Source organism: Phoxinus phoxinus (genome assembly GCF_949152265.1).
Source record: "Phoxinus phoxinus genome assembly, chromosome: 15".
NCBI classification, from domain to species: Eukaryota; Metazoa; Chordata; class Actinopteri; order Cypriniformes; family Leuciscidae; genus Phoxinus; species Phoxinus phoxinus.
Window position 1 is genome coordinate 20,929,834 of NC_136890.1, and position 122,937 is coordinate 21,052,770.

The following is a 122,937-nucleotide window of genomic DNA, read 5'->3' on the forward strand; positions in this document are numbered from 1 at the left end:
GGGATTTTTTAGCAGATGTATAAAGAATGTTCCCATCATATTAACTATGAAGATGATACACTGATGTTTGAAGAAAATGACCAAATGTTCATTATTGTTATTTTTACAGCATATTTGGTACTTTTTGTAAAATGTTAATGAATATGAAAATGATGACATGACTCATACATGTTTAACTTTGACTTGCATGTCCAATTACTTTTCCGGGCCACTGCACAAGCTAGTTCACATATGTTAGTGAGGGATTCTGGGTAACAGACTTAGATCAGAGGAAGTGCCAAATGCTATTACTGACAGGTTAGTCAGACAATGAGAAGCATCCAAAACCCCAAAAACCAGCAACTACTTCTAATGATGCAGAGGATTTAATCAATCAATGCAGCAGGCTGTGGGAGAGGGCAGGCAGGGTAAGATAGTGAGCCAATGGGATCTCTGTATGGGGATCAGGGGAAGGGACTTACTGGAGTATCCCGTAACAGTAGTTGGGGTTTTGGGGCTGTGGAGCTTTAAACCAGGAGGAACACTGAGAGGAGCTAGAGAGACATAATTATAGAAAGGGAGATAGAAACTGAGAAAGAGAGCACACTGTAGCTCTGTTTTAAAAGCTGCCTCACTGCCTTCATAGGCAGCTTCCTTCTGAGGAAGCATTCTTACTAATTGTTATGGAACCTCGTAAGGGATTGATTTGCATGCATTACAAAGGCTGCAACTCTGCATGCCACACAGCTAGCCTAGCCCTTCACCGGAGACTCGACTAGCAATTGATTCCAGTAGATTTTGATATTACCATGTTGCTAAGATTACAGCATATACAAATAAAATATATTTTAAAAAAATATATAAAAATGTTACACTCACAAAAATAAGTTTATTTATAATTAACTTGTCTCTTGCTTTGTAAGCCATCTTAGATTTGTTCGCAATGCACTATGGAGCTGCAATATCCACAAAATACACTACTGTTCAAAAGTTTGGGGTTGGTAAGATTTTTTTTATATTTTTGAATTAATTCACCTATGGTAACCAAGATTACATTTATTTGATTTAAATAAAATATTGTTAAATTATATATTATAACTTTCCATTTTAAAATGTAATGTATTCCTGATGGCAAAGCTGAATTTTCAGCATCTTTACTCCAGTCTTCTGTCACATGATCCTTCAGAAATCATTATAATATGTTGATTTGCTGCTCAAGAAACATTTCTTATGTTTTATTCATATTGAAAACAGTTGTGCTTCTTAATAGTTTTGTGGAAGCCATGGTACTTTTTTCCAGGATTCTTTGATAAACAGAAAGTTCAAAAGAACAGCCTTTATTTAAAATATAAAACTTTTGTAATATTATCTTTACTGTCACTTTTGATAATGCATCATTGCTGAATAAAAGTATTTATTTATTTTAAAAAACTACTTACTTTTAAACAGTAGTGTACCTCAGAAGGCAGCATAATTATACACCCTACCTTCTGGAACAGTTTTTGCCAAGTTTTGGAACAGAGCTGATAAAAAAAGGGAACTAATGCATAGACAAACGGTCAAAAAAAAAAAAAAAGCTAAATTATGCCATAAACAAACACAGTGGAAAAACTGAGAAAAGCAAGGAAGAGCTTTCACTACCTCCATCATTCAAAGCGACAGAGAATATACAAACAGTAAATGGACAGATGGCCACTTATATAGACATATATATTTTCTCTTAGAAACACACAGGATAATGCAGTAAAAAAAAAAAATTCTCCACAGATGCTAAAACCCCAGAAAAAATGTTGGGAAAAGACAGGAAATGGGGGCAGCGCAGATTGTCTGCCAATAAATCTGCACAATTACCTCACAGACCAAGCCAACTGCAGGGATATTTGGGAAATGGACTACTCTAACAATGTTAACCAGAGGAGGCCCTGGACATTAGGTGCTCCCTATGGAGAAACTGGATATGGAAACACAGCCTGTGATTGGCTGAGGGGCAGGCAGTCAGGTGTGCGATTGGTGGACTGACCTTCTTGTGTGATGCAGATGGAGCCGCTGCCCATTCCCACTCTCAGGGCATCCGCTCCAGCGTCAATCAAATTCTTTGCCTGAGCCGCAGTCACCACTACAACACAGAGACAACTCGGTATGTTAACTGTGTGTTTGTAGATGTCATGTTCAAAAAGTGTGTGTTTAAAACTAACCATTGCCACCAATGACTTGTAGGCTGGGATATTTCTCTTTTATATACTTAATCATATTAATCAGAAAGATGGAATTTCCTTGGGAAGAGTCCTAAAGCAAGGAGAGAGGAATTTTTTTTTTAACCAAATAGGACAAAAATAAACCATCTTTATTCATTTATACACAAAGCATTAAGCCCAAAACAGGCCTCACCAGGACGACCACATCTACGCCAGCCTGCACTAGCAGGTCGAGTCTGTATTTGTCATCATTGTGTGTTCCGATAGCAGCGCCACAAAGCAGCTGTTTACGAGAATCCTTAGAGGCCAGCGGGAAATCCCTGTTCTTCTTCAGATCTGTCCGAGCGATGATGGCCACCAAACAGCCCTCCTCATTTACTATAGGAAGCTTGCCTATAGAAAACAAACACGGAGTAAGAATTTCACATCAGAAAATTATCTTACAGCGTTCATAAACAAATTAATTAACCTTAAAAATTAGATAATAGATAGATAAACACGATAAAGACATTACACAGGTTAAATTTTATTATTTTTTAAATATATTATGAATGCACTTGAGATTAAAAATACTAGAAGTTTTCCTATTGACACTTTACTAAATGCGTTCTTCTGATTTTAAAAAAATGCATTAAATTCTTTGACAGTAAATTGACAAGTAAAGACATTTATAATGTTACAAAAGATTTCTCTTTTAAATAAATGTTGTTTTTGGACTTTCTTCCATCAAAGAATCCTGAAAAAATCAAGTGACACTGAAGACTGATGCTGAAAATTCAGCTTTGCCATCACAGAAATAAATTACATTTTAAAAAGTAACTAAAATATTAAACAGTTATTTTGAATTGTAATAATTTTTCACAATATTATCTCTTTTTTAAATCAAATATCAAATCAAATAAATGCAGATTAATTGACATTTTAAAAAATTTACAATAAAAAAATGTAAAATAAAATCTTACCAATCCTAACCTTTTGAACGATAGTATATGTTGCATGCAGCCAGAAAAAAAAGCAAAGTGATTGTCTTGCAGTTATTTTGTGGCACGCCACTGCTAAGATGGATAGATTGTTTTATTTAATGCTATGTCAGCATCTAAGGCTATTTTCATGGCAAAAATTCAATTACAAACATACAAATATTATATAAATACAATAAACACAAGCAAACAAACATGTCATAAATATATATACCGGTATATATGTTTTTTTTATTTTTTTATTAGCATATGATAAAAAAAAATCCAAAACCTATTCAGGTATAATCTTACTTAAGTCCTTAAGTGAAATAACTTCATAAAAGAGCATTCTATTTGTATTAAACCCAGGACAGTCCAATAAAATATGTTTAACAGAGAGGGGAATCTTACAAAACATGCATAGAGTTGGGTCTTCACCTTTAAGCAAAAAAGCATGAGTCAAACTTGTATGACCTATACGACATCTTGTGAATACCACTTGATCAGATCTAGTTTTAAGAGTCCACTGCCAAGAAGTGGTGCATGAAACACTGCTATATAGGTTAATGAATAGTTAACATTCCTGTGAAAGTTTTATTTGGTTCAAGGATTACTCCAAAACTGTCCTCAGAAAAAGAAAAAAGGGTAAGGATCTCTCATAAACGCTTAAAGTCTACCCAACCTTTCTTGCTTCTCTGGAGGATTTCATTGGCCTCTTTCAGTGTCACTCCTGCTGGAGCTACAACCAGATCCTCCTTCTTAGTCATCACCTAAGTGACAGAAAGATAAGGTGAGTTGAGTTCAGTAAAACTGCTTAGCCCTCGCCCTCTGTGTTAAGTCCCACCCACCTCACTGAGGGGCAGGTCATGCTCCGACTCTTTGAGGAAGTCGATATCTCGTGATGAAATGATGCCGACCAGACGTCCGCCCATCTGTCCATTGTCGGTGATTGGAATCCCACAGAATCCGTGCCGAGCCTTAGCCTGAAAGACGTCTCTTACCCGCTCATTAGGACTCATCACCACTGGATCTGTAATGAAACCCTGTTCGTACCTCTAAGCGGGGGCAAATTTCCAAGTGGAGGGAAAGGAAGGGAGGAGTAAAAAAGGATGTTCTATTAGGCATTTCTACTTGGGTGTCACATCAATACATATCACATAAAACAAAAGGAGGTGTGGATTTTTTATTCAGAAGGACAAGGAAACTGTAGGGTAGGGGTCAGATGAAAAACATATATTACGAATGAGTAGAGAAGAGAAAAATGGTACACAAACACAAAAAGACAAAGACACAGAGATGTAAAGACTCACCTTGACCTTGCGGACTTCATTAGCCTGGAACTCTGGAGTGCAGTTATGATGAATGAAGCCAATCCCACCAGTCAGCTGTGACAACACAACATTACTTGGAACATAATCCCACTACATGCATAAAATATCATTCTTTGTAAATTTAAGTTAAGACTTTTTTGATGAAGTCCCTATTGAGGGATGAGGTGTACCAAAGGGACTTATTAAAAAAAAAAAAAAAAAAAAAGTCATTAGTTTCATGCCCAGCAAAAAAACAAATTTGCTATTGCTAATCAGTGGCATGTGGTTTTGGGGAGACTGGACATAAGGCATAAGTATTTTTAATCAATCAATGTTTTGCTCCCCTTTCCTGGAAGAGAAAGACTGTAAAATGTTTATGGCTGCTAAAGTGATTTTTTAATCATCTTTTAGGACTAAATTTGGTCTAGAAGCTAACAGACAGATTTACAAGGCACAAATGTCATGTCTTAATTCATGGGTCTTTAATTGATTTTATGGAAATCAAAATATGAGGCCGCATGTTTGCAAATTAACTGTTCATGTTCCTTAGTAACGGTATGTACACACATATAGACATTACATTAGTGCTTATTCAAATGTCTATGCAGTAAGACCACTTTATGTGATGAATTCTGTCAATCATCCTCTTACCGCCATAGCAATGGCCATGTCAGACTCTGTGACAGTGTCCATTGGCGATGAGACCAGTGGCGTTTTCATTGTGATCTGTTTGGTCAGCGCTGATGTCAGGTCCTACAAGGAGAGCCAAACAAAATGAAACCACATCATCCATCCAGAAGAGAAAACATTATAAAGAGGAGATTGTTTAACTTACCACCTGGTCAGCTGTGAAGTCAATGTACCCTGGCAGAATCAGGAAATCACTAAATAGAGAACAGAGAAAAGGGGCGTGAGGGTGTGAAAATGTGAGTGATTGTGATTAATCAATTTGAAGCTTTGTGATTTTTAACACAGTGTATCACTAATTGACAGATATAACAGAAAAAAAGGTATCATATAGACAATCCGAAAACTTTTTGACAAACTAATTGCAGGGTTGCTTGGAAAACCTATTTGGAAACAGTGTATTTATAATTAAAGAAGCATTAACATTATATATTTGCAAGTTTATCCTTGCAATTCGGCAGAAATCGCTGTTTGGAGTTTAATGCTGACCAAACAGATCACAATGAAAACACCACTGGTCTCGTCGCCAATGGTCACTGTCACAGAGTCTGACATGGCCATTGCTATGGCGGTAAGAGGATGATTGACAGAATTCATCACATAAAGTGGTCTTACTTTAGACATTAGTGCTTATTCAAATGTCTATATATTCAGGGAGTTGACTCGAGAACCGCTCTAATGATTTGGTTCGATTCGCCAAAATTCAACTCTTGATTATGTGAACAGATGTATTCTTATCTCTTTATCCATGTCACACACCATGCTGTTTACTAGTGTGTAAAGTAACGACCCGTTTTATGATAAAACGTAGTAGACTACGTCAATGCTGCAATCTTATGTCCAACAACGTAAACACAGTTCCTTGGCGTACAATTCTTGTTAGAATGTAAACGCTTTACATGGCACCAGATAATTTGTAGAGAAAACTTCAACATACTTCACAAAGTTCAACCTATTTATAGCACATTTGGAAGACCTAACATAGAACGCAATTGGTTTTGGTAAAGGAAAAGCTGCTTGGGTGGGTTGTCAGTGGTTTAAGAATAGAATACTCTGCTTGTTTGAACTTGACATTATGGAATGGCAGCAGAGGATCTCAGTGCTGAATCACCCACAGTTCATCAGTACTTCCGAGTACCGAAATTATTTCACCTTTTGTAAATCCACATGGGAAGGGTGGCACCGCACTAACCTTCCACGGTTATCTGTTTATGCAGCCTATAACTTACGTGAAATGGAATTGCATAATAGATGAATGAGTGTGCTGTCAGAATATAACATGCTGGATACTAAACCAGATAAACGGCGACACCTGGCTACAGCAGCTCATTTTAGCTCTGTTTTTTCGAAGCTGCATAATGAGAGTACATCTGCAGTGCTGACTGGCAAGCCTGTTTAATAGCAAGCATATGGAGAATGCACAAGTGGGTATGAGGCACAACATGAGGGGTATTTACTTGTAGGTAAGTCCGTCTCCGCAGTTGAAGAGCTGCTGTCCAGTTAGACCGTCGTCGGGCACGTAGCCCGTCTGTCCGCTGATTAAATAGTCCGCCATAGTGCATGAAAAGCGTCAAAGTCCAAATTCTTAAAAGAGTTTTTCAAGACAGTGAATAAGTTCTGTTATTCGCTTAGCTTCAGTCCGACACGGTCTTCAAAGCCCTTAATGACATTAAATATGGCAAAAAGCGTAGTTTTTTTAATGGAGACCCATCTGAATAAAAAAGACCCCAGTGAACTCTTGCTTTTGGGACTGAAGCTGCCCCGTAGTGCCCTCAAGCATCACACGTGTCTGTGTGGAGGACGTCCTTGTCTTCCGCAGATATAAATAAGGTGTCTTCCAACGTCACTTCCGGGCTGTAGCAGGGCGGCGTTTATTCACTAAAACCAAACGGGTTTAATTTTCTTGTTTATAATACGAGGGTCGGAGGGTGAGCTCTCGTTATGTCGCGCGCATGTGTCAACAGCACGAGGGGTACTTCGATTTAATTTTATCTCGCGCACTCTGCACTGCAGCTGACTTTATTTGGCATGAGTGAACTGACCTGAATATCCAGGCCCGGGAGCGCGCGACGACAACTCGAGTCTAGAGCACGCAAACACCATTTATAAAGGTTATTTTTACTGTGAAATCATTTTTTCAACATTTACTTATATTGAACTCATTGGAACATTTAGGTAATGAACAGTTAATCTTCACTGGTTGTTAGTCAAATTAAACATAATTTATATACATTTCTGTATACCCTTTATTCTTCTTGTATGAATATTTTTGTATTGTAATTTTTTCTCGCTCTCTAACAGAAATGGTCTTTGCATCTGTTCCTTGTTGTGTATGTTTGGCTTTTGATAAAAAAAAAAAATTATGAAATAATGTGCCCAGATTATTTAAATCATGAAGTGGTTCATAAAACACTATTGTGTTTATTCTCTTCTATAAAAAACTAAATGTTGTATTTCATGGTCATGGTTTGCCTAGTAATCATTATCTTGTAAGAACAGTGCAAGTATTCAGTTTGTGCCAATATGACACCTCCAATCCTGTCTAAAAAAATATATGTACCGGTATTCAAAAATGGCAGCTCTGATATTCTGGCACCAGAGGCAACTCTGGTTGAAAAAATATGTGGTTACATGCATATGCCATTTCAAATGCACATACTACATGTAAAGCATTTTGAGTACCCAGAAAAGCGCTTTAAAAATGTACCAAATTATTATTACCGTTGAAAAGTCTAGGATCAATGATAAAAAGATGATTTCCATTTCAAATAAGTGTTTAACTTTATATAATAAAAATCCTGAAAAAGATTAATCATATAATCAGTATCCACAACAAATTTAGCAGCACAACCATTTCTATTGTGGTATAATTTATTAAATTAATATTATTAATAACAAAATAATAAATTAAATCATTTAATAATAAAAAAAATCTTCAGTGAGCTGATCCTACCAAATAAGCATATTGGAATGATTCCTGAAAGATCATGTGACACTGAAGACTGGAGTAATAACGCTGAAAACTCAGCTTTGCCATTACAGAAATGAATTACATTTTAAAATATATTAAAATAGAAAAGTTATTTTAAATTGTGATACTATCACAATATTACACTTTTTACTGTTTTTTAATCAAATAAATGTACCCTTGGTAGAATTTTTTTGTTTTTTCCAAAACTGAAGTGTTGCGCAAATACATTTTTAAAAGTGTGTGTACACAAGAAAACACAAGAGTCACTGTCTGGTTTAAAAACTTTCTCTCAGTAACTCTATTTCTGTATTAATGTACAACCGTTGAAAATTACAGCATCATTTGTTTTTCAGATTTTTTTAAATTTTCAGATTTTTTTTAAATGATCTAACTATCAACAGCCATTTTCAAAGAAAAAAAAACACAAGAAAGCAAGAGAGAGAAGTATAGAGGGCAGAAGTTATGGCAGGAGCAATGGAGGAGGAAAAGAAGAGTTAGACCGTTTCAGTGGAGTGTTTTGAGTGTGTGTGGGTGCGCATGTGTCGTGTGTGTAATGTCAGCTGACGTGGGGATGTGAGAATGCAATGTTTGTGTATGCAAATGCTAGGATACAATCGTGCTATTCTCAAACCCTGCAGCCAAGTAAAGATTACAAAGCAAAACAAAACAAAACAGGGGCACTGATGAAGGAAAAAATAAACAAAAAGGGTAAAAATACAGCTTTGAAAAGAGATGCTATAAATGAGAAAAACAGAGATGGACAAAATATTTTGAGATGCAGTGTAGTTTTGACAAAAAAAGTGGAGGGGTATCTTTGGAGAGAAGAGGGCAAGACAGTTGAGAGAAGAGCGAACTTGACGTGGACTCTCTGGACGGATGTTCAGGTGTCGTGGAAATCCTTCAGCAGCGTCCGTCTCTTCTGCTCAGCAATGTGCATCTGATTCTCCAGATCCTGCAGAGAGAGAGAGAGAGGAAAAAAAGAAGAGATGAACTTGTGCTTTTATTTTTTAGTTCCTGTTCACAACTTCCTCCAGTCTTTGTTCCATCTCTCACCCCTCTATCATTAGCACTCGGCTCTCCTCTCTCATAACTGTCTGCTCTCTCCACTTTCCATGACAGGTTCTCGATCTCCGCCTCCAGCTGAGCCTGCTGATACTCAAACTACAGGAAATAAAAATGAAATTTCCCATTACCAACGACAGATCTGAAAGAGATCTTTGATCTTCAATGAGAGATTCACACATTTAACACAGTTGCTTACCAGTTTTTTGAGGTGTCCAGACTCCATGTAGTAGGCATAAGGATAGGTGTACTGCAGTGTATAACGACACTAAGAGAAAACAAAGACAGTGTGAGTGTGTGGAAACACTTATCAAAATCGCAAAGGCTAAGATTTAATTAAATTAATATATGCACGGAATCTTTTAAAGTGAAGAGCGACGGTGTGTTCTTTTACATGTGAGCAGCTCATGATCTGTGTTCAGTTCACTTATAACGGGCATTTGGGAAAGCAACATGTGCCAACCAAACTTGTTATAAATTAAATGTATAACTCAATAACTTATATTAACTCAATTTATATTAAAGGACAAGTTCGGTATTTTACACTTAAAGCCCTGTTTACAGATCGTATCTGATGAAATAGAACGGTTAAGATTAAAATTTGGAGACATGCTCCTGTCCCGAGAATTTTAGGTTTATTCCGTCATGTAATCTTAACCGTTCTATTTCATCAGATACGATCTGAAAACAGGGCTTTAAGTGTAAAATACCGAACTTGTCCTTTAAATATTGAAATATAACTATTTTGTTTAATATTTTTATTTACTAATAATAATAATATCCAAATATATTTTATAGTTAGTAAAGTAACAAGCTCAGCAAACCTGAAGCTTTTTTTTTTTTAAATGGCACTTTAAATCGCAATTTTACTCCGAAAGATAGCAATGAGATTCCCCCCACCCCCACCCAAAGCATGGAGCCCTGGTGTGGAATACAGCTGGATTCAGCCTGTACCTTGGCCAGTAGCTTGGCAGCATTCTGCAGGTACTGCCAGTCGATCCAGGTACCCAGGTTATTCATGACTCGCTCCTGAATCTTCTCCTGGATCCGCTGGTATGTCTGTGCCTCCAGCTGCATGCTCTTATTGTGGTTCTCCCACTGAACACACACAGACAATGCAAGGATTAATGTTTGCATATAAACATTGGAAGCAATTAACTGTCAATACAGTTACGAAGAAATATTGCTTTCTGCAGCAAATTAGTGTGTGTATATATATATACACACACAATATATAAACATAACCTAACTTTTGTTAGATGAGATTAATCGATTTGACAGCACTGATATAAATACAATGATATAATAGCTCAGTTCCAAAATCTAGTGAGCTCTCTTGTTTCCCTCACAGGCAGCTTTCTTTTTGAAACAGAACACTATATAGGCAGGAACTATATGTGCACCACAGAAATGGACTTGACTCGTAATTTCTTTCAACAGGGTTTGCTGTTAGCGTGTTGCTAAGCTAACAGCACGATACTAGCACACATTGGGTAAACGAGTTCATTTCAAATAAGATTTAGAATTAGAACATTTTATTGATACCTTTCTGTAAAGAGTAAACTATAATGTTGCTGCCTACTTTTTGGAACAACCTTTTGTGTCAGGATCACTACTGAAGAGCTTGCTAGGTTTTGGAACAAATATAATGTTTAGCATGTCTACACTATATGTGTAGACCCTGGACCACAAAACAAGCCACATGGGTCTTTTTTTTTTTACTGAGATTTATACATCATCTGAAAGCTGAACAAATAAGCTTTTTATTGGTTTGTTTGGATACAATTATATTTGGCCGAGATACAACTATTTGTAAATCTGGAATCTGAGGGTTCAAATAAACTGAAATATTGGGAAAATCGCCTTTAAAGTTGTCCATTTATGTTCGCGATTGTGCTGCATTCACTCACAAAAATAAATGTTTTATACATTTATGGTTGGAAATGTACAAAATATCTTCATGGAATATGATCTTTACTTAATATCATTAGTATTTTTGGTATGAAAGAAAAATTGATAATTTTGACCCATTCAATGTTTTGTGGCTATTGCATCAAATATACCCATGCGACTTGTGACTGGTTTTGTGATCCAGGGTCACATATGAGTGTGGCCCTTGTTCCATCTTTTTTCTTTTTCTCCCCAAAGAAATTTATCATTTTTGTCTTACCCTCTCAAAGTAGAACAGGTATTTCTTGAGGGCCTCTCTGGCCTGGGCCTGCTGGCTCTGATTCACTATGTCTGGGTTCTCTTTGTAGCGACTGCACTCGTAGTACTCACTCCCATGAGTCTTCCAATCACCCAGACACATCCAGCAGAAATCTACACACAGCCAAAACAATGAAATTATAATCAAGATCTCTTTACTACTCAAAAAAGGATTTCAAGTAACTAAAAATCACTGGGAAAAAACATACCATGTTTACACTTTGAGCATTGCTGGAAAGAGAAAGAGAGATAAGTAAAAAAACATGCCCATTGTATCACCATTCTCAGTCTAAACATACACTGCTGTTCAAAAGTTTGGTGTCAGTAAGTTTTTAAAAAAAGAAATTAATAATTTTGTTCAGCAAGGATGCATTAAATTAAATAAGCGATGGCAAAGACTTTTACATTATTACTAAAAAATTATATAAAATATATTTCTTGAACCTTCTATTCATCAACGAAGTCCAAAAAATGGATTGCAGTTTCTACAAAAATATTGAGCCACACAACTGTTTTCAACATTGATAATACTTAGAAATGTTTCTTGGGCATCAAATCAGATTGATTTCTAAAGGATCATATAACACTGAAGTACACATTTCAGCATTTAAATGTAATTATTTATTTCTTATTCTTATTTTTAAGAAAAGGGATCAAATGATACATTATTTTATATAGGTTATAGTGATTATATGATTATAGGCAGTTTATCTGCTCCATGAATAATTCAAAATACCTCATTCGAATTGTTGAGATTTTTGGAATGCACGTTAGCTTATTTTTCATAAAACTGCATATAAATTAGGTCAGATTGTTACATTGGTCTAAACAAAAAGGGCAGACAGGCTGAATCAAAATGTAAATCCACTCTCACAGCAGAAATTGAGATGTTTCCCTGGTAACCGCTTGCCTGGAAATCCAGACCTAAATCTGAAAGATTAACGGTCCGGCGTCGACTAATGAAAATCGGCCAGCTCGAGGGGCAGCACCAAGCATGCATTTGAAAATCTCACTGCACGCAATTGGATAACACTACAACCAATCACAACAATACACAGTCTAAGCCGCATACGCTTAGCTACCAGCGGAGCTAACTGGTAGATTAGACTCTTGCTGTGTCCGGTCGGCAAAACAGCAAAAACGTCCTTCTTGCAAAGGAACGATTCGGGCGCAGTCTTCGGTTCCTCTATTAGATCAAACTAACGCACTCGTTGTCGTAATAACGCTGTAAAACTTCTCACTGCCTTCCGCCATGTTTTCACATAAACAAAACCTATGCTGCACCAGGAAATCCAAAAGGACAATTCTTATTTTTCGAGGAATATTGCAGTATTTATTATAAATAATTCATCCAAGCATATATTTTTTATTTTATGGATCTGCCCTCCTAATCTTTAATCAAAATAACTTCCCCTCCCTCTTGTAACAACAGCTCTTCTCTGATAAAGTGTTTACTGGTGCGAGGACGGGACAACCTGTCACTCACATGACATCACAGCAATAGCAAACCACAACCATCCAACGATCCAATCAATTCCTGAAAAATCAAGTACCTCCCTACTTCCCCCCCCCCCCCTTGTTCGAGAAGCTGTTTCACAGGGATATAAATTACAGTAGGAAAGAAAAGACTATTACAATTCTATTTCATGCTGACTTTAAATATATTACTATATCACTATTTAAATGGTAATAATATTTCACAATATTTCTGTTTTTTACTGTATTTTATCAAATAAATGCAGCCTTGGTGAGCATAAGAGACCTCTTTCAAAAAAAAAAAAAACATCTAATGAAGTTGAGAAACGAATAAAATAGTACTCTGAGTGCACTACAAAGTGTGCAGGTAATGGAAAAGAATGAATATACTATTCACCATGTGGTTGCAGCCTCCATTCTTCTCAATGCAGATATTGCACTTAGGGCACTGTGGACAAAATCCAAACATTAGGATAAAAGGATATTAATTATAACTTAACTATCGAAAGTACATACTTCATTTGACATGTATCTGTGCGTGCTTTCTTACGTCTTTAGTGTGTGCACTGATGTAGTTGGCCGTCTCAGAGTCATCTGCACATTTCGTCAGCCATTTGCGGATGATAGCACAGTCTGTGGGGGCGTGATACATCTGTCTGCACTTAAAACTGAAGCCAGACGGACAGTCAGTCCAAACACACATGCAATCACGTGCACTCTTTCACATCACATGTATTATGCTAGGAATTGAGGAGTGTGTGCAAGTGTAATGGTGTGTAATACCAGAAGATTTCTTGGCAGCGGCTGCATTGGACTCTACGAGCTCGAGGTTCCTGCACCTGTATAACTATCGGACAGTCGGCACCAGGACACAACTGCAGCTGGAAATGACTCTGCAGACACAAACAAACATGAGTTTGTGATCAGTGACTTCCTAGAATGTGATACAACTGGAGATGTGATCAAAATTCTGTGAAAATTATTTTCATTTTATGGCTAATAACCACTATAAATGGCAAATATAAAAATAAAATAAATACAACTAAATTAAATGTTTTTACATTATAATATTATAAATTTAATACACACTACCGTTCAAAAGTTTGAGATCTGTAATATTTTTTTAATGTTTTTGAAAAAAGTCTTTGAAAATGCTCAACCAAGGCTGAATTTATTTGATCAAAAATAAAGTAAAAACATGTTGTTTCCAGCATCATTACGCCAGTCTTCAGTCACATGATCCTTCAGAAATCATTCTAATATGCGTATTTGGTGCTCAAGATACATTTATTAATATATTTTTATGGAAATCGTGATTCTTTGATGAAGTTCAAAAGACCAGCATTTATTTGAAAATGGAACAATGTAAAAGTTTTACTTTCAGTCTTTGATCAATTTAATTTATCCTTGCTGAATAAAAGTAATAATCTTTAAAAACAAGAACCTATTGACTGGTAGTGTATGATAATTCTATAATATAATATAATGTTTTAAAACCAACTGTTAGATGTAAGCAAAGTAATCTAGATATAATAGCGAAATTAGCATGAACATTGTTATATGAAAATAATCTCTAAAACTGGCAGATAACAGATATGGTACAGACACATTCAGTGCACCCCTAGACTGACACACACCTCCACGTAGTCCCTGAAGAGGTAGCGTCTGTATTTATCTTTCAGTTCCTCGCTGGGCAGCAGAGGAAGAACAAAATCCTCTGGTATGCGAAGAGAGCATTCCTGCGCCATGCAAGAGATCTCTATAGACAAACACAATCCAGAGAGGAGATCAGATAACCAGATCGCTCTAATCAGCAATACATACTGCACACTGTGCTCAATGTGTGTATGTGCACGTGTATACTCACCTACGCCCACACCATCTTTGACAAGTACAGTGCAATGCTGCTCCCAGCATGCCTTGCAGAAGGAGTGCTGACAGGGTAGAGAGAGGAGAGAGTCTCTCCGGACCAGCTGCAGACACACCCCACACTGCAGTGACGTCCCAGCCTGAAAACAGACATGTCAAGAGAAGGAAGTACTTCTAAGATTGAAAACAGTATAATCAACTTTTGTCCCAGACAAAAATATAATAAAATTAATTCAACTTGAATCGATATTTCATGTCCATTTTTGATTTGGCAAGCCTTGTAAGAAACGGGATAAAGTACAGTCAACTGGTCATTATCACTTAAAAAAAAAAAAAACTTTTGACTGTACACTGCGCGTACACACACACCATACTCGATTCAATCTGCAATTTGACAAAGAACAGGTTTCAAGTTGCACATTTTTAAAACGCCTCAACATTGCATTTTAAAGTTTAGAGTGTCTTGGAACTCAAGTTTAAAGGGGTCTTGAAAGAAACCCCCCAAAACGATTTGATCATAGGTTAACAATGTAAAAAAGAGCTTTAAATGGCAGTTGTCATGAGTAAAGACACACATTATGGGAACTCACAGTGAGAGATCTGCAGGTGCTTGTGGGCTGGGTGTGGGCATCACAGAGCAACTGCGAAGAGTTGGACTTATACCTTCAAACACAAGAAAAATATTGAGACAGACTTTATTTTCAACATCAGGATTTCAGGATAAAAAATATTTGAATGTAGTGATTATTTTAGAAGTATTAAGCTGCATTTTCACCATTTTAAATTACGTCTTTTTCCTGTTCACCTAGTCATGCGGTGACATTACATACAAAATACTATTCAAAAGTTTGGGGATTGTAAGATTTTTTTGTAACGCTTTTAAGTCCCATATGCTCACCAAGGCGGCATTTATTTAATCAAAAATACTGTAAAAACAGTAATATAGTAAAATATTACAGTTTGAAATAATTGTTTTCTGTTTTAATATTTTAAAAGGCAATTTATTCCTGTGATGGTAAAGCTGAATTTTTAGCATCATTACTCCAGTGTCACATGATTATTCAGAAATAATTTTAATATGCTGATACATTTTAACAGGATCATTTGATAAATAGAAAGTAAAAAAAAAAACAGCATTTATTTAAAATAGAAACCATTTGTAACAAATGCCTTTACTGTCATTTTTCAATTTCAATGCGTCTTTGCTGATTAAAAGTATTAATTTCTTCAGTTACACTATTTTAAGGTATGGTTGTTACAGTGTAAATTATATATTTAAGTACGGAGTAATATTAATTAACAACATGTATTTACTAGGGATGAGCGAGTACAGCATTATCTGTATTGGTTAACCATATGAATTATCTGTATTTCTACTAACCTAACCCGGAAGTGGACGGGATTTAACAACTACCTTTAGTTGACCGGCAGAGAGAGGGAGAGAGAGAGAGTGTGTGTGTGTAGCTAGCTAATTAATTTGTAATTAGTTTTATACCACTACTTCCTTTATTTATTTTTATGAAAAACAGCAAGAAAGTGTCAGACACTTTGTGTGAAGTAAAAAAAAACTGGTTAGAGCCAGCTGACGATACATTTTTTTTTTTAAAATCTCCAACAGGCAGAGACACAACACAAGTCGCATTCTACCAAGCACCACGTCTGAACAAACCACATGTTTACCAGAACTCTACTTGTTAATAAGTAAGTACTACAAACCGAAGTAAAAAACAAACCTGAAGCTGAAGAAACCCTAAACGTTAACGGAAAAGACCCGCGAACCTGAGTGACTGAAGGAGAGACAGAGAGAGCTGTTCTCTTCTCAGTGTTTTGTGTGTGAGCGGGACACAGCAACACAATAAATCTGTATGTGTAGGGGAGGGGTGCTGTGACTAGCCTATCACAGAACGCAGACAGCTACCCAATGAGGATTTTTATTCAATCCGAGCACAGATATTGACTCGTATTACTCGTATAATACTCGTACTCGGCAAAAGTGCTTTATCCGTACCGGATACTCGTTTCAGCCGAGTATCCGGCTCAACTCTAGTATTTACTATAGGGTTAGGGTACGATTATGTTTAGTTGCATGTAAATGTGAATATTTACTGTTATTACTATGGTAAGTACTGTACATGTAACAAGGACACTGTAAAATAAAGTGTACCATTTCTTCTTCTTCTTAAAAAAAAACAAAAACAAAAAAAAAACAACTCTTACTCCCCCCAAAGATTTGAATGATAGTGTAGTCTCTAAGATGTCATGAAATAGCAAGGATTAGAAAAAAACAATAGAAAAAAATAATTTTTTAGATGAAGTATAGAATACCACCCCTGTTTAACTTTTCATGTCAATTACCCAAGTGTGCATATTTGTGTGTGCATGCTTTGCTGTACTTAATTACCTTTCGAGTATTTGAGTCACTTGCCAGTGAAAATGTACAAGGACCAGTTTGGCTACAGCTGGTGACACCTAAAGGAAGAGAAAGGGAGAGTCTTTATTTATAGTTTGGGAAGATATAAATATACAGCTAAATATTGTCAGTCACAACACTAATCCTACTAAACATTGTCACTCACCTTCAGGGCACTGGCTACATTGCTGACTTCCTCAGTTAGTACCTTTTGACTATCTCTGTATGTCAAGCAATTGAACTGGTACTTTTCCGGGTCGAACGGTTCTTCTACCGCCACGTCGTCATCAAGGTCATCATAATAATCAGGGATGTCGCCCTCTACGATGTCTTCATCATCTTCGAATTCCTCGTTACTGTCTGAGGCTTGGCTACTCATATCCACAGACATAGCCCTCTGGGCCTGACCTTTCCCTGACTGACAGCTGCTCTCCACTAATCAGCAGCTACTGAGCTGCTCCTCTCTGCACCACCAATCCCAGGGGGGCCTGTGGCTTTTAGCAGCACCGAAAAAAGCAAAAGAAATCACACTCCCCGTCACTCATGAGGAACTGGAGAGAGGGATGAGCTCAGACAGAGAAAAAAATACTGAAAGAGAGAACAAAAACACATTATTTGGTAACTATCATTTATATAAAATGTATCACAATCTTATAGTGTCTAAAAGCTTATGCTTAAATGGTCAACGATTCTATAAATTTATATACAAAACTATTATTTTTATATTTTACTTTTTTTTTTTTATTCAGACAGTCTGCCATTGTCCTAAAGGTATTTATTTTGTGAAAATGATCGGTTGACTGTATCTTTCCCCATTTAATACACAGCTACATAAATAAATGAATGGACGTGACATGAAATATTGATTTGAGTTTAAATGATTTCATTAAGTGAGAAGAAAGCATCCAGGAACACTGAACTCAATCTCCAATCCAAATCCTGGTATTTTGGGCATTTGTTTTGCTATAATGACCATCTGACTGGACATTATCTGTGCGATAATAATATAATTGTACAACTGCGTAAATACATGAAATATTGATTAGAGTTATTTTAAAAGCTTGTTTACTTGTTAAATATTTATAAGTATAATTGATATTCAATCCAGCAATCAACTAATCAGAATCAAGTATTCCACTGAGCCGCCCTCTCAGCAGCCTGGGAACAAGATGTATTTTTCCAATAGGGATATTTAAAGCCTTCATTAGAATTATAAGTCATGAACCGAACCAAACCAACCAGTTACAAGGTGAATAACATGTTTTTAAACTTTTTTTGAAGCAATAAATCGGACAAAAAGACAAATGTGAGACTGTGTAACGCTTTAATGAGGAAAAGAACTGCAGTCCCATGAAGCAATGCAAATGACAATCAAATTAAACAATAATATACATAAATATAACAATCCTGATTTAATGATTTCATATTTTGTTCTTTTGGTGCTTGTCGTGATTGAATCTGATTGCTGGATATTTCTCTGCAGAATCATGGGTAAGTTTGTCAGCAGGAATTCCAAGGTTTAACAATTATAAAAAAAAAAATAAGTTTAAATAATGCACACTAACAGCTTCAACAAAAGCATGTACTATCGATTAAAAAGCTTGTAGTACGCATGTCTTTAAAGGTTTTAGTTTTCATTCTAAATGAATGGGTTTCTTTTTTTTTTTTGCACTCTATAATAATGAGTGGGTAGTTGTATCCAAACTTGGATTGGTAGTTACTTCCAAGAGATAATTTAAATGGTAAAAGTGGCCTTGCAAGTGAACTCAATTTCAATGACACTCGCTAAGCTTGAACCACTGGTCAAGGAGCTGTTCCATTATTTACAATCAACACACCTTGGAAACTATCTGAAGGTTGATGTAGATGTTTGTCTCCGTATTAACGGTCACCAAGAATCTCTTTAAACGTAAGACAATCATAAACTCACATGCAGAGCGGCTTAGTGCTTCGTTTTAACGGATTACACGGTGCACTGACACAGTCCAACCGGACAGCAGCAGGAGCAGGGCAGGCCGCGTGCCCGCGCGTCTGCTGATCACAGAGATCAGAGCTCTGCGTGTGCGCGCGCCTGTTAATGTGATGACTGTCACCGATTCCAACTGAATAAACAATCACTGCACATTCGACTCAACGTGAGCACTGGGTCGGTGAGCGGCTGCAGCTGTCCGGACCGGTACCGGATTGGTTGGAACCCCACAGTCATGAGACGACCTGGCCCGGTCCCACACGCGCGGGCACCGTCTATCCCTCACATTCCACCCGGGACTATAAATAGCGTGCGGCGCTGGGTGGCACGCATAATATCACACTCAGCTGGGTTAGGGATCATGGTTTAAGTGCGTAGGTGTCGGGTGGGGGTGAGCAAATACTGCAAACTCACGGTACGGACAGTACGGTTTCTGCTTTGTTTACTCCATATGAATCGGGCCGCACCAGCTGTTGCTACTCTAGATCAGCACTGCACAGCAGCGCGATCGATGCGCAGACTCCTTTATCCAGCTTTATCCTTCTTAATATTTACAGTTTCGATACACATATCCCGCAGTTTGAAGTGCATATAGTCAAATTAAACTTGTTTAAGCGAATGCACAGATCGTTTAATATCGTTTTAAATGCTTTATTCACAATCATCCGCTAGCGCGCACTCCAGCTCGGGGATTCGTATGTAAACAAGGCCATTTTTGTTCGCTCGAAAAAGCCGCTGCTCTGATCGTTTAAAGCCCCCCGTCGTACCCAACATACTGACTTTACTCACCTGCCGGACCGTGTTGGGTCGACACTCGACGCTGGCTGAAGAGAGATATTGGGACAGAGAGCCGATCCGTTCGCTTAGATGAGTCTCAGCAGAGCTGAAGATCGGAAGTACGGGGGGATTCTAGAGCGGCGTCACTTCCGTGTTCAAGTGAGGCTGTTTTCCACAGTGAGCACTGAGCAGACTCCTGTGCCTGTAACTGGGGAGGGGCCACGAGCTCACATACTCAAAACTGACATACATACTGGAAGTCAAACACACACGCGTGCGCTAATGCAAATGTAGGTCAACAAAACAAGAAACCTGATTTATAATGTGCAACGTGCTTGTAAGTGCAAAGGCAAACAGAAAAGCGCCCTCATTAAAAGCACATGCTTTAAGATCTAGCTGCTTTAACATTAACGCTAAAATAAAAAAATCAATAAAAATATGTAGATAACGTGTGTTATCTATTGTACGTATGGTTCTCAAAATTAATTTATATTTAGTGGTCAAGGGGTCTGTCCCAGTACCCACACTTGCAATCTGTGTACAACTTTTCAGTATTTTCCACTTTAAAATGAAGTTTAACATGTCTGTTTAGTAGTCCCTATGTAGCAGACAGCACAATTTAATTTTGAAGTGACATGAAGTGAAGGCCAAGTATGGTAATCCATACTCGGAATTTGTCCTCTGCATTTAACCCATCCAAGTTAGTACACACACATTAGGAGCAGTGAGTAGTGAAGAGACACACACACACACTGCAAAGTGTGGACACACACACCCGGATCAGTGGGCAGCCATTCACTGCGGCTCCCGGGGAGAGATCTGAGGTTAGGTGCCTTGCTCAAGGGCACCTCAGTCATTTCCTGCCAGTACTGAGAATCGTAATTTAATCTAATTAAGTGATTAAAAGCAGTTGCAAACATTCACAAAATACACATCTCATCTCAGCACAGAGAACAAAAAGGCAACACTTTACATTTACTACCAAATAATATGTAATATCTAATGAATTTAACATACATTGGAAATGACGGGATATGCTTGATACTCTTTTGTGGCAATAGAGATAGTTGGGCATGGTTCATAAAGACGTCTTGAAATCACAGGACTTTTCTTTTGTTTTGCTGTATTTCCTATTGAAACAGGAAATCTGACTGAATTCAAATAGCATACTACCATTATACTCAGACTATGTCTGCCATTTAAAGATATTGCAGAAATCAAGTGATATGGTATTGTGCTATTCTGAATTCAGTCAAACTTCCTGTTTCAATTGAAAATACAGCAACACAGGAAAGAAAAGTCCTGTGATTTCAAGACATCTTTAATAATATTATGTATATTCAATAGTATCCACTAAATTAGTCTGAAAGATTCATTTAAAAATGGTAAATAATGTGCCGCTAAAATATTAATTATATAATTAACTGTAACCGTTTGGAAAGATACTTCCAAATGATATTTGTTTTCCCAATTATCAGGCAAAAGTACTATTCTGTACACATTCAAATCAGAGTGAAAGACTCGTCTACTCAATGCCCAGACCTGTTCAGAACTCATCCACAGACACAAAAAGCTGCAACAAACTGTTTATTTGCATGGTTTTGTTTTTCAACAGCATATTCTATAAAAAATATGTATTCTGATAGAAAAAGAAATGTAGAGTCTGAAATGATGACATAAATGCTTGACATCTTTAAAATCCCTTGCATATGCACCTTACTGTGATAATAAAAAGATTGTGGAGAGTAATTGAGAGTGGCTCACAGTTAGAGATAATATATGGTTTTAAATGGAAAAAACATTTAAAAGGAAGACAAGAAAAGTAAGAAAGGGCAGATTTAGTTACACTTTTTCAAAAGGGAAGAGATTTTTCTGCTCCCCGCGTTTCTCTCGTTTAGATACACGCCGTACAATCTTTTCCTCTTGTTCCTCTAGCCTGTTCTGCGGCCATGAACTAGCCAGAGAGGGAGGAGCTTTCTGATCCCTGCCCTCTTCCTCCTCATCGGAGGACAGTCCTTCAGCCAAGCCTTCTTTCCCTTGCATAAGCTCCGTCCTCGATGCGAGCCCCTGTTGCCCATAGCGACGCTTCAGCCTCTCTTTTATCAACAGGCCTTTGACCAGCAGAGTCCAGTTAGCCACTACACGCTTCTCACGTTTCTGTTAAAAGATTCGAACAGTGATGTCAATATAATATTTACAAAACACACATTCTTTACATTAAAATCAGAACTATTTCTGAATCCTAGCCACATTTTTTTTTAGATGTTGGGTGAAGTTGACAATTTTTTTATAACACCTAAAAAAGACCAAGAAATCAACACACCTCTTGATCTTTCTTCTGCTGGATATCTTGCTCATTTTCCCAGGCTGCTTTCAGGATTTCTTGGTGTTCTTCACAGACAATATAGCCATCGTTCCTGAAACACATTAATCCAGTCAAATTACAGATTGTACAGAAAACATGCATACATTTATATGCATTACCGTACATGTTTCACCCAGACAGAAATTGATACACATTATATTCTTATACCATGTATGAAGTGAATGCAACAAGAACGTGCATTCGTTCGTGAGTGGTGCAGGTATGAGTTAGCATTTTAGCACTTCCTGTTCCATCATCCCGAAGGTTTTTTGAATGGGTTTTTGGTTAAATAAGGTCTGTGGTGAACACACGCTTAAGATACTTTCACATTTTATTCTACGACATAAAATACATCAATATTACCCCACTCGTGATTTTTTTAAGCCGTTATGCTTCTTGAAAAAGGCGTTCTGGCGACTGTATTCAGGCTTCAAAATTCATAGAAGTTAAATTATCTTGATGGACAGTCTCATAAAATTGTGTTGATCACAGATCTTGTTTTTTGCGATAATCCAAAAGCCTATTGAAAAATCCATTGGGTTTTTTGTTGAGGGAACCAGTGTGATGCTAGCTGCCGGTTGGCCTATAAAGTTACATTATACCTTCTCCACTCTTTTGTAGTGTAAATCAAATAAACTGAAATGTGACATGTATATATGAAGACCTTAACTGTGAGTGTGACTAGAAGATTGATGGGCCATTTTACAATGTGCATCCTGTACGTAACAACACAACTTTTACAACAAAAAAGATGTAATAATGATGATGTGGTAGTATGTCCCAAAACTTGCCTACTCTTCTGCTACACATTTTACAAGTTTGTACTGTTTCTTTACAAAAAGAGTACATATTTTTAAGGTATAGCTTAAGTAGGCGAATTGTAATGTGATGCATGAGTTTTGACCTATCACATTTCACAGTGGGTGGGGCTACACAGTGTGAATCTGCATAAACAGAAACCAAGCAAGTGACAAAATGTCCACATGTCCTGTCACACAGTTGTGGCTGGATAGGACAAAACATGCATCGCTTTTATCGTATTGCACCTGGTTAGGACATGTTAAACACATAAAAACACACAAACTTACACTGCATGTGCAAATCCACAATGGTAATCAAAACCCGTCACTGCTGTAGCACAGTCTATGTTCAGTTTTCGAGCCACTCTGTGTAGATTTGGCAAATGCACGTGAACACATCCTACTGGTAACATGCACGACTTAAACATGTACACATTCCCGAACTCATTACGTGGTACCTGAAACACACAAATTCAGATTAGAACTCCAGCAAAAGAACAGATCAGTATATCTCATGCAATTGTGTTCTTAAATCTTATTTTAAAAAATGAAATAAGTCAAACTCACTTTGCCATCAACGGCGATCGGAGGCTGGTACTCTTCAGTTTGCCAGACTCCAAAAAGAGGCAGATCTTTGACACCTTTCTGCTCGGCCATCATCCTGGCCTTACGAGAACGATTGGAAAAACCAACCACCATCTGACAGACAGCACTTAATATTAAAAACAAGTCATGGCATATTTATTGTACAGAGGTTAAATACGCATGAAAAAACTCATGATCAAAACAGACCTTGTATGGCTCTTCTCCTAGTCTAACTGTTCTTGCTTCTTTCAACCAGGTATCTCTAGAATGGAGCGTCTGCACACAGTCTCTGAAAATAAATAAACACCATTAACAAATGGCCAGCATTTCTATTTGTTCTAGTGTCTCAGATGTGGGAAACTATCTAAATAAGTCCACAAAAATGGAAATAAAATGTATTTTATAATCACCTTTAAGATCACCTTTGCATCATCTAATGCTCACTTAAAGTGTTGTTGATAACTAAAACTATTAAAGATAGTTTTGTCAATAAAATAAAGCTGAAAGAACATGGAAAATAAATATCAGATGAAAAACAAACTAAAAATGATAAAATACTAAAACTAAAATGTACATGATAACTGAAAATATTAAAATGTAAAATGAAAAATAAAAATGAATAATAAATAAAACAAATAAAAATATCTACTTGAATGGGGAAATCCTGAAATCTCAAAAACTGCTTGTCGAACTCGCATTTAAATAACATATTTCAAATCAGCAACAAAATCTGGCATAAACAGTCCCATAGATGTTGTTCTTATTCTATTGTTAAGAGTTTTTTTACAGGCTTGACCAGCCAACCAGAGCTTCGAACAGCCAACCAGAGCTTCGAACAGCAGCTGCAGTGATGCAATGACTTTACCAATTTAAATCATTTTCAAGGCGAGACTTATTCAGCCATACTGCGCGTTGCATTTCCCTCCATTCATAAGCAATATGAATGGAGGGAATTTGTATATCTAAAGTCTTTGGTTTAATATCAGGTTAATATCTTTGGTTTAAAAAGATATTTGGTTTAATATCTATGGTTAATAATACTGGTTATTGGTCATAACATCAAAATGTTTTTCATAATTCAAACAGTATGCCTTGTTCTAAAGCAGATTTACAAAAGGAATATTCATCCATCTTTCATATCATACATTACAATGTTGTGATACCTACATTCACTTGTAGTACACAAAATATATGTGGTTTACCGTGAATAAACTGGTTCTCCTCTGCAGTACCCCAGAACAGCGGCTGTAAAGGGGTAGAGGGCCTCGTATTTAAGCAGGTGCCTCTTAAGCGCATACAGTGGATGGTTTTTATATTCTGCGATGGATGTTGGCAACGGCTTGTTCAGTATCTTAGCCTGCATCTGATGATGAGGAGCACAGGTAAATCTTAATGCACGTCACATGTGATGTAGGCAAGTTATGGCGCTTTTCCATTACCAGTACCAGCTCGACTCGACTCAGCTCGTCTCAGCTCGGCTCGGCTCGGCTCGCGTTTCGCTCCGTTTTCCATTGCATAGTACTTCCACATTAGTACCTGGTGGTCGTCATAGCGACGCGACACACACCCGCTACCCACACACACAGGACAATGGAGGAAATCGAGTGTATGCTGTTTTACATAATATTAGTAATGGGTATATCACGCAATCTCTGGCAAAACTATTTAAAAATGCCGGGGTTATACAGGATACTCCGTCTGGCGCGTGCAATGATGGCGCAGTGAATAGTGACGATTCTCTCTGACCAATCAGCAGTCACCCGTGTGTCACGTCACGTTTTAGTATCGCCTCAGCTCGCTTAGAACCTCGCCGGAGGTGATACGAAAAAAAGTACCTGGAAGCAGGTACTGGTACAACTTTTACACAGTGGAAAACCAAACAGAGGCGAGTCGAGTCGAGGCGAGGCGAGCCAAGGCGAGCTGGTACTGTGCAGTGGAAAAGCGCCATTAGTGTGTGAAGATTTTGAAGAAGTCTCTTATGCTCACCAAGGCTGCATTTATTTGATCAAAAATACAGTAAAACAGTAATATTATGAAATATTTTCTATTTGAGTATATAGTATTTTAAAATATAATTTATTGATGGTAAAGCTGAATTTTCAGCATCATCACTCTAGTCTTCAGTGTCAAATTTTTCAAAATCATTCTAATATGCTGATTTGCTGCTCAAGAAACATATCTTATTATTATCCGTTGAAAACAGTTGTGCTGCTTAATTTTTTTCTTTTTTTTTTCGGAAACTGATACATTTTTCAGGATTTTTTGATAATTAGAAAGTTCAAAAGAGCAGCATTTATTTGCAATAAAAATCTTTTGTAACATTATAATTGTCTTTACTTTTGATCAATTTAATGAGTCCTAACTGAATAAGACTATTGATAAAATAAAATAAAAGCTTTTGATCACATGTGTAAATGAGAGTGCAAACGTACCTCCTGATCCTCCTTCTGTCCTCGTTCAGCATCTGGAGACTTGTAAAGCTCCATAGTTTCTTCCCACCATTCGGAGTCGACGCGCCGTCGCCGTGATGATGTCAGCCACGTGGGGTCATACCTGCTGCTAAGATCTTTCAGGTAGCCCTCGTCATCCACGCCCACCACATAAGTGATCGGTTGAGTCGCCTGATCGGAGCAGAGCTGCGGTTGGCCAACTCCTTGATCCACATCAACACACACCCACCTCCCGGTACTTTCCAAATAAACCTCCAACCACTCATCCACCCCTTTTCCCTCTTTTCTTTTACGTCTTTGTTTCTTTTGCTCTTTCTCCTCCTCCTCCTCCTCTTCACTTCTCTCCTCCTGTTTGACCTCGCTCGACCTCCGAGGAGCCCCACCTTTTCCTTTCAGCTTTGGCTTTCTGCATACTTTCATGGTCCCGTCGGAGTCTTCACTGTCATCCTCATTGGTTGGCTGAAACTCCTCTTCACTCTGTTCCTCCTCCTCGCTGCTGGCTTCTTTGTATGACACTTTTGAAGCTACACTTCTTCTTCTGCTGTTTTTGGGTTTCAGGCCCCCTGCTGCCTCTTTCGGTCCTCCTTCCTTTTTCTTTTTCTTTCCGCCTCTTTCCTGTTTTACTGCAGCAGTCGCTGATGATGGGCGTTTGGAGCCAGGGGATATCTTAGGCTTTGGGGAGGGTTCCTCTGATTGATCTTTCTCTGGAGAGCTCTTGGTAGGTGTGTTCTTGTTCTTAAAGCAAGAAAAAAAAATTCAGTTCATTAAAAAACAAAGAATTTTCACAAGCAAAAGAAACAGTGAGAATCCAAAAAAATCACCTTGGTAGCAGGTGGTGGCTTCAGAGGAAGAGGTTGCAAAGACAGCACCAAGCGGCAGAAGAGTCGCAATGACCGCAGGACCAATAAGAACAGCTGCAGAAAGTGACATCACAGGTCAGAACCAAACTCAGATAAACATCAATACACTACCACTCAAAGGTCAGCAAGATTTTTTTGAAAGGATTTAAAACTTTTATTCAGCAAAAATATATAGCAGCACACCTGTTTTCAACATTGATAATAATTTTCTTGAGCATCAAATCAGCATATTAGAATTATTTCTGAAAGATAATGTGACTGCCATCACAGGATTAAATTATATCTTAAAATAAATTAAAATAGACAACTGTTATTTTAAATTGTAATATGTTTTTGATCAATTAACTGCAGCCTTGTTAAGCATAACAGACTTCTTTCAAAAACATTTAAAAATTCTAACCAACCCCAAACTTTTGAACAGTAATGTAGCTTGTATCTAATTAAGGTTACATTAAGTTACATTACTTATATACATGATTTATGCATAATTCATCCACTATGAGGTCAAGGAAAGCAATATCTCTCTCACATAGGTCATCTCCTCATGGTCCCTCGCTGATAAACAGCCAATTCGTTTTTCCAGCACAGTCCTCAACTCCACTCCATTCTCCTCAGGTAAGGCGGGGTTTAATGTGAACGTCACTTGAAACCTGGTAGGGGGGGTAACACCACAAAAATGATTAATTTACAAAACACAATAAGAGATTATCAATCCAAATATAGCACAGGAATACTTGATCAAATTTGTATTTTGCAGAGGCACATTTTCGTGGCTAAATGTTAATTGTGTATATCAAATCAGTGCAATCGGATTATTTAAGGGCCTGTGTACACCTGGTTACTTCATAGGTTTTTATTGTTGGGATAGCTATGTTTGTTAAAAAGGGTTCCATTTACACTTGGCCACATAGGCCAAAAGATATGAGTAGCATTTTGTCTATCATCAGCTAGTCTCGCGTAGCCAGACCTTCAGACTGACGGCTGAAGGTCTGGAATTCATAGCAGCTTTCTTTGGCCAAGGCCCGCCCATAAGGCCGTTTGACCGACATGTCAAACAACCAATTACAGTTAGTTTCGTTCAGCGTCACGTTTCGGGGCGTGGAAATGTCCCCACAACAACAGACCGGTGTGCAACAAGTCTCCACTAAGTGCCTCAAACAAAACTCCTGGACATCTCTTGAAGAGTCTATGCCGTGAACCTTGCATACTTTTGAGAATCCTACGTTTAGCTGATCTTGATAAATGCTCATTGTCACTCATGTAAACACAACAGTTTTTCTTCCGCAATCACACGTCTGCGCATTGTTTCCCGGCGGACCGAAAATAAACGCGACACTCGCGCCCCCCGGAAATCGGATAAAATTCAACCAATCAGATGACGACTTCGACATTCCTGAAGGGTTTCCAGTTAAGTGTACCATATGCATCAGACGTTTAGCCAACGTTCCGTGGGCGTGACGTCTGAGGCTGAGACTAATCATCAGCTAATTTCAAGATCAAAGACCGCAACAGGAGAGAGCGGCATAAGATCCTTTAGTCTCACTACTTTTAATGAAGATGATTACCGTATGTGTTAAGCTTCTGCAACTTACTTTTGGTTTCATTTGCAGCAGTTTGCACATTGGCTTGCTGAAGAGATAATCAGCTACTTGTCTGCGGTGATGCGTGTTGCGGTAGTGCTGTCATATCTGGCTATAACATGTCATATATAGCCTATAGCGCTCTTACGCGTTTATTTTTTAACATTTTGGGAGGCGGAAAATTTACATATGTGGCTTCAACAACCAGATGCATTAGCACATGTCCAGTTTCACCTGGAATGTATCTCAAACCACCTCTAGCAGTTTGAGTGATCAGATTTATATCAGTCTCAAAAGCGTTTTGGAGGGTATTTACCGCTACATCTCGTCTTTTCATGATTGGATAGCTATCCAATCAAGTGCCCAGGTGTAAACAGGCACTAAGACGCATTAAATGGATTGTCCAACCCAAAAAGGAAAATTCTGTCATCTTTTACTCACACTCATATAGCTCTAAACCTGTATGATATTCTACTTCGGAGACATTTCTCAAATATTTTCTTTTATGTTGAACAAAAGAAAGAAAGTCAAACAAGTTTGGAGTTAAATGAGGGCGAGTAAATGATGATATTTTAATTTTGGGGTGGAACATGCCTTTAAGTGACCAAGTGTAATACTCCCCCAAGAAGGCAAATCAGGCTTACCATTTGAGAAGCCCCTCCAGGAAGCCAGTGTTTATGCGTTTTATAGCAACTGTGGTAAAGTGGGCAGGCAGTATTGACAAGGCAATAGCCAACAGGTCAGGCTCACAGACGAGTCTGTTTCGAAACAAACCGCCAGCCAATAAGCAAAGCAAATGAACCTGTTAAACAGAGTAAAAAAGAAATCAAATCATATACCAGTACAATTCAAGTAAGTAAAAAAAGTTATGAAAAAGTTCATATTATACATTACAACATATTATTGCTATAAACATGATGTGTTATATATAGGGCTGTCAATTTAACACGTTAATTAAATTAATTACTTTTGGAAAAATAATAATAAATTTAATGCATTTAATGCACCCGCCCCCTCCCCAGACGTAGTTCATCTTACAGTTCACATAGTTGATTGGTGATGAACATGATGGAGACTGCACCTGTTTCTGAATATTGATCAATCACAAGCACGAAACTGCTTGAAAAAAAAAATCAGCTTTTTCAAACTGTTTTGGTCTGTAAAATACATCTAAATACCAATTCAAATGAAGTTTCTGAAAAAAATCATGGCTGTTGTAGCTTAAGAATGCATGTTGATTCAAAGTTATTTCTAAAAACGACTTTTTGTAATGTCTATTTCATGCTTTTCTCATTTATCACAATAATGACTTAAAATTATCTTTTAGGTGTAATTTCTCAGCCAAATTTGATGTGCAATTAATTTTAGATTAATTAGATAAAAAAATGTAATTGCTTGACAGCCCTAATTATATTATTCAAAAAAGTGGGATCAGAACGTTTTTTTCTGAAAGAAATGAATACTTCTGAACGATCATGTGACAATGAAGACTAGAGGAGTGGCTGATTCAGCTTTGCCATCACAGGAATAGATTACATTTTAAAATATATATTAAAACAGAAAACAATTATCTTTGTTTTCACAATATTACTATTTTACTGATTTCTTTGAAATAAATGATGGCCTTGATAAGCATAAAGGGCCCGATATACTTAAAGCGAACTGGTGTGATGTCATTTCGAACAACATCAGCCCAAAAAGAAGTTTGTTTTGTTCTCGTTTCGTGAGTTTGAAACAGTTTGCCAAAGAGAACTTTTCAGAAAAGTCGTTCTGGCTGGTAAACACCATTGAACTACCACTGGTCCGTGGCAATTATGTAATAGGTAGGTGTGTTCTGAGGCTCCACCTTCTTTCACATGGAAATCTTCTCCAGTTCATTTCTTCTGTTCAGTTCGCCGAGGTTAGACATCCGCAAGTAAAAACATGAACACACTGGAGAGCCGATTAGTTTAAAATAGAAAATTAAGTTGTATTTCTAACTGAAACACTGACACTGTTTTTCATGTTTAATACTGTAAAGATGCTTCCTTTTGAACAATCTATTGTATAAAAGGGTATATAAATAAACTTGGCTTGATTTTACTGGAGTGCCGAATTGGAGAGCTTGTGCAAACATCCACATCGCCTATGATCAGATGCTTTCATGCTTTTTGTCATTTTTGTTGTGTTTATTTTGTTATTGAAAGGGAAACGTGCAGCACATTTTAACACATTAATTTAAAGGGTGGCGTTGGATGTTCGCTAACAGTATTACGACTGCTCACGTATTTTGAACTTCTTTTTACCCCAAAACGTAAACGAAGAACAAAAAATAACTTTGCTGTGAGTATATCGGGGCCTCAAGGCTTTCAAAATGTTAGTGTGTGTATGTTTAGTTGAAAAAAAGACAAAAACAGACATAAACACACATACCTTGTGGGTATCCACCAGCAGCTCCTTGTTAAATCGTTTCATCGTTCGACGCAGATAAGTTTCAAACTCTGCTTTCCTTTTCTCCCTGGAAACAGTTGTCATGGTGTTACGATTTTCCTTTTAATCTTTCTGACCATCACAGCTCCTTTTGATTGCAACTATCTTGTGGACATTTAACACACTAAAGAATTTCATCACTTAGCAATCTGCCACTTATTATCTCTCTCTCTCTCTCACACACACACTCACTTCCTCTGCCTCTTGCGAGCCATGTCTGGAGTCTCGATCTCAATCTCCACAGGTTTTGACAGTTCTGCTAGGTCTGTCGAGTCCATAGGACCCAGCGGTTCTGCCATCTCTGCGAAAACACACAGTTCAAAACAGGGTAACATCAGTGTGTATGAGTGCTGAAAAACATGCCTACTTAGAACACTTACTTAATGATATTGAAAAGAATAAACATATACAGTCTAAAACAAATATCATTAATTCACAAAATGAGACTATATACCTTCCACTTCCTCCCAGTCCTCCTCATCTTCACTCTCTTCCTCTTCTTCTTTCACTTGTTTTGATGGGCTCATCTCCTCACTGTTGTCACTCATGTCCTCTGGCTCTTCAGTTTTAACTTTGCTGTCCTGGAAATACTTGCTTGTCCTCTCGTCAGAGGCATCTTTGACCTTTTTGGACACACGGGACGTCACCCTGGAGTTTTTGCGGTTGTTTTTGTCCACAATACCATTTTCTGAAACAGACAAGCAGGACATGGATGACAGCAGAACAAAGATATACGAGAGAGCAGGAAACATTTATTTCCTCATCAGTCAATGCTGGACACACTTGATTGACATTTCAGTCTCCATTTTATTACTTAAATGTGTATTTTAGTCAAAATTGTTGTTGTTGTTTTATACAGAATTCTAAATACTGTCTAAATAAAAATGTCTGAAGATCCCTGGGTCAGAGTATTAAAGGGATAGGCCTACTCCACCCAAAAATGAAAATTCGGTCATCACTCAACCTCAAGTTGTTCCAACCCTGTATGAGTTTCTTTGTTCTGTTGAACACAAACAAAGATATTTTAAAGAATGTTGGTAATCAAACAGTTGATGGTAGCCACTGACTTCCATTGTAGGGAAAAAAAATACTATCCAAGTCAACTGTCTGGTTACCAACATTCTTTAAAATATCTTCTTTTGGGTTAAAAAGAAGAAAGATCTCATACATGTTTGGAACAACATAAGGGTGAGTAAATTATGACAGAATTTTTATTTTTGGATGAACTTTCCCTTTAAAATTGACCCTAAAGCACCCAAAACACACATGATCCCAAATGTGTACGCTGGACACGCCCACACTCATTTATTTGGTGACATTCATTCAATGAACTGACAAGAAGAAGGGCTTCATTTAAAATGCATCCGTTAAAAACAAGCACCGCAAGAGAAGTCGAGCGAGAGTGTCTGCACACCTGCATACTGCAGCTGTCTGCATCAACCGTGCACTAAATTCAAACTATTACTGTTCATATTCATATTATTCTAAGTTTGAGCATCAGAGAAACAAACTACATTTTTATGGAGCGTAGATACCTTTGTTTTTTTGGGTTTTGGATGCCGGTTTTTTCTTTGCAATCTGCTTCGGTTTCTTTGTGTCCGTTTTCTGCTGTGTCTCTTTTCTCTTTGCCATTTGTCGTTTCTGTGAGATCGCGGACTGTTTCAGGACAAATTAACTCTGATGCTTTCAGAGAAAGAGTGATAGACTTGCATTACACGTCAACGTCTTGTGTAATGTAACCTGAAGACCACTGTTACCCAACACAATCCCTTTCCCACCTTTCATAACACCGAAAGCATGCATTGCTTGCAGGAGATCCGAATTTACGTCACATCCGCCTCTACTTACGTTGTATAATTGCAATGTGGTGATTTAAACGCTAGGAGGGGATGTTGCACAGACATCCTTTATTGTTATCAAGGTGTTAAAGGGTAGTTCACCCAAAAATGAAGGTTGTGTCATCATTTACTCACCCTCAAGTTGTTCCAAACCTCTGTGAATTTCTTTCTTCTGCTGAACACAAAAGAAGATATCTTGAAGAATGTCGGTAACCAAGCAGTTGATGGACCCCATTGACTTTTTTCCACAGCTTGAGGGATTTTCATTATGGGGTGAACTATCCTTTTAATCATCATAGCATACATATCTAGCTTGATAATGAGGATGTATATGGTCCTGACGACATTAAACCACTAGTTTTTAACACAATCCCATTTTATGTTTTATAGATCAAATGAACACACAGACAATTGTAGGCTACAGTTATGCTTTTATTACTTGAAGGTTTTCCATTAAGCTTGGGAACATTTGAGCTGTGATAAACACTAATTAATGAGTGCTGTTAAACACAGGTAGGCAGAGATGATCATATTTATGATGCGGTGTGATATTAGCTTGCCATAGAACAGACAAGAAGTGTATGGTATGCAATTATATTCAAAATTGCTGCAGTTTGTATTATATAGGACATTAACCTCATTCAGTCAAGTTCATTAACATTTGGGCCTGACTGTGTGTGTCTGTGTGTGTGTGTGTGTGTGTGTGTACCTGATGCAAATGAACAGCTGTTTTAGCATCACTTGGCAGCAGATGTCCAGCCTCTGTGTGTGTGTGTGTGTGTGTGTGTGTGTGTGTGTGTGTGTGTGTGTGTGTGTGTGTGTGTGTGTGTGTGTGTGTGTGTGTGTGAGAAAGAGACTTCAGAGAACCGTCTGTGTACTTGATTGGCAGGGCAGAATCAGATATTCTCCCTGCAGCCAGCCAGACTCAACGGGCATCTGTGCCGGGACCGATGCCAGGACAGGTGTATGTGTGTCACATGATTGGCATAGAAAGAGTGGTGTTTGGCACCAAGTCTCTATGACGACACAGTCCCCCAGCCCTGCATGGCTTCCATCCCTATATGAGTCCTGAGCACTCTCAGATAGGAATAAAAAGCCATACGGGGCAAAGAGCAACGAGAGAGATCTCTTTCAAACATTTACACACAATAATTCCATCTAATCTTTATGCCAGCACACAGAAAACGTGATTCCTTAGTTTTGTGGTGTAGAGCGACATCCAGTGGACATGTCCGGTATTACAAGTTGGCCGTGCTCTTTAATCGCACTGCAATAGTCGTCACCACTACCGTTGTGACCATTAGAGGACAATCTTTGCGATACAACATTGACAAAAATAACGTCATATCCCTAAACTTAAAAAAAAAAAAATAGCGCTAGATTTTACCCGCTGGAGCTAAAATGTCAACGCCAAAGTGTGAGAAGAAACCGCCTTTTTTGTGAATAGCCTAAAATTCACATTCCCCTTACTGTAGCAAAACCGATGCATTTTAAGGTCGATGGCATCAGTAGACACATTTTTATAACACGGATCTCCGGCACATGCACCTGTTGTCCAGCCATTGCGGTGTCTGAGAGTAAAAACGTGAAAGCGCAAGCGAGTATTTTCTCTCCATCCGTGCACGCGCAACAGGAGTAGTAGGCTACAAACCGACGAGAGTCTCTGCATTAAAAAAAAACTTGTAAAATAGATTTAATACAAGGCAGGTTAAGCAAAACTACACATCGTGGTGAAGGTCGAGCTATGTTCTCCAGCGGCTGACTTACAGTTCGGTGCGTAAAAACTAGCAGCGCAAATCACCACCCGTCATACATGACATTAGGATGACCAACACATGATGATGAAACGACTGGAAACGTCCGTGTGACATCCTTGCAACATTTCTGTTCACTACATACTGGTAGGATAAGTTAACAGTTATTCATGATCTATTTTTTTTACCCTACTTTTACAATTAATTTTTCCTAATTAAATATTATTACTAAAACTAATTGACTTTACATGTAGCCTAATTAATAAAACATTACTAAGACTAAAATGCTACTAGTAATAATTGGAATAGACACTATTGTCTTACAGGTAATAGGCTACTAATGGTGTATTAGGTTCTTGAAAAACTAGAATATATAGGGATAGTAGGCTAAGGCTATATTAACTAAAAAAATAACTAGGCTACAAGAATATAATGAATATAGGTAAAACTATTAAAACTAGAATATGTAGCCTACAATCATTAGTTGAAATACTAGTTGGAAAAGAATAGTTGGCCACAGCTCCTCAGGTTTCAATTGCAATTGACAATGGAATAGTAGCCTATGGATAATGACTAATTCCAAAGGAGTAATTAGAGAAGAGACCAATTTAATAGATTACAGCATCGGAATATGAAGGCTACTAGACCATAATGAAATATGGAATTGGTCGTATTTAATAGAAGACAGTAGCCTACTGACTTTTATGGATTCCTGGTAGGCTATTTGAAATATATATATATTATCAACAATGTAAAAATAAAAATTAGTTACGGCATGAATGTTAAAATTGCGTGCCATAGGCTACTATACCTTCTTTTCTGTTTTAACAGTTCGACGTAGACTCATTTGACTCGAGTTTTGCCCTGTAAGAGATAAGTGAGTCAGACAGAGATAGACAGAATAGCCCTTGATCGATCATATCAGTGACCGGATGAGAGGAGCCATGGCGCAGCAGTCTGACAGGAGAGAGAGGATGAACGGTGAAAGTCTGTCCGGCTGCTCCAGACTCCGGAGGGGAGAAGTCTGCGATATAGCAGCGGCTGAGGTGAAAAGTTAGCGGAACGGCATTCCTCATTCCAAAGCATGGATCGGAACACGTCCTCCCGACCCAAATGCCCGTGTTTCCAGCTCCAGTGCCTCATTCAGATGATCATGAATAGGTATCGGTATTAGCGACTGTGAGCCAGCAGGTGGATGTCGCCTCGCCCAATCAGAGTCCCGGTTTCACGGGGCACAGCAGCGTCAGTCAGTCAGTCAGCCGGTCGGAGTTTGAGCAGGGTTGTGCAGATGTGCGCTCCTCCATTCACTCTCGCGCAGACAGAGGCGAAGGGGCCGCCGCGAGGAGGGGTGGGGGAGCGGACAGACCCCCTCCCCTGTAGCCCCCGGACGACCAATGGCAGGCGAGCAGCGAGAACAGAAAGGACATCATACCTGAGCACGAGACCAACCTCCGTGTGCGCGCGGGGGATTTTCCCCCCTCATCTGTTAGAGAAGCGCGCGTTAATAAAGGGCTGCGGCCGCTGAATAGGGCCTTTTTTAACCCTCTTTTCAAATACCGCCAGAAAGCAGTTTCTTTCTGCCTCTAATAGTACAGGAGAGACATTGGGAGTGTGAGCAGTAAAACGTGTGTATGTGTGTGTGGCTACTCTTCCTTCATCTTGTCCCTTCATTTAACACCTCAACAGGACATCCTGCACTTGCTCTGTCTCTCTTCCTCCCTCTTTGCTCTCTCCAATCTATGTGTGTGTGGTTCCCCTTTTTATACTTTGTCTGGCATGTTGGTTGTCCTAACAACACAGTGTAGACTCAGACCCTTGACACAAAAGACAGCTCCAAGTGTCTAGTGAGAGAAGAAGAAAAAAACCTTCCACAGCCATTTGGAGGGTTGACTGCCCCCTTCTTTTCTCCAGCACATTCCACAGTGTTTCCTCGCGCCCTCTCTCCTCTTGCCCCTCCACTGCTGTCTCCCCTGAGCCGAGCGGGGCACATCACGGTGGAACGAAGATGGAAAGAAGGGGTCGAAGGCATTTTTTGGAGGCAAGAGGGTTTGTTTTCTTCTGGCGATGGCCTGGCCATTCGAGGCAAATGTCAAATGATGTCATTCTTCTTCCATCGGCTGCATGTTGTTTTTGTTTTGCATTGTGCCTGTAGAAAAAAATAATTATGTTGGCACAGAGGCAGGAAGAGGCTGCCTTGTACTTTCACTGCCAATTGGGATAAGCCTGATCCTTTTTTGAAGTGAGTGGTCTTGTGGTCTTAGAGGGCACACAAAACCTGCGCTTGACAAAAAATTTTTTGAAGGAAGTAAAACAAGGTCTTCCTAGCATTAGTAATTTTATGAATCCTAAGGAACTATAACTTTTAAATGTAATTGAATTTATATATTATTTATATGACCAATTAACACCATATTTGTTTTAGTAATAATTGGGCTATTTATATAGCCTGTTTTATATGGTTTATGTTTGAATGAAGTAAATTATGAAGAAAACATACAGAGGGAAAAAAAATCTGTCCTTCTTACCATTTCCTTCTTCTGCAGAACACAAAAGAAGGTTCAGAATGTTGGTAACCAAAACAATTTTGGTGCCCATTGATTTCCACTGTACAGACAGAAAAAAAGATATTTCTCAAAATAGCCTATCTTCTTTTATGCTCCATAAGAAAGAAAAGTCATACAGGTTTGAAACAACATGAGTGTGAGTAAACGACAGAATTTTCATTTTTTCAAATGACGAGTTCCTATAATCACCACACACACACACACAAAAACAAAAATAACAACAGCATAAATAAAGTCTACAAACAGCGAAAATAATTCTAACTGCATAATTTATTCATAATGCAATGCATGCTGGGAGTTCATAAACCCTAAACAAATCAGAAACATTCTCCAATATGAAACTCTTTGTTCAGACAACTCTGTAGGCTATGTTGGATCAACATTAGAGGAACATAGTGTTTTATACAGATCCTCATCATGATCAGTTATTCAAAAAGCCCTGTAATATGTATAAATGTGACTCCTTTATATCATAATAATAATTCTGATGAGGTTAGAACTCGGAGAAGGTGTAGAAAAATAAAACAGGAGAGGTGGTGTAGAAAAATAAAACAGGAGAGGTGGTGTAGAAAAATAAACAGGACTAGTAAATCTAGAACTTGTGCTACTAAATAACAGGTCATTGTGCATTCTGAAATATGAAATAAACACGTTGTAAAGTCAAATGGTGAGATATAAAAAACACAATTACGAGATACTATATCCCAATTGTGAGATATAAAGTCACAATTTCGAGAAAAAAGTTGCACTTTTTTAGACTTTTTTGAAAATAAACAGTAGGTGATCTTTGTGATATATGTGAAATATCACAAGCACTGATCCACACAAGAGACACTCTGCCATCAGTAATAAGAATAAAAGAGCCGAGACAGAATTGTGCATCTCTTCAAGGATAATGGTGAGAATGGTTTAAGAGTTTGCATGCTTGAAGGACCCTGAATTCATTCTGCCAGAGAATGCAGGTGTTTGAAACGTTTGTAAGTGTTCAAACAAACCTGAAGAAATGCAAATGGAAGCAATTGCGTGGAAGGACAAGGCTCGGTAATAGCCGTATTTACAGAGTGCTGATCAGTAATTTGGTAGCCCGTCTGTCGGTTTACCAGGCAGAGGACTGGTTTCTCTTGTGGAAAAACACTACCTGAAACACAGCTGAAAGTTGGACACACCTGCATGTGCGATTAGACGGAGGGATTGTGCGAACAGCAGCGTCGGCCGTTGGAACAAAAAGAGGGACAGGAAAATCATGAGAGTCATCTGGTCTGCAGCGAGGCTCCCCGTCAGAATTCCACGCTCAGCTCTCTGGACGCCGCACCAGCACAACCACACAATGAACTGCATAATCAACTGGGATTTACCTAACAAAGAACAGCCCGCCACACATGGGCACACATGCACGCACACACCAGGGAACAGACACGCATGGCACCTGAAACACACTCGCTCAAGCACAAACACACAAACACACCCACAGCTGAAATAAGCATCTACTAACAGTTTTAGAACCACTGAATCAGCAGCTAGACCAGTGCCAGTAGTAAATGACAACACAACCGCACACGACTACACAACATAGCTAACCACACGCACACGCTTTAATTAGTGACTGATGTGATTTATTTACGTAATTTTAAGTGAAGAGCTATGTGTATACTATAGTGATATGGATGGCTGGGTAAATTGTGTACTGTAGTATGTGTGTGTGTGTGTGTAGTGTGATGTGAATGGCATTTTATGTGTATGTGTGAGCATGAGGTGTGAGTCTGATAGGGGGTCCAACAGCTCTTTGATCATGACAGCCAGCGGAAGAGAAGTTCGGACAGAGCTCTGCAACCCCTACCACATACACACACACACACACACACACATCTAAACACTATTTTCAGGTGCTTTCAATTTTAAATCAGCCTTTTTATGTTTTAGTAATCACCCCCACACTCAAAGTACTATATGGATGAAAGTAATCATCAGTGTGCATTTATTTAATGAGAGAGGAGCATCTCTGCTAGTAACGTCGGCTGTAGATTTCTGTCAGGGGTTTTCTGTCAGGGTTGAGTTCATAAGACCATCCCCTCATTCAGTCAAGAGTGAAATCTCAGTTTCTTATCTTTTTATCCAGAAATGTGGGTAAAGCAGTCTTCTCTAGTCGGACCCTGCAGAAGCTATTGCAATTCCTGTTCAAGGTAGTGGTGAGCTTAGTAGGGTAAGAATTCGATCCAATTGCAAAAGTACGGAGCCCTGAGCTTGGCATGCGGAAGAAAGAACAAAATATTGAAGCCACGATTTGGCCAACAATCACGTACTCTTGTGGAAAATGTTTTTCTAAGATGTATCGTTTTATATATGTACTGTATACATATAGATTTTCAGCAACAGTACAGGGTTAAGTCAACCATAATCATACGTTGGTGATTATACGAGTTGGTTATTTTATAGGAATTTGTACAAAACACAGATTTTAGAAAGGAAAACTAAAACTAACCTTACTAAAACTAAACGTACCCCTCATAGTGTAAACATACGAATGAGATTGCATGAAAAAATACCAGTTCACCACCAATTCGCGAAACTGTAAAATAGTTGTAATTGCCATTATAGTGTATTCATGATTATACTAAAAGTATTAGAACAACTGTACGAAATCTTTCAAATCAAAAACACAGAGATTCTGACCATCAAGAACTCCGCCATCAATATTATGAAGCTCTTATAGTGTAGCCTACAAACAAACTCTAAGAGCAAAAAAGGAAGAGCATACAGAACACTAATTTCATCCAATGGAGAAATCAATAAATACCAACTTTTGGAACAATTGCAGGAAGATTGGGAACATATGGAGGACACACTTTGAAAATCTGTACAAAACAACTGAATAAATCATGCTCAAAATAAAACTGCCCAAACACAGTAAATAAGCTTAAAGATAAACTACATGCATTAAAACCCAACAAGGCATGTGGCATTGATGGAATATTGAATGAAATGATTGAAGTTTTCCCGACACCTGGAATCAAGGCCTAATTACAAACATTTTTAAACAAGGAGACAATTTGAGCCAAACTATTACAGAGGCATATGAGTTAAAAGCAAACTGGGGAAAATATTCTGTTTGATTATTAATATAAGAACTTTCTCAGACCCACAAAATCCTGGAGAAATGTCACATTTACACCCTCCTATCATTGATAACATGTACACCCAAAGAAAAGTCTTTGCTTGCTTTGTTGACTTTGAGAAGGCTTTTGATTCAATCTGGCACAAAAGACGTTTGGAGGGAAAACATTTGAATTAATCAGCACCATGTATAAAAACAATACATGTGCTGTAAAAATGGAGAACAAATAAAAAATGTTTCTCTCAACAATGAGTCAGACAAGGTTGCCCATTGAGCCTCACTCTATTTAACATTTACATAAACAAATTAACCAAAGCATTAACTAATCCGACTGCCTCCGGCCTAACCCTGACTAAATCAGAAATTTAATGTCTCCTCTTTGTGGATGATTTAGTCATTCTGCCAAAAACAAGAGGGACTATCAACAGATCCTTGACCTCATAGAGACTTTCAGTCAAACGTGGGCTATTAAAATGAACCTAGCAAAAACAAAATTAATGATTTTTCAAAATTGATCCAAGTGTAGGGAAATAAATACATATTCAGAGCAAGAAACCAAGTCCTCCAACACACCCACGAACACACCTATCTGGGACTAAAAATAAATTTAAATTTGACGAAACTTTAATCTGGCTCTGAAAGAATTGAAAGCAAAAGCAATGAGAATCTTCAACATGATTAAGAATACAATTCACTATGAAATTCCAATTCAAATCTGGCTAAAAATCGTAAAAGCAATAATCAAATCGGCAGTGAGATATGGAGACCCCTAAAAACCCAAGATTTTTGAACTGGGAAAAAGAGGAAATCGAAACTGCATGCCCAAATTTGTAAACGCATCCTAAAAGTAAACAGAGCAACAACTCGTGCAGAGCTGAATTAGGATTTATTACCCCTAATAAATCAGTATCCAAAAAGAGCTCTGAAATTCTATAAGCACCTAAAACGCAGTGAGCCGAGCTCAGGCTGAAGCCCTGCAGTTCCAGGAGCGCACTTTCACAGCTGCTGCTGAAACTACATCCAAACCAGCACAGCACAATCTGGCCCAAACTAATTATACAATTACAGAAACAAAATTGCATTTCCTATTGGAAAGATGCCACTGAATTAAAAAAGAAGATGGAACTATTTACACCTGAAAAGAGATTACAAACCGGCAGAATATTTGAGCTGTGTGAAAGAACTCAAAGTGAGAAAGACACTAACCAAATACAGGCTGAGTGATCACTGTATAGTATATGTGGCTATAGAGAGAGGACGGAACAGACCGAGATGGCAGCCGCGAGAACTGAGAACATTCGATGTGCCTACTTCACAAAATTTTAACAAATAGTACCAGATTTGACCAAATCAAGAAAAATTCGGACATATTTTGGGAGAAAACCCCAGCTTGATCTCAACAGCAAAACATGTAACAGCTTGCCACTAACTAAGCGAGTCAGCCAGCAGACAAAACTAAAGTATTTTGTTCATTGCTCATGTAATGCCCAATGCTTTGGCATTCTGTGCAAGTCAAACCAATAAAGCTCATTTGAATTGAATTGAGAGAGACAGAGAGAGAGAGAGAGAGAGAGAGAGAGAGAGAGTTTGACTTTTAATCTCTTTATTTGAACAATTAGTTACTTATATTTATGTGAGATAGAGATTATTCATTTATTTACTATACTATGTATACATACATATATGTTTTTATTTTTATTTATGTTAATGCTTTGTCAACATTTTGCTACACAATCATGCTAATAAAGCTAATTTGAAATTGACATTTTTTTATTTATTATTATTTATTATTTTATTATTATTACTTATTTTCACTCTAGAAATTCACCCTATTTTCTAAATGTATCTTATTGTAAATTAACCATGCATATGTTTTGTTAAAATTTTAATCCAATTGTCAATAACTCAATGTTCTATTGAAATGACAGATTTATCTCTGGTGATGTATGCCAGATCATTTAGTCTGCATAAACCCCACCTCTCCACAATCGACTTTTCCAATAATCAGTTTCACTCGGATACATCACAATACAGAAGAAGAAAAAAATCTGCTGCAACTTCTGTAACATTGCGACTAAAGTTTGTCGCTGTCAGTTAATTATTTTCTACACAATGCATTGCAAATTTTCCCCAGCCTTTGAGCTCTGAAAATGGTCATGATCTGTCCCTGTGGAGACTCTTGGTTCCTGGACATACATTAGGAGTCCTTAACGGTCCCCTCCAGGATAATTTCCTTCTTTCTCTCACTCTCCTTCTGTCTCACTCTTCAATTAAAGGAAGCTTCATTGCCAATTCACCTACTGGAAAAAGTGTTGCCAAAGCTTTTTCGACAGCAACAGCAATCTGTTAAAGTGTCCATAGAAACCGTTAATAACATTAACAGGGGCATAAAGCAACAATAAGTACAGAGTGCTAGTTATGCAGCTGGAAAAATAACAGTTGAACGGTGAGAGGTAATCAATACCTTTTTGAGGCCTTAGGCTACTGTCAACTATGTAACATCTCTCTCCCACTCTCTATGTCCAGGTTATGGGGCAGCGTGTGTGTGTGTGGATGTGGGTGTGTTAGTCAGTGCGTGCGTGTGTTTTTGCGTGAGACAGGCAGCTCTTCCCGCTGAGTGGTTGTCATGGCTACAGCAGGGAGATGGAATGCGGTAAATATCTCTATTTCCCAATCAGCCACACACACACACACACACACACACACACACACACACACACACACACACACACACACACACACACACACACACACACACACACACACACACACACACACACACACACACACACACACACACACACACACACACACACACACACACACACACACACAGTATTTGGGGATAAAGGTCAGAACATGCCAGGAGACAGTAAAATACTGTCAGTAGGCAGTAAGTGTGGCAGTGGTGTACGTTAAATGTTTTGGATGTGTTTTTTTTTCCCGTTCATTCGAACACACTGAACTTCGAGGAACTTAAATGAAGGTTGAAATTTTAATAACAGAAAACTGTAGTTTGGCTGAGGGCTGAGGAGAACATCATAAACCTCAACACCTAACCTTCAGCCAGCACTATTGCTCGCTGGAAGAACTATTGGAGCTTTTAGTGCATGGCGCTTATTAAAAAAAATCTAATTATGAAGCCAAACTAAAAACAACACAAAAAGTGCAATGATAAACGCAGGGAAAAACAAACCTGCTCTAAAACATGAACATCCAACCATTTTTATATTTTGATTTGTAATGATCCATAAAACCAGCATTTTGCAAGTCGTAGGTTAAGTATTCAAGTTTAGCTACGGGTGTCCAGGCACTAGAGAGTTATTGATTGGACGAAATGCATCTGTTAACAACCATTGTGGTGATGTTTGCAGGTTGTGTACAATTAAGCAGATGTGTTTGCCTGTGTGTGCATGTTATTAGTCCCTAATAGCTGCTCGGGGGCTGAAATCTAACGCTAGTATCAGCAGAGAAGTTTATGATTCGGTTTATGAAATTTTGCATGCCAATTAAAGACACTCAATCAATGTTAGAGACTTTGCTAATTCTATTCCATGTAATGAACAGAAGACAATTCCTATGTTGATCATACATGAGTTGCTTATTGAATTGTCTATGCTCATCCTACATACAAAATTGTCTTCAATAACATCTGTGATGATGCAACCATGCATGAGTTAGGGTCAGTAAGATTTTTGCATCATGCATTCATTTGATTAAAAGTAAAGACATTTACAATGCTACAAAATATTTATATTTCAAATAAATGCTGTTCTTTTGAACTTTCTATACATTAAAAACCTCATCCTTCCCTCTCACTTTGTAACAAATCCTTCCCTCACGGGTCAAAATGACCCGAAGCCCTAAAACTAAAAAAAATAAGTAAATGTAATTTTAAAAAAATTGTCCAGAAAGCTTATTGCATTTCATTTTGATATTTGTTCAAAATTTTAATGCATTTTTTTGTTAATTTTATTTACCTTTAAATTACTAGATTTTATCAATAAATAATAATTTAAGCACAATCTTTAAAGGGGTGGAGTATGATTTCACTTTTCTAACTTTAGTTAGTGTGTAATGTTAGCCTGGGAAAACCCAGACCACTTCTGGCAAATTTATATTTGCTCTGCAAGTGGGTCTGGCGCATCGGGCTTTACACGATGACGACAGAGCAGAGACGGTGACGCAGATTTTGTACATTACAAAGATGGATGCCGCCGTGGAACATCACAACATCACTCGTTCGAATCAGCTATCGCGTCTGTTTCAAGCGATTTAAAATTGTCTTTTTCGTTAACACAAACAGAGAATTGCTGAGCGAGATGTTTCTCCGTCGCTCTGCATACGTCATGTCATTCATCGCTCTGATTGGTTTTAGATCTATCCGACGTCCGTTGGTGACGCCCCTGTGGAAATTAATTGTCTATGGAGCTTTGCCAGACCCTAACTCAGTAACTGAGAGTGGTCTGGGTTTTCCCAGGCTAGTGTAATGTTGCTGTTTGAGCATAAACAACATCTGCAGTTACAACGCTAAAAGTTCAAATCAAAGGGAGATATTTTATTTGAAAGAAATTGCTTTTTAAGGACTACAACAAACGGCTGGTATGGACTACACGACATTCCTCCCGGGTTAGTGACATCACGAACCCTAAAATTCACATAAACCCCGCCCCCAGAACACGATTTTATCATGACAGAATAAACTAATAAATGACTAGAAGATACATATAAGTTTGAACATAAAAGGCTAAAAGTTTTTAAAATTTTCAGTGCATGTCTGTGTGAGGTGAAAGGACACAAGCTGTTGTAGCTCCGCCCTCTGTGCCGGGAGCAGCAGCTCATTTGCATTTAAAGGGACAGACACAAAAACGGTGCGTTCTATCTCACCCTCAAAAAGTGAAAATTTTAACATGCTATATAAAAATATCTGTGGGGTATTTTGAGCTAAAACTTCACATACACACTCTGGGGACATCAGAGATTTATTTAACATCTTGTGAAAAGGGCATTATAACACCCCTTTAACACTATATGGCCTTATAGCACTATATGGAGCAAATGAGCTAAAGTCAGTTCTCCATTTTTTCTCTTCAGAATTCATTAAGATACAATTAAGATATAATGTAGACATTATAAAATCCTTTTTAGGTAAAGTTTAGTTTTAATTTTGAGCATGTTTTAGGTTTTTCTACGTATACTGAAGCATTCCAATCATTCCTAAGGGGGTAAAATTGACCCGCGAGTGAAGGTTTTTTTCCTCTTTTTTTTTCATTTCAACCACATAAAATCCTTGAATCCAGTCAATTTGTTTTTAATTGTGGTTCAAGTGCGACATAAGTCCTGAGGTCTTGGACCACTTCAATGAACACTCAATTTTTAAAAAACTTTTAAAAATTAATCTAGACTCAAAATGACCCGAGGGAAAGATGAGGTTTAAAAACTCCTGAAAAAGAAACCGTGTCACTGTTTACAAAAAATATGAAGCAGCACAACATTTTTCAACATTGATAATAATAAATGTTACTTGAGCTCTAAATAAGAATGATTCATGAAAGATCATGTGACATCGAAGACTGGAGTAATGATGCTGAAAATTCAGCTTTGCCATCACATGAATGAATAACATTTGAAACATTAAAATAGTTATTCACAATATTAATGTTTTTACTGTATTTTCTGATCAAACAAATACAACTACGCTATTCATACACAGCTCTGAGAGTTTGTTTTTGGTTACTTTGCATATTTTACTATAATTATTCTAATCTGAACAGTTGGCAAAAAGCAGTTACTACCTGTAATCGTGCCACCAAAATCTTGTAAATTTTAATTAAATGTGACAAAAGGAAACATACAAAAGGAAGATGGAAAAAGAGTGAGGGGATAGATGACCAGTGGGGAAAAAAACAGTGGAACAAAAACCCAAAAAGTGAAAACAAATGAAAAGGGAAGAAAAAGAGAAAAAGCGGGACTGGTCACCTGGAGATCCCTGGCCTGGGCTGAGCCATGGGGAGGTGGTAGCAGTCGTCATGGAGAGGGGCTCTGGTTTCCATAGTAACAGCTGGGCCGGGGGTCAGCGGCTAAGGGAATGTGTTTGCACACAGAAGTGCATGCTGGGAGGAGAATCCTGCTGGGTGTGTGTTTAAGTGAGAGAGTTTGAAAGAGAGAGAGAGCATTCTCAGTGGTCCCTTCAGAGTTGAAAAACCCCTGTGTTGCCATAACAAAGAGGAGAAATTAGTTTGGGGCTGTGAGGTAATTGTTGAGGCATTTTGTAAAGTTCTTTTAAGGTGCTACTGCTAGATGAAATAATTTGTTTGATAAAATGTGAAGCACGGTTGTGAAATGCTTCTGTTTTTGAGGTATCGCACAGATTCTCTTTATCACAGCTCAACATCTTCGGTTTAAATCCAAAACCTGTTACATATGGCAAACACACACATTTACATGACCCCAGTAAACACAAGGACATCCTAAAATTGATCTTCCTGAGCGAGACCAGAATCTCCACACACTCCCACTCCACAGACGCAGATGTAGAGAACATATACTGTAGAGACCCTTAAATCGAAAGGCCATTTCTGTACCCACACAAACCTAAACCGAGGTTCATGAGTCACAGAGAGATGTCAGCAAGACAGCACACATGGATGAATTCACGGATGGAGGTTTCTTGATATCTGTGGACGGAAGAATACTGGATCAGATGAACACATTTAGAACATTTAGAATTCAATAGAGTGGAATACAGTGTGCTGTTCTGTTTCACCCTTTAGAACCTGGGACATTCCTGTATGGCTTTAACAGCTTTTGTGGCATAATGTTGATTTAAAAAATCATTTCAATTTCTCCCCTGTAGAGGTTATTGTGAGGACTACAGTTTAACAGTTTGGAGACAGTAAGATTATTATTTTTTTTTTTTAAGAAATAAAACTTTTGATACATTAAATTGATCAAAAAGTGAGAGTAAAGACATGTACAATGTTAAAGAAGATGTCAAGGGATGCACCGAAATTAAGATTTTGTCAGATACCGAAAACAGATAATTCTTTTTATTTGAAAGCTGCAAACTGATATATTGGCTGATAAATCTAAATTCAAATTTTTATATAATTTTTGAGATGTTCTCATTAGAATTTTATGTAGCCTATATGACAGAACATTTCACATTTACCTGTATTTTCATTTTTTGAAGTGATTGGTAACACTTGACAATAAGGTTCATTAGTTAACATTAGTTATTGAACTAACCATGAGCAACACATTTGTTACTGTATTAGTTCATATTTGTTAACGTTAGTTAGTTAATAAATATATAGTCATTTATTGTTTGTTCATGTTAGTTCACATTGAATTAACTAATGTTAACAATATTTTCATAATGTATTAGTGATTGAAATGAACATTAACAAATATTAATAAATGGTGCATAAGTGCAGTTCATTATTAGTTCATGCTAATTAATGTAGTTAACTAATTAACCTTATTGTAAAGTGTTACCCAATCATTTTTTCAAGCAATTCAAAACCATAATGGCAAACAGTGCCCATCTGATGTGTCTTATCTGAAGGAAATAATCCATTATTTATCGGCTTTAATATATCAGCCAAATTTTCTTATATACATCATCTGATACTGAAATGGTGGCCGATATATTGTGCATCCCTAGATTTCTATTTCAAACAAATGCTGTTTGAATTTTCTATTCATCAATTTCTATTTTTAGGATTTTTAGAATCCTAAATTTTTTTTTTATTATGGTTTCCACAAAAATATTAAGCAGGACAAGGATAGTGAAGGATAATAGGATAGAATAGGATAGGATAATGAAATAGATTATGAAAGCACCAAATCAGCATTATTAAAATGATTTCTGAACGATCATGTGACACAAAAAAATTCAGCTTTGCCATCACAGGAATAAATTAAGCTTTAAAATTGGTTAAAATAGGCTGTGTTTTTGATTAAATAAACGCATCCTCGATTTTGTGGTACATTTGCTCACTCACAAACACTTTTCAAACTCCACCCACACTTGTTATATTCAAAGCCACCAAGTTCACAGAGTCAAACACAGAAACACACACAAACTCTGTCACACTCTTGAGGGATGTTGCTCCCAGAGTCGAACTGTCTGCAGGAGATGCAGTGAGATGGAAAACTTTAATCGCATTAAAAGAAAAACCTTCTCCTTTCATTTGGAAATTCCTCAGATTCCCCCTTTCTCTCCCACCCTCTTCCTTGTCCCTCCACTTTCCCAGTTCTCTCTCTCTTTCCGACCTTCCCCCTCCTCCTCCAGCACTTACAGCCACTTCTATTCCCCCCCCCCCCCCCCCCCCCATCTGCTCCACCAGTGGAGGAATTACAATCTGCTCCAGTCTCTCTCCCTGTTTCGCTCCATCTCCCTCACTGTCTCTCTCTCTCGTTCTCTTTCTCGCTTTCTTTTCGTCTTGCTCCTGTGATTCTGTTCCTCCTCTTTCAGAAAGCAGACAGATCAAAGGCTCAGCCCCTCCTCTCTCCTCCAGAAGGTTTTGTCCCCATCTCTCTGTCACTCGCTCTTTGTGGACCTTTCCGGTTTCATGCCATGTTCAAACTCTCCTTTTGTCATCTGGCTCCAAAACACATTTACACACACGAGCACACAAACACACATGGTCACACACAACGGGGATAAACCACCTGAGGAGTGAGAGGGATTTTCAGTGTGGTTCAAAGTCTTAGTGACTGGAGGATTTTTGGACCTTAGGGGTCCTGGGGAAAGTTCACTGTTTTAGACTCTTACACTCACAAACAACTTTGCAAAGTTTCACGATTAAGATGGGGTTCATTTTGGAAATGTAGCATCAGTGATCATCAGAAAGCACATGATTATAGTAATATAACTAAACTCACACACACACAAAAATATACAACAAAACTGGATGACTATGCCACCAGAGCGCCTGTCAACTCAAATAATCACAAGAGGGCAGTGCTGCACAATGTTAAAGTGATATTTCATAATTTACTCACCCTCATGTCGTTCCAAGCCTGTAAGTAAGACTTTCTTCTGTGGAATACAAAGAGAGAAGTTATGAACAAGTTGCTTTTTTCCATGCAATTACAAGAAGCGGGAGCTTTCAGTCCTAAAACGGACATTAAAGGAACAAAGTATCGTGAAATTGATTCATACAGCTTGTGCGTTTTATCCCAATTAGTATTAACGTTTATTCCAGCACAATGCTTGCTCCATCAACTTGCACTGAAAGTGTATTATACTGTAAACATATTTATTTTATTTGAGCAAACTAAAGTCAATTATAATCAAGATTAATTAGTATTACTATAGTCGTGATTTTTTATATACAGTATTAGACATTACTTTGATTCAAAATTATTTCCTGTGGATACTGACAGCATGCTGCCGTCCATAGAGCTTAACTCGTAATGAACCCGGAACATTCCTTTACAAGGGATTTGTGGTTGAGGTTTAAATTAAGTCTGAGGTTTGTTTTGAGGCTGAGTGAAGTCAAGTTTATTTTTATTTGTCATTTGCACAGCTTACACAAGGGTTCTCTGGGCACTGAATGCTTGTGACAAAGGCTCAGACTGCAGTACAGCAGAAGTACCGACAATTGCAAACTACACTGACACGGTATGAAACGACACACTAGAGCTAACTCTTACAAAGTACAAAGTGTCATTCAGAAGTTTGGGATGTTAAGATTTTTTAAATGTTTAATATGTCTGTTGAATAAAAGTTGATATATACAGGGAACATTCAGTATAGATTAGCACAGTATTGTGACAATAATAAAGTGAGCTTGTGCTAACAAAAATACTGTAGTAAAATAACAAGCAAGCAACAATCAGTGACGTGATAGTTCAGGTTGAGACAGAGGTCAAAATTGAGGTTCAAACTAAGGTTCTGAAGGCGGTTTTTATGTTCTGGTTAAGATTGTGGCTGTGGTTAGTTAGGAATGAAGCACGGGTTAAGGGCAAGGCTGATTTTAGCCTTCAGTTTGAAGCTGGGACTGAGAATAAGCTTTGTTGGTATGAAGTTGAAGTTGGGATTCAGTCTTAAGTTAAAGAAATGCTCTTGGTTCTGTCGACAACATTTATGGAATATGTCAATTACTACAGGGAAATTTGTCCATTTGCTTTTGCTTATGAAGTAAGCCATCCAATAAAAAAATCCATAAGTATAATTTATACTTATAATTTGTTTTTATTATTTATACTGTCAACTTCTACTTTTAAAGTAAAACATGAACTATGAGCCTTTCAAACAGTGAGGAGCACTTCAAATGTCCTCACAAGTTAAAACAAAATTGACCCTCAAGTACAGCCAAATCTGTTCTCTCACACTCACTCACACACGTTTACTTAGCTATGTAAATGGGGACATGCGTAATGGTTTGAATACTGTATAGTGTATATTATATCCCCTTACACTAACCCTACCCTTAAACCCATCCCATCACACAAAATTTTCTGCATTTTTACATATGAGATTTTGTCTCACTTTTGGGTACAAATTTGTCCCCAAAATACAATTGAGTACGTGTACACACACACACGTGTATATACACACACAAACACACACACGTATATACACACACACACACACACACGGTCCATCTGCTAATGAAGATGATTGACCTGGTGATCCAGGTGACATTTCAATCAAATAGAGAAGAACATGAGCCTGTTTCAAAAAAGAAGAATGTTTCAAAAGTGGTGAATTCATCACCTAGATACCAGTCACAATTTTTTTTTTCTCAACTACCTTTTTTCTTTTTCTTTTTTTCTTTCAATTGCTATTCAAGTTCTATTGCTCACATTCAGGACATGTTTCTAGTATATATAAGCACATTTGATCAAATACAATAGTCACACCACTCACACATTTTCCTGGTATGACACAAACATCCACATGAAAAACATTTCACGGAAAACAAAAAGCTTCAACCACACCATCAGAATACCGGCTATTTCTAAGAAAGGTGTTATGCATGTTGTTTTGAAGATGATCAACCATTTTTGGTGCTGGTCATATAATTAGAATATCATCAAAAAGTTGATTTATTTCAAGAATTCAACTTAACAGGTGAAACTAATATAGACTCATTACATGCAAAGTGAGATATTTCAAGCCTTATTTTGTTATCATTTTGATGATTATGGCTTACAGCTTATGATACCCACAGAATCAAAATCCCAGAAAATTAGAATATTACATGAAATCACACAGTAATTACACTGTAATACCATAGTCATTGAAGCAGGTTTTGGTTCTTTTGGCAGTGTGGGCAGGTGCAAATCCTGCTGGAAAATGAAGGAAGCATGAAGTGCTCTGAAAATGTCCTGACGGCTGCGTTGACTCTGGATTTAATAAAGCACAGTGGACCAAAGTCCTCTTTTCTGATGAGAGCAAATTTAGCATCTCATTTGGAAATCAAGGTCCCAGAGTCTGGAGGAAGAGAGGAGAGGCACACAATCCACATTGCTTGAAGTCCAGTGTAAAGTTTCCACAGTCAGTGATGGTTTGGGGTGCCATGTCATCTGCTGGTGTTGGTCCACTGTGTTCAAAGGTCAACGCAGCCATTTACCAGGAAGTTTTAGAGCACTTCATGCTTCATGCTGCTGACCAACTTTATGGAGATGCAGATTTAATTTCCCAACAGGACTTGGCACCTGCACACAGTGCCAAAGCTACCAGTACCTGGTTTAAGGACCATGGCATTCCTGTTCTTAATTGGCCAGCAAACTCGCATGACCTTAACCCTATAGAAAATCTATGGGGTATTGTGAAGAGGAAGATGTGAAACGCTAGACCCAACAATGCAGAAGAGCTGAAGGCCACTATCAGAGCAACCTGGGCTATCATAACACCTGAGCTGTGCCACAGACTGATCGACTCCATGCCACGTTTTTCACAACTTTTTCATGATATTCTAATTATATGACCAGCACCTGTATCTACACAAAAGTCATATACATGCTCACATATAAAATAAATGATTGTAAAATACATCATATTTTTTTTAACATGGTTTAATTCTAACTGCCTAGCAAGAAAACAGCAAAAACACATGAGCTGTGAATCGTGATTGTGTAAAAAGCAGGACTTAGAGAATGAATTGGAGTAAAAAGGTGTTTAGGGGACCGAGGTCAAGTCTAAGCCTCCACACCTGTTTCCATCTGCATTAACAGAGAAAGAAAGAAATAACAAGTGAGTTAGATGTTAACTTGAGGGGAGTCTGTGTTCTGATTATCTGTCTTCACTAAATCACTTTTCATATCATCAGTGTTCACTTTAACTGCGCACCAACCATGACGACATAAAGGTCAATCTTCACAAAACCAACACAACACACAATCACTGTCAACCCTGCTACCGTGTACAAACCATCAACAGCACGCACGCACACACACACACCCTTAACCCCCATCCGCCGTCTGGGCCGGACTCATCTGAGCCGTTACCATGGTGACGGGACCTGGAGAGCAGGCATCACCTTAGATACCTCAAACAGATAATCTCAACTAAACATATGCACAGCCAAACACACAAAACCTTGACCAGGTATAGAATCCACGCACACATAACATGAACAATACAACGGACAACAAAATAGCATTCAGTATAGATAAACACAAGTGCATCTGAAATTAGTGGACGGTTTCAGATGATTAAACAGAGAATAGACAAAACCTACATGAAATAAATCAATTAGTGAATCATACAAGATCATATTTCCCCACAAAAACAAACAAACAAACAAACAAATTCCTCATGAAGAAAATGAAAATCTGCTTTCTAACCGTTAGTAACAAAGTAATATAAATCATCCTGTCTGGACACTATACATTTTTGTTAATCAGAATAAATTTAATTCAGTGCAATAAATACTACTTATACAAATGTGTTTAGAATTCTGACTATAATTATTATATAATTATAATTAAAATTTAAATAATGTATAAATGTAAGTATTTACAGTACATTGCAAAAGTTTGGGGTCAGTAATATTTTTTTACGTTTTTGCTCAACAAGGCTGAGATCTATTTGATAAGTATTTTAAAATGTAATTTATTCCTGTGATGGTAAAGCTGAATTTGTCACATGATCCTTCAAAAATCATTCTAATGGTGATTTGCTACTCAAGAAATATTTAATATTCTTATCAATGTTGAAAGCAGAACAAGAAAAATAGAAATAGAAATATTTTGCAACATAGTAAATGTCTTTTTTTGGCCATTTTTAACAATTTAATGCATTATTGCTAAATAAAAGTATAAAAAAGAAAAGGGAAAAAAACTGTTCTGTTCACTTTCAACCCTGTCAAGATAAAACTACTTTTCATTAACTCTTCAAAAATGCTTAGTGTTTAGACAACAAAAAATGTCACATTTCAGTCTAGACCTTAGAAAGACCAAACCATCATCCTAGAATGACAGCAGGCACAAAAAAACAAATCCTTCTCTTCTCATATCTGAAGTAATACAATAGAGACTTTCGGATTATGCCAGATTATGTGTGGATGATATAAGTGTGAGCAATCTTGCCAGTGATCCTCTTCAGGAAATGGGATTAGATTTTGGAAAACAGAGTGAAATGAGGGGAAAAAAGGAACAGAAGAAAGGCAAAAACCAGAGATAAAAAAAGGAGAGATAAGAAAGTCTAAAATACGAGGGCATTCAATGAAATCTTAAATGTTCAGTTTCATGACATGTATGACGTAGAATAAAAAGAAAACCGGAAGAAACTGTCTTTACTTAGTATTTACTTTTTTGAGTAGATGTGTGTGTGTTTGACTCTAGGTGTGTTTGCTGTTTGGGAGGGAGTGATGGATTAAGGGATTACGGTGAGTCTGATCATGTGATTGTCATGGTCCGTGGTGAACCTGCTTACAAACAGATTACCCTGGTGAAGGTGAGGTAGCCTGATTTTCTCTCTATTTCCTCCTTCTGCCACTTCATCCATCCTTTTGTCAGGACCACCTGTCTTCTCATCCCTCATGGTTGGGCTTAAGTTTCTCCCTTCTGTGGCATCCTGTTCTGAGCCACCCTAACACTCAAACCTGCACAGAAACTCTAATTTCTTATTATTACCCATCCAGAGGAGTCCTCTTCATCTTGACCTTTGCTTCTGGATTCTTTGACCTGGAGCTCCAGGCGCACACACACCTGATCTATCAATGCAGAGGTGAGTAACACAATCCCATCTCCTCAAGAACCTGATGAGGGAAACCAAACTAAGAGTCAGTTTAAAATACAAACGGATTGTTTTTCTTTTTTTTTAAAGAAAATAATTTTGCTCAAAATTGTATAAATCAGATGGAAATTGGTAGTACAAAAGCTTAGTCAACTACTTAACGCTTCCTCGAAAGCAGGAACTGCCCTAAAACTATCACACCCAACAACAAAATGTTGCCAAGTTTAACTGGATGAGAAACAACACAACTTCTAAATGTGTGCGAGCGAAGATTTCAGGTCCTTCGGTTTCAATTTCAGACAGCCTATTCAAAGAAGTACACTCATTTGACTCAGAAAGATGTCTTTGCATTCAGTTCATTACACATATATAACTGGCTCTCCTCTGTGTGTGTCACTGTCACGGCTATTATCTGGCATGGTTGTGTGGTCAAAATCACTTCAGAGTGAGCACTCAAGCGTAAAACGGGTGCATGTTAGGCTACATTTAGCATGGAAAGCCACAAATTCCTCTCCCCCAAAATACGTATACTAGTTATAACAGTTATGGTTACTTCTTTTAACCCATAATAAATTAATGCAGAATTAGTAGCATATTATTAGTAGAAATCACAATTGAGTCTGAGGTATAGTATAAAGGGTGTTTAGCACAGATAAATCTCTTTCTCTCTCTTGAGAAGTAAATCATCGCCATGCTGAAAAAGATGGTTTGCAGGTTTTCTCAGCCTGGCTAAGAGCTCAGCTGGTCAGAAAGCTACTCTCTGTATGACCAGCTCAAAAACGCCTCTCAAACAATTCTGTCCAGGATGGGAGACATGCTAAGGCATTTTAGGCTAGTAGCCTATAATATGGTTTTGCAGCAGGGTAGCCTACTGTATTTTCAAGGACTACACGAACATAACTACCGAGTAGGCTACTACTGAAGTAAAAAAAAAGAAAAAAAAAGTATGTTTTCCCAGTATTTACCTCGATAAATATGTCGCGCCAGTTATAGGTTATATGAGAAGCAGCATGTGAGACGCAGATGATGCTTTGCGCTCTGGCGCCCTCTGTTGAGAAGTTTATTAACTGCAGACCCGTATTAGTACACTTTAAAGAGTGATTAGCACGGAATGTGGGCAGCACTAATTAATCCTGTTAGCGATTAATTATCCCAAAGCGTCTTCCTTTGTTTCTCTGACGTAGCGTCGCAGCTCTATGTTTTTAGTTGGTAAATAGGGACTAGTGGTCACACTTTTACAGAAGCTAATTTTTCTGTGACAGTTTTATTATTATTATATTATTATTATTACCGTCTGTATACGCACAAAAGTGGTTAAACATTTCCACAGGAATAATAAATAATACATATAGGGACTATAACACACACACACACACACACACACACACACACACACACACACAGTTTACCTTTTGTGACAACATGCCCCATTATCAACAGCATGCCCTTAAGTCATGAGAACGCAGATCAAATAAAAAATGTTGAGCTAAATTCATTGTTTTCATTAAGGACAAACACATAACAAATCCTCACAAAAGAAATGTCTACATAAAATAAGGCAATAAGCACCTCACCAAAAAGATCTCTCCAACCCTCTGTCTTTCTCTCCAGACATTATCCCTCTCCAAGGCAGCTTTTGTGTGAGTTTTTGGGTGAGGGGCCCTGAAACCTCTTGCTCAGCTCCATGGCTGGAAGAAAACACACGTTCAACCTCCTCTCCTTTTCTCATCTATTCCTCCACCTCTGTCTCTTCACTCCTGCATGTGTCTGCGGTCCTGCCCGGGCCCCTCTCCTCGCCGGCCAGCCTTTCCTGGTGCTGTGGGGGGTTCCAGATAAAGACTGCTTGGGTCGGCCGAACCCAGCGGCATTTGGGATGGAGTGGGAAGGCCGTGTTGCAATATTTTATGAGGACACGCTAGGACTTTACCCGTATTTCACTGTGCAGGATCGTCCTGTCAACGGTGGCCTACCCCAACACAGCAGCCTTGACCTTCACCTCCAGAGGGTTGAGGGCGACCTGACAGCTTCATTACCCCAGACAGGAGCGCCTGGGCTGGGGGTGCTGCGCTGGCAGGAGTGGGCACCTCAGTGGAACAGGAACAAGGGAAATAAAGCAAAGTATCTTGTGGATTCGAGAGCACTTCTCCGGGGATTTTTTCCAGACTGGAGCGCAGAGGAAGTGGAAAAATGGTCTCAGGTGATGACAATCACAACATATAATGATATTACAAAGACTATCATTATGAATTCTGTTGTATTAATCAATTATATTATGTCATTTCCTGTCAGGTTGACTTTGAAGCAGCAGCACAGTCCATAATGATGGAAACGCTGCGGGAGGTGAAGAGACTCCGCCCACAGAGACTATGGGGCATGGCCCCGTATCCTAACTGCTATAACTTTGACTCCACCCAGATAGCATTAGCCAATTATACGGGACGGTGCCCTGCGGCGGAAATGGCCCTTAATGATGAGCTGATGTGGTTGTGGAAGCGTAGCGGTGCCCTTTATCCAGTCCTCTCTCTGGAGAAGCTCCCAGAGGGAACCAAAGGGGCGTGGCTTTATGCAACCAATCAGATCAGAGAGGCTTTACGAGTGGCGGCTCTTGCAGGGACTACCTTTGATCTTCCTGTGTTTCCGATGATCAAGATTGTGTACACATCCTCTAACGCCTTTCTCTCGGAGGTAATAAACATATTCGTTTGCCATATATTAATTGAGCCAGTATGTATATAGTTAATATAATAGTATATAATAGTATATAATATATATATATATATATATATAAACTATATATATAGTTTAACAATTTGTGAGATAGTAAAAACTGAGAAATAACTTGACACTGTGATATATTTAAGTACAATTAAAGAACGGTGATGTATTTACATATATGTACATATGTAGGCCTACATTCTGTATAAGTTGTAACTACAAGCCAAGTCAAAATAGTCAAAGTTCATAGATAACAAGATATATTTATTTGAAAGTAAAGTGTAAACAAAAAAAATAAAGTCACAATTACAGGATATGAAGTCACAAGTGTGATATATAAATTAGCAAATATGATATATAAAGTCAGCTGTGAGATCTCAAGTTGCAATTGTGAGATATTAAAGTTGCATTTACCTTTCTCAGATTTTTACTCTGAGACAGAAACAGCTTCCATAGGGAGGAGACGTAAAAATGTGTGGGAGAAATTATAACAATCAACAGTCCCACATTATATTGAAAATACTATGTTGTATGTTACATTAGGTGAATCAGCCCTCAAAAAAATAATTTTTGCCTCAATTTGGCCTAAAGAAGCACAATTTATGATACTATAGTTGTTTGATTGTATTCCTGATTTGAAATATTATTTAAACATTAAACACTTTTGGAGATTTCAGTCTTGCCCCAAGTAGATTCAAGTTGTATTTGTAATTGTATGACCAAGATGGCTGTCAAGTATACTGACTATGAACTTTGTTGTTACTCTGTATTGTGCATGTATCAGACTGACCTGGTCAATACAATTGGAGAGAGTGCTGCTATGGGAGCATCTGGAGTCGTTATATGGGAAAAATCCTTAGCAGTTAAAACACAGGTAATCATTTGTCAATTTACACTACCGTTCAAAAGTGTGGGATCAGTTCGAAATTAATACTTTTATTCAGAAAGGATGCATTAAATTGATTAAAAGTAACAAAGATGTTACAAAAGATTTCTCTTTCAAAACTTATCAAAGAATTCTTCAAGAAAATAAACATGTTTCCCACAAAAATATTAAGCATCAGAACTGTTTTCAACATCAATCACATTGAGCACCAAATCATCATATTAGAATGATTTCTGAAGGATCATGTGACACTGAATGATGCTTTATTCAGCTTTAGCATCACATAAATACATTTAATTTTCAAACAGATTGCTATAAAAAAAACTGTTATTTTAAATTGTAGCAATATTTCACAATATTACAGTTTTTTTCTGTATTTCTGAAACTCGACCCCAAACTTTTAAATCGTAAAAAAAAAAGTGTATATCCTATCTTAATGCTTTTCATTAGCCATAACAGATTGCTGTATGATTTATGATATTTATTTTATATCTGCATAAATGCCTCCTACAGAAATCCTGCTCAGAGTTTGGCTTGTACGTCCGTCAGGTTCTCGGCCCTTACGCCGTCAATGTGACCACAGCAGCACGTCTCTGTGGAGTCTTGCTGTGTCAGGGCCGTGGACGCTGTGTGCGGAAGAAACCCGAGGACCCCACGTACCTGCATCTTCCATCGGACCACTTTATGCTGCTCCCAAACGGGGCAGAAGGCGTCCGAGCCACGGGAGAGCTTCCCACCGCTTGCGTGGACCTCTGGAGGAAGAACTTCCGCTGCCAGTGGTTCGAAGCCTTGGAGGGTACAGCAGCAGATCAAGAGTCAGGCACGGTGCTAGAAAACAGAGGGAAAATAACATCGCCAACAGTAAAGACAGTGATTGAGATAAGCCAGAGTCAGAGTACAGTGCTTCCAGTGGTTCCAGAGCTTCCAGTGACAGTAGTGCCTACCAAGCAGCCGGTGGACAGTGGAAGTTCTGCTCTTAAAACTCCCGAAATCCTTCTCTCCTCGCTGGTTCTCTTCAGCTTCATTATGTTTGACGTCTTGGGAGCTGGAGTGTGACGGGACTTTCGTGAACCCTGGTTGGCCTTGACTTTGATTGCTCATTGCAAAAAATAATTTTATTATAAAAACCCAAAGGGATATCTTTGTTGAGAGAAGAGCTTCTGTGAAAGACAATCTCAGAGATGGATTTAAATCTGAATATGACTGAATGAACAGATCTGTTCTGAATCACCTGCACTTGAAAATTAACAAAATCTGAGATGCAGTTTTTAAATCTTATTACAAAAGGAATCTGAATGGTTTTTGAATTAGCTACCTTCTATAATGTACTGTATAAAACGAATAGTCCAAACAGACTAGCTAAGTGCCGAATACATTTTTATACAGATAAAGTATATGATATTCTTTTGTTTCTGCTTTTAATCCAAAAGACTTGAAACTAAAGTCAATATCTTATACCTTCTTTATACTGTCTGTTTCCATCATGAACACCATTTACTTTATATCATATACTACCATTCAAAAGTTTGGGGTAAGATTTTTCTTTTCTTTTTTTTTGAAAGAAGATATTCAGAAAAGATGCATTAAATTTATCAAAAGTGACAGTAAAGACTTTCACATCGTTAAAAAAAAAAAATTAAATCAACATTGATAGTAATAAGAAATATTTCTTGACCTCTAAATCAGCATATTAGAATGATTTCTGAAGGGTCATGTGACTGAAGACTGGAGTAATGATGCTAAAAATTCAGCTTAAAATTTGTAAAATATATTAAAATGCAAAACAGATATATTAAATTGTAGTAATATTTCACAATAGCACTGTTTTTTTAAAAACAAATACATGCACCAGTTTCTTGGTGAGCATGAGCATAAGAGTCTTCTTTCAAAACCAAAAAAACCTTGCTGACCCCCAACTCTTGAACGTTAGTGCAGTAGATATTAACCCCTGTAGCACAAAAAATGCTCATCACATGCTACTACGTCAAACCTGTGTAACAGGACAGCGATATCACAATCATGAGATGTCCGGAATGCAGACGGGTCGAGTGTAACTGGCCTCTATCTGCCTAAACTGAAATCTAATCAAATGTTTAGTCTTCATTTTATCTTTGACATTGAAAAAACAGAAACCAGTCAAGTTTACACTTAATCTGAGCCGCCTGTACAAAACAACACTGATCTCCGTCATGAAAACGTTAAGCCTTTTCAAACATTTACTGACAGATATGAATGGCTACAAGGCAAATCTTGGTAGTTTATTAAATAAACAAATATTAATTAGAGGAGGATGATAAGAAAACCTACAATGTCCAACTCAATAATAAACACGTGCGTATCTACGCATTTACGCATCTGTGAATTCATCAGTGATAAGGGCTGACAAACACAACCTTTTCATCCACCAGTGTAAATGTATCCCGCTAAGGCCATATGAGGACACAAACAATCTATCTCTCTGTCACACACACACACACAGAGGAGAAGACTCGCAAAAGAACACAAATGTATGTCAAAGAGCAACAAACTATTTCAACCCTAAAAATGTAGAACAAAGAGGCACACAAAAAAATCAAGTAGATCATTCTAGCAAATTTATTTTGGTTTATATAATAATTTAAAACACACATTAATGACAGATTGTTGGACAAATCAGGGTTATAGTTAGCAAGACAGCAATAAAGAGATAGAGAGAGACGGCTTAAACAGGGCCAAACAGAGAAAGGTAAAGATCATTTTCAAAAATAACCTTTCATCCATCCTGTTTTTTCCCCACACCCACACCTCCGATCTCTCCTCACCTTCCTCTGATTTGTGAGGTTGTTTCTAGTGGTAAACACTTGCAGACAATAAATCAATTAAGGACATCTGTCATGACTCTCAAAATGGAAATCAAGAGTCTAAAATTCATAGACGAGCCTATACGGTGCTTGTGTTAGGCGTAATTCATCCAAAAAATGTAAAATGTTTGCATCATTTAATTATCCTCATATCATTCCAAACCTGTATGACTTTCTTAGAAGAAGATATTTTGAAGAACATCCTTTCCATGCAGTTAATAAATGGAGACTCAAGCTTTCAAGCTTCAAAAAAGAAATGAAAGCGCCATAAAAGTAGTCCATGTGATGTGTGCACAACTCTTCCCAAGCCGTACAATAGCTTTGTGTGAGAAACGGACCAAAATGTAAGTCATTATTCACGTGGTAAGTCAATTATATCAGAAATGAGGGTAAGTAAATGATATCAGAAAATATTTTCAAGTAAACTATCCCTATAACAACGATTTCTGTGAAAAGAGGAACTGATCTGGGATGCATAGCATCCATCCTGCAGAAACACAGACGTCCAAGTGGAACAAATACACACAGAGCATGGCTTCCATACTGGCAAATATTGGTGTTGCACTTCTACTCTATGTCTTAAATTTGAGGCCATTACAAATAGACGCAATCTGTGAAAACACTCACCGATACGTGCATTCACTCACTTCATAAACAGGGGCAATGGTAACACCAATCAGTTGCCCAAAAAGCCACCAAAGACACAGGGTCCTTCCTGTGGTCATGTGGAGGATGTTGGACGGCATGAATCACAAGGAGGAGTCAATGCTGTTTTGCCAGCGATCTTTCTAGCAGGGAGGAGCCACAACAAAAAGAGGTGCTTACAGATGTGGTCTCCGAGGGGAAGGGCAAGAACCAAGCTGTCTCTAAGGGGGCGAGCACTTGCAGAGCCTTGCTAGGAAACATTATAATTAGCTAAATGGTTCCATTGCACAGTATGTAGCAGAATGACTGCAGAGGGCGGGGTCCTCACTCGGTTAGGGGGTGTGGTTTGTTGCCATAGTTACTTGCAGATGGTTTCCAGGGCATCAAGGGTTCGTTTGATGTCTCTGATCTGAGCAGCTAGAGTATGTATAGGTTGCATGGAGCGATCCAGCTCCTCACACCGTGCCATGAGTGTGTACATTCCCTGGAAACACATAAACAAGCACACAGATAAAAAAACTAAATAAAATAAAATGTAAAAACCCCCCTGACTAGATAACTGAAAGTCACGCTCACCTTTATACTCATGTCCACTGACTCTCCCAAACTGTCCACAGAATCTCTATATGTCTGGATATAACCCACACTTAATGCAGTCATCTGAAGAGACAAGAGATTTTCATTCATAACAGTATGTAAACTTCTTAGGTCTGTATAAATGCATAAGTTGGTTGGAATGAGGGTCGGCTACATAAAAAGTGATCCGAAAAAGTATTTGGACACTGAAAAAGCTTGAAAGTTTGAGGATTTCCTGTTTTTCTGCAACAAATTTGACCTACATTGTGATCAGATTCCTATAACTACAGATAACTACCTTAAGTTCAATCGAAATGTTCTTGAGCAGCATTTAAAATTACATTTTAAAATATATTAAAATAGCAAACAGTAATTTTAAATTCTAATATTTCATAGTATACCCGTTTTTACTGTGTGTTTGATGAATATAATATATAGAGTAAATATATATATATATATATATATTTAAACTTATTTAATGACAAAAGTGATAATTTTTAATAAACAGGTGAGTTTTACCGTTTTCGAATCCATTCAGCCGATCTTCGGGTCTGGCGGTAGCACTTTTAGCATAGATCATTGAATCTGATTAGACCGTTAGCATCTCTCTCAAAAAAATGATCAAAGAGTTTTGATATTTTTCCTACTTAAAACTTGACTCTTCTGTAGTTAGATTGTGTACTAAGACTGACAGAAAATGAAAAGTTGCGATTTTCTAGGCCAATATGACTAGGAACTATACTCTCATTCCTGCGTAATAATCAAGGAACTGTGCTGCAGTACCATGGGTGCAGCAGGCGCAATGATATTACGCAGCGCCTGAAAATAGTCCCCAGCTAGGTAACTTCCAATGTGACCGGCACTAAGTTTGTAATATTATTGCGTCTGCTGGTACTGCACAGTTCCTTGGTTATTACACAGAAATGAGAGTATAGTTCCAAGTCATATTGGCCTAGAAAATCACAATTTTTCATTTTCTGCCGGTCTTAGTATATGATGTAACTACAGAAGAGTCAAGTTTTAAATAGGAATAATATCGAAACTCTTAGGTCATTTTTTTGAGAGAGATGCTAATGGTCTAATCAGATTTAATGATCTATGCTAAGCTAAAAGTGTACCGCCAGACCCGGAGATTGGCTGAATGGATTCGAAAACCATAAAACTCAATTGTTTAACTCTAGGGGAGTTGGAAAATGAGCCTATTTGCAAAAAAAGTGGAGTGTTCCTTTAAATGTCCAAGTACTTTCTTGGGTGGCTGTATTTGATACAGAGTAATACTCACATTCTGAATAGTTCCACTGAGGCTTCGCAGCATCAATTCTACACTCTGAGCCACATCCTGTGTGTGTTTATGCAGGTCTTCTAGCACTGATGGGTCGATGGGCGGAATATCAGCCGGACGTCGCAAAGAGCCACGACCACGTACCACAGGCCCAGAACAGTCTGCTGCAGTGGTCATACAAAGTTTAAATATTGCTGATACTGAAGACAAAGGCATTGTAACAGATCAAAACTGTTTTTTGACACCCTCATATACTCACAATCAGTGTCCAGACTCGGCCGCGAGCTCATTTTAATCTTCTGTTCAAGATTTTTGGCGATGAAGTGCGTAAGATCTCCATCATGGCTGACGGTTCCCTCCAATTCTAGGGCGCTGGATATGGTGGCTCTGCGTCCTTCCGGTTGGCCTCCTCTAGCTCCGCCTCCACGTGCCCCGCCCCCACACGCCCCACTGATCTCATCCAGGCTTTTACTGTCCTGCATGCCACGCACGACTCGATCTCGCTCTGGGATAGAGCGCACACGTACCTCCGCCATCACATGAGCTGGGCATGGAGAATCGTCCAGGTCTGGTAGCAGCGGGGGTGTGGCCTGGTCAGGGGGAGGGGCTGGAACAAGGGGAGGGGCCTCATCAGGAGAAATGGAAGTACTTGGTTGGTCTTCATCCGACGAATCGGGATTAGACCATTCTTTAGGTTCAGAGTGAGTGGGAGGGTGTTCAGTTGAGAGTGCTTCAACTGGCTGTGAATGTGGAGATTAGTTTATTTATTAACAAGGTCAAGATAAACAGCAACAGATATTTACATCACAAAAAAGTTTAATTTGTAATTATGAATTAATTAAATTGATAAATTAAATGGAATTATTATTTATTAAATATTATTTAATATAATTAATTAGTATTATTAGATTAGTATTTATTCATTATTATTTAAATAATATATCTAATTAGTATTATTAGGTTAGTATTTATCATATTGTATATTAGTATTTAATTTAATTGAGTAGCAACGCAAATTCATTTAACACCTTAAATTTAGATATAATTTAATTTATAGAAATTATTTATCAATATTAAAGTACTTAATACATTTCATAATATTATAATTATTAATATTAAGTTCGTATTTTATTACATTATATATCAGTATGTAACTGAATGAGTACCAAAAGAACATTCGATTTAACCTCTTACCTGTATAGAAATAAGAGTCTCTTTCCTTTGCTTGATATCTTTCTTGTTGACATTGTTCACCTCTCCGTCACTCTTCTTTCTCTCCTCCTTCTCTACTCTCCACTCTTCCAGTTCTCTTTTAGAGCAGCCGTGTGTTAGTTCGGTCTCACTGGAGAGCGTGTCCTCGTCTGTGCCATCTTCAGTTGGTATATGTGTGTACTGGGAGTGTTGAACCAGTGATTCTGTAGGCTGTGATTCTGAGTGATCTGTGTGTGGTTGGAGTGTGTGTGCGTCTCTACATGAGTCCATGTGGTGAGGTGTATGTTTGAGAGTCTCTGACAGGGCAGGCGTCTCCATGTGAGGCTCAAAATCAGCCCCATCAATGAACTTTATCCCCTGGAGGGTGAAGCCATGAGATCCTGACCAATCAGAGGCCTTAAGTGAATCAGAGGATTCCACCCCATTGCTTGCTTCCTTCGCATCCTGAACGGTCACAGGAGAGCGGCTCATCCCTCCACCTGCAAAAAATAAATAAAAATAATTGAATCATCATCAGTGATGTAAAGCTAAAGTTTTGTGAGGCAAGTCATATATTCTCAATAAAATGTTTAAAAATTACAGTTTATTGGCTCTTTTCTATTATTTCTATCTAATTTCTATAAATGTTTTTCTATTCAAAAACACAAAAGTAGGGGGAAAAAGGCATTACAAATTATTTGTAACAGCATAAATATATATTCAAACTACACCATGGGGAAATTAAAACAACATAGCATATCTGATCCATTTAAGACAGTTTATTTATTATCATTGAGAAAATATTAGTTTTTAATCAATGCCAGGCTTTGCCAGCAAAATATTATGTCAGCAGCCATATCACGCTGTAGCCCAAGACTGGTTGCCCACTGAAGCCAAGCAGGGATGAGCCTGGTTAGTACCTGGATGGGAGACCTCCTTGGAAAACTAGGTTGCTGCTGGAAGAGGTGTTAGTGAGACCAGCAGGGGGTGTTATCCCTGTGGTCTGTGTGGGTCCTAACACCCCAGTATAGTGATGGGGACACTATATTGTCAAAAACCACCATCCATCGGATGAGACATTAAACCGAGGTCCTGACTCTCTGTGGTCACAAAAAAGCCAAATTTGCCCATTGGCCTCTTCCCTTCATGGCCACCTAATAATCCCCATGTATACTTATTGGCTTCATCACTCGGTTTCCTCGCCACCAGTAAGTTGCTGTGTGGAGAGCGTTCTGGCGCACTATGGCTGCCGTCGCATCATCCAGGAGGATGTAAGGACCACCAATGTGGTGGTGGCGGTGGTTGAGGAGATTCCCCCTTATGTAAAGCGCTGAGTGCAGAGAAAAGCGCTAAATATATGTAATGAATTATTATTATTAATCAAAATTTGTATTATAGAATTTTTTTTATTTCAGTTCCCATTAATTTTATGTAAAGTAACATTTTTTTTGTTTTTGTCTTAGTTTCAGTTAACCTTCACATAAAATACGTTTATTCTTCGTTTATTAATTTTGCGAGAATAGCCTAAACTCAAAACCTCATTATCGTGAATGATCTTGCAGGTTCCACGTCACATACGTGGACACTGAGGCATTATGAACGGTCTCAGTTAAAATAAAAAATTAACGGTCTCAGTTTCCTGCGTCTGTTTTGACAGCTGTCAGTTCATTTGTTGTTAATCAATTTAATGGGACATTTACTTAGTGACATAAAAATACAGATTTTAGCTAGTGATAATGTGCGTGTATCTAAAAAAAAAAAAAGGAACTGAAATCATATGACGCTAAAAAACAACAAAAAAAACATAAACACTGATTTGCTTATATAGCGGGTCTTATGACATGGCTTACAGGCGACGACATTTTCTCAATAATTTAGCATCCCTGCCAGACAAACCAGACATAGATCAGCCAAACAATAAATAAAGATAACTAAAGTGTTTAAGGAAGCGACAATGGTCACCTGACGTTAGCATTACGATAAGCTTTAGCTGTAGTGCTGGCCTCTGAATACATAGTTAACTTATTCCGCGAGATACCAGCGAAAACCAGCAGCTTTACGACAATTACTGATTGAGTTTAGGTTGATTTGTCATGTTTCAACAGGATGTAATCCACTGGATGATTTATGAAGTTAAATATTTACCTGCAGCTCTTCGCCCAGGATGAAGGTTGCCAGCTGAGTCCGCACCAAATATTTGTCGTATAGAAACACAACGTTGACGTTATAGTTCCGCATAATTACAAACAGAGATGAATCTCATGACACTGAAGGCGTGTTTTACATCGCATAGAAAAGTATTTTGTGTGTTTATATACTCATACCTTAATATATTATCAGATGACTGCGCTGTACAATTATTAAATAACAAATCTGTATCTATTCATTAATTTGCAGAAAGAGAGATGTCTAGACAGTATGTCCAGACAGACATTAGTACTCACATTTCACCACAAGGGGCGGTAGACTCCGCCGAATCCGATTGATTCAGGTACTGGCGTAGCTAGCGTGGAGTTCTCTCCCACGTCCTGTGCAGAGGGCTGTGTGTGTGTGTGTGTGTGTGTGTGTGTGTGTGTGTGTGTGTGTGTGTGTGTGTGTGTGTGTGTGTGTGTGTTGTGTCATTTTATTGGCTTGAATTAGAGGAATTGTCAACCACATCATCAAGACTTAGGCCAGCTTTGACCCTGTCACAAAACCCTGACCAAGACCAAAACCTCTAAGATCCTGTTATTATCCCAAAAAAATAAAACCTACCCTTGTAATAAAGCCCTCTGAAGTAGAGCCAAAGTAATGCTGAGTCCTAGTATTGACCCTCACATACTCTCTCTCCCTCTTTAGGGGACTGTAGAGTCAAAATGAAACAACATTCTAATTTTACATGTAGTTTGATATAGGCTATAGAGTGGAACAGTATATTATTCTTCATCATCAACAACAACAAAGTGTAGAGTGGGATACAATTATTATCCAGTGGAAATTTATTAGATTGTGAAATTGGCAGTTCAATAGCAGAATAGAGCAATAAGAACTTCCAAAAAAAAAAACATCTAGGCCCAACACTTCCTAAACACAAACAACTTCCTTAAAAACACTACATACTTCCTCAAACACTTTTTGACCAGGATGTGGAGTCGGAAGGACATGTTCACCTTCGGTAGGCCTATGTATAAATCTATGGTAAATATGTCGTTGTTTGATATTGCCGTAATCTACATTAATGTTAAATTTAACATTAAATTAGCCTACAGCATTAACTATTATTGGCAAGATTGTAGACAGGCTAAAACAGTGGCCTAAATAAAACATGCGTATTGCCTAAAACTATTTGGCTATTTACCAATAGCCAGTCCAGTGCGGCCTAGATGACATCAGCTGAAAAGGAATTTGTTTCAGAGGTGAAGAAAGTGTTTGATGAGAGTGTTAATCAATGTTAATCACATTGATTAAGTGATGAGAAATATATTCATGGAAACGTTTTTTTTTTTTTTTACTCTGAGAATTGTGCTAGCCTAAATAAGATCAACGTGTATGAAGACAGTACACTTATTTATTTATTGTCAATATTCAACAACATCAAAGCAGTTATCTTTCTTAACAGAAATTAATAAATAAAAAATCTGACTTTCCTTGCGTTTCTCTTTTATTCTCGCCCCCTCGCTTCGCCAATCTCACTTACTGTCATAGGCTCTCCAGTCTATTTGGTATTCAGTTGTGTGAGTGTTTTAAGGGGCAGCCGTATCCAAGGCAACCCGCCTAGTCAATTTCCCAGTGTCCTGTCCTTTATATAAGAAGGATGCAATATACACTGATGTGCTCATGGAATTCAAATGCTTATCACAGAGAAAATTCCATCCTGTGCATGTTTGTGAATGTGAGTGTTTCTGTTTAGTGTTTGAACCAAAAGCACACACAAAAAAAGTTTTGACTCTGTGATGATATAACAATGATCATTTTCTGCTTACAGCAGGACTGTTGCTCGGTTTCAAATGGTCTGGAGAAAATGATAAGTTCAGAGATGCGTCAGTTGTTGAATAGTAAGACTAATTCGTTCCCTCAAGATTTTCATATGGGTTTTTATAATGGGGTTTTTCCAATTTATTTATAAATGTGCCTTTATTTATAATGTGCATTTATAAAAAAAAATAAAATAAACATGTCTAATAGATATTCTAAATAGATAAGAAATTTTAGGGTGCGAGTGTGTGCAGTTTATATTGTAGAACAAAACGTCCAAGTATCATCAAGTTATGTTTACCACAGAGGCACAGAAGTTATTTTCTTTTATAAATACATAGAAAACCCCCATTATAAAAACCCATAGGAAAATTTAGTCTTCCAGGTTTTGATGTCATCCCTGCAGAGCTCTATTCTAAATATGCTGATGTTGTTATTATTACAAAGCCGTATAAATAAGTAGCAAGCACTGCAATGTTGAATTCTGTTCTTTTTCTCTCAATTTCATGAGTCTTCCAAAACAATTTATTCAAGGTTCAAAGTCCATTAATAAAAAACAGATTTACAGTAAAAGGCAAAACAAAGAAAATTATAACACACACAGTTCACAAGGTTCAAATCACTAATGGCAGGATTTACCTCATATGTAAAACATTAAACATCTAATCTACATTTTCTGTTTATGCTATGGCTGTTAACATTTTTAGTTTTATTTGTTTTGAGTCTCTAGGCGAACCAAGCTGCTCCAACATATGATCACTGGTTTTGTCTGTCATTTGGTGTTGGCCTGACCACATTTTTATTTGCTCTTCTCCTCTCTCTGTCTCTACTGTACTCTAAAGCCTTTAAATCCCTTTTTCCTTAATTTATTTTTCATTTTTTCATCCTTCTGAATGGAGGCACTTCAGGGCGGGTGCCAAACCTCTTGGCAATCATGCATGTGTCCAAAAGCTGGCATTTCAGTTCAATAATATAAAACACACCCTTTGTGCCTCCATCGTTCCCCAGAGAAATATGCTACATCTTATGGGATCTGTTGCATTCTGGGTTTTTTTGTTTTTTGTTGCAAGTTTGCTTTTGCTGATTCATTTAAATAAATCTCTCGAAAACTTAATGAGTGACGTCAGAGACAGAATTACAGCATATTCAAATATCAAAAAGGAAAAGAACGACATGTACACTTTTTACACTTAAAACGCAAGACAATATATACACAAAGCACAAAAACACAAGAAAAATAAATACCATGAAAGATAAATAAGACAATACATTTCAGTACAGATGAAAAAAGTGCCATCAACACTGAAGTCTTTTTAAAACAAAGAACTTTTTTCAGATTCTCCCTAACTTTGGAAGATTTGTCTTTAATTCAACAGGAGATCCTTTGGAGACACTCCCTTGCTCTAGAAGATTTTTCAAATGATCAACAGTCCTCAAATAATCAATTAATTTTTTATATTAAAGTAAACACTTTTCTTGACCAAACCCATTCCAGATCATTCTCAAAATGCTTAGCGACAGTCCTTCACATGATTCAAATATTAGCCATGTTCCAAAACGTAGTGAGCTGCTTCGCTACATGGGCACAATCTCAAACAGTTGTGCTGCCATGTATTTTTATGGAAATCGTGATACATTTTTTTCCAAAGATTTTTTGATGACTAGAAAGTTGAAAAGAACAGCATTTATTTGAAATACAAATCTTTTGTAACAATGTCTTAACTGTTACTTTTGATCAATTTAATAAATAAATAAAAGTATCGGAAAAAAATCGTACTAATCCCAAACAATACTGATATTTTGATTTGAATGAAAAATACGTTTATTTATCAAAATCTTTCTTTTCTCATGCATTTCTTCACTGAGCTTGAAGCTGGGCGCATACAAGGCAGCTCATTAGGTTTTGGAACCGAGCTAAATCTTAAAAGGGTCATGACATGAGAAACCAAATTTGCCTTGATCTTTTGGTATATAAGAGGTCTTTGTACCATTAAAACGTCCTGCAAGTTTCATAGCTTAAGACGTCCTCCCCATTATAAACGAATCATTTATTTAATCAAGCTCTAAATACAGCTCGTTCTGGATCCATGGTAAGAAGTGACGTCACGGTACGAAGTGACGTACCAGCGTTTGCATATAGACCGCCTCCGGCACAAGACAACTACGCTCATTTCGTATCATTGTCGCGCCCGCGCGCTGCGCGCCTGAGGTGATGAATATTACCTGAGATACCAGACTATGCTCACCAACAGACATTTATAATTATGTACTTGGGTGAAAAGCTAATGTGTTGCTAACCCTGTGGCTCAGGGCACTCTGGAGCACGAGGAGAGTAAAACCGTACGCGCCTGAGGCGCCTCACAAGTGTTCAGTCGACGGACAGCGAGTGGGTCTGTGTACAGGGAAATTACGATGCCACGCAGATGTGCTGTTCCTGGCTGTGGACAAACAACATCTTTGAATACGCTGTGAAAGATCCAGTCGTCAGGGAAAAATGAATGCACTTTATTTTTTGCGGACGTCTCAGTCACGGCAGTGTTAGTTTAAGCGTTTGTTCTATTTGAAGGATGACTGTTTTGAGAACAAATCCCAAAATGATGCTGGCTTTGCCAGAAAACTGTTGCTCAAAGATAAGTCTGTGCCGACTATTCTGGGCTCAACAACGACGACGCAAACTGTAAGTAATGTATTTAAAACTTTAAACTACTTTTTAAATACGCCGAATCCGCAAATGTTCTGGCTGGGGGCGTTAATAATTGATGCATAGGCACTGACGTTAGCCAATCATAACAGTGGTCGTTAACACTGAACTCTTAAAGGGGAAACTCCCCCAAAACAGACTGTTTGAATCAGAGGATGAGAAACAGGGTGGGAAAAGGTCATAAATCACTACATTTTAAAAGTTTTTTGTAAAAAAAAACTATAGTAATACTATAATTGCACCTAAGGGAACATAATAATAAAATAAAAAAAACATGTCATGACCCCTTTAATATGACGGTGTATTGCATGTTTTGTTGTATTTATTTGTTTCTTATACACCTGTCTATGCGCTCCTCGGCAGCCTCTGTGAACTCTGCATTCTGCTCCGGTGCTTCCGCCCCCTCCCTTTCTCCTTCTCTCCCCCTCCTCTGTGCCGGTCTGCTTTCTTTCTGTCTGGTTTGTTATGCTTGTGATTCCCTGATTCCTTGTTGTTGTGACGTTGGCCGAGTTGTTTGCAGTGTCGCTCCAGTTTGCTGTGGTTGATCAGTGCCATCACATCCTGGTACCATGGCTGGGCGGTGCCAAGGAAGGGCTGCAGGACGGGGCTCCACACAATTAAACGGATAGTAACGGCTGTCCAGCGGAACTGATGCTCTTCTAGCTGACAGTGATAAACGCCGTCATGATTGAGTTCAGTCCGGGGAATGAGGATGCCCCTGTCGATGACAACCAGCTGCTTTCCAGATGTGACCTGAAAGACAGAGGGTTTCAATTTAGAGACATTTCAATATTGATAACCTTTTTAAAGTGTGCATGCCTATTTTGAGGATGGGTGTACCTTATGTTGCTCCAAGCTGTTCTCGCCTATGTCTTTATACCAGGTGACGGTGGCATGGTGAGATTTGGGTAGACACTCTAGGTAGGTGCTGTTACCCACAGCAACAACTAGTGTCTTCTCCTCTGCCTCCACCTGAAGACCAGCTGAATAACAACGAATGAAATAATTCAAACTAAATTAAAGAATCATTAAAATGAAATAAATAGGGCAGTGTTGTTCTAAGCAGGATGTTTAACAACAGTAAATGTCTGGTTGTCCGTGTCTCTTACCTCCCTGTCTGACACACTGGTTCAGCGGGTTGCCGTCATCATTAACCTGACAAATATTTCTTCTGTAGGCAGGAATGTTTCAGATCAGATTTATTTCAGATATCCCAAATACCAAAGTGGTTTCAATGTACGAGAAGCTGCTGATGTAATGGATTCTATCAAACAAGCTGCCCATACAAGATGCTTTTAAAATTTCTTAGTCAGTTGTAATCCAGCTAAAATATGCCTGAGTGTGAGATGTGTCACCTGTGTGCAGTTGGCATGTATGGGCTGCAAGAGTGCCCGTCCCAAGTGCAGTACGGGTCTCTAGCGAGACAGCATTCAGCACAAGCCTGGCCGTACAGATCACAGTGGAAGAGACCCAACTGAACCACACCCTCTGCTGATCCAGCAAACAGCCACTGCTGGAGACAAAACACACACACACACACACAACAAGCACAATGATATGGGCTGTGATCCTGTTTACGGCTTTTTTCAGTAAGGCCAGAAACCCAAACATTTAAACCACATTCCCATATACAGCTCCAGAATTACAGTGCTCTTTCCATCCTAGATCTTTCATGGGGAAAAAATGTGTGAAAACTCTCAGTTTCATTTTAAGTATCTTCCAACCCTCTCAAGTTGCCATGGCGACAGGATAGGAATATTTATAATAGTGTGCATATTCATGTACCATATGTTTGCATGTGTGTGTATGTGTGCTTCCATTGATAAACATTGTACCTTTTTCTTGGACATGGTCATGGCAGTGATTGGTGACTTGTTCTGTTGAATGACAGGAGATGAGCAGTCAATATTTAAAGTTTAAAAGGCCATCCAACTGAATCTGGAATGCTAAAGCTGCAGACGTTTTACCTTAAAAACCTGAAGCTGTTCCAGAGTGACCTCCTGATTCTGTCCATTAGCTTTAGGAAGGTGAATCGCTTTCAGAACCAGGCCTGAATCTGAATACACACATACACATACAACTTTCACTGATGTGTTCTCTGGTAAAGTATATCCAATTGAGTCTTTCATTAATTGTAATCCTTTTTATGTAATTTATAGGTTGGAATGTGAATGTGGACATTTTAAATAGATCAAACAAAAAGGAGGTTGAGATTGAGAGCGGCCGAATATAAATATGCTATTCGCACACAAAATGTGTGTGTCCTGAGGAAGGCTGTGTTAAGTGTTGATCAACCATTTTGTTACTGTTTTAATGACCCAATATATAAAAGGCCTTTTAAGCTTAACCACTTGAGTGCCTTGGAATATTTTGTTGTTGCACACATACAATACACACAATATTTACAAACTATATGGACATCTCACATAATATACATATTCAATTCAGTAAACCTGCAGCTTATTTTAATATTGACCACAAACACACACCTGTGCCGATGAACAACACGTCATATTGTCCATCTACCGCCTCCACTCTGTCCACAAGGAGGCGGGTCAGTTTATAAGACACGCCCACTCTGATCAGCAAAGGATGACCCCCAAGAGGACGCACCGGCTCCTGCATTAAAGGATGTGTGCGGCTAAAGAAGATAACGTCATCAGGATATTCCCTCGTTGATTTAAAGCCTCCGTATGTGCTGCTGGGACACTGAATATTGACAGGAAGTTCACCAATACTGTTATTTGCATGATTTCAGAGCCCTTAATATTACAGGTCAAATAAAACAACATCAAAATATTATAAAAACGGCAACTGTGTGGTCTCATTTTGTAAAAATACAATTAATAATTTAAAATTTTAAAATGTTCAATTAAAATCCACCAATTAAATTGACCTGGTGGTCATTTCACCAGAGGATCAAGGATAAAAAAATATAAACATATGCATGGATGAATCATTCACAAAAAGATTTATAACATACAATTAGAAAATCGTGTGAATTTTCATTTCATGCTGACTTTAAAGTAATTTTTTTTTAAATACTAATAATTTAATGACACTGTTAAATCTTTAGCAAATCTCAAAATTAATCAACAAAATTCATACTGCACAACATTACACTGTTGTGATGCAGAATTTAAAATTATTGATTTTATTTTTTAGTTTATTTAGACAAAATAGTACAGATTTTGAATATCGGCCATAACATAAAAATAATTATCAGCTTATTGTTTGAGAAGACTCACTGTGCCAGGCCTGGGATAGGGAACTCGGCCTGTATACTCTGTCCACTTGTACTGTTGTCCCTCCCGGTGAAGGAAGTTTCCTTTAAAAGCTCTAATAATGTCCTGCATGCGGTACACACACACAGCGGATCCATTCAAGACATTGCTGTAGGGAGAGGAAACCAACACAAACATAAAAATAGATACATTCATTATTAATTGATTGACAGTCATAAGTAGACAGCATCCACTAGAAACTAGATTGATTTGGGAATCAATCACAATGTATCAAAGCAACAGCATTTATCTTAATCAATTCCCCTATGTGTTTTTTGACCTAGCTTTAATCCAATTAAAACCCAGCTCTTGTGGCACAAATGAAAGTGGCAGTGGCATCTGGTCTGAAGTGAATTGAATTTGGGTCTGCCGTGAAAACTGGAGTCTTTACGAGTCTCTGAGAGATTTAACACACTCATTGGAACAGCTCAACAGAGAGCAATAACACTGTCACTCTTTCCAAACAGCCTTTTCCTAATCCATACTTCATATGTACTCCACCCTAAGCAACCCTCTCCAAAACCTTGGGCAGACACACACACACATTTTCACAAAGAAAGATGAATGCATATGCTTGAGATGGCTGATGTAAAATTGGTTCAACTTCTAAAGTGTTTTAAACTTCATGGGTGCATCATTAATGTCATCACAGACCTGCTGGAAAGTATGACTCAGTAATACAGCAATTCTATCCACACCCTTAACCACATACACAGGGATTTCATGATTTTTACACAACTCTTTTCTGTACAATTAAAGTGAAGGCTGACCAGAGACCGTCAAGCTCCAAAAAATGACAGGACAGCGCCATAAAATTAAAATGACAGTTGTGAACATGATTTCTGAAGCCATACAATAGCTCTGTGTGCAGAAAAGTTTTCAGGCCTTCCCGCTGCTGAAGGTCTCTCCAGTGCTGGAATGCTTCTCCGATATTTTGCGGGTCTTGCCTAATCATAACCCTTCTTTTTAAAGTTATATTGCCCTGGCACTGATTCCTCTCTCCTCCCCCATCATAAGTGTATAAGCCTCTTACTGATGATTGTGACAAGTGTGTTTTGATGTTCGGTCTGATCCACTTTTCAACAGCGTTTTTCAAAAATTGCTTACTGCACCTTTAATATTTTTGTGTAAACCGTGATGGATGAATAGAAAAAAAACAGCATTTATTTGTAAGAGCCATCTTATTCAACATTATAAATGACTTTACTGTCAATTTTGATCAAATTTTTTTTAATCTTTCAAATTTTTGGAGCTTGAAAGCCCCTAGTCAGAATATTTTATGATAAAGAGCAGAACCAACATTCTAAAAAATATCTACCGGTATTCTTGTGTTTTATGAACTAAAGAAAGTCAAACAAGTTTGGAATGCTGTGAGGGTGAGAAAAAGTCAGCTCTCGGTCTTGGTTTAAAATGTGATACCAGGCCAGTGTGTTAGACTCACCTGGTAGTGGTGAAGAGTCCATAGATGAGGGGGTTTGTTTTGTCCTTTCCACGTTGAATGAAAATATCCTCTATGGAAAAACAGAAAACAGGGTTAGAATATTAAGTGTGTGCGAGAGAGAGAGAGAGAGAGAGAGAGAGAGAGAGAGAGAGAGAGAGAGAGAGAGAGATCTGGTTTCCTCTCAAGGCTGTATAAACTCATGAAAAGAATATTTACCTGGTCACACTTTCTTTCTCATACAAATAAACGTGTGTAACGCAGCATATTTGCGGTTTTACTTTTGTTTAAAAACACATGCTGTTGAACATTTGCTGTTGAGGGTGCGCTAGTTCATTTCTGCATTCTCACATTCCAGTCATGTCAGATATGATCAAACGCCTTATCAAATCAAACACACACGTTAAGATAGTGGTTCTCAAATGGTTTTTCTTCAGGACCCAGATTTGAAAGTGGATGTCTAGTGCAGCCCAAAACAAAGTCCAAAATATTTGTTTAACTCTAAAACTGAAAGAAAAAAAAGGTAATATGCAAATGACTATGAAGTTAACAGACTCAACAATATGCAAAATTATTATCATGAAATACTCTGCCATTTGGGGTCAGTAAGATTTATTTTATATTATAAGAAATTTATATTTTTATTCAGCAAGGACATTAAATTGATCACACGTGATTTCAAATTGATTTCTATTTCAAAAAATGCTGTTTTCAACTTTTTCAGTTTTTGCAAAAATATTAAGCAGCACAACTGTTTTCAACAGATAATAATAATAAAAAAATTCTTGAGCAGCAAATCAGCATATTAGAATGATTTCTAAAGGATCATGTGACACTGAAAACTTCACAATATTATTATTATATATTTTTTTTCTATCTATTATTTTTTATAACTATACAGTATTTTTGATCAAACAAAAGCAGCTTGGTGTTGGTGAGCATAAGAGACTTCTTTAAAAAATATTAAAATATCTTAGCGACCCTAATCAAAAATACTGTATAGTTAGATCAAACACACAGCCCTTGACATCAACAAAAAATAAGGGGCACGACCCACCAGTTGGAAACCACAGTATTAAACATTCATGCTACAGCGGACATGCTACTACAAATCATTTACTGACTCTCAGTCTCTCGTAAACTGTTTAAAACAGAGAACATAAACTAGTTCAGCACTATAAAACGGTTGAAACCGTTTAAAAATTACACACCGCTCTGCGGTAAACCACACATACACACAGCCTCTCTGTTTTCTCTCATATTTTACACTCAAACCAACAGAATCCCTTTAATTAAGCATTTACTCTCCCTCTTTCCCTCTCAATCCCAATACTATCCCTCATTTCTGTCCCACCCCTCCTCCATCTCTGTCTCCTCTCCTCCTTTCCAGATTGTTTTCACCACCCCCTATTCTCGGGCTCTTCTTCTCTTTCACTTTTGTGAGGATGCTATAGTTGTGTCAATTTCCTCCAACAAAAGCTTATGTTCCCCTTGAGGACAGATAGTTTTGTCTGTCCTGCACTTGTTGACACTTCTCTATCCTGCCCCTATCCATTCTTATCCCTCCTAACCTCTGATTCCCCTGCTCTCTGCTGTCCTCCCTCGTCCCCATCTAGTTAGCCAGTAGATTATGTGAAAACAGGATGGGGGTGCCACCGTAGATGTGAAAATGCACACACACAGATACTGACGGTCTTCAAAACATTCAGCAGACCACCAAGACAAATGGCATATGCACTGGCGCACTCATTTTAAGATATATTCATAATCATGCGGTTCGAAAATGCAAAACATTCAGGGTGGATTTGAAGAAATTGGGCCATTATGTGACAAAACTTCTAGAGATCCTATAAAATGTGCATAACCATAAGGAAAAATTTCCCTTTTTAGGTGTTCTATTAAATTGTGTTAAAATATATAATATTAAACACTTTAGCATCAAGTCAACATATATATATTATTTACATATATGATTTTTGCAAAATCGTACATATTTAACGAGTTGCCAAATTCGTCTGAATTCGTACAAATGACCTACCGCTGACCCCGCCCCTAAACCTACCCATCACGTGGGTTTAGACAAATCGTACGAATTCGTACGAGTGAGGTCGTGAGATAGCGTTGAAATATCAGTTGTCCTCCTTTCTATGTCAATATCAGTATATTAGAATGATTTCTGAAGGATCATGATTACTGAAGACTGGAGTAATGATGCTGAAAATTCAGCTTTGATGTTACAGTATTAAATTACATTTAAAAAAGTATTAAAATAGAAATCCAGTATTTTAAATTGTGGTAATATTACAGTATTTACTGTATTTTGGTCAAATAAATGCAGCTTTGGTCGCTCATCTTTCAAAAAAATTCTTACCGACTCCGAAACTCTCACACTCAAACACAAGAGTAAACCATTTGAATATCAGATAATAAACACACCCATTCATCAATCACACATTATTTAAACTTCCAAACAGATCACACATAACAATTCAACAGCTTCAAAATCAGAGCCACAATAACTAGCAGCATCACCTTCACACACAAACGTATTTAAACTCATTTACACCAGACTGAAGCTTCATCTGTTCCATATATTATAAAAACATAAAATTCTATACAATTCTAACTCTGATGTATCAGCAACCTGGTAGTTCTTAACTTGCAGTTTTTGCATTTTCTTCTCATAATCTGCAGTATAAACAAACTATTCTTGATGAACATTTACTGTCTGCAGTGTGGTCTGGCTCATCATAGGCATAGCCATGGCATCATGAGGGTCCCTGATGTAGAGGGAGATTATGGGAGATGCAGTTGTTTAGGGGCCGTGGAGCACAATGTAAACTTGACATTGAAGAGAATTCTATAGATTACCACCATAGGGCAAAAGTACAGCTAAAATGAGATGCTTATTAGCACTACAACATGTTAACAATATAAAATCATTAACACTTTACACAGTCAAAATAAACATGAAAGTGTTCACCAATCAGAACAAACTCTCCAACACTTGAACATAACTGGACATGCACTGAGTTAAACAAGTTATGTAAACCTAGCTGTTTAAAGATTACCATGGCGCTGGACAATGAATAGTTCTGTTCAGAGCCGCTTGGAGATTTGATAAAGCTCTAGTCAGATACGGAAGCCATTCTTGATTTCTGATTATTGCAGAGCGTGATTTATATCATATTTGTGTAAAATTGTTTAGGGGGTGTGCTATCGTCATGTAGTCATCTAAACACTGAGATTAACATTTGAATATGTATGCGTTTTAATGTGTAAATCTTATAGATATAATATGAGCATGAGATTATAGTGAAACTTTAGTCAGACTGAGGATTCAAGAATGGTTTATTCTATGCGAGGACTTTGTTTACACAGACTGATTGATAAGAAACCGGTTTATGTCTGAGTCTGTGTGTGGTTTGTGTGTGTGTGTGTGTGTGTGAGTGTACTGATAAACTTTTTCCATAAATCAGGCTCGTTTGGGCATATATGACACACACACATTATCAACAGTATAAATAATATTCTAAAAAATGTACAAGGTTATCTCAAAGCCTTATTGAATTAGAAAGATTTGCTTAAACTTTGGTAAGGTAATCATGTGGGAGTGAATTTTGTGTGTGTGGCATTTCATGTGGCATGTGTATTACTCACGGAGTTTGTCAAAGTGTGTGTGTATGCCATCAGGTCCTGGTACGGAGCAAACAATTCGAGCTTTCTGAAAGGTGCTCCATTTATGAACCAAACTACGCTGACCACCAATATCATTCTAGAAAGAGAGAAAAAAAGAGAGATAAACACACTAATATAGTACCATAATATTTCTGCTAGTCTTCTTTAACAAAACAAGTACCATGTTGTAACTGATTATTTGGAAATGGTACCATGGATTTTTGGACATGGTAATACAATGTTTTTTTGGACATGTAACCCTGCAAGGCAAGGCATGTGTATGTACCATGCTAATACCGTGTTTTTTGGGCATGCTCTTTTATGTAGACATAAATTCCCTTGTGCATGAGTATGGCAATCACTTTTTCCTCAGAATTGCAAGTTTATATCTCACAAGTCTGACTTCTTTTTTCAGAATTGTGAGATATACACCGATGAGCCAAAGCATGATGAACCCTAGCCTAATATGCTGTTGGTCCTTCATGTGTTGCCAAAACAGCGCTGACCCGATGAGGCATGGACTTTACAAAGACCCCTGAATGTGTCCTGTGGGCTCTGGCACCAAGACGTTAGAGGCATATCCTTCAAGTCCTGTAGGTTGTAAGGTGGAGCTGCCGTAAATCAATCTTGTTGTCCCACCACCAGCACATCATACAAATGCTCAATTGGATTGAGATCTGGGGAACTTGGAGGCCAGGGCAACACCTTGAACTCTTCATCATGCTTCTCAAACCATTCATGAACAATGTGTGCAGTGTGGCAGGGTGCATTATCCTGCTGAAAGAGGCCACTTCCACCAGGGAACACCATCTGTTCTGCAACAATGTTTAGGTTGGAAGCACGTGTCAAATTTACATCCACGTGAATGGCCGGACCCAGGGCTACCCAGCAGAACACAGCAGAGCATCACACTCCCATCACATTCACTTTCCCAGGTAAACTGCGTATACGACCGTCCACTTGTTGTAAAAGAAAGCAGGACTCATCATACCAGGCAACCTTCTCCCACTGCTCCAGGGTCCAGTCCCGACGCTCGAGTGCCCAGTGTAGGCGCTTTTGACTATGGTCAGGGGTCATCATAAGCACTCTGATTGGTCTGCGGTTACATAGCCCTAAACGCATCAGAGTGCGATGCACTGTGTGTTTTGGCACATTTCATAACATAACATCATTACAATTTTGTGTGACTTGTGCCAAGACCTTCTGTTGGCTCAAACTATCTGGGATTGCCTTTATTGCCCTCCTGCATCGATGATCCTTGGGCGCCCAATACCCTCTTGCCAGTTTGTCCCTCCTCGGACAACACAAAGATTACGAGAACTAATTTTTTGCTTACCATCTAATCTAACCAGACCTTAATATGTGGTCTTGTAAGGAGATGATATATACCTTATATATATATATATATATATATATATATATATATATATATATATATATATATATATATATATATATACATCAGCAAATCTAATCAGACAGCACATACAATCAGATTCACAGAGATTGCACACAGTGGTCACACAAGTGCAGTTAGGCACGTAGGAACACACTGCTAGATACCTTACAGACGCGGGCAACTCTAGAATAAAGGACCTTCCCAGCAGACCCTTCTGCCTCCTGAGCACGCTCAGTGAAGAACACGTAGACCTTATCATCCTCCTCATTATCACTCTCTGACATCGCTGCAACATGTACAAATTCCGCGCCTGGAGAGGAATTGGAGAGAGACAAAAATACAGTTAAACTAACACATACATCTGTTATTGTGTATATAATGTGGTATTTCCTTGTGTTTAACCTAGAGAGCACAGTGCATTCTTAATGGTTGTCAACAACATGCTGTGTGTGTATATTTGTAAGTCGTAGTCTAACTTTTTTTTTTTTGCTAGCTGAGGTGTATGTGTGGTTGCACATGCATCACCTTGCAGCCATGTAGAGTGATATTGTTCAGTGCGAATCACATGTCGCTCCCCCAGACTCCGAATAAAAGCAGTATCATGACATAGAAAGTCAGATGAGATTCCAGCGTACAGCTCACCGTCTGAACACAAAAGATTTGGATCAGAGTTAAACTGGCATGTTCTTACACAAACATATAAACTACCGAAAAACTATAAACACACTGTCTTACCTATGATAGCGGTAGCTGTTCTCTGGTGAGGGTCGTACGGACATTTTCCCTTCCCTGATTCGGTGTCTTCATACTGCAGCGTTTGTTCCTCGGCCTGAAAAACCCAGTTACATTATTTACAGTTCAAATTATTTCCTTTTGTCTATACACATTTAAAAAAAAAGGATGTTTGGAACTGTATGTAACTTTTTTTGTTTTAATTATTTTACTACATTAATATTTATTTTTGTTTGGATTTGTTTGTAACACTTTATTTTTATTAAAACTCTTAAGGTTTTAAATATTTTATAATTATTATTTAAAAAAAATTGTTTGTATATGTATCTAACATATTTTTGGTTTAATAAAAATAATTAAGTAAATTATAAACATTTTAATAAAACAATATTATATTTTATTTTGGCTCTGTACCGGTATGTCACACTTTATATTTTAATAAACAAATTTATTAAATTAAAATTATTTAAATGAAATAATCCATTTAATCTAACATTTTCTATGTAATGCATAGTACATGATAAATGCACATCAAATAACATAAGTACACAAACACAACAGGAAGCAGTTATGTGAGAGAGGTGCATGGTGGGGAATTGTTGTCCTTCTTTACCCTGAGGAAGAGGTTGGTAGGGATGAAGGCACAGCGAGGGTTGAACGCTCCAGTTCCACAGGCGTAAAGATGTGTTTGGTTATAATGCTCTAACACACGCAGGAAGTTAGCACAGTCCATCTGTGACACAAACAGGAAACTAGCACTCATGAATAAGCTCGTGAGGTCAACTGAGCTTTAATACAGACAGAGCTAATAAACTGTCCAGACAGTGAGGATTGAAATGATTTAATTTGTTTGTGATTAGACACTTCAGGAGTCAACTGTGGTGCATAAAATCATGTTTTACCTGCAGATTTTTTCCAGCCATTATGCAGTCCTGAATCCGATCTAGATTTGCAGGCCAGTATATCTGAAATACAGTACCAAAACACACACACACACACACACACACACACACACACACACACACACACACACACACACACACACACACACACACACACACACACACACACACACACACACACACACACACACACACACACACACACACAGAGATATGAATTTGGTGCCCAAGTGTGCATAAAAGCTTCTCTTACTCATATTAAATGTTGATGCATATGCTGATTTCATCATGTAGCATGTGAGGAATTACAGTTGAATGCCACTCTGGCATTACTCAGATGAAATCATTATGAACACACACTTAGTTAAGTAGACAAGCAGGGACGGGCTCATCCACACACTCTTACTCACACATGCACAAATACACTCACTGCCTCGTCCCCTCATACATGTAAAACAAGTGTAAAACAAATGTTTGAAAAACAATCATACATTTATTGTGTCTTTCAATTTCAAATCCGAATAAAAATGTTTTTTTGAGTCTGGGACAGTTTTGATTAGATATAAATCTGTGACTAAAAGCTTCCTTGTTTGATACTGCAGTAATCTGCAGTATCAAACTTTTCCTCAAGTTGCTTCTCTCTTCTGTACAATTAAATTTAACTAAAAGTGGACTGTCTAGCTAAAAAAAACTAAAAGTACCATAACATCGCTCCATATGGTTAATATGTGATCTATTCCAAATCTTCTAAGGCCATATGATATTTTCTGTGAGAAACAAGTTGTTTGTATTTTTCTAAGCTTGACAGCCATTCACTTTCATTGTATGGAAAAGAGCAGCATGAACATTCTGTTAAACTTCTACTTATGTAAAGCACGAGAGTATATAATGAAAGAATTTTCATTTTCAAGTGAACTGTCCCTTTCTTGAGTAACGTTATATAATATAAGAGAAACAGCATGTGTGGGGTGTGTACATACCTTGCGGGGGGTTTGAGTAATATCATCCAGGCTGGTGGACACCAGATGGTCCTTCATACCAATGTAAAGGCGACGACCGTCTTCATCCGGCAGCAGAGAGTTCAGATCCCCGGCAGGCACGGAGAGAGACATGAGCCTGCCGCTCTGCACCAGTTCTGTGGCAGAGAGAGGGAGATAGAAAGAAAGAGAACAGGTTATTTTGTTATATATTTATATTATGATTGAAGACCCTCTTGGCTGGTGTGAGTTCAGCTTATATGCAGCATTTCTGTTTTCCATCACAAAATCCTTTATGTCTGACAGGGCGAAGATAAAATGCAATTTAGCCTTTAGTTTTTCAACGGCTCTGGTTTGAACATGCTCATTTGCATTTAAAGGGACACACACATAAACGGCTCGTTTTTGCTCTCCCTCAAAAAGTGACAATTTTGACATGCTATGAAAAAAATATCTGTGGGGTATTTTGAGCTAAAACTTCATACACTGTGGGGACATCAGAGACTTAATTTACAACTTCTAAAAAGGGCATAAAGACCCTTTAAAATATGAAAGCAGTCGAACGTTAGGCTGCATGGAAAGTGTAACAGGCAGCCGATTATTCAAATCATCTTTGTGCTCCATGATAGGAAGCCAAGCCAGGTTTGGAACAACTGAGGGTGAGTATATTGAGTAAATAATGATATTATATAGGTGTCATTATATGTACTTAACGTATTTTTTTCTAGGTGAATTTAGTGCTGGCCGGTACTTGGTTTCAATTTCGTATTGGCGCAAATACCGCGTTTTGTGTAACGTTTGCTGAAACAACTGCTAACGTTACATCTATTCAATGGCCACGAAGAGCGCAGAGTGGTAGAGAACCTAACATACCCTTAATGGTTGTAACGTTTTAACACAACAATAAATAATCCACTCAACTAACTCTCTTTAACATGGCAAATACATATTCCTCTTATTTCAGCGCTGCAGAAAACGCGCGCATGGAATCCTCCACAAAATATGGAACAACTTAACTTACTTTATTGACTCGCTGACTACTGTCTGTATGAGGACATGAAAATATGTACTTAATCTCGAGATCTACTCTGAGAGTGACTTTACAAACAATTTACAATCCCTATGCCTATATCATATAGTACACAGTTAGACGCTTAAAGGCCTTCACGACAAGTCGACAACCCGTCAAAATAAAAGTTCGGTTTAACTTGAAGAAATTATAACAGAAATATATTATTGCACAGTAGATTACTTCAACCATTAATAATAATAATACAGTTTAATTAAACACAGTGAAACTGAAATGTCTTCATTATAACACGCCAAAATAACAGTTTGGTCAAACTCAAGGAATTTTTAAACAAACATATATTACTTTTGCTCAGTAGGACACTTTTAAAAGTAATAATGACAATAATACAATTTAATAAAACATTATTTTTAAGGAATATCACACAAGTTTTCATACGTATATTAAACAGTAAACCTAAATCTCTCTACCAGAGTAACATTACATTTCCTTAACTCAATGAACTCATTTAAACTTATATGTGGACCAGACAGACTCGCTTTTGGGCAGAATAACCTGTTCAAAAATCTGAACAGCTGATGAGACAGAAAGATAAAATAACCCATGAGATTAATAGAATAGATAAAAAGATTGAAAAAATGGCCAGAGAATAATGGGAAATGAATTAATTACAGTGAAAGTATGTCAGATAATATCTTAATAGGCTACACCAAAAATCCAGTCGCTCAAAAATAACATACAAACACACACATATCATGTTGGTTTTTCTTTTGCGTGTTCATCACTCCTTTAAAATGTTCTCTCACCCACACACTAAAAAAAATTCAGCTGTTCACGAGGGACATTCACACAATCTGTCACAGCCTGCAGCCTCACAGACATTCCTGGCTTTTTCTCTGTGGCACCAGTGCTACTCATTGCCCCCTTTCTTGGGGGCAGTTGCTGTGGCAACAAGGGTGTGTATGTGTGCTAAAATCACTCAGATGGATTATGGGCTGGTATTCCACCTGTCTCCTGTGTGTTTAACAGGAAGTGAGTTTTCATGACTAGGTGGTCTAGAATCCCCTGTAATCAGTTTGACTCATGACCTTTTTAGTCATAAACTAAATTAGACAAACAGTGATACATGCTGATGGTCTTATACCATTAGTAGCCTACAACTACAACTGTCATTTTACTCTTTTACACACACACAACACAAAGTGAGTCACAAACCCTTCTGTCCATCATTCTATGACCAGCTGAGGGTATATTTAGCCACATACGGACCTAATGTTGTGTATCTTTAACCACACACAAGCTTTAAGTGTATATCTGAACATTAGATTATCTCAGTCATGAGAGAGACTGATGTGGGATTACTCGATTAGTACAAATGTGTGCCGTGTGATACAGCTAAGAAACATTATATATACAGCAATGCACACAAGCACAAGCACAACCCCAGCAACAATATTTAAAAATAGAATCTTCCTTTGAACAATCCCGATATCAATTAAAATGATAAGATCAATACTTTACTTTACGCCTATTTTCAGTGTCTGCCTAATGTTTTTTTTTTACAGCGACATACTGTAGATGTCAGCAAAAAGAAATGAAACCTGAATTGTGAATGTGAGTTTGCAGTCTGTATTCAATGTGATAAAATAAAATGACTGTGTAGCATGAAATCAAATCACAGACTGCACGCAAAAACGAACATACAACGCAACCAGTGTAATCCGATTCATGAACAACTGACTCTTTCTTTTGAGTCTGTTCTTTTAATAAAGAGTTGCCTGTTTCAAGCTAAAATAAAATAATTTATAAATATTAGATTAAACCATGCAACTGAAATAAATAAGTTTAAGCTGAAGTATTAAAATAAAACTTTAATAAATGTAAATGAAAGCTGAAAAAAACGACCCTTTTCACATTTCCAGGTTCTCAGAAGCGGAAGTCCTCATAGCTGGGTAAACTTCTATTGCAGTGAATAGGAGATGACAGCAAATATAATTTTTGTATTTGCATTTTCTTTAAAAGCAAAAGCAAAAAAAAACCATGATAGCATTTTCACGACTTTCCAAACGAGGGAAAAAATATCAAAAGAATGATTACAGCAGTCAGAAGAGAGAAAGATGCCAAATTTGCAGTAACTCCCTCAGCCTTTTTATTAGAAACACGTCCCTCGCAGCAGCATTAATTCATTTACTGCCAAGGTATAAATATAACACAAAGTATAGCATTATAAATGTTTCATTAAAATGTTAAACACTTTATTTGCGATGTTGATAACTGTGGAAACGCCTCAGCAGTCAGTAAAAAGGGCCCATATTAGGCTAAATGTGATACAACAACATAACAAAATGACTAAATCTTTAACTAAAATAAAAAAACTGAAAACATAAAAGTTATAAATATTAATAAATAGTAGATAATATTTATGTAGAACAGGGTTTTGTACCTTAATTAATGATAACAAATACTGATTTGGATCCTGACATCTAAGGACTCCCATCTAAATTCTTGTGTTTCATAGATCTTTCAGATTTCACTGAACAAAGAGGAGGGTGGACAACTGCACGTTCACAAGAGATGGGATCTAACCTTTTGTCATCTGAGTTCTTTAAAGGTAAGAGGTTTAACATAACATGATGATGAAAGTAGATAAATCAAACCAAGCACTTTACAGCATTAGCAGAGAGAGATTCCTTTCTAAGCAAAATGGACGTTATAAATGAATATTCTGAAATATTAATCACAATGAAACCTAAATCGATTAGAGAGCTTGTCAAGTCAAGTCACCTTTATTAATACAGATTGTTTCTAGCAGCTTTACAGTGATAACAAAAAAACCCAAAAAACTTATGCAAACTGAGTTAATTTCAAATCAAACTGAATTTGAATGGGAATCCAAACAAGAGTTTGTGAATCGGAATCGAATTGGGAAATTAGAAAAACCTGCTCACAAGCACACACTTTACTGCAAGTGTGAATGACAGTTAGGGTGTGTTTCCTTGAGCACATTTTTTCCCATAGTGCAACTGGTGGGCAAGAACAAACAGTACACACACCTCTTGTGCAAATTGAGTTATCAGCTATTACTGCTCAGTCCACCAGCTGGCATGTTCTTATGTGTGTGGTGGAAATGTTAACAGGTGCGATTATAAGTCTGTGACGGGGGAACACAAGGCTCAGCAGGGCTCATGCATAAACACACAGTTAAAATAAACTGGGCGAACACACATTGCTGTGTTCTGGTATTTCTCAAATCTCTGTCAGTCAGACCTACTAACCTTGACCCTTGACCTGAGCAAAAGAGTATACATCATAATTACACACACACACACACACACACACACACACACACACACACACACACACACACACACACACACACACACACACACACACACAGCCAGAGGTTAGAGCTAATTGATTTATGCTCATGTTTAATCAATCACATCTACTGAAGGCCAATCAACTGCAAATTGACCAATCATAACAGACCAGATGGAAAATAGATTTTATAGTGCTGAAATGAAGGCTTTGCTGAATATATATTACTGGATATATGATTTCACTTATGCAATCCCACAAAATTGTTGTTTGTATGTGTGCGCTACTCAAGAGCTGTCATTTATCATCTCATCAGGGAAATCAAGCCAAAATGAGCTGTATAATAATCAACCACCAGACGTTCCCTAACACAAACACACACTTATGTTCATACCCTTTGAGAGTCTGCGTGAATGAAAGGCTAATTGGGTAATTAAGAAATCCAAGTAAACACACACACACACACACACACACACACACACACACACACACACACACACACACACACACACACACACACACACACACACACACACACACACACACACACACACACAAAGAGAAATAAATTTAGATTTGTATTACTCCAAGAACTTTCTAAACTAAAACACTTTATACATAAATTACACACACAATATTTTCTTGTTTGTCCCTGATAGGCAGAAAGGTGTGACGGATGAATAGCTATCTGTGCAGGGTTTTTTAGGTCATGGAGAAACACAAAACCAGTTTCAGTCTACACACATGATATACTCCTGTCAAAGCATGGCTGATTACAGGTGGCATTGGGGTAATTGGGTTAAAAAGAGAGAAAGAGTTTGTGTGTGGAGCAAAGAAAGACTGAACATTTTTGTGTATGTGGGTCCACAAGAATAGTAAAACCTAAATTCATATAGGCTACATTGTGGAAAGTAAGTCGCTTAATGAACATAGAAATAATGTCTGGATTAGAATGTTACATGCAGAGAGGTTTGTGTTTGGGTTAGGGAATACCAACTGCTCAATAGAAGGTCAGTTGTCTGCACTATGCAGGGCTGCGTTTCCCAAAAGCATCGTAAGCCTAAGAAGTTGATCGTAGACACCATCGGTGGTAATTGTTCTACGATCAACTTAAGGGTGCGATGCTTTTGGGAAAAGCAGACCAGACCCATAGAACATATTCATTATGGAACTGTGGTGCCGCATAGTGCACATGATGAATGACCCCATTGACTTCAACAGTATTTTTTTCCTCAATATTTAAGGTAATGGGATCCATCAACTGTTTGGTTATAGACATTTTTCTAAATCTATATATTTTTGTGTTCAGCAGAAATTCATATAGGTTTGGAACAACTTGAGGGTGAGTAAATAATGACAGAATTAAAAATGTTGGGTGAACTATCCCTTTAAGAGATACAAATACCAACTGCTCAATAGAAAAGCATCAGAAGTCAATGGAAAGTCAGTTGTCTCACCTGAGTGAAATATCCAGACAAACAGAGCATATTATGGTAATGTGCAATGACCTAAGCTTTGTTAAGGATTTGAAATCTATGAAATATCATCTACATTGTGATAGAAAATGAACATATAATGTCTGGATTGAAATGTTAAATGCAGAAAGGTTTGAGTGAAGGTTAGGAGATTGAAAAGTCAATAGAAAGTCAGTTGCCTCACCTGAGTGTTGGAAGTGCAGTCGTGGTTTAGATGGTCTCCATGCGTCCGTTAGAGGTGCCGCCAGTGAAATTAAGCAGAAGAGAGCCAGCATCCTCCTCATGGCTGTCTGACACACACACACTATGTGACTCTAGCAAGGAGTAAACACACACACACACACACTTTGCGTCCTCTGCTCAGAAATAACACACACACAAATGGTGTCTACCTGATGTCAGCATAACACCTTGTGTGTGTGTGTGTGTGTGTGTGTGTGTGCAGTGCAGTGTAATATAATCCTGCACAGGTCAGTGATGCAGCAAAATCCTCTCTTGGTCTGTCTTCTGTGTTTATAATATTGCTGGCATTTCTCTTTTTCTTTTCCGTTCTCTCTGTTTTGTTCACTCTGTTATTGTCTTGCCTTCTGCTTCTCTCTGCATCTTTTAACTCTTTATGATCTCTCTCTCTCTCTCTCTCTCTCTCTCTCTCTCTCTCTCTCTCTCTCTCTCTCCTTCAGTCGTCTCTTATCATTCACTCCTTTCTTTCAAACACTTCCCTGCTGGGAAGGAGGGAACTGTCCCAATTGTGCCCAACCCCTTTCTCACTCTCTCTTTCCATCTCTCCCTCCCTCCATTAATGTGTATATCTTTTTTCAATAAGACAGCTGCTAAATGTGACCCTCTCTTAGGATTCATTTGCTTAATAACGACTGTTGAAATCTCATGTTGGTTCTCTCTCTTTTCATCTCTCACCCTCACTGTCTTGTTTATGCGCACGCACGCACACACACACACACACACACACACACACACACACACACACACACACACACACACACACACACACACACACACACACACACACACACACACACACAAGACAATCTAATTAAATCTACCAGCATCAGAATTAATGTTAGCTAAATCGGGTCACGTAAAAAAATTAACAAAAAGATCAAAAGAATAAGTCTCCCCTAGCAGAGAGAGAGAGCTCATAGTTTTTTACTGAATATCACTGAGATCATCATAAATGCAACTGTGTGGATTTGACGCCCTCTAGCGACTAAACCAGGATTAAGGTTTAATACACCACCCCTCATTACAAGTAAAATTAAAGTCTACATGAAACCAAAGTTGCTATAGTCTTTTCTTAAATGGCTTCTTGAACAAGAAAAAAATTAGGGTGGGATTTGATTTTGTCCATAAGGAAATGATTGTATCATCTGATTGTTTTTGTTTGCTAGTGCTGTGATCTCATGTGATATGTTTCGTCGGTGAACAAGTCATCAGAGGCTAGGCTACGTCTACATTAATCCGGATACATTTGAATACAGCGTTTTTGTTTAAAAAAAAAAAACACTCTCCGTCCACACTAGCGCTTTCAAGCATTTTCCAAAGTTTCAGTGTGGATGAGAAACTTTTGGAAAACGCCTGAAAACTTTAAATTCACTTAACTGTGCATGCGTGAAACCTCACAAAATCTCACTGAGATGATACAGAAGGAAAAATAAATAGTAAAGTTATCGCGCAATACTTCTGACAGGATAATTTTATATAGAAAAATATCTCACCATTTACTGATACGTCCAGGTCGCACTCATGTCACCATATGTTTGGTCTAAAACGCAACGCGTGTTTTGCCGCAGGACAGCAAATATGAGTACATTTTCTGTCATCTTTGCAGGACTGTGATATGAAGAGTGTGCAAAGTAACATATTTTAGCAACAGTGTGAAAGTGAATAACAGGCACAATACCGGTATAAACATGAATATCTATTGGTACAATATGCATCACATGAGTGACAGTCCACACTACAACGTGAAAACGCCATTAATAAAAACTATTCCATTTTTAAAAAATCCATTTTGATTTCATGGTGACTTTAAGAAAAGAAACCACAGTGTTTACCCTGGACAAATTACACAGAGAGATCTTGCATTATTATATCCCGAAGGGGTTTGTTTTGTGACAATGACTGACTAACTGTAGACCTGTATATTGACAGGGAATACATCTTCAGAGCAGCAACACACAATAGAGGAACATTTTACAATATATTTGATCATATAATGTTATTTTTGTTTAGCTGGCTGAAATACATTAGCTTACAAATAAGACGTTTTAGTTATTGTCTCTTGTCGGTTTCTTTTTCTTCTGAGAATTGTTTTCTTCTTTTTCCTGAGTGTCTGCTGAATGATTACCATATAGCCTATTTACCATAGTATCCCCAAGGTATTTCAAAGAATAGAGTGCAGTGCAGGCCGTTATGGCATCTGTCCAAAAGATCATGCATTACAATAGTGTTGTGTTTTAGTGTAAGAATACAGGAAAAGGGTCAGCATCACATTCACAATATAATATATATATATATGTATAATAGCTCTATAGAGCTGGATTGAGCAGCATCTATAATTTGAGAAAACCAATAAATACTCGAATAGTATTATAAAACGGATTACTAAATACATTAGTATTACCATAGATATCATATAATAAAGGATATCTATGAGTATTACTATGCAACTGCCGTTTGTGATTCTTTGCTGCTGCATGTGTTGCTTGACAACCTCTTTGGAACTGCATTGCTTGGTGGAGGAATAAATGTGTTATAACGTTATATTTTTTGTTGCTGGTGTTTATTTTATGAATAAAATAAATATTAAAATGTTTATGGAGTAACTCCGCTCCACGTCATGCCTAACAACATCCCTTAACTGTTCTAAATTCACTGTAAAACACGGCTTCGCAGGGCTGCTTAGCATAAAGGAACATACTTAATTCAATATCAAATGTTGCGAGCATTAGGCTCTAATACAGGCCGAATACAGTTATATTTCAATTATAGAATGCAAAATAAGTAGAATTATAATGATTTGCCACCAGGTGTTGCCGTTGTATAAACCTAGTTTTTGAGCTGGAAACTGTTGAACAGTTAAAAGTTTATATCTTTGTTACTTCGATTGCTTTATTAATCTCCACATTGTGTCATTTAGCCTACGGGTGGTGTACACATCATACAGTATAATGTAGCCTAATCACACACACAGAGGATTGTCCGTATCTCAGTGGTAGCCTACACCAGGGCATGATAAGTGTAAAGGAGAAGGTGCTCTTGTTGTATTGGATGCGAGGGGGTATCCATAATGTTTAAATGTTTGGACACTCCTGGAGTCTGGGCAGCATCCTCCTCCCGGTCGCCACGCTCGGTGAGTCCAGTAGTTTAGTCCCCGGGAGGACAGACCCTGCCTTCCTCTCAATTGTCTCTATTCTATTAGCATCTGTCCCTTTAATGCTGATTCTTCAGCTCACCAATTCAAAACAGCACTTGCTACCACAGAGCCATGGAACATATTCATCATGGTACTGTATAGTGCATACATTGAATGGCCCATGCCTTCTTATTTTTTTATTGTGATTATCTTATAATGATAATTGTCATTATTTAACCCTATAAAGCCTACTGTATCATATTTGATACACACTATTAAAAGTTTATATTTTTTAGCAAGTAAAAAGCCTTTTAGTATAATTCTAAATATGTCTCCCTTCGGGTGGTGGTACACTTTTTTTGCTGTATATGATACACAACAAAAAAGGTCTAAATTAAATAAATAAATAAAAACAGTTTTGGACTTTTATTTCATATGTCAGGCTTTACTGGGTTAAATTATGCAAATTTATAAATATAATGCATCTTTAATAATGTTTTATCATTTGTTATTTTATTTTTGATAAATAATTTATTTATTTATTAATTGTACGACCATAAAAACGCGCAGGGCATTGCGCGCTCCCGTACTGCCTGCCAGCCCGGTTTCCATCATCAGCTCTCTCTCTCTCTCTCTCTCTCTCTCTCTCTCTCTCTCTCTCTCTCTCTCTCTCTCTCTCTCTCTCTCTCTCTCTCTCTCTCTGTGCTTCCCGCCCACGTGCTCACTCCTGTGCTCTGATTGGATGTGTAAGAAAGCGATGAGCTCATATTGGTTAAAAATAGCTTCACGCGCTGAGACTAAAAATAGGCGCATATATAAACTCGGCGTTTCACTGAGACTCGCTGCACTTACGCAGCAGTCGCGGGGAAGGTTGGAGCTCTCCGAGAGACACACACAGAGAGAGAGAGAGATTGCAAAAGGGCGGCGGCCCTTTTTCTCTCAGTCCCACGTCACGGCGAAGTCTTTCACAAGAATGACAGAAAAATGGCAAGGCGTTCAGTTTTTCAGCCAGCCTAGTCAGGGTGTTGCTCGCTGGGGGTGGGGGCTGCATGACTATTTCCTTCCTTCCTCAACAAGTCATGTTTTTTTCCCCTTTCAGTTCAGTCAAATAAAAGCAAGCTGTGTTATATTGCATAATTATCCACTACACTACCATTAACCATTATTGGTAAAGAATAAAGATGGTTTGGAGAATTTCATCAGGCTGTTCTGAACCCCGGATTATCCAGTGGGTGGCAACTCAAAATAAATTACAGCTCCTCTTCACCAAGTTTTGAATCAAAAGCTCTCTCAACATTAGTTGGAGTGCAGAGGCTTAGTCACCAGAGTAAAAACAGAACATACTGTTCACTGACAAAACGAAAGCAGAATTTCCACCGCCATTAAAACTTTTTTTCATTCCAGTCTTGTGAAGTAATTGTCTTGTCACCTATTACATTTTCATGACCCCATAAGGCTCAGTTTTTTCTGCATCCTATAATGATGATGATATGTTACCAATCTACATTTTGTTGAGGTGTAAAAGAAACAGTCATAAATCTGAAATGAAAAAGATTTTAAACCAGGAACTGAGATTTACAATGTTTGGTGATCTCAGCATTAAGGAAGCAACATTAATATCTATTCCACTTTTATTGAAATCAAACAATTCTGGATTTGGAAGCGATACTGTGAGCAATAGTTTGAAAACTGTACCATCTTCACTCATCCTCATGTAATTTGAAATGGCTTTCTTCTGTGACACACAACTTTTGAACAACACAATGTTTACTACTAAGTTACATAAAATAAACACATACAATGACCATAAATAGCACCATAAATGTAGTCCATATAACTTTTGTGTTAAAGGAGCTTTGTGAGAGGAACGGACAATATTGGTTATTCAGCAATAATCTATTAATGTGATCAATTCTATAGTACTTTTTGTCCATATGGAACTTGACACACCTATGGACTCTATACATGATCACTTCTGTAACTTCTGAAGCAGTGTAGTGTATGGAAATTAAGAGAAAATTAAAGGGGTGGTTGATTATGATTTCCCTTTTTTAACTTTAGTGTGTTGCTGTTTGAGCATAAACAACATCTGCAAAGTTACGACGCTCAAAGTTCAAAGTATTGGGAGATATTTTCTTTTACAGAAATCACCTTTTAAGGACTACTGCAAATGGCTGGTAGGGACTACACAGGATTCCTACCGGGTTAGTGACATCACAAATCCTAAAATGTACATAGACCCCGCCCCCTGGAACACGCAAGCAGTATTGAGAAGAGGAAGAGTTGTTGTAGTAGAGCACATTTGGGAGTCTGGTCAAGCTGTCGCATCGCATCTGTCTTTTCACATTTATTGCAATACAGTACGTAACACAAATGCAATAGCATGTCACTCTGTATTCATCTTACAACAGTTCTCACACTACTGATTTATAGATTATCATGAAAGAATATGCTAATCAATGACAAGAAGATAGTTAACTCTACATCAGCTACACAAATTCATCAACTAACCATTTATAAATGTCCTGTAGCATTCTACATGTTGTCACTTCTTGAGTCTCCATCATTGTCTGACTTCGGTTTGAACATAAAAGGCAGATCAGTTTCTGACATTTTAGTGCGTGTCTGCAAGCTACCTGGTAACACACAAGCTCTTGAAGCGCCACCCTCTGTTCCGGGAGCAGCAGCTCATTTGCATTTAAAGGGACAGTTTTTGCAACGGGTAATTTGAGTTAAAACTTCACATACACACCCTGGAGAAATCAGAGACTTCAGGGGCAGTATACAACCCCTTTAAGCACAACATTACATCATGAGCAAGTGTCACAAGTTAACAGGACAAAAGCAATGCTGATATGACCCAATTTTGCACTAAATGTTATTTAAAGATGACATATTATGCCCCTTTTCCCAAGATGTAATATAAATCTATGGTGTCCCCAGAATGTATCTGTGAAATTTCAGCTCAAAATGCCCCCCAGATCATTTATTATAGCTTGTCAAATTTAAGTGTGAGCAAAGATGGTTTTGTGTGTGTCCCTTCAAATGCAAATGAGCTGCTGCTCCCCATCTCCGTTCAGAAGACAGCCGATCCTTTACACGAGCTTGGGATACTCCGGCAATAACAAAACAAGAATTTCAGTCATCCAAAATCTCAGAAATTGCCATTGATTGCAACTGACACTGTTGTCACTTGCGAAAACCAAATGTCGGCGCCTTGGGTGGAAACGTGCAGATTAAAGGGCGGTAATATTATAAGATCCCCTTCCTATGTCAGAATAGGAGCAAAATCTGATTGGCTTATTTTTTGACATGCTTGCAGAGACAGGCTTACAAAAACAAAGTTACTGGGTTGTCGCTTTTTACGTTTTCCAGGTTGGTAGATGCACCGTGAACCCGATTATAGCAGTTAAACACGGGAAAAAGTCAGATTTTCATGATATGTCCCCTTCAAAACTTCTGGAACTCATTACTAAAATGTTTTTTCAATATAATATATAAAAATTTTACATTTACAATTATTAATATATATTTACACACACATACATATAATCATTTAGCAGACGCTTTTGTCCAAAAGGACCTACAATTTTTATATATGTGTAATTAACAGTTCATGGAGATCTGAAAAAAAAAGGCTGTTATCAGTTTGCTATGGGATAAGCGCACAAAGCACATTTAAGCAGAAATATGTATGCAGTAGGTGTGCATAAAGTCCATTCATGACTGTGGTGAATATATGCTTTTATTGAATGGAAAAAAATAGTGTGAACATTCTTCAAAATGTCTACACTTCTCAAACGGCAGGTTTGGAATGAGTAAATAACAGAACCGTATTTTTCGTAGTAAACTACTAAAAAAAAAAGGTAGGACAAACAAAATGTTTTTTTTCTGTTAGTATAATTTACATTCTGCTAGTTTCTGAAGGTTTAGACATGAACTGTAAATAATTTTTCTACATGCACACAAAAACAGGGTTGCTCCTTATAGAACATATTTTTATTACACAAGATTACCAAGTCTAGTTTACAAACACGGTTTCCAGTCCTGAATGTGTGTACATATAAATACACACATGCTCATATATGTACAGGTATGTATACATATCAACCCCCTCCCCCCACCCACCCCCATGCCCTTTTTTGCTTTAAAACAGCCATTGCTCTAAAATCCCAATCTTGCCCTGATCTAAAAGAAACCCTTAAAATGATTCATACATACAGAAACAATCAAGTTCAGCCCTGTTTCATGTTGCAGAAAAAAGCCCAGCATATGAGGGATGGGCTGAAGTATTGATTGGCAGCTCACAGGATCGCTCCTTTCCAATCAGCCCACAGGGTCACATGACAGCATTTGGCAGATGGGCAAGCTTAAATGATACCACAAATCCAGGTAAAGCATCAACAAAAAGTCCCATTTCTCAAAGTTCTCTTAAATACTGATAAACATCTCCATGACTAAAAATATAAGACCAAAAGGGAGGAAAAAAACAGACAAAAAGCTTTTTTTCTGGGATCTTTCCCAAAAGCATTTGGCGAATGTAAGGGGGATGTATGACTGTAAATAGGAGTGTGCCCCTCTCACACTCTTTTTGAGCCCCAGTAGAGGCATAAAGTCCGATGGCGAGTATTTACAGCAGACTGCATTTGTTGTTCTTCTTTCCTCTGCGTGCCTGCAGCGCTGCTCTAGTGGCCATTTCAAACACCTCCCGAACTCCATCTTTTGTTTTGGCTGAGCACTCCATATAACCAAATGCTCCAATCCGATTGGCCATGTCTCTCCCTTCCTCTGCCTTGACAGGCTCCTATTGGACAGCCAACACAAAATACGCTGTCAGTACAAAATATCTGCACATTGATTTTGTCTATGCCAATAGTAAAAATGACCAAATACTGTATGCATTTCTATATTCGAACAGGCAAAAACACTGTATTTGTTTACCTGCTTCATCTTGGTCAGCTCCCTGCGTGTGTGTTCATCATTCCGTAGGTCTTTTTTGTTGCCTACAAGGATGATGGGAACGTTTGGACAAAAGTGTTTCACCTCAGGTGTCCACTTCTCTGGAATATTCTCTATACAGAGGTCAGAGAACAAAGGTCAGTTTTATTAGAAAATGAGAAAGTAAGTGTAATTCAAGCAATCACATATGGGAAAGGAACACAGAAAGATATACCGAAAAGTGTATCCTTACCTAAACTGTCAGGACTGTCAATAGAGAAGCACATTAGAATGACATCTGTGTCTGGGTATGAAAGAGGTCGGAGCCTATCATAGTCCTCCTGTCCTGCGGTATCCCACAGGGCAAGTTCTACCTATCGGGTAAAGAGACACACTGAGATTGAATGCACATTCTGAACATCCCAAACCATTAAAATGGACTTGCACAGCAAAAAAGGACAGATGTAGGGGCCATCAGCATGTTAAGCTAAATAAGGAAAGTGAATCAGGTCAATATTTTCACATTAAAGCCTCATCTAAGACCTCCAACTGACAGGCAAAGACTTAACTTATTAAACTGGGTTTTGGGGTTTACATGTGAACACCTAAATGAGCCAAACTTTAATTACATCTTCATTTAACAATCCATCGTTTCATTAGCCAGCATAAATTAACCTCAGTAAATGATGTTATTTGATACATAACTACATAAAGCAGCAAAAATACTAGGATGATTATGCACATTGTATTTCTCATGTGTGTTTTGCTCACCTGTTTGCTGTCAACCTCGATGTCGGCAACATAGTTCTCAAACACCGTGGGTACGTAGACTTCAGGAAACTGGTCTTTACTGAACACGATAAGCAAACAGGTTTTACCGCACGCTCCATCTCCTACAATCACCAGCTTCTTGCGAATAGCTGCCATTCCTACAAAAGACACACACATACACAGTTAAACACTGCTGCATTACATTCCGTCATCTTTTCCGCAGCAGCCGGGATAATCGCCATGGTTATAATGTTGGTATAGGCCTACTTCATTTTTGATGTATACCATGCCACGTCCTGCAAAATTCAATCTCTAATATGAACAGTACCCTTCGTGGCAGTCCTCTGCTATTATAAAGTCCTGTAAATACACACCAACCCATCCCTTAGGCCCAGTAATCAAAGCCACACAGCGTTCTGAGAATCCAGAGTCCTCGGTTGACTCATCACAGCCAACGGTGACATCCGACAAGCCTTCATCAGAGTCATTTCAACATGACCACAGCAGAACCAACCCATCCGATCGCATCAACGTGATGCGTCACTTCATTTTCTGATCCAGAACAGCCGTTTAAAGAGGCAGATCTGGAAGTGTCTGTTAACTGGGCCAGATGTCTTTGAAGTGCAAGCTGCACCCCAGTGGCCAAGATAAAGCTGGCATCTACAGAACAGAGCCCACATTATTGATGAACAGGCCCGTGGCGATGAGAGGAGCTCAGATGGACAGTAGATTAAACACTGACAACACACACACAGTGCAGCAAATCTGAAGATCAAAGTCTGAAAAACAGCAAAAGAGACAAAGCCTTGTGCACTAAAGATCAACTATTGGTTCTATCTTCCATATGGCCCACTATATTAAAATAAATGTATAATGATGTGGGAGATTCTCACTCTTAAATTCAACATGTCTACTTAAATGGAGACAAGATGCTAATGATATATTAATATGAGATGCTGTGCAGGCCGAGGGCCTGGATAAGGCAAGGAAGCTCAAGACCTGAAGATGAACATGTTTATCAACACCTCCTTAAACTTATACTCTTATATCCTCATGGAAGTCAAACTTCATTGGGTTGGATGTGGCCACATGGCTTCTGGGACCTCCTGGTAACTGCATGGCAACACTAAGGTTAGTCAATTATTTAAAGTGATACAGATTAGTCTGGATGGCACCTGTTGGCTCAAACCTTCATTCATGAGACACGGAGAACGCGTTTGTGTAAAAAGGCTGTAATATCAATTAGGCTATATCAAATATATATTTGCATAGATTTATGAAAGATTTACAATGGACAGTGTAAATAAGGCCCAATGGGACTTTCAAACCACTGTATAGGATTAATGACACGTATTAATAGGAATATTACTCACACTGACTTGCTCACTGGGAAAATGTCATGTATTAAAATAAAGGATTGCATTACTGTATAGCTAACTGGAAAAAAGAGAAGCTTGGGGTCAATGCATCTGACTGCCTATGCTTTTGTTTCCAACTTTTTAAAAATCTGTTTGTATGACATATTTTAGATAAACACATCTCTCTGTCTTGAACACACCTAAATACTGTTTATAATGCTACACTAGCCTACATTAAGCAAATCATAGATAAAGAGATAAAGTTCTTTGTCCTACCAAATAAAACAATATCAAAGATTATCTCATAGAAACTCATACATTTAAAAGGATCAATAACCAAATAAGTATAAATCACAGGTTAATAAAACAAACACCAATCAATCAGATTATAATTTCAAAAAATTTGCCTAAATCACAGTTTATGAAACTTGCTTATTTTAGATTACTAATCTCATTATATATCTATATTTGTATATATACCACCGAAGAAAAAACACTTAAGAACAATGGTTCAATGGACGATTAAAGACACATAAAATCAATAATCCTCCAGTTACGTCTAAATCTGAGATTATGCGTCTAGGTCGAGCTTTACGTTAGCTCTCTGCATCAAAAAAACAAACAGCTCTTACCACATATATAACTGTTACCGGTGATACAGATGAAATTTACGACCAAACAATACTGTGTAAACTTCACCAGTTTCCCCCTAACATTTTAAATCTCATTTCCAAGTCTAAATACATGGATAAAGCTTGAAACGGTTCAAAAAATCTGGACGCTGAGGGTGAGCTGCTAACGTTACTCCCGGCCGGCGGTTGCTTGCGGAAGCGGCGAATTGGTCAGTCGCTGAGCTCTTACCTTTCCATGATATCAAAAAGTAGTTTTAAAACAACCATTCAGGGTCGAATTGGGCTTATAAAGTTTATAACAGGTGCATAAACACGGAGACGAGAAGATAAAGTAATCTTACCTGCAGTTTAGATGGCTAGCCGTTTTGTTTTATTCCAACGGTGGAGCTCCGTCGCCTCTTCTGTCCGATACAATAAACCGTTGACGAGCACGCGCAGAGCGCGGGCATTCAGAAGGGGGAAGGGATGGCGTGCACGAGCTCGAGCCACGCCTGCGCGAGCACGTTGAAGAGAGTTTATTTGGCGGTGGATGAATGAGTCATTATGAGAAACGGACCACCCTAACCACTATAACAAGGCAGTTTTGTGTTATATATTAATTTAAAAACTAAAAAATGTGTGCCGTTCATGGAATAAAAATGACTATAATCTAACCAACTACAATTTTTATTCCAGCCTAAAACAACCTCTACCACAGCATACCTTTTGAATAAAGTTTCTTTGGAAGAGGAAATGTATCGTGGCGTGAAAGGTAATAATCAGCACCAAATATTATGTTGACTAGTCTTGTTTTTATAGGAGGCAATCGCATTTAACACTAACAGGACATCCCCAGGCTGAACGAGTTTGTTGTTTTGAGTGGATTAGGAAATGCGTATTTGGAGGTGCGTATTTGTTGCGCCATCTATTGGCGACTGTACCACATTACACTGCCTTTAGTCCACAAACTCATGTTTTAGTATTTTTTTTATGCAACAAAGAAAATTCTGTAATTATTTACTTAATATCACGTTGTTTCACGCCTATTCTTCTGTGGAACACAAAAAGTGACTTAAGCAGTATGGATGCTTTAGTCATCACCTTCTACTTTTTATTGCATCTTTGTTCCATATAGGCTAATGTAAGTGAATGGTGGAGTGGAAGTGCTATACTGTGACCCAGCTTAAATTGTTGTAAACCACAGTAAGCCTCATGCAGAGCCTTTGTTAACTGCAATTATTTTAGGTCTTGGACATGCAAAGAAATGATCTCTGATTAAGGCCTAAATGTGCTGCTTGCAATCATGAGATTTATCATTATTTTAATAGTATTCTGACATTTTTAAGGTGTATACACTACCATTCAAATGTTTGGGGTCAGTAAGATTTCTTAATGAACTTCTCTTCAGCAAAGATACATTAAATATATCAAAAGTGACAAAAATGAGTGTGGATAATGCTTGGACAATGCGATCACCACACACCAGCAATAGCTGGAGAGGAGAGAGAGTGATAGGGCCAATTCAGTGGATGGGGATTATCAGAAGGCCATGATTGATGGAATGTGGCCAGGACACCGGGGTTACACCCCTACTCTTTTATGAGAAGTGCCATGGGATTTTTAATGACCAGAGTCAGGACCTCGGTTTAACGTCTCATCTGAAGGACGGTGCTTGTTACAGTAGTGTTCACATCACTACAGTGGGGCATTAGGACCAACACAGAGCACACACCACAGGGTGAGCACCCCCTGCTGGCCTTACTAACAGCAGCAACCTGGTTTTCCCCGGGAGGTCTCCCATCCAGGTACTGACCAGGTTCAACCCTGCTTGGCTTCAGTGGGCAACCAGTCTTGGGTTACAGGGTGATATGACTGTAACCATATCAAAATTAAAAGAATATTTTCTATTAAAATTGAAAACAAAAATTGTTAAAGATTTCTATTACATGAGCGTAGTTGTTACAACTTCAAGCTGATTTGCACTCAGCTCTCGCCAAGATAAGCACCAACTAAGACTTGTATGTAATGTGAATATATGCACACCAAAATAAACACTAACGGATAATGTAAATGAAGAACTGATCATTTGTTTTGAATCAATAAGGTCCTCTGGTACAGTTGTGTTCTTCATTTAGTCTTTATTAGAGATGGAGAGAGGTCAGAAAATTAGGCTGAAACCTGAATCAGCGAATGAGAGACTGCCAGAGAAGCATCAAGGTTGACGCCTTGGATCCATGAGAAAACAGATCAACAATTACTAGTAAAAAACCTTAAAGAAAAAAAAAGGGTTAAAAATATTAATGAAAAAATTTAGGAACCCGATCCAAATATCACACATAACCACATTTCTCCAAAGTAATAGCTGAGCTATTTGTCAGAATCTGTATTAAATAAAACTCAAGCCACATTGTGTACACAATCTGTGTTTTATAAAAACAGGTCTATTATGTAAGCTCATAATTTAGAGTGCAACACTCTAATCAAAGCCAACACATATAGACAGATCATTAAAGTACAGAGGAGGAAAGGGGTACAACAGGGGACAGAATCAGATTCTGTATTGCTATTATCATTTCAAACTATTCTGAACAAAAATATCTTTGAAATGACTGTATCCAACTCTCTCCTCGCTATGCCTCCACCTATTAAATCGCCGTGACTGAAAACAGGAAATCAAAGGGCCACATCCTGACCAATGAAAGCAGAGCCTTAAATTAGAGATCACGTTCTTTGAAAAGTCCAAAAATTTGCAACAATCTTCATCTTTAGCAATCCAGCCCTTGATGTTCCAGACATTCTTATGATGCTTTTACATCAGTAAGCAGCTAAAAGTCCCAAGGTCTGCTCAATAAATATCAGGAATATTGCCTTTTCCTGATACAAGGCCAACAAATACCAAACAAAAAAAGGCAACCCATAAACATTTTGTAGATTCTGCCATACATTTAAAAACGGAGTTTTAATCCCATCAACCATTAGAGCATTTATTCAGAAAAGATTCATCCCAGAAACCTTACACAAGAGGCCAGAGGGAGAGAAGATATTCTTTTTACAAAGCAGAAGTACTGGAGCACTGCAGATGCTATGATTCAGGCTAGTCCAGGGTTTTTTGTACAGCTGAAAAACAGAGTGTGGATGTCTTTGTCATTCAGTTTACTTATTTGGGTGAGGTGTTCATTTAGTGGCAACTCCTTGTTTGTCTATGTAAAACTTTACCAAGATAGTGTGTGTGACTGAACTCTGCAGGACAAAAAGGAGGATTGTGTGTGTCTGTGTGTTAGGAATGGGTTGGAGCATCTTCGAAACTTATGATGCTGGACTCCTGTTGTCCTGTAGGATTTTGTGTGGTGCTGGGTGCTGGTGGCAAAGTCTCTCGGCTGGAAAGGAGAGGAGTGTCTGTCCGCACCTCCTCATCTTCGTCATCCTCCTCATCTTCCATGCTGGGCCAAGCCGACTGGTCTTCCGCATGCTTCAGGCGCTCGTTCAGAGCTTTCAATGCCAATTGCCTATGGGAAAACATAAGAAAATAAACTGATGTTGCAATCAGACAATGAAATTGCAGTTTCCCATAGGGTCATTTTTCTGGTTGCATCCGCACCTCCAGTAGGATCTCTGAAGAAGGGCTAGGTATCATTAAAACATTTTTTATACCTTGACTTCGATACCGGTTCCTGAACAATACTTTTTTCAATACCAATTTTATGAAAACCGTTTTAACAAGATTACATTACATATTACCTAAAAAATAAAACGGTTTTATTTTTTCAGTTTGTTGACCGTAAAAAAAAGAAAAAAGACTCAGACTTATATAGGCCACTGGGGGGCGGAATATATGCCTTGCACTCAAGCACACATAAAGCTTGCTGCAAAGCACTGGCAAAAGTAACCTATTGATTATGAATGTGTCGGGAAAAATATCAGAGACAATTTAATTGTGTATTAATAATCTAGTGTTTTCTGAGTCCATGTTGGCTGCAAAGATGAAACTGACGTTGCTGACTCATCTCCGCATAATAGTAAAAGCGCACGCGCTTATAGAGAGAAATGCACCTTTCATTTGGATTACATAATCAGAGAGAATTTGTTTTCGATTCGAATTGGTTGGTTTAAAAGTAAACATTTCAAGCTTTCTATATGCCTATTTCTAGTGTCTGTGATGCAAGTAGCCTATACGCTGAGTTTCGGTTCATTGTTTGACCTAATTATTTTGCACTGAAATGACACTCGAGTCTGTCGGCTCTGACAGCGTTGCATCACGTGCACCCGCGCAATATCATAGCCTATGATTTCCGAAAATAGTAACGTTACTATGTCAACTAGTGATATCAGCACAAGAACTGTTGAGGAATATGCAACAATTTAAGTGTTTTTGTCATAATATGTTAAAATAACTGACTAGACAGACACTATCATTTCACATAGGAGCTCAGCTTTGCGGCTGAGACACAAATAGACTTTTAACTTAAAGCTTTTACTCTTAAACACAAAAGGCACGTCATTTTAAAGGGGCTATGTGGAGTTTTCAGCGGCATCTAGCGGTGATGTTTCAGATTGCAACCAATACATTTACAAGCGAGTGCTTTTTTTATTTTTATTTTTTTTATTATGTGGAGTTTGTGTTGGAGTCTGTGTTGTGCTGGATGGGAGCAGGTCGTTTCTTAGTATTAGCAGACTCCATGTCATAAAGTTGCAGTGTCGTCGCTGTTGAGTGCAAAGTCAGTAGACGAGGCGAGAGGCCCGGGAGCGCGCATGCAGGTCTCAGTCACGTCACTGGATTTCGCGGCAAATCCGACCCGGAGCCTTCACATAGAAATAGGAATACTTGCTTTCAGAGGTAATAGCAAAACCCGCGAAGTGGATCATTGTATTGTGAGATTACAACCCCTTCACACACAGGCAATAAAAAATTGATTAATTTTAGTAGAAAAACTCCACATAGCACCTTTAATAAAAAAAAAGAATATTTATTAAACAAACCTGATCAAGACGAGAGCAGAAACGAAAATAAAGTGCATAACTGTAAAATAAAGCATAGGCTCAAAACAAATACAAACAGTGAGCACAGCGCAATTGACCGTTCGCAAAGACCCACCCCCCTTTAGTTACTGTTGCCATGTCCGACCGACAAGCTACGCCGCTCTCACGCCACACCATGTTCTCACGCAGTGAAACATACATCGCGGAGCAGAGAGGACACTGACACGCACTGACAGACAGGACAGACCAGGTTACTTTTTATATTAAACAGTCTCACCTTTCAAATTTGGTAATTTTTTTAAAGAAATGTAAACAATAAATACCGTTTTGTGGCTCTTTAATGTGTCTGACAGATCACTCTAGAGCCTCAGTTAAAGCTGCTCGTGAACCAATCATCTCTTCCTTCTAGTTAATTTATAGCATCAAATAAACATGAATGAACATAAGAAAGAATATCGTTTTAACCGCGGAAAGGTGTCAATACACTCCGCTTTTCATGTTCAAATCCTCCCATGTTAATCTAACAAACTAACTCTCCTGACTGCTTTGTTGGACAAAATGGCACATGGCGAAGTATGATTGGGCAGATCGCCTGTCAATCAAGTTCCCTGCGAAGGGCCAAATGCGCTCCAGTGGGTTTGGCTAATCCAAAAAAAGTGAAAACAAGGGGGGTGTTCTGAAGACAGGCTGTTACCTGTGAAACAGGGGTGCTCTGAAAACACCCCCATTAGCAATTAGTGCTTTCCACCTGATGAAATAAACACGGACAAAAAAATCGACCACTCAGAATTTTGGTCAAGCCAGAACATATCGACCAATAAATCGACTAGTCGACTGGGAGATTACAGCCCTAATGCCAAGTGTAAACGCAGCCTGAGATTTTCTGTACTGATATTATCCTTCTGTGAGATGAGATTGTCCTGATGTAGTGAGCTTGTGAGGCTCCCCCTTGGTGCCGGCAGCAGCTGCTCATTTGCATTTAAAGGGATACACACTAAAACGGTGCGTTTTTCTGAGTGACAATTTAAACATGCTGTAAAAAATTATCTGTTGGGTATTTTGAGCTAAAACTTAAATGTAAAACTACATACACACTCTGGGGACATCAGAGACTTATTTTACATCTTGTGAAAAGGGGCATACTAGGTGCCCTTTAAACGTTAAAAGGATGATACAACAAAGATTTTGCTTTTCTTGGACATGGCAAACTTATTTTTTTTATGAATATATAACTTTACTTGAAGGACAGATGTGTGTAATCGCATGCACTAAGTCGATCTCTCTCTCGTTCACTGTCTGTTAGTGTTGTCAAAAGTACCGTACATCTTTGACGCTCTTTACCGAGCACTTACACAAATACACATGGGAACGTTTGAACGCAAGCATCTATCAGTTGATCCGTCTATCAGTGATTATATTAGGGATCTGCTGATAGATGGATCCGTTGATAGACGCCAGCGTTCAAATGCTCCCGTGTGTATCCGTGTAAGCGCTCGGTGAAGAGCGTCAAAGATGTCTATTTACAACATGTTTTTGAAGAGTTGATCATTGTAGCCAATCACAGACATATATGTTGAGCGGGTGAACACAATTAGCCAATCAGGGGTGTTTAAGAATCCGTTAAACAGCGCACAAAATGCTAGAGGGAAATGCTGGTTGGAAATGCCGACTTGGTACCAAAGTCGGTACTTTTGACAACACTACAGTTTGTTTATGCCTGTTAAGTGCAAATCCATGGAGCCTCTGTATAAATAACCATGATAAACACAGTCTTTCCATTATTAACTTATTTAACATTCAATACACATGCACAAAGTGCAAAACAAAAAGGGCATAGCCTAATGGAAACAATGAAAAAACGTGAATATCGCGTTGGTTTGCATTCCTCTACTAATGCCTGTTATTAATACTGTAAGTATTATTTAGTGTTAAATTATTGTAGTTGGGTTAGGTGGCTTATATTTTATTGTGAAAAAAAAAATAGCTAAAAGAAAAATATAAAAGAAAACCTAGCTTGAAAAATATAAAAGAAAAACCTAGCTAAAAAAATACATGATAAAAGCCAACTCAAAATATTAATAAATACGATAATAGTATATAATGCTAAAATAAGGTAAACGTACCTCCGCCTTTCTGCATCTTGAGGGTCTGTGCCTGGCAGGCTGATGGTGATGGAGGATGGAGCCCCAACATCATAGCGCTTCACCATTTTACGACAAACTTTAATCTTCACAAGGACAGAGTGCACAAGCCCGGCTGCAAACCCAACAGCCGGCTGGAGAGCCTCTGGGAAGAAAGAGGCGAAGGCAAAGTGGTCCGACATGTCTCCACGCCCCCTAGAGTGCCTCTGGTAAAAGCGCAGGTAAACCCACCCAGACAGTGCGCCGTACCCACACGCTGCTAGTGGAGCTGAAGTGTCCAGCAGCCCCGCTAGCCGCAGCACAGCTATTGCAAGCAGCGCTAGCGCTGGGGCAGCTTTCAAGCGTATTTGAGGAACTCGAAGCACTGTGGTGTCTCCCGCAGTCTGCTTCAGCGCTACAAGAATGCCCCCAAGAAAAGCAGGTGCGCCGTACACCCGCACGTCAAACAGGTAGTCCAGGTCAAAGGTCGCAGCGTAGGTGAGAAGGTATGAGAGTCCAGATAATAGACCGGCTGCTACATTTACCACAGCAAAGAAAATCAGCAGCTCCAGCGCTCCCCATAATGGCTCCAAAAGCCGCCCGGCAACCATCACGGTAGCAATGTTTGCTGCCACACCAAAAATGTGCTGCTCCACCACCGCATGGGTCAGAAGTGTCCAAATCCAGAAGTTGGGAGGAAAAAGGAAGCCAGGTGTGACAGCAAGCAGGTAAGTGGTGTTAGCAGCCCAGGAGAGCAGGTACAGCAGGATTACTGTGGCACATATGGATTTGACCACCACGCTCGTGCTTGCGAGAGCACTCAGAAAGTGCTGCCGTGCCACTGGCAGGTAACGGTTCATCCTGATGGATTCGAGTCCTCAGTTGCAAACACTCCAGAAACGGTGACCCTAAGAAATCAACAGCTTGTGTCAAACATGAGGATCACAAGCAGGAGGCAAAACCCAAAATGCATGCACTGTGACCTCATCAACAGAGGTTCTGCAACATAAGAAACTTTGGGATGGGGGGAGAAAATGACGATTACCTCACACTGGTCTTACAGGTGATTGCAACACTTGGGTTGAGATAAGTAGACCTCAAAAAGCAAATAACTGTTGCTTTAAATAATATTGTTTCTTAGCTAATAAAACACAATCTGATCTGTCATGTACCGCATACAAAATACTTTAAAATACTAAAGCTTTATTCAAGGTAACTGTTGCTGTACAAGTAACGTTAGTTGACCTTACTGACAAAACATGATTATGACTATCTAACGTTACCTGCTCAGGGTTTCCTGTTTCTGAGTTGTTAACATATAATTCATCACTTATGTGTTTCTATCAGAGTCGGTACTCTAACGTTACCTGCTTATCAGCACCGTCTGCTAACACTCCATAAACCTCACCTCCTCGGTCTCTTTTAACACATTTTGTTGGTCAGTTTGACAGTCTCATGTCTTATAAAAGTCTTTTGGCTTTAGTTCAGGCACTTGACGTATGTTTTACGGTAAAAACACGCGAAGATATGCGAGTTTTAAGCAGCTTTCTCTCCGGTGGCATGTCCTCCCAGACCGGCCTGAAGTCGCAGTTCAGTCCGGGGATTTCCTCTCACAACAGGCCTTCGGGTTACAGGTTTGAAGCCAGAATCCGTGAATCCGAAACAAATATCCAGGCTGATGTTTTTAATATCCTAACACCGTAATTTTCCTTGAATTAAGCTTGTTTTGTTGTTTGAGAGTGTGGCGTTTCCAGCTAACAGCCACAAAGCGCATACATCAGATTTGCAAACGTCACCGTCCAGCGTTGCGACTGGGCGTGTCGTTTACAGCGCTGCTTGGCTAAGACTGCTGGGAAATGTAGTCATTATTCGCCTCATGAACGCTAGACAAGTCGTTTTTTTTCCTTTTTAACAGCTATTTTCATCTATTCCTTCAAACCAACTCATAGTTATTTTATGTTACTAGTATTTTTAATTACTAATAAGAAATTCAGTAGTGACTAGTAGATAGATAAGCTAAGTATGTATTGCTTTGCTAGTAACTTTCAGTGCTGGAAGTAGCACCCCCTCAAGTTGGTCACGCGGATTCGTTGACCAACAGAAAGTTGTTTGATTTGAAAGTGACTCATGTCATGTGAGATGTGAGCAGCTCTTAAAATAGCGATTAAATTGTTTTAACAAATGAATAGTAGTAAATAAATAACAAAATCGGTCAGTAACTACATTCAATAGCCCAATTGAAGTATTAGTCCCTAATGAATATTTACTTCTGAAATGAAAATATAAAGTCTGCTAGCCTAATAAGTATGGGATTACGTACTATTAACTAAAAATAAAAATACGTAGTTTGTTTTAAGGATTAAAGAGCAAATACCTGTTAAATGACTACATTTAATGCATTAATGCATTGTCCCATCTAGTCCACTAGATGGCAGACAAAATTAATTTCACAATGACTTATATGAAGCTTCTTTTCTAGTTGTGATATAATTAAATGATGACAAATATCTTGTATTCCATCAGAGTCTGAAAAGATTATGCAGTTATACAGAGGATACGACCTCATGTGTGTAGAACATCGTTTACAAAACCGGCCTCGGCTGTTCATTCACCTGTTCTCACCTGTACATCTGGGGTCTTGCATACCTGCTGAGATGCTGACAGGTGTTATTGAACATCTTTTGCCTTGTAGAGCAGACAGTGATACTATAGAAATAATAAAATGTTCTCACCCTCTCACACACAAAACGATTCCTGGCGTCTACAAAGACTTTCAACTGACAAATTCAATATGGTTTTCATTTCAATGGTTTATGTCCATTTGTCTATCCTGGCAGTACACACACACATTTATCTATCATGGCAAAGACTTTCCATTGAGTTCCATACTGAGCTAATATTTTCTTTTATCCCCGAACCCTAAATCATTCAGCATTTTTACATTTTCATTAAGACAATTTACTGGGTTTGTGGGGAACATCTGGTACCCCAAATATTTTACTGTCCTAGAATTGGACCTCACTCACAACGTATGCAAAACCTGAACGCACACTATAGTCTAAGTGATATTTTCTATTTTCAAAACGAACCCTAACAAAAACCTTATATTTATATTTCATTACGCCATTATTTATATATTTTCCTAATGGAGACTGGCTTCTGCCCATCCCCCTGCACGCACACCGAATACTAAAAAGGACCTTTCCACAAATTCAATATGCACATTTCTAGGAAAAGGAAGGTCATGGCCCAATGACAGCACTATTTAATTTTTAGGAGCTTTAATTTAAGGAGCTCGGTCTCCTTTCTCGTTAGCCTGCAGTGACACATTTATCCAATACTCCTAAGTGTGACAAATCAACACCTGATGAAAACATTTGGTTTGGAGACACAAATGCGTGTGGTGCATTTCAATGTGAGAGAAAGAAGCAAGGAGAAAAGAGAAAGATAATGTGGGAGGGCAATAAGATCAATGTCACTGATAATTGCTGCCTGTCCAGGCTTTTAATATACACTCACATAATGCTAAACACACGGAAACACGCTCACACTATCTGTCCTCTCCAATACTGTCAGTTTGTCATCCTGCGTTCCAGATCACATGGCATCGTTTCATCTTTCATTCAGCATTCATCACACTACTCATCTGTTGTCCTCTTATTATCACTCTTGTTAGCTGTTAACCATTTCTGTCAACAACAATATTCTTTTTGAAAAATCATCTTGTGCTTCACGGAAAAATTAAAGTCATATGACATTTAAATGTAAATGATGATGGAATGTTAATTTTTTTGAGTGAACTATCCCTTTTATGTCTTCTTATCTCCAGTGTGAAATTGAATCTGCGTCACTGATATCCTGTGATGTGCAGTAGATATGAACATTAATGTGGGCTTGTGTCATAAGCGTTTTTTTTCTTTTTCAGGCCTTTTGATGGCACTAGACCAGACAAGACCAGGCATTCCCAATTAAAGCCTCTGGTCTGCTGCCATTCTTATTCACAATCACAACTCATGGAATGTGATCGTCAATTACAGAGACTGTGAGAAAGAGAGAGCAGACACAACCTCACTATTTAAATGGTCAGACAGTAAATCCATGATCTGCAGAAAGGTTTTATAACTAAATTAAACATGTTTGATAAATGAACAAATAATGATTACAAGGAATTCTGTTTGATAGCAAGTAGCCTATGTGTCCGACTGCTACAAGATTAGGGATAGATCTGATTTGGGTTTGCTTCCTAGAGTCGCCTAGAGATGCAGTCACACAGAACTTTTAAATCGGTGATGAAGCAGTCGTACCTCCCCTTAACCATGATAAAATGAAATAATGTTTAAATATACCCAAAACAAATGACCATGACCACCAATATGTCTGAAAGAAATACATAGTAGGGTTTTACATTTCTACACATTTGGTAACCGTGTGTCCCTGCCGTTGCCGGTGTGTCCGGTGCCCGTGCCCATGTGTCCATGATGCCGATATACGTGTCGGAGTCCGTGTGTCCGTGCCGGGGCATCCGTGTCGATGTCTGTGTCCGTGCCGGTGTGTCTGTGTCTGTGCCGGTGTCTGTGTCCGTGCCGGTGTGTCCGTTACCCGTGCCGGTGTGCCCGTGTCCGTGCTGGTGTGTCCATTACCGTGCCCGTGTGTCCGTGCCGGTGTGTCTGTACCGGTGTGCCCGTGTCCGTGCGTCCGTGTCGATGTCAGTGTCGGTGTCTGTGCTGGTGTGTCCGTGCCGGTGTCTGTGTCCGTGCCGGTGTGTCCGTGCCAGTGTCGGTGTGTCCGTTACCGTGCCGGTGTGTCAGTGCCGCTGTCCGTACCGTTGTCCGCGACCGTGCCGGTGTGTCAGTGCCGGTGTACGTGCCGGTGTGTCAGTGTCTGTGCCGGTGTGTCCGTGCCGGTTAGAGATGTTCCGAAACCGTTTTTCCCTTCCCGATACTGATTCTGATACCTGGACTCTCAGGGTATCGGCCGATACCGAGTACTGATCCTATACCTGGGTGTGTATCTATACAGCTGCAATTCATACTAGCCCTGTATGTAAGTTTTTTTTACTTTTTTTGTTTTTGTTATGGGAATTTCTGCTTTGTAGTTAAACTCATCAAACTTTTATTATGTTTATTGTGTGTCTGTGTAGATATTTTCCATGCAAGTTGTTAGTGCTAATTTTTTTGCCTGTTAGCTGTAAGGTGAGCTAGTTCATGGCTACATGATAGTTGTGTGTTTGTTGTAACACACACACACGACACACACACACACACACACACACACAAATTACTTAGGTAACAAAATATCTAAGACAATCACAGTTAGCACAGGATCACCACAAGAGTGTGTACTTAGCCCTTTACTGTTTACTTTGTTAACACATGACTGTTCTGCTAGTTTTACCACCAATCATATTTTAAAGTTCGCTGATGACACCACAGTTGTTGGCCTCATCACTGACAATGATGAGTCACCTATGGCGCTTTTCCACTGCATGGTACGGCTCGGTTCAGTTTGGTACGGTTCAACACGGCGCGGAGCGGTTCGGCTCGCTTTGCTTTTCCACTGCGTGGTACGACTCAACTCGGTACAGCACGGTTCGGTTCACTTTAGCTCGGTTGCTTTTCCACTGCAGTTAGTACCGCTTCAAAGTGGGTGGGACTGATCGTTATTGTAGGTCCGGTGGTAGCCATGAGCGGCTAAGAGCTGTGCTACTTCCGCTCCTCGGCAACCAACGAGAGGAACGTCTGCACCTCGTCCACTGACCACGATTCAGCCATTTCTTGTTTGATTTTTTTTTAAAACTTTTTTTGTCAAGTAAAAACTCTAAAAACAGGTGCTACCGCGTTTGCTGTTGTCTGGCTATTTAAATATAGCGGGTTTAGTGTCTCGTGTAGCAAATATACAATGACGCTGAAGTGACGATTTTGTCTGACCAATCAGTGATCTGCAGTGTTTTCACGTCACATTTAGTATCGGTACGGTACGCTTGGAACCTCAACAGAGGTGGTACCATTTATAGCGAGCCAAAGCGAGCTGTACTGTACCGTACCATGCAGTGGAAATGCACCATAAGTGAGCCATACCGAACCGAGCCGTACCGTACCATGCAGTGGAAAAGCGCCAAAGCGTGCCGTGCCGTACCGAACCGTACCGTAGCCTACCATGCAGTGGAAAAGCACCAATACAGAGAGGAGGTGGAACAGTTGACAGTATGGTGTAAAATACACAACCTTGTCCTTAATGGTTGTTGACTTCAGGAGGATTAGTCGTCGGCACCATCTCCCACTGACCATCAGTGGTTCTGAGGTGGATATAGTACATAGTGTCATGTTCCTGGGGGTCCGTCTGACCAATGAGCTAACCTCCAGTGACAACACAACAGCTATAATCAAGAGGGCCCAACAGCGTCTTATTCTCTTCGTAGACTGAAGAAGGTGGATCTCCCTATTTCAGCCTTGACAATGTTCTATAGAGGCACCATTGAAAGCATTCTCACATATTGCATCTCTTGCTGTTTTGGAAACAGTACGGCAGAGGAAAGACATAAATTGAACAGTATTGTGAGAACTGCTGAAAAAATAATTGGTGCTTCATTGCTACGTATTCAGGACATCTACACAGAGCGCTGTGTGCATAGAGCAAATAGCATTATTAAGGACTTTACTAATTTCTCACATGACATGTTCATACTCCTTCAGTCTGGTAAAAGATACAGAAGTATCAGGGCAAGAACTAGTAGGCTACTAAATAGCTTTTTCCCCACAGCTATTAGACTGCTTAACCAGAATGTGATCTGAACTATTTATTTTATTCTTTTATTCTTTTTAGTGTATCTTAGTATATGTATATTCAAATTGTGCTCTTTTGATTAGTTACTATTGCACTGAATTACTACTGAGAAGTGGATGTGTGAAACACAATTTCATTTTTATGTGCACCATGAAAATGACAAATAAAAGGAATCTAACACACACACACACGCACGCACACACACACACACACACACACACACACAATGTTCAAGTGTTCAATTTTATTATGGCCAATACTAACACTGGCAGTAACAAACATGCTTACAAACAAACAATGTTTGTGTTCAAGTTCAATTTATAATGGTCAATTACTATGACTGACAGAGTGACACACACACATCAGTTATACTGAAAAGTCAGTGTTGAATAAAAACCTTTCAAAATATTTTTTTGTAAAAAATCCTTATTTCCTTATGTTACATATCACCCCCGGTGGATATCATAATGTTACATCTCACCCCAGGGTATGTTACAACTAACCCAGACTATGGGGTGAATTGTAACATTTCACTCCTCGTGTTTTAAACTAAACCATGCATTTTCTGTTTGTGTTGAAAAGATAATAGCTATGTCATTATATAGCAGACACTTGTAACTAGTTTGGATCACATTTTGAACACACTGACTTCAAAGTACAAGATAGACAGAAAGGTCAAAATTGTTACAACCATCCCCGGTCTCCCCTATTTATAATAGCGTATATTTCCATTACATCAACATAGAGGAAAATATGCAGGTAAACAAAGGGGGCAAAGAAAGGGGAAACAAAGAGCAAAAAGAAACCAGAAGAGAGACATAGATTTTTCTTTTATTAGAATTCAAACAAAAGATTCAGAGATGAGATAGTGAGCCACTAACATGCACGTCGTGTTATTGTGTTTTCATGGTTAACTTTTTTATTTTATTCACTGTCTGTTTATTACATCAATGAGTATTTGAACCTAAAAAAAACACAACATCTTTGTGATCTCAAGTTCATTAGCGGGTCTTTTGAACGTCATCTTTTATAGTTGCAGTTGCAGATGACACTGACTCCTCTGTCCTCTGTGTGGATGACATATCATACTTTACCTGACTAGATCTTGTGTTTCACATATAGTATTTTCAATAATAATAGCCCAAATAATTGTATGAATGTGTAAGCAGGAATTGTTATTGTAAAAAGTAATATGTTGAAAAACTTTTCTTGCGTTGCCAATGACAGAAGTACAGAAATGCAGAGAGAGAGATTGAGAGAGATCAAGGATAACAAACCTTGTGATTTCGTTTTATAATTCATTGAATTCCTTCAAAACCTTCATAGCTTTACTCAAAACCACGTCATCGGAAAAATCCAGCAATCAAAAGCACTTCCAACATTCTGTGTTTGTTCTTTTGAGATAGTCGTGGTGATAACAGCAGGGTATCAAGACCAGCTCTCTGTAAAAACTACATCTGACAGCAACTTTCATTCAACAGAGAAACTGTCAATAAAAGTCATCTTGACACTTTAGAGAACAAATTACTCTACACAAAGAATAACATTTGAAGACACAGAGAGTATTTGGTCAAAGGATTATAGTTCTTGGGAAACTATAGTGTTCTTGGAACAATGCAAATGCTCCTAAACATTCATGAAGGGTAGCCTTTGCTATATATGTATTATGACAAACAGTTAAATGTAGACTATGCAAAAGAAATTTTAACACAAAAAGAAAACATGAATCTGTGAAGGTTTGCAGCTGAATAACCTCTCGTCACAGTAATTGAATTGCTGTCTGTCTTTTATGACCTTGCTCACTCACATCCACACAGACATTCTGCCACACACTCACATTGTCTCTCCATATTTTCATGCTTTGTTCTGTACCAGATGACAAGATAAAAAATCTAATTTGGAAAGTTCCATCATAAAGACTAGAAGAGATGCTATTTAACTCTGTTTAAGTAATAATTCAGATATGATTTCACTTATAACAGACACATTTTAAGAAAAATGTAATGATATTTTTCAAGGTCAGAACAGTAGCCTACATTTATTTCACAAAGATTTCATATTTTAAACATAAAACACTCAGTAGAAAATATATACATCAATAATTAATCTGTGATTCAGAGGAGCAAGCTGGTCCAAATAAACTGGGTACTGTCCCATCTTTAATGGATACGTGTTTTGCAAATTCCACCTGGACATCGCAGAGATTTGAGAGGCAATCATCAGTAAAATGATGGGAATTGAACAAAAGGTTATACTGCTTTGGTATCGCTGTGGTCATTTTAACCAGTGACTCTTTACATCCTCATTCTTTGGAAGTGTTTACAAAGAGAACTATTGCAGAGCAGAAAACAGTGTCAGTGTCTCCACATGTACATAACACAAACCAACTAGTGTTTGAGGTTGGATTAAAGTACATTGTTTGACGGCAACCAATGAAGACCATAGACGGGCATTATGCAAATGTGTTACATTGTTACGTACATTGTTATTGACGACTTGTTTCAGCAGTTCGGAATCGATTCTTTCTTTTGGGAGACAATGACTTTATTTTACATTCACAAACATCTATTTTGCACACAACAGGGAATATCTGATAAAGCTTAATAGGGGCACTTTAAGACAACATAGACACTTATCCTCTTCCATGCAGATTATTCTTAATTATTGCCTACACACACATTCATTTTTATGAAAAATTAAAAGGATAAACAATGCAGATATATTTTCGCAGCCTTCATCCTATTCACCAAGGGTGCCAATAATTCTGACCACGTCTAAAGATGAAGAACGAGAAGAAGAAAAAAAAACTTTCACCAAACAATACAGGAAATAACTCAAACTGAGGGCTTCAATATAGCAAACAAAGGAAAAGATGGCACAAATGTGAAGGGAATAAATCAATGTCAAGGAAATCAAATCAGTACCTATGACAACCAATAAGAAGTGGGAACATAGGAAACAAGGTCAAACTGAACAGGCAAACAGGAACATAGCAGAATGCACATGCACAATATACATTTTGCATCAGATGTAATACGGTTAGAATAGTGCTGATGAACAGGGATAACATCGCCTAACATTCAGCTCTAGCCGTGAGCAAGATCCATCTCCTGGCTCTCGATATTTCATTTTAGGATGCTAATACAGTTCTGGTTCCAGAATTCAACTTTTAACCTGGATTGAGTACTCGAGAGTACTGAATATCTGCTACTTTACAGTCTGTGGAGCTGATCATCTCTTGGATGTTCCCAGAACAGGTGCCGGAATGAAATTAATTGATGAGGTGGATGGCACTACTTGAAAAATGTGTGTGTGTGTGTGTGTGTGTGTGTGTGTGTGTGTGTGTGTGTGTGTGTGTGTGTGTGTGTGTGTGTGTGTGTGTGTGTGTGTGTGTGTGTGTGTGTGTGTGTGTGTGTGTGTGTGTGTGTGTGTGTGTGTGTGTAAACAACATCCATCTTTGTCCCTGTGGCATAATGGCGGTGCTCACCAGCTGGCCTAACATGTTGTTGGCAAAAAGCACACTTATTTCAATGGTTTTCAGTTGAGGGGATAGCTGTTCTGTTCTTGCTGATCGTGTGACGGGACTGTAACAGTGCTGTAACAGAAAGTGTCTTAATTTTCTCGAAATGTTCCTCAAACAGCTGCAGAGGAATGCAGCACAAAATTGTACCAAACAGTCATGCAGAAATGCACATCAAAACCTAACAATGAATCATCTCCCCCTGTGTGTGACCAAAGTGAGAGAATTGTTGTATTGGTTGCTGCTACATGAGGTGGTTGATAATTAGTGAAAACAAATCATGCTGTTTCCTTTCTCCTGTAAACAAAAGACAATTTTCGGGATGACTTAACCAAACTAGCCTCAGAATTATAGATAATGTCATGAATTCCATTATAATTTCAGTAAAACAGAAATATTTATAATTTAATGTTATAGAATATAATACTGTATTAGACGTCTTAAATGTAGTTGTTATAGAGAATTTGATATATTTATATTATAAAAAAGTATTTATATTGTATATTTATTTACAACACTATGGGTCTCATTCATGAAACATTCGTAAATATACGAGTAAATATGTAAATAAGTTTAAATATGTAAATATACAAGTGATTTGCGCGTAAAGAGACCTTCCCGAAAACTCTTCTCCTGATTCACAAATACTTCGTAAACGTCAGATGTGATAGTGAAACGTGTGTGTGTGTTAATGAATTCCAATCAGTCGTAAATGGGACGCGCGTGCACGCTCATTCTCAATTACCATAATTCCCGCCCATTAAATCCGACTGACAACTATATATGGTAGGGTGACCAGATGCGATTGGTTGAAATTCGGGACGGGGGGAGGGGGGGGTGGGGGGGGGGGTGTAGTGTTAAAAAAAAAAAATTGTACACACCCCGCGCTGGTGACGCCTGCTGGTCAAACGATATAAAATTACTTGTCAAATAAATTAAACATAATGAAACATTAATTTGAGTTGAAATTGTTTTATTAACATCTAAAGATTGAAGTGATGCATTATGCATATCTAAATTCGCGCCTTCGGTATCTTAGAAATAAAAGATAACAAAAAAAGATGCCGCAGCCCGCAGCCAATGAGCCGCCGGCGGCGGGGGCTGGCTCATATATCATAATACACTGGCTGCTTTTGGCTGCGGCATCTGTTTTTGTTTCTTTTTTTCTAAGATAAAAAGAAACTCAACCTCCACGGACAGTTTTTAATGTTTTATCATACACGTTCTATTCAAGATTTTGTATAAGTATAATTTTCGGGACAATTAGGGCCGGATTCGGGATTCGGGACAACAGCTCAGATTTCGGGACTGTCCCGAATTTTTCGGGACATCTGTATGGGCATCATATTATGACACCAAACGAAGGATTTCAACATGTCTTCTCAAAAGCGAATGAAAAAGAACAATTTCTCAGATGCAGAAATTGAAGTTTTATAATCAGAAGTTCATTCAAAACGCCACATTTTATTTTCAAGCGTAGCCTAGTGGCGTATTATAGGTATTAAAAAAAGGAAGCTTGGCAGATCATTACAGATGCAGTTAATGGAGTTTCATCTGTTAATCGAACAGTCCCAGAAGTGAAAAGAAAATGGTTCGACACGAAGCTTGACTGCAAAAAAAAAACTAATTAGTTCACTTCGAAAAAATATAGCCCAGTATTGAAAGCAATTAATTATTTGATTAAAGTGTACCGTTTGCAGATGCTATTACTGGCTCTCATAATAAAAGTAAAAAGAAAAACCATATGTAATTACTATATATAATATTTTTTCAAAATGCTGTGTAAATATGTACCCGATTAAGGTGAATTAAAACGCAGCCTTATTAATGAGCAAAACGTTCGGATGTTAAACGCACTATTTACGCGTGGCTGGGAGCAGGTGTAGATTTCTTTCGTACCAACTAACATTTGGAAAATACCAACATTTTAATGAATCTGAAAATTTACGCCAGAACCACTTTACACACGATTTACACAAGAATTCGTTCTGCTCGTGTTTCATGAATGAGACCCTATATCAGTATAGGCCTATATGTGTGTATATATGTATTATATATATATATATATATATATATATATATATATATATATAATATCAAACACACACACACAAGCATACTGTACATACAAATCATTACAGAGAAATATTGGGTAATATTCACAAACTCTTTTACTGAGCCGTGCAGTGGAAAAGCGCCATAGACGCCCTCTTTATTTTTTAGCTCAACTGTCACAGAATGTAAAGCAAAGGATTGTGGGATATCAAAGGCAGTGATGGATACATCTATGCTGCCTTAAAAAATCGATCAGATGAAGGTAGCTCTTTAATAGTCTTTTAATAAGATTTATTAGTGGAATAAGCTGAAACTAAGGACAGGAATTTGATTTTATGGTCTGAAATGAAAACTTATATGTTTTGAGAGTGTTTCTTGAGATATCCTTGGCCAGGCCTAATCCTAAAAGTTTTGCTCAACTAAGTGTCATGCTTTGGTCGCAACAAGGTGGAATAAAAGTGCAGGATTTAATTGCAGAAATCCTACTTTATTTACAATACTCAGTCATTTGTACTATAAACACTCGAACAGAACAACCAATTATCAACGAGAACGGACAAATACTCAAGCAAAACCAAGGCTATACATACACAAGGGACTGATTAAGGAAACAGAACAGGTGTGAACTAATAAGTAGTCAAGGCAACAATACAAGGAAAACAGGCAGGCAGGCAAGCAAAAACCAAAACTAAAACACAGTCAAACTAAACATAACCCTGACAACATGCGTGTTTCTGAAGGATTATGAAGTTATGCTATAATATGCATAATTTCCCAGAATCTCTAAAGCACTTCATCGGTGGCTGTTTTCTTGCTGTAGTCTCCACCGCATTTCAGATTCAATTAAAAATACATGGGTTGCATTGAGACGGATTGCTTTGAAGGATGTCTTGGATGTCAGATCAAAAGAATGCCCAGAACACATTTGGATTGTCTTGATGAACAATGTTTTTTTTCTTCCGGAAGCTACTTGCATCACTGACGATTTTGCAAGCAGCGGGGTGAGTCTGTCTGGTGATTGAAATACTTAGTCAAATGTATGTTTCAAAGAACTGACAAGAAAAGTGACAGAATCCAACGTGACAGTTTGTCTTCTTGTTGTTCAGCAGCAGGTTGATGCAGAATAATTGTGAGAAGCCTTTGGCCAGAAAAAAATGTCATCACGCATGTTCTTATATGAAAAGCTACAGAGAGAAAACACAAAAAAATAGGAAAATTAGTGGACGACTGGATCAAAATTGCATTACACAGAGAGAGAGAGAGAGAGAGAGAGAGAGAGAGAGAGAGAGAGAGAGACTGGCTAGCCATAAAATGGGAGTGGAGAAGAGGGTCAAAAACAAGGGGACAGGGATAATAGAAAAGAAGGGCAGAGCGAGGGAGAGGGAGAGAAAGGACAAAAGGACCAGTAGCAGAGAGTGTGTGCTTTCTGAACGACATCAGACCTCAGTACTGTGTCTTGCTCACTGTTAAAGCACACTGACTGCCATTCGCCTGCTGATCCTCCAGCGCAGAGCACCGGAGCTCAAGCTCTCCGAATTTGGAGATGCACCTCTTTTATGTCTTCCAGTCATGAACTGTCCATCATTCTGTTTGTGAGTTTTGCTGTACTTTGGATTCTACCTGGACTCCATGTGGGTAGTCAAGCACAAACTCTCTCCTGAAAGGTAAGTTCTGTCTAGTGTTGGGTGTACTGCATTACTACAATTTATTTACTTTCCCCTTGAGTAAGGATCTATTTATGCTTTTAATATACCTTCTCCCTTTAAATACTTTGGTCAGTTCAAGAATAATGTACGCGATTTTATAATATTTATTTGAAAGAATTAAAAGAGCAGTTTCATGTCTATCCTTGTATTTTTCAACTGGGAGAGTTTGATATGGGATTTAGAAAGTAATTAGTAATAAATAATGCAATACTTTTTAGAGAGAGTAATCTAATTACACTGTTGAAGATTCATTAGTAATAACTAAGTGATTACTTTTTTAGAGTAACTTACCTAAAACTGGTTCTGTCTAGAGTTTGTGATAGTGGATATGGCCACCTAGGCATCACCAAACTGGGTTCACTGTTATTCTGTGGCAAGTATCAAGGGGGATTGTCATGGGTGTCAAGCTGGAACAGAAAGCAGATATTTTTTAATGTTCCTGAAAGTTTGATGCTAAAGAATATTTAACGGTTTTGTAATAAATGTAAATATCTTTATTTTATTTGCTGTTTTTTATGTTACTTGGTTGTATTGTCCAAATAGGAAAACTGTCATTTTATTTCACCTTTGCTGTTTCAAAGTCAAAGTCAAAGTACCTTTATTGTCCCACAAGGGGAAATTGGATTTGCAGCAAATGCTCCACATAAAACACATAAACATACAAGAACACTCACCAACAAAACCAACAAGCAGAGAAGGAATTCACATTAACGCCCAATGTACATAATGTATAATAAATAAATAAATAAAGTACAGGACACAATCAAATGCAAAAATGCAAGTTGTGCAAGTTAATATAAAATGCTAAGTGCCATTAAGGTGCCTCACAGCTGACGGAATAAAAGATATGTACATCCTCTTTGTTCTGCAGCTAGGAACTCGATACCGCCGGCTCAGAGGGCAAAAGCTCAAACTCTGTTCTAAGGGGATGATCCTGGAATGAGCTATAGCTCTAACTTTCCTCTGGACCTGTTTTATGTATAACTCCCCTAGTTGAGCCTGACTTCTCCTGGAAATATTGCTCGCCACTTTGACCAGACTACCAAGTCTGTTTTTATTTGTCAGGGAGAGGCTTCCAAACCAAGCAGCAATGCAGAAAGATAAAACCGATTCAATAAAAGCACGATAAAACAGAGTCATCATGTCTGAAGAAACATTAAAAGTATTCATTTTCCTAAGGAAGGCTTCGAGCTAAAAAATGACATGGCAGCAGGAGATGTTGTGAATTTTTCACAGAAATGTAATCTGGAAGTGTG

General features: G+C 38.2%; 8 protein-coding genes across 15 annotated transcripts in view; 1 reads left to right on the top strand and 7 right to left on the bottom strand.

The window, feature by feature from the left end:
* impdh2 (IMP (inosine 5'-monophosphate) dehydrogenase 2) overlaps positions 1-7,125 on the bottom strand; it is an 11,258-nt gene extending 4,133 nt beyond the window's left edge. The window contains exons 1-10 of one of the 2 annotated variants that reach the window (XM_079637748.1): positions 6,588-6,929; positions 5,279-5,327; positions 5,095-5,196; positions 4,444-4,518; positions 3,982-4,188; positions 3,816-3,903; positions 2,368-2,567; positions 2,175-2,265; positions 2,000-2,095; positions 462-533 (exon numbers count right to left, since the gene is read on the bottom strand). In XM_079637748.1, coding sequence (XP_079493874.1) covers positions 462-533; positions 2,000-2,095; positions 2,175-2,265; positions 2,368-2,567; positions 3,816-3,903; positions 3,982-4,188; positions 4,444-4,518; positions 5,095-5,196; positions 5,279-5,327; positions 6,588-6,685 — 1,078 coding nt within the window. In that variant the 5' untranslated portion in view covers positions 6,686-6,929. Of the gene's footprint in view, positions 1-461; positions 534-1,999; positions 2,096-2,174; positions 2,266-2,367; positions 2,568-3,815; positions 3,904-3,981; positions 4,189-4,443; positions 4,519-5,094; positions 5,197-5,278; positions 5,328-6,587 lie in introns of both variants that reach the window. The other variant, XM_079637749.1, reaches the window with a different exon arrangement.
* Positions 7,126-8,370: 1,245 nt separating this feature from the next.
* arih2 (ariadne homolog 2) lies at positions 8,371-20,093 on the bottom strand. The gene is made up of 15 exons (XM_079637879.1): positions 19,885-20,093; positions 17,293-17,714; positions 17,118-17,185; positions 15,307-15,379; positions 14,715-14,856; positions 14,485-14,606; positions 13,631-13,740; positions 13,398-13,515; positions 13,245-13,295; positions 11,581-11,602; positions 11,334-11,485; positions 10,118-10,261; positions 9,363-9,431; positions 9,155-9,262; positions 8,371-9,053 (listed from the first exon to the last, which is right to left on the bottom strand). Exons 2-15 carry the CDS (start codon positions 17,515-17,517, stop codon positions 8,982-8,984), a joined length of 1,476 nt encoding a protein of 491 aa, XP_079494005.1. The 5' UTR covers positions 17,518-17,714; positions 19,885-20,093; the 3' UTR covers positions 8,371-8,981.
* Positions 20,094-21,441: 1,348 nt separating this feature from the next.
* Positions 21,442-32,861, bottom strand: xpc (xeroderma pigmentosum, complementation group C). 2 transcript variants are annotated; one of them, XM_079638191.1, is made up of 15 exons: positions 32,760-32,861; positions 32,517-32,664; positions 31,436-31,669; positions 31,174-31,282; positions 30,925-31,009; positions 29,157-29,314; positions 27,462-27,582; positions 26,894-26,986; positions 26,055-26,807; positions 24,825-24,985; positions 23,830-23,911; positions 23,605-23,736; positions 23,326-23,495; positions 22,196-22,289; positions 21,442-22,029 (listed from the first exon to the last, which is right to left on the bottom strand). In XM_079638191.1, the coding sequence occupies exons 2-15, from the start codon at positions 32,611-32,613 to the stop codon at positions 21,715-21,717; spliced, it is 2,604 nt and encodes an 867-aa protein (XP_079494317.1). In that variant the 5' UTR covers positions 32,614-32,664; positions 32,760-32,861; the 3' UTR covers positions 21,442-21,714. The 2 variants fall into 2 exon arrangements, with proteins under 2 accessions (XP_079494317.1, XP_079494316.1); XM_079638190.1 differs by having other exon boundaries at positions 32,517-32,829.
* Positions 32,862-54,141: 21,280 nt separating this feature from the next.
* On the top strand, positions 54,142-60,392 carry LOC307012022 (hyaluronidase-1). 2 transcript variants are annotated; one of them, XM_079638192.1, is made up of 5 exons: positions 54,142-54,437; positions 56,058-56,643; positions 56,736-57,131; positions 57,946-58,035; positions 58,561-60,392. In XM_079638192.1, exons 2-5 carry the CDS (start codon positions 56,131-56,133, stop codon positions 59,101-59,103), a joined length of 1,542 nt encoding a protein of 513 aa, XP_079494318.1. In that variant the 5' UTR covers positions 54,142-54,437; positions 56,058-56,130; the 3' UTR covers positions 59,104-60,392. The 2 variants fall into 2 exon arrangements, with proteins under 2 accessions (XP_079494318.1, XP_079494319.1); XM_079638193.1 differs by having other exon boundaries at positions 54,194-54,437; positions 56,251-56,643; positions 58,561-59,909.
* Positions 60,393-60,624: 232 nt separating this feature from the next.
* Positions 60,625-67,023, bottom strand: borcs6 (BLOC-1 related complex subunit 6). The gene is made up of 6 exons (XM_079638194.1): positions 66,727-67,023; positions 64,585-65,081; positions 63,650-64,130; positions 63,391-63,554; positions 62,109-62,192; positions 60,625-62,016 (listed from the first exon to the last, which is right to left on the bottom strand). Exons 2-6 carry the CDS (start codon positions 65,071-65,073, stop codon positions 61,891-61,893), a joined length of 1,344 nt encoding a protein of 447 aa, XP_079494320.1. The 5' UTR covers positions 65,074-65,081; positions 66,727-67,023; the 3' UTR covers positions 60,625-61,890.
* Positions 67,024-69,014: 1,991 nt separating this feature from the next.
* On the bottom strand, positions 69,015-90,163 carry sema3h (sema domain, immunoglobulin domain (Ig), short basic domain, secreted, (semaphorin) 3H). 4 transcript variants are annotated; one of them, XM_079636492.1, is made up of 17 exons: positions 89,654-90,163; positions 83,650-83,804; positions 82,670-82,732; positions 82,381-82,500; positions 81,771-81,864; positions 81,561-81,680; positions 81,200-81,345; positions 79,619-79,733; positions 75,962-76,031; positions 74,485-74,629; positions 73,726-73,945; positions 73,204-73,292; positions 73,072-73,113; positions 72,592-72,749; positions 72,346-72,407; positions 72,077-72,219; positions 69,015-71,989 (listed from the first exon to the last, which is right to left on the bottom strand). In XM_079636492.1, exons 1-17 carry the CDS (start codon positions 89,751-89,753, stop codon positions 71,582-71,584), a joined length of 2,250 nt encoding a protein of 749 aa, XP_079492618.1. In that variant the 5' UTR covers positions 89,754-90,163; the 3' UTR covers positions 69,015-71,581. The 4 variants fall into 4 exon arrangements, with proteins under 4 accessions (XP_079492618.1, XP_079492619.1, XP_079492620.1 ...); XM_079636493.1 differs by having other exon boundaries at positions 72,592-72,746; positions 89,654-89,881; XM_079636494.1 differs by lacking the exon at positions 89,654-90,163 and adding an exon at positions 84,668-84,794.
* Positions 90,164-96,569: 6,406 nt separating this feature from the next.
* On the bottom strand, positions 96,570-101,224 carry rhoab (ras homolog gene family, member Ab). Its single transcript, XM_079636762.1, has 5 exons — positions 100,883-101,224; positions 98,552-98,709; positions 98,034-98,154; positions 97,784-97,914; positions 96,570-97,646 (listed from the first exon to the last, which is right to left on the bottom strand). The coding sequence occupies exons 2-5, from the start codon at positions 98,705-98,707 to the stop codon at positions 97,473-97,475; spliced, it is 582 nt and encodes a 193-aa protein (XP_079492888.1). The 5' UTR covers positions 98,708-98,709; positions 100,883-101,224; the 3' UTR covers positions 96,570-97,472.
* Positions 101,225-102,639: 1,415 nt separating this feature from the next.
* On the bottom strand, positions 102,640-109,494 carry tmem115 (transmembrane protein 115). 2 transcript variants are annotated; one of them, XM_079636761.1, is made up of 3 exons: positions 109,026-109,494; positions 107,621-108,525; positions 102,640-104,026 (listed from the first exon to the last, which is right to left on the bottom strand). In XM_079636761.1, exons 2-3 carry the CDS (start codon positions 108,475-108,477, stop codon positions 103,798-103,800), a joined length of 1,086 nt encoding a protein of 361 aa, XP_079492887.1. In that variant the 5' UTR covers positions 108,478-108,525; positions 109,026-109,494; the 3' UTR covers positions 102,640-103,797. The 2 variants fall into 2 exon arrangements, with proteins under 2 accessions (XP_079492887.1, XP_079492886.1); XM_079636760.1 differs by having other exon boundaries at positions 108,985-109,494.
* Between the last annotated feature and the right edge of the window lie 13,443 nt (positions 109,495-122,937).

Coding starts and splice junctions, on each gene's coding strand:
- borcs6 (XM_079638194.1), bottom strand. CDS start 65,073: ATGAGCCGCTCTCCTGTGACCGTTCAGGATGCGAAGGAAGCAAGCAAT. Junction 63,555..63,649: donor GCCGAGTCTGGACACTGATT/GTGAGTATATGA, acceptor TGACCACTGCAG/CAGACTGTTCTGGGCCTGTG. Junction 62,193..63,390: donor TCAGTGGAACTATTCAGAAT/GTGAGTATTACT, acceptor TTGTCTCTTCAG/ATGACTGCATTAAGTGTGGG.
- arih2 (XM_079637879.1), bottom strand. CDS start 17,517: ATGTCTGTGGATATGAGTAGCCAAGCCTCAGACAGTAACGAGGAATTC. Junction 11,486..11,580: donor ATGCTCAAAGTGTAAACATG/GTATGTTTTTTC, acceptor GGCTGTGTGTAG/ATTTCTGCTGGATGTGTCTG. Junction 9,432..10,117: donor CTGCCAAGCTACTGGCCAAG/GTACAGGCTGAA, acceptor GTTTTCTCTTAG/TGTCGTTATACACTGCAGTA.
- LOC307012022 (XM_079638192.1), top strand. CDS start 56,131: ATGGCTGGAAGAAAACACACGTTCAACCTCCTCTCCTTTTCTCATCTA. Junction 56,644..56,735: donor AAGTGGAAAAATGGTCTCAG/GTGATGACAATC, acceptor ATTTCCTGTCAG/GTTGACTTTGAAGCAGCAGC. Junction 57,132..57,945: donor CTAACGCCTTTCTCTCGGAG/GTAATAAACATA, acceptor TGCATGTATCAG/ACTGACCTGGTCAATACAAT.
- rhoab (XM_079636762.1), bottom strand. CDS start 98,707: ATGGCAGCTATTCGCAAGAAGCTGGTGATTGTAGGAGATGGAGCGTGC. Junction 98,155..98,551: donor TCGAGGTTGACAGCAAACAG/GTGAGCAAAACA, acceptor TTTACCCGATAG/GTAGAACTTGCCCTGTGGGA. Junction 97,647..97,783: donor AGCTGACCAAGATGAAGCAG/GTAAACAAATAC, acceptor GCTGTCCAATAG/GAGCCTGTCAAGGCAGAGGA.
- sema3h (XM_079636492.1), bottom strand. CDS start 89,753: ATGAGGAGGATGCTGGCTCTCTTCTGCTTAATTTCACTGGCGGCACCT. Junction 83,805..89,653: donor ACTGCACTTCCAACACTCAG/GTGAGGCAACTG, acceptor TCTCTGCCACAG/AACTGGTGCAGAGCGGCAGG. Junction 72,408..72,591: donor TACATGCCAACTGCACACAG/GTGACACATCTC, acceptor TCCTGCCTACAG/AAGAAATATTTGTCAGGTTA.
- tmem115 (XM_079636761.1), bottom strand. CDS start 108,477: ATGAACCGTTACCTGCCAGTGGCACGGCAGCACTTTCTGAGTGCTCTC. Junction 104,027..107,620: donor CAAGATGCAGAAAGGCGGAG/GTACGTTTACCT, acceptor GTTTTCCCATAG/GCAATTGGCATTGAAAGCTC.
- xpc (XM_079638191.1), bottom strand. CDS start 32,613: ATGGCAAAGAGAAAAGAGACACAGCAGAAAACGGACACAAAGAAACCG. Junction 31,010..31,173: donor GCTCGCAAGAGGCAGAGGAA/GTGAGTGTGTGT, acceptor AACTGTTTCCAG/GGAGAAAAGGAAAGCAGAGT. Junction 26,808..26,893: donor AGCCACCACCTGCTACCAAG/GTGATTTTTTTG, acceptor TCTTGCTTTAAG/AACAAGAACACACCTACCAA.